This window comes from Chanos chanos, chromosome 10 (assembly GCF_902362185.1).
Source record: "Chanos chanos chromosome 10, fChaCha1.1, whole genome shotgun sequence".
NCBI lineage: Eukaryota > Metazoa > Chordata > Actinopteri > Gonorynchiformes > Chanidae > Chanos > Chanos chanos.
In genome coordinates this window covers 18,399,499-18,543,677 of record NC_044504.1, presented here as the reverse complement: position 1 = coordinate 18,543,677, position 144,179 = coordinate 18,399,499, and the positions used below count along the sequence as shown (strand labels likewise).

At 41.8% G+C, this 144,179-nt stretch overlaps 5 protein-coding genes across 6 annotated transcripts in view; 3 read left to right on the top strand and 2 right to left on the bottom strand.

The window, feature by feature from the left end:
• The window catches only part of crim1 (cysteine rich transmembrane BMP regulator 1 (chordin-like)), a 66,660-nt gene extending 15,544 nt beyond the window's left edge, over positions 1–51,116 (top strand). The window contains exons 3-17 of one of the 2 annotated variants that reach the window (XM_030786306.1): positions 17,807–18,049; positions 18,926–19,046; positions 19,437–19,558; positions 28,816–28,998; positions 31,531–31,728; positions 39,729–39,857; positions 40,796–40,952; positions 43,554–43,675; positions 44,987–45,199; positions 45,601–45,816; positions 46,864–47,085; positions 47,371–47,559; positions 48,710–48,826; positions 50,169–50,356; positions 50,546–51,116. In XM_030786306.1, the coding sequence (XP_030642166.1) occupies positions 17,807–18,049; positions 18,926–19,046; positions 19,437–19,558; positions 28,816–28,998; positions 31,531–31,728; positions 39,729–39,857; positions 40,796–40,952; positions 43,554–43,675; positions 44,987–45,199; positions 45,601–45,816; positions 46,864–47,085; positions 47,371–47,559; positions 48,710–48,826; positions 50,169–50,356; positions 50,546–50,722 (2,597 nt within the window). In that variant the 3' untranslated portion in view covers positions 50,723–51,116. Of the gene's footprint in view, positions 1–17,806; positions 18,050–18,925; positions 19,047–19,436; positions 19,559–28,815; positions 28,999–31,530; positions 31,729–39,728; positions 39,858–40,795; positions 40,953–43,553; positions 43,680–44,986; positions 45,200–45,600; positions 45,817–46,863; positions 47,086–47,370; positions 47,560–48,709; positions 48,827–50,168; positions 50,357–50,545 lie in introns of both variants that reach the window. The other variant, XM_030786307.1, reaches the window with a different exon arrangement.
• Positions 51,117–60,627: 9,511 nt separating this feature from the next.
• Positions 60,628–79,707, top strand: slc24a4a (solute carrier family 24 member 4a). The gene is made up of 17 exons (XM_030786597.1): positions 60,628–60,784; positions 64,676–64,789; positions 71,770–71,846; positions 72,086–72,160; positions 72,351–72,435; positions 72,771–72,874; positions 73,701–73,775; positions 74,276–74,301; positions 74,391–74,444; positions 74,919–75,064; positions 76,378–76,547; positions 77,595–77,742; positions 78,358–78,524; positions 78,746–78,860; positions 78,950–79,062; positions 79,192–79,257; positions 79,537–79,707. Exons 1-17 carry the CDS (start codon positions 60,628–60,630, stop codon positions 79,687–79,689), a joined length of 1,845 nt encoding a protein of 614 aa, XP_030642457.1. The 3' UTR covers positions 79,690–79,707.
• A 3,443-nt stretch (positions 79,708–83,150) lies between these two features.
• On the top strand, positions 83,151–92,671 carry dglucy (D-glutamate cyclase). Its single transcript, XM_030785967.1, is given in 14 exon segments — positions 83,151–83,233; positions 83,431–83,520; positions 84,820–84,973; positions 85,337–85,511; positions 85,513–85,536; positions 85,760–85,910; positions 86,680–86,802; positions 86,892–87,095; positions 87,544–87,804; positions 88,064–88,163; positions 88,823–88,971; positions 89,421–89,540; positions 90,219–90,370; positions 91,085–92,671. Coding segments are annotated over 14 exon segments (1,872 nt in total). The 5' UTR covers positions 83,151–83,223; the 3' UTR covers positions 91,244–92,671.
• A 1,989-nt stretch (positions 92,672–94,660) lies between these two features.
• gpr68 (G protein-coupled receptor 68) lies at positions 94,661–95,728 on the bottom strand. Its single transcript, XM_030787429.1, has one exon. It carries the CDS (start codon positions 95,726–95,728, stop codon positions 94,661–94,663), a length of 1,068 nt encoding a protein of 355 aa, XP_030643289.1.
• Positions 95,729–98,325: 2,597 nt separating this feature from the next.
• ccdc88c (coiled-coil domain containing 88C) lies at positions 98,326–139,774 on the bottom strand. The gene is made up of 30 exons (XM_030785912.1): positions 139,340–139,774; positions 138,035–138,135; positions 134,987–135,095; positions 123,369–123,438; positions 121,898–121,956; positions 121,075–121,158; positions 120,774–120,914; positions 120,403–120,593; positions 120,185–120,266; positions 119,774–119,932; positions 119,211–119,357; positions 118,979–119,123; positions 118,001–118,182; positions 117,570–117,707; positions 116,050–117,120; positions 115,751–115,878; positions 114,239–114,380; positions 113,905–114,090; positions 113,658–113,819; positions 112,454–112,731; positions 111,068–111,211; positions 110,473–110,659; positions 110,043–110,188; positions 109,830–109,919; positions 109,417–109,691; positions 105,858–106,058; positions 103,236–103,310; positions 102,899–102,967; positions 102,221–102,465; positions 98,326–101,072 (listed from the first exon to the last, which is right to left on the bottom strand). Exons 1-30 carry the CDS (start codon positions 139,397–139,399, stop codon positions 100,197–100,199), a joined length of 5,943 nt encoding a protein of 1,980 aa, XP_030641772.1. The 5' UTR covers positions 139,400–139,774; the 3' UTR covers positions 98,326–100,196.
• Positions 139,775–144,179: the final 4,405 nt, after the last annotated feature.

Here is a 144,179-nt window from a genome sequence, read left to right as displayed (position 1 = left end):
TTCCTGAATGTGTTTATTTTTGAAATCGGGAAGGAAGAGGTTTCTGGGGAACACTATGCCGCTGATTCCGAGATAGAAGGAGGAACTTCATGTTTCAAGTTGCACCTCAGTACACTTCAGACGGCGTATTTAAACCTTTAGTGTGATGACTAGTCATTGTGTTTTAGATGTTAATGGTCAGAAACAAAATAAAATCAAATAAGTGAAACAAAAAGGAACTATTTTTGTTATAACTATGAAACCATTATTTTCCCTCTCGCATTAGATTTTGTACTTAACTGCATTTTTTCACTTGCAAAGATTATTCAAACAATAAGGTTGTTTTCTTCTAAAATGGCTTCCCACACCGATAATGCATTTGCCTCCCCTGATTTCATTTTAAATTATTCAAAAAATTGTTTTCTAAAGAAAGGACAAAGATTGCTCTTTCAGATATTCACTTGTCAGTGTACTAGCGCCGCAAAGTTCTGAGATGCCACAATACATTGCCTTCCTCCCTAAACATACAGCACCAGTGTGCCGGACACACTCACAGGACTTAAAGTCAGCTTGTCCTTGAGCTGGAGGATGAGGCCCCTTGTTAAAATACGTGACGATCATAAGCATTTTTTAAAGTTCCTTCATGTTTTTCAAGTAACATAATAGCATTGGCTGGGTATTGGTTGCGCGGATTACGTAACTGAATATTTGTCACGGATTACTCAGAGTGAACGTGTTTGGGCTTATCGTTTGGAATGCAAAGCATAGCAGAGCTCCTTTAATCGAGTTCCTTTTCTCCTTCTCTTTTTCTCATTTTTTTTTGTCTGGAGGCATCCCTTTCTCTCTCTGTCTTTCCACACACACACACACACACACACACTGACTCACCCCTCGTAGTCTATCAGTGGAGGTCTGTCTGGCTGCCCTTATGTCTGCAGAGCCCACACAATCAGATGATTTTCTCTGTAGCTGATGTCAGTTTGGGGGGCGTAACAGGATGTCCTGTTGTAAACGGCTACAAGCCAATATGGATATAAGGGTTTTGGAAGAGGTGAGATATTCGCAGTACACCTATTCCCATGTCATTAACACAAAGGGCCATGTGCTCAATTAATTCAATAGCTTATAGAGCGAGCAAGCAATTGACTGGCGTATTGGATTTGTGATCCGTTCTGATGTTGAAGAAAAGCCATTGTTTTCCCCAAGTCTACTCCATGCAGTGTATGAAAGCCTCAGGGCATCCTTGCCTGCCTGTCCCTTTCAGTATTTCAGTTTTCTTAATGTTTTCAGACAAATGATGAATTCTGTGTGATGTCATCAGCAAAGGTCGACTATATTGATTCACAGAGGTTTACAGACAGGCATGAACACAGCAGATGCCAGGCAACTACCAGTAGATTTGTCTGTGGGTGATATACACATACATACATACATAAATGAGCTTGACACAAGTACACTAAAGCATTTGTGGTTCTTTGTTGAGAATAATTCCTTTTCTTACCTCATCCAAAAGTGTTGTTTAAATTGCAAGTGGTTTGCTGTAGTGATCAAATTCATAGAAAGATTATGATTAAAATCTTCATCACCTTACAACCGGTCCCCTAATGGTATACAATTTGGCTGACATTTACTTTGTTTGTGTGAGAGTATCACAAAAGATATCACAGTTTACACTTTTCAAGCTCAGACATTATGTCTACTTTTCTGTGCTTCCAGCTGTAAAACTTTCAATAATAATGGTTTTTTTCTTACATCAATTGGCCATTAGGTGAGACTGAAAAGCATTCTGCATGTGTAAAAAGTATTTTTCTCAGCTGTATTTGTCAGAAATCTGAGACGGTGTCTGTTGACTACTGGCTAGGAGGTAGATGCTGTTCAAAGGCTTTGTTTAAATTTAAATATTTCTATTCTCTCCACATCTTGTGGGTGTATGGTTGAGAGACATTAGCAGTGACCCGTGGGCAGTGTGCTTTACCCAGTAATTTGCAAACCGGAAAAGTGAAGGAAAGGAGGATAAGAGAGGGATAAAAAGAAAAAAAAAAAAACTTGTTGTTCATGCGTGGCAAGGTGTAGGTTTGCAGACTTCCAAAAAAAAAAAATGCCTTTACGCAGGGATAAAGACGCGTGATAGATAGACCTGTCTGCACCACGCTTATCTTCTTGTCAGCTCCCTCTCTCTGGTGTGTCGGTCCTCGTTGATCTATGCATGCCGAGCGGCTTGCTGTTTGATGTGGACGTTGGCGGCTCGACGGTGCACCGCGTGCTGAATCTCCTCACACACTTCAGCCCACGCCTTGCACCGCCACATCCATCAACCTCCTGTCCCTTCTAGATTTGCTCTCCTTGCAGAAAACACATATTAGAAAAAAAAATGAAACGTTCTCTGCGTTCATCCAGCGGTGTGTCCTTCGCTCCAGAAAAGAGTGGAGTTGGCGAGGAAGCAAGCGTTGGGATTGATGCAGTGTGTCAGGCCTGTCGGCTTTGAAGGCTGATGCTGTAATGTTTAGTGGCACTGGTCAGAGGGCGAGGGTCAGATATTACACTGTTGTTTCAGATTAGACTCTACGATGACATGGCCATGATGGGTAATGAGGCTCAGCCGTTGAGGTAACACTGATCAAAAAACAAACCTCCAGAGTTCAGTCTTTGTGGTCAGTTTTGTGGAGCTGTTTTAGCCCTTTTGTCTCTGTAGGAGTCTGAAGCGATGCAGGCTCTCAGAGAGAGTCTCGCCCTGCAGTGTTGTGGAGACCACTGCTGTGGCTCCCTGCTGATTTTTTGGTGGGAGGGGCATGCCACACAGGAACCGATCTTGTTGAGCTTCAATGAAGAAGACCAAGAGAGAACCATCAATAAGACCAACAAACTGTCTCAACAGTCATGCCTCTGAATTTAGTATCACTGTAATGACATGCAAGACAACCTGCCCAGTCACTCAAAGACACTCCACCAGGGGTTTACAGTAGAGGCAGTTCCATATTAAGCTTACAAATTGCCTCGGAGTAAGCGTGCCTCCCGGGATGTAAGTTTTTATATTAAGCAAAACGCACCAAATGATTTCACCAAAAAAAACTGTATTAGAGCTGCAAATGGTAAAAACCCGACAGATTGTTAGTTCCATGTGCCAGTTCTGATGAGTTCAAACTAACCGCCATTTCGAAAATTTCACAATGCTGTGTACCCACTGGCTGGTCTCCATGACAAAGAATGAGTTTTGGTTTTATACATATATATATATATATATATATATTTATACACACACACACACACACACACACACATCTTTCTTCAGGGCCGTTGTTCGATTTAGAGATGGATTTCTTTGAACAATTGAAGCATTTCAGAAATTTAGGACATTAAAAAGGGAGTATGACCACAGCCAGAAGCACAATGAATTCCCATAGTGCTCTGCTCCGTTGTCACGTGTGACCGATTTGCTCTTGACAGAGAGGTTTGTGACAAGCAAGAGCAGCAGCAGATTTTAATGGTGAACTCTGCAGACAGGATGTTTTCAAGTCTTAACTCCCTCCCATTGGTGTCATAGTAATCGTTTTTGAGAGTAAGTGTTTCTGTGTGTTTGAATGGGATTTAAGATTCATGTTTGACCTCATTTCAAAAGGAATGGTATCACTGATTGCTCTTTTTTCTGACGCTGTACTAATAAAGTCCATTTCACTCAATAACAATTCAGGGAGAGAAATAATAATGATGATAATTGAAAAATAAAACAGACTCTTTGAGGAGTCAGAGAAAATCAGGAACTTAGACACATTTCTCATCCTGAGATTATATTTCATTTATCTGTCCATCACATTCGCACTGCCATTCCAGTGGTTCAGTTTGCAGTTATGTCCTTGTGTGCTATATCAACTCTCAGTCAAGTCTATACCACATTTAATTGGAAAGTTTCGTCTTTGTTGTTTGGTATTATAGGCAAGAATCTAAGTTTCTCCAAGGTCAGCATGTGTGTTTTCACTGAGGGCTAAATCTTAAATCCACTCTGCCAGATCATGGCATCGTGGGATTTCTAAAAACTGGATTCCAGTCAATGTTAAAGAATGCCATGGTGATCAGGGATCTACATTCAGTCTAAGAGTTAATGTTCAGAGGTCTCAAAAGATCATCCATTCACAAGCAGAAACACAGAGGTTTTATTGTAATGCCTGCTATCTTTAAAACAGCTGGCTAGTCATATGTTCTTATCTGTCTCTCTGGTTTATTTCCTTTCAGAGACATGCTGACAAAGGCTACTGCAATGACCTTGTGTGCAGCTTGATTTTATGTAATGTATGTTACAGGCCAACTGACAGAGATGAGATATGATCAGCAGGGTGATTGGATTTGGTGCTGTTTTAAAGTTATTTGAATGCTAGGAGTTTAATAATTCAACACAAGGCTCTGAACCTATCTACCACATGTTCCACTCAGATTAGACTGAGCATACTTACTTTGGCAGATGGACAGTTTGGATGGTAGTTAACGAGAAACCTATGAGGATATTAGAAAAGCTGCCAAATGACTGTGATTTTGCAGTAGCACTGATGTTGGATGATGTTTGCAGTGTAGACATTGAATAGATATTGGTGCTTAGCCACTGTACAGATGGTATTTGGTTAGATAGTCTCTAAGTGGCATTTATTCCTCCAACAGTTCCCACATTCCGACAGGCTTAAAAAAACTGCATTTTCTGAGGAAGGGTAAATATCTATGGCAGATGATTGGTTATATAGAAGAGATTAAAGTGATGCATTATAGTATGTGTTATAGTATGTATTAGTTCTTCCTCATGCGATTGTGGACGCAAGACCATAAATGTAATGAAGGCAAGTATAAAAATGTCACCAGGGAAGAGACTTAAGTCGTATATACAGTGGGGACTGTGCTGGTGGAGAAGAGCGAGAGAGTGAGCGAGAGAACCAAGAAAGGAGAATACAGCATGTAAACCAGCAATCAGCTGGCTGTGTTGAACCACTTGCTGTGTTTTTATTGATGTGATTAATACACAGGTTGAGATTTTTCTTTTGTCGGTCATGTGGTAGTGGGAGAGGACTGTGCTGGCTGAAAAATGAGTAGATGTGTATGCGTTTGCATGCGATGTCCCGTGCATTTCACCTTCCTGTGAGTGAGGGATGAAAAAGAGATTGATAAATGGAGGAATGTGTGAACTGCACTGTTTTTTACATAGATCAAAACTCTGATAAAGCTGGCTTTAAAGAAGTTTAGGATGTCCTTTTTTGCCCCTCCGCTTTCAAGTGAACTAACAGTGCTTAGCTGTTGAGTTCTGTGTATCCCCCAACACCAACAGTTTCTGCTGCCCCCAGAGGTGAAGAAATAATAACTGGAAGGTTCTAGCAAAAGTCTGAATGCAAAAAATCTATGTATTATTTGAGAAAATATTGGAGTACTCAAGTGATGCTATTTAAACACACAGCTGAGTTGGTTATCTGAAATGGGTGAACACATGTGTGTGCCAATAGTGATTTTTATGTATGATTGTTGTTCAGATGGGCCGCTTTTATTATATACAATTATGGCAAAGTTACTGCAGTTACAATTTTCTAAAAGGGTTACGGGTTGGTTTAGCATTCTCACCTGCCCCGTAAATTTAAACTGATTGCTGCAGTTTACACATGTTAATGATGCAAATGTTTTGAATGTGCCTTTTATTTTTTTCCAGGTTTGAAATAGAATGATAAGTAAGCAAATCACAGAATTTACATGGTACTGATTGGCACAGGGGAAAAAAAAGGGCTGTTTTGGTTTTGGGCTTGGACGTTAATGAAACTGTTAACAGTCTCTCACACAAACACAGAAATGCACATTTATTTTGGCCCTGTTGATTTCCACTCCATTTAAGCCCTTTTTTCCAACCTTCCCTCTGGATAGGCCAGGCCGTGCTCTCTGCCCATGTCGTTTATTAATAACCCCTCGGAACACATGTTGGGAAATCATTTGTGGGCCCCGGCTGCGCTGCGTTCTGCATGACTGCCCGCATGCTATGGGCGGAATGCAGGAAGTTGGGCTCTGCAGCAGGTAGCAGAATGATGCTCCGGTCAACAAGGACGATAAGGACATGCTGGAAAACAGAGAGAGAGAGAGAGAGAGAATGAAAGAAGAGAAGGGGGAATGATAGAGGGGAGAGGCAGAAGAGAAATAAAAGAAGGGTAGATGTGATGGTAGAGTCTTTGGTCCACATGTCAGGTGTAATTGCATGCACGGGATTGTGCATTGTGACATTGCAGTTACTTTTTTTTTCTTTCAGAAGGTTTTTTTTTTGAGGTTGTTATGAAGGACAGAAGAGATTTAGTCAACATTCCGAGAAGGCTCGATCATACATTTGATACTGCTGTCAGCTTGCCCTGACATAAATGCTCGCAGGCAGACTTATCAGAAAGGCTGCTCCTCATAATTGCACTGCCACTAAATGTCTGCTCAGTAAAGCTGCTTCTTATCAGCTTTCTTAATGATCTGGAGATGAGATGTCTGGAACTTGTTCTTGTGTTGTATTGTCCGTTCTGTCATGCTGATAATGAATTACAGTGCACAAGTATTGTATCTCTCTCTCTCTCTCTCTCTCTCTCTCTCTCTCTCTTTCTCTCTCTCACTCTCACTCTCTCAGTTCGTGCCTGCTTTGTTTCCATTTATTTATCATACGCCCTGTAAGGCCCGTCCAGTCATTTATGGGGTATTCCAAAGAATGGATTGGTTGTAGTATAGCTTCAGGACATTACATGAGACTATTATGGACTGATGCTAAGAGAATGTGATTTTATCCAAGTAAACAGGCTGCTCTGTATAAGGATTTAAGGCTTTACCCAGCTGGCGTACAGAAATAAGGTTGTTAACTTTGAGATTGGAGACTTTTGCTTATTATGAAAGAGTGAGAACAGTAACAGCAGCACTTTCAAATTGTTTCCTTTTCTTGTGTTGCCATTTTCTTCAAAGTGGCACCTCATATTTATTTCGCTCACTTAGGTGAGCACTTTCATCTCCCATTCCATCTGAAACCCTTGTTTCACAAGGCCATTTCAGCTTTAGTCATCTTGACAGTTTCACAGCTGGCTAAATCCAGTGCACCATGTCAAGAGATCGGTGATGACTTGAAGTAATTGGTTAAGAATGAAATTGTGGTGAGAGAATGTTTCACTTTCATAAATTGTCACATTTCTGGTTGTTCCTACAAGTCTTGAGTCGAGGACCCCCACCCCCGCACCCCCCCGTTTCTCTCTCCCTCTCTCAGTCTCCTAATTTTCTCCTAATCTCAGAGAGGGAAGGTGGAGGTTTTGAAAACCAACTTTCCATTTCTTCTACCAAGAACAACCAAACAGACCACCAATTATTGTCCTTTCTCCACTTAGGAAGTCTTAATCCTAATCCATATAGTGACTGAAGAACCTCATGGTATCTTTGGACTTTGTGTATCAACACACCGGAGTGTATACTTTTTTATTTGCTATATCAAACATTATAGCTCTTGAAATTCTCAAAGAAGAATAAGAGGTGTTTGCACCATGTAAAGTGTTTGGTTTGGCATACCTAGCTTTGGTCCTTGAAGGCCAGGGGCCACATGTCAAACTATGTTTGCTCACTGGTGTACGCAGGTACCCATGAGATTCGCTACAGCTGATAATTGAATAGCTGTTCCTATGGCTGTATCAGTGGTGCTTTTTAGTACCTGTTCCAGTGGACAAAACAGAGAGAATGATTAGGTGACTGTATGTTTGTTCCCTAAAATGGCTCCTGCTTCAGTGCTTGGAGAGTGAAGTCCAGCCTTCTCACCCTTTTTGCAGGGACAGTTAATCCCTTGTGGAATTTTTTTTTTTTTAAACCAAGTCAGTCTTATTTTATATCCTCAGGCAATAGCAAGATTCAGCAAGGTCATAGGCATTGCTGAAACCAAATTAGAGATACATTTTAAAAAATTTAATGTATAATACTTTTCATTTTCTCTTATATCCAAAACTCAGACATACTCAGAATACACACACATTGTTGTCTATTCATTAGTGGAAAGAATCAACAGAGCGTTCATGGTTTCTGAGAGCTCACAGTTTGTGCTTTTGAGTGTGTTTCAAGTTAGCACTTTACTGTTTTTTGTACTCAAGTCAAAACTGCTGGAGATGATTTTGTGGCTTCTGATAAAGTGACTCATTTTGCATCTCCAGTCAAATCCAGCATTCACATAGATTTCATCTGAAGCTTACACTCTGAATTTCTCAAGAATCCATAGTCTTTAATCCATCCAGCTCCTGATGGATCCTTCCCGCCAATACACACACATGCACACGCGCAGGCGGACACACACACACACACACACAAACACCAGTATTTCCTGGTCAAGAGTGAAGAGAACATTCATGGTCTGTGATCTGATGTTACTAGTGCCCCTATCATCTTGCTTTGCAAACACACCAAGAAGACCTGTTTGAAGACTGTTTGATGATCATAGGTTTGTGTGAAATGGATAGATTGAATTTTAACAGAGATCTGCCAATGACATTTGGGAGGTGAATTTTCAGCTCAGTTATGTCTTTATCAAGAAAAAAAAGATGAGGATGAAAGTTGACAAAATGGAAATTGGAGAACAAATGCTGCCTTGGGCAAAGCGAGCTGGACCATAAGACACACTCTCACAGCATTCAGTGGTAACTATAGTCTGAGGTTGTGTCAACCCGACACACTGACTTTCCAAAGTAATTTTCACCTCAGCTGTATTACTGGGCTAAATGTAGAATTTACAGGCTCGCAGAGACCATTTTCTCTTTATATTAGTGAGCTTCTCATGCATATTAGCCTAAAGGAGGACACTGTGACATGCAGGAGTTCCCTCAGAATCTCTCTCCCACAGGGAGAAACTTTCCCTGCTCCGTCTCCCTCATTTAATTTCTCAGCACTGTGAGAACCTGACACATGGCAGGCTCAACTGCTGGGAAATTAACATTATTGTGCAAGTGGAGAGATGTTGGTGAAAATAAACCAAAAAGCCTCCCAAAACAAATAGTACATCAGGATGCATGCATGCGACCTGGGGTAATGTCATTCTCTGTATGCAGATTAAAGGCCAAAGGGAGGATGGCAATGAAGCTGCATTATTCATGCAAACTGCTGTGACTCGTTGCCCAAGCACTTCTACAGATTGATCCTTGCCTTGTCAAGGCTGGTTGCAGGCCACCAAACTGCAGATCCCTCTTTTCTCTTTATCTCTCTTTGGCTTTCTCAATTTTCCATCTTTCTCTCTCTCTCTCTCGCTCTCTCTCTCCCTCTCTCTCTCTCTCTCTTTCTTTCTTTCACTTTGTCTTTGTTTATCTGCCTCCTTGTCTCCATCATGTTTGCACTGTCTGTCTCTCTCTTTCTCTCTGTGGCATGTCAAACAGACAGTGCTCCGGCTGACAGCAGGATGACAGTGTTAGCCTGAGGAGAGGAAGTGGTGCTTTTACCTGTGGCAAAGCAGTGGCGCAGGCATGACAGGGACCTGGAGGGCAGGCACATTTTGAGAAAGCCATTCAGGCGTGAATGCATCAGAAAGGATCCTGCCATATTCAAATAGGAGGTCACAATCTGGACGCCAGCACCTTTTTTCTGAGAGTCGGATGGGTCTCAGAATCAGTTCCATTTGTAATTTTACCAGCTCTGTGGTCTTTGTGCAGTTTCTCCTTCAAAGTATTGGAGATGGTGTCCAGAGGGAAGAGAACTGATGAGATTGACCCTTTTAGGATCAAACCTCTCTGACAAAAGTTTGTCATTTCTCAAAGATCAGGATTTATGAGTTATCCTCAGACTTTTCCTGATTTTGGGTTCAGTCTGTACTTCCTTGTACAAAGTCTATTCCCAGGGTGCATACTCACTTAGGGTGACCATGTAGGAATATAAAAGGCTTGTGTTAAGAATGTCACATCTCAAGTCTTTCTTTTATATAACAAGTGTTATATCACATAATACCTCTGTTGTCAAGTTCAAAAGCTGCTGCCTCTGTACCCGTGCCTTATTTTACCATATGATTCGATACTCCTTTCCATCAAAATTTTTTTTTTCTACATGTTCACAGTACTGACAGGGTTGCAGTGTTCCATCAGTATTCTGCTTCTATGGTTCAATTATTTAGGTGGGGAAAGAAAACCTGGCAGGACCACCTGTAGGACAATAATCTTACTCACCACAGTGAGTGCATGCAGTGCTAATGTGAGTGTGACATTGACAGACAGACCCCTGCTTGTTTCCTGTGACGAGCATAATTTAGCCGCTGTGGAGCTGCATTTAAAAAAAAAAAAAAAAAAACAGAGTTTCAGCCCATATTGCTGTGAAGAGGTTGGAGTTTAGGGGCTCACAGTGTAAGCAGCAGCACACCTGTTTGAAGTGGCCACCTTCTGGGTGTGACTCAGCACTGCTGAGGTAGGGCAGGTTTTGAAGGTCTCTGTGCTCCTGGATTATTGATCTGAACAATGCCTGTAATAACAAAGGCTCTTCAGTTGTAGGTCATCCTTCTATTCCTACTGACATTCAGTTGTAATTAAACATACCTCCAGAATTGGTGGGGTAAAGTACTTTTTATGCATTATTCATGACAAATGTTATTTTAAGGACAATACATAGAACTACGCAGTGCCAGTAGCAGAAAGGATTATTCTCGGAGTGTTGTCTGAGTGATAGGCTATTGTCAGATGAATCGGTTATATTTTTGGTTACGATGTCAGTTTTCAAATGGTACTGAAATACGTGATTTGATACAATGTTAGATGTCTCTTAGAGAGATTCTCTGGTAGCTCAGAGGCTTGCTTGTTCCTTTTACTTACCCAGTGAAAGACAGTAAAGCTATTGCTTTAGCTCTGTGCAATCTGGGTGACTGGATCTCTTTTATCCTAACAGCCTTCATCAGCTACAAAGCCCAGTAAACACATCCTGGCAGGAATGATGATGATGATGATGATGATGATGATGATGATGATGATGATGATGATGATACCTTACTTGGAATCATGCAATTTGGATGGAGACAGCACAACAGCTTATATCTGAAATCTAATATTCAGTTTCACATATCGCACTCAGTCCAGGTGCCATTGCTGTGTCTACTTTAAATGTTTTTGCAGCTTTGTGCCCTTGTTTTCAGACACAATTTCAGAGGATAGGTCAGTAGGCCAGTCATTGTGAGATTCCCCTCCTTGTAATACTTAAATATTAGGGCTGCACAATGTTGGGGAAAATAACTACTTGCAATTTTTGTGACAGATATCGCGATTGTGATTTGATTTGCGATATAATTTTTTGAAGTCAAGCTTCATTTCAATATTCATTGTGTAATAGATTTAAAACATGAGATGGAGCATTACCACATGATATACCATCAAAATATTAAACGCTCTATATTCTAATGCAAGGGTGAGAATTTATAGATATTGCTTCCAACATGTATGCTATTTTTACATTTTTTGTATTATTACACAGCTGTGTTGAATACTCGATTCTGCATCAATTACGGCATCCGACGGTCTGTTATTTCTGAATAGCAGACCGCTGCTATGAATAACGGACTGTTACGGACGCAGTTCTGATCACTAATGGACTACTTTTTTAGCGGGTGCAATAAAATAATTTCTGAATCAATATTTTGTGTCAAATTATTGATTTCTTTAGTAAGTAGCCGTGTAAGAACTGGGATAACGTACAGCGAGCCGGTCATTATTGCGAAATAAACCCGACAGGCTGATTCGCGTCGGGGTCCTGCATCACCCTGTCGGGGTTTATTGCGCAATAATGACCGACTCGCTGTACATTATCCCTTGCTTAATTGGCATATAACAATTACCACAAACGCTGTGACTGTGTTAAGTTAAATAAATAAACTAATAATAATTTAAAAAAATGTCCAACGTTGCTTTTGGCTCAGCGAATGCCATTTTTCTGCACCACGAATGTAACGTTTTCTTTGGGTTTCACGTTTTTGTTGTTGGTGGGCGTATACGGAGGTGTCATTGAAATAGATTAATCGTTCATCTCCGTTAAACATGGAGGCAAATACATAGATACTGGTAGTGTTTAATTTTTGCCGAGTTTTGTCTACTTGACAGTGAAGATTCAGGATGTCTCAGAGCAGTACACATGTCTCATAAAGCAACCATAAATGTTATTGCATCTGTTAGAAATTATCATTAACTCCTGCAGTAATTATTTAGTCAAGTGCAGTCTTCCATCTGGAAACCTGTGTCTGTATGAGTGAAATATCAAAGAAAAGAAAATCATCCCCAGCCACATAACAAAATGGATTATAATTATATGACAAAGTATGCTGGAACAATCACCTGAGGATACCATTATCCAGTGGCCCATTCACTGACCGACTGTTAAAGCACTCCATTAGCACTCCAAAGCATACAGTGCATGTTTCAGTCTCCAATATAAAATGGGGGGAATCAAATACAAACCAAACTGGTTGCCAGAGAAACAAGTCATGGGGGAGGAAAAAAATGGTTGCCTTAGTGATGAGGTCAAAACAGAATCACTGCCGAATTACATAGCCAGTGAAAAAACAGATGTTTATGTGTTCGTGTTTGAAGGGATAATGTGTGTATTGTACACATTGTGTAAGCATGCTCTAGGTTCATTCATATGTAATATTTGTCAGCAGACCTATGTTGAGTGAACCAGATGGTTTTTGTTTTGTTTTGTTTTGTTTTTTTACTGAATTGAGGTCTCTCTCTCTCTCTCTCTCTCCCCCTCTCTCTCTCTCCCCCTCTCTCTCTCTCTCTCTCTCTCTCTCCCCCTCTCTCTCTCTCTCTGTATGTGTGTGTGTGTGTGTGTGTGTGTGTTGGAATGGAGTGTTTTGTGGGCTGAAGCGTGCACAGGATGACTGACTAGATTAAGGAGCCCTGTTAATGAGTCAATAGAGAGCTGTATCAGTTCAGCGCTCTTTTAATCTCATCTCTCTCCATGACTACCGGCTGCTGCCTCTGTCCACGGCACTGATCTGTGGCTCAGAGGATAGATGAAAAATGAATATGAGAGGGCATGATGATTGTACGAGAGTAGGTAAGATCTGAGCAGCAGTGCACCTATGAACATCACTGCTACAGAGCCTCATTCTGTGCAGAGGCAAGACAGATTTCTAATCAGCTTGAAATGGTGTACAATAATGAATTCCTGCCTGTAATTTACTTGACAGTACATTCATGAACTTGATGTAGTATCTTCCGTATCTATAAAGTAGTCTCTTGGCAGCACAGGAGGCGTGGTTGGAGACATTTGACTGACAGGTGCTCGGTAGGTTTTGTAAAATGAGTCATTTTGACTGCTCGACCTTTTTGAAATTATCTGCAAACACAGAAATGAGCTGGTTTGGCAGGCACAGTTTGCATGTTTGTCCAGGAGTTGAGATTATGTTTATCCTATGGGAATTCTCTTCCTTGCCAGGTAGGATTTTTGTAGCTTTCCCAGCTCTGTGGAATATGAACTAATTACTGTCCAGTGCCAAACTGAGTAGCAGCACTCCTCCAGAGCTTCAGTAGTCTCTCTCTGTCTCAGTGGCCAGCATCAGACTGATGAGCATAGGTAGTTTGGTTTTTTGTCGCTTGTTAATATTAGCAACCAAATCAGTAATAACTGGGATTTTTGTTTTTGGATAATTACACGCAAAATATGAATGAATTATTAATGTAATGATGCCACATATTCAGTCTCATGCATTGGGATAGAGCAACCATACAGAGGGCAGAAGACACATTCATTAGGACATTTGGACATTAAACAATACATTTCCTCCCGTTGGTGCACACACAGCTCCAAGTAAGCTTCCCTGCTTTTTTAGTGGCTGTGTCATGGGTAGAATCATAAGCAATTGTTTGGTTTATAGCTTAGACACTTTCATTATGCATTATGCAAGCATATCCTGTTAAATGTGATTCTAGCCATTTTAGCATAATTCTAATGTAGGTAAAATGCTTTGAACAATGAGAATGTTTGCAATTTGATATTCAGTTCTGCAAGATCTTAAAAACAGAACTGTTTCCATTTAAAAAAATAAGTTTCCCAATGTTTCGATCGACCTACATGCCCTAGTTCCTCTCGAACGTACAGTGCCCTCCAGAATTATTGGCACCCTTGCTAAAGATGATTGAAAGGGCTTATAAAAAATTCACTTTGTCAGTTGTCATCTTAGTATTACACTGAAAATAGAAAAAAAATCTTACCTTTATGTTTAGTCTGAGAATAAAGCGACAATTAGTGAAAAATAAATTTATTAAACAAAATCAAATATGTCACAGTTACTGGAACCCCAAGACATTTTAATCAAGGAAATGTAAATGAAGTATGACCCCACGCATATTTAACTAATTTTAAGTCAGCTGAAGTATTTAAGAAAATTTTGAGCAGTCATCAATGATTTCCTGTTTCACTGGGGTATAAAAATGAGGTGACACAGGGCCCAAAACCCTTTAGTCATCCATCACCATGGGAAAGATTCAAGAGCATTCCATCGCAATAAGGCAAAAGTGTGTTGACTTGCACAAATCAGGGAATGGATACAAGAAAATAGCTACTTGACTTAAAATGCCCATATCAACAGAGGACAATCGTTAAGAAGTTTGAGAAATTCAAAACTATCATGAACCAGCCTGGAGGAGGACGCAAGGCTATTTTGTCAGCAGCCACAGTGAGGAGGATGGTCAGAGAAGTAAAAAAAAATCTCCAAAGACCACAGTTTCAGAATTACAGAGTTTGGTAGCATCTTGGTGTCACCATGTCTCCAAATCCACCACAAGACATCATCTGAATACCAACAAACTGTTTGGAGGGTATGCCAGAAAGAAGCCTTTCCTACCTTTTTGCCACAAGCAAAAATGCTTGGAGTTTGCCAGATGCCACTGGAACTTTACCTGGGACAGGGTGCTGTGGTCAGACAAAACGAAAATTGAGTTTGACTCCAAACACTCAAGGTGGATTTGGCGTGGAAATAAAGATGGCTACAGAGAAAAGCACCTAATACCAAGTGTTAAATATGGTGGAGGATCTGTGATGCTGTGGGGCTGTATCTCCCCCAAAAGCCCTGGCAACATTGTTAGCATATATGGTATTATGGATTCCAGGAAGTACCAGGTGATTTTAAATCAAAATCTGGCTGCCTCTACCAAGAAGCTAAAGCTTGGCCATGGTTGGATCTTCCAGCAGGACAACAATCCAAAGGCCACATCAAAGTCCACTCAAAAATGGTTAAATGAACACAAAATCAAACTTTTGCCATGGGCATCCCAGTCGCCTGACCTAAATCCAACTGAAAACCTGTGGGTTCAGCTCAAGAAGAGAAGAGGGTGCACAAGAGAAGACCCAGGACTCTGCAAGATCTGGAAAGATTCTGCATTGAGGAATGGTCAAAAATCCCTTCCTCTTTGTTCTCAAGTCTTATAAAACATTACAAGAGAAGATTCAGTGCTGTTCAGTTGGCAAAAGGGGGTTGCACAAAATACTAAAGGGGGGGGGGGGTACGGGTGCCAATAATTACGACACACATGTCTTTCGGAAATAAATTTATTTTGTGGTCAACTGTGACTTTTTTCCTGTGGCAATGGGCTCATATGGAATTTATATATTTTCTTTATTTGCTGAGTAAAGACAACATTTGATAAACAGTAAGGGGAATTTTTATCAGCCTTTTTTACTCATATTGAATAAGGATGCCAGTGATTCTGGAGGGCACTGTATTTCATCTCTTAACACACACATTAATAGTATTGTGTGTTGAATCCCTCCTTTTCTATTCAAAGGTGTTTTAAGCGTAACCCAGTCCTAAGACTGGTCCCAAGTCGCATGTATGTCTGACACTCAGTCTCCAGTGCACCAACAGATGTCTGGCAGTCTTGTCCTTGCATTCAATTGGTTACAACTGTAACTGGGGGCGGGGAATTACGGCACAAACAAGCAGAAAAAGCTTTCAAAACCTCTAAGCACCAACTGTAGCCCCACTTACAGACAAAAGCTTTCCTTACAATGCTTTTGTTCCAGTTCACCTGGGTGATCACAAATATAGCATTAACTAGCAATATTCACACAAACTGAAAGACAAGACAGTGTCTTCGACGTCCCTCAGAGCCTTCTATAAAGAAAAAATAACAGTTCAGTTATAATGTGCGTAACATGTTTCAGTTTTTGGTTTAGGTTTCATACTGTGGAGGGTTTTTTGTACTCATGAAGGAACAAGATGATTACAGTCTGCTGGTCAAGTATTTCATCCATAACAGCATATAAATATACCTGAGGAAAACAAACTTGAAAAGCTCAGCTCACTATGATCGTCTTATCTGCCATTCACTTAAATACTGCACTTCAATTTAATGCACCCTGAGATGGATGTAGCATTCTTGGAGAATGTAATGTACCTGTAGAATTAGTGATAGTTACTGAAGACATTACCATGACTGACTCACGACCTCCATTTTTAAAGACTATTCTGCTTTTGAAACCATCGCTATATAGTTACCTCTCCTTCATGGTAGCTTTCTACTATGTGTGTTTGTGCCCTCATTTTGATAGACATTGTACATCAACACAATGTTTACCTTCCAAAGAATGAAGCGCTATTGCAATTTTCTCGGTTGGAAGAACAAAAAAAAATGTCCCCACTGTTGTATAATGACACGCAAACACAGCAGTTAAATGTAAGTTGTGTTTTATAAGAAGAGTGTGCCTCTACTTCTTTCTCTCTCTTTCTCTCTCTCTCTCTCTCTCTCTCTCTCTCCCTGATTTGATTCCCATTTGATGTTATTATCTGAGATATAGAGACAGAAGCTGCTCCACTGAGATCTCTCCTCTCCTCACACATCAAAAGGAAATAATGGGTTATAGTTTCCTCATAATGGATGCATTTAATATTTCTGATATGATTATCTTGCAGCACTGTGAATTTCAAACAAACAGCAGCACTGTGTTTTATCATTGTTTGATCCCCACCCCCCCCCCATTATATATTCGGTCTTAATGACTGGCCAAGGGAACACAGATTCACCCCATTAGCTAATGTCATTGTAATTACTTATAGCACTGGCTAAGAGCACATTGTACAAAGTGTGGCAGTGTGCTGCCTTCCTTCCTGAAGGAAACTGGATTTAAGGTAGAGAAATGTTAAGGCTACATATATTCTATTGTAAGATTGAGCCTTCATTCAGAGCTCCATTGAAACTCCACAGAGCACCTAAGAAGCATCAGCCTAACATTCTGTGTTTAGTTAGAGCGCCGGAGGGCCTGGGCTGGTGCTTCTTCATTACGTCTTACCCAGGGCCCTGCTTAATGCAGCTTAGTCCCTGCTGCTGTTTATTATCCCCACTACACTGACTGTTTGTGTGTTCCAGTCATCATTTCTGCCACTGCCTGACATTTGCTGTTCATTCACATTCACATCAACGTGGGGTGCTTTGTTTTACCTTCCCCTACTCTGAATTTTTTTTTTTTTAAATATTCACTTAACCCACTATTTTCTCTTCTATTTCTTCTTTAAAAGGTCATAGAGAAAAGCGATCATACCATGATAGTGAAAGGTCAAATTGTGTTAAAAAAAAAGTGGACTTTAACTCAAATGCTCAAATAGCCTGTTGATGGATTGTGGCAAACTGGTCCAGGGACCTCACTGCTTATAGCAGAAGCTAAATGTCCTGAAATGCTTTAAACATTGCAATGGTATCAGCCAGAACTCTGTAAGCCACATTGTTACAAATGACAAAGACAGCTAACAAGGACAGATACATAATTGAATTCTTTAGTGCTGATGGAGAAAATCTGGAAAGTTTGGAGAGAACGTTTATTAGAAATCAATAGTGCTTACAGGGTATATTTTGCTTTGTCTGTGCAGAGGAGAGGCCAGACTGCTCCAAGGCCAGGTGTGAGGTGCAGTTCTCACCCCGATGCCCAGAAGACTCGGTTCTGATAGAAGGTTACGCTCCACCAGGTGAATGCTGCCCACTTCCCAGCCGCTGTGTCTGCAACCCTGCTGGGTGCCTGCGGAAGGTGTGTCAGCCAGGCTACCTCAACATCCTGGTCTCAAAGAGTTCTGGCAAACCTGGAGAATGCTGTGACTTGTATGAATGCAAGCCGGGTATGTAGTGCAAAAAACAAACAAACTGTGTGCTCATATAACACACACTGTATAAAGTAAAAGTTGGGTCAATTTGACATTTTAAGGCAAATTACATCTTTTTACAGCTGGCTAGTAAATTACTGCAACCGAAAATTACATTTACTGAAAAAGCAAGTTGTCTTATGACTTTAAGTTGGCCTTAACTTTGAATTTTTTGCAATGTACAATAGAGAATAACACTGAATTGGGACCTCTGACATTTGTCCGTGAATCAACAGAGAATTCACAGAATCAGTGAATGAGGGAATGAGTGAATCAGTAAGAATCAGTGAATGAGGGAATGAGTGAATCAGTAAGAGTCAGTGAATGAGGGAATGAGTGAATCAGTAAGAATCAGTGAACGAGGGAATGAATGAATCAGTAAGAATCGGTGAATGAGGGAATGAGTGAATCAGTAAGAATCAGTGAACAAGGGAATGAGTGAATCAGTAAGGTTCAATGAGAGAGGACAGTGCCAGTTTGCAGTTTTAGGGGTGTTTTATCCTTGTGTGAGGTATGGGTCACAAGTCAGGTTATGTTGTCTTTGTTTGTTAAGAATGGGCCAGTGTTCCTACTTTTCACGGCTGATTTAAAATGATGTGCTGTTCTGCTTCCAAAGACTTTTTAATTGCCCTCCAGATATTTTGATGTGACAGTTTAACCATCGCAGACATCGTTTATTTTTCCAATTTTGACTGGAGGTTTGGTTGGGCACTTTAAGAATCATTGCCTTTGTTGTGATAGTGATAAAACTTTTGTGTGTGTGTGCGTGTGTGTTTCTGTGTGTGTGTGTGTATGTGTATTGTATGTTATTGTATGTGTGTATGTTTGTGTATGTCTCTGTTGCTCTATCAGTTTTCAGTGTAGATTGCAGTACTGTGGAATGCCCCCCTGTCCTGCCCGTTGAGTGCCCTCCAGACAGCTATGAAACACAGGTGCGGCTCACTGCCGATGGCTGCTGCACTCTGCCCACCAGGTGAGAGTACTACTGCACCTAATTAACCTTTATCTCACCATAGTCTTCACTTGAGAGCTGGGTATGAACAGTGCTGCAAGGCACCTGGAGAGCACTTCATCATTTAATTTAGCCTCTTTAATCTGTGCACTTCAGATTTAAGTGCTGTAATTGTCATATAGCTGTATGAGAAGAACACTGAGGTTTCTTTTTGCAGCAAGATCTTGTGTAATACTCAAATGATTGTCATATATAGGATTTGATGAAGACAACATTATGTAAAACGTTGCTGTGTGAGACTAAGGTCGATAAGGTGTTTGATCTGCATGCAGGAGGTTATGTAAAGTATGACCTGTTTTTGACTCTCCTTCTCTTTTTTTTTCTTTCTCTCTTTCTCTCTCTTGGCTCTAGGTGTGAGTGTCTGCCCGGTCTCTGCAGCTTCCCACAGTGTGCGCCAGGAATGTCCCCTCAGTTTGTCTCCCGTGGCAACGGGACTCCTGGGAGGTGTTGTGATGTCTTTGAATGCGTCAATGGTAAGTTAGTTTTGTGTAATCACCTGTGTGTGGGGGGGGTGCATGAGTGTGTGTTTGTGCGTATAGACTTGGTATGAGAGTAAAGACACACTGCCTAGAGGTGTGCCCCTCAGGGGAAAAAAAGCCTTTAAGAAAAAACCTGCATGTAACACAAAATGCTTGTTCTTAAAATGCCCTTCCTGCTTCCCTATGTCATGGTCAAAATGCTGTTATTATTTAGCGAATGCAGTGGAATAGGTAGTTAAATTTCCAGTAATTTAGATTTCCATTTCCTGGTGCTATTCTATCATATGTGGGTATTTTGATTAGTTATGCAAGACCTTGTTTTTCAATACTGCTCCTAGATGCTCACAACTCTGTACAATGTGCTTCTCTCCCTGCTCTGATACACCTGCTTGGCTAATCAAGCATTTGATAATTATCTGATGATTTATAGCATAGGAGTTGGTCCAAACCATGCTGAAAACAGAAATAGAAATATTTAAAGCCCAGTTCTGCAATTTTCGTACTTATTACATGATACCAGGCATAGCGGAGAGCATTTGACCATTGGCTATGTCATCATTGCATCAGTCTCAGGCCCTGGTAGATAAAGAGTGTTTTCTGTGGGTGACTAGCTGTATTCAAAAATGCCGTACAGTCGTGAAGCATATTCCAAGGACAGGAGCACTTTCAGCTGATCTACTTCATCATCTCATTACCCTTGGAGAGGTGATATTACAAGAGAGGTGAGGGGTTGAGTCAGTGGGGAGTACATGTGCAGTGGGGGGTGTTTGTGGTGATAAGGGTCTGCAGAACAGTGTTGGTGCACTGTGAAAAAGGGGTGTGAGGAAAGGGTAACTAAGAGACACACGCTAAAGCAGGCAAGATAATCACAGCCTAAATAGTCACATGCGTGCTACTAAAGTGCCAGCTGGCTTTGGGATGCGTCTGCTGGGAGGCGGAGCTGTGGAGGGGAGAAGGATGGAGAGTGCTCCACCCTACAGCTGTTATGTACAGAGGGCTGGTGGTGGAGATCAGTTCTCTCAGATCGAGAGAGGGAGAGAGAGAGAGAGAGAGAGAGAGAGAGAGAGAGAGAGAGAGAGAGAGAGAGAGAGAGAGAGAGAGAGAAAGAGGAGGCTGAAGAGACCAGAGGAAATTAGATGAAAGTAAAAGGGAGAATTCAAGCATTTTTGAGGTTCACTTGTGAATTTGGGTTCATCTCTCTTTGGCATTCAAGAGCATAACAGTGTATGAATGATTGGGAACAAAGGTTGATCAGGTGCTGGATTTTTTACAATGTGTCCTACAGTTAACCCTCAGGCTTAAACTGTATGTTTGATTGTAGTGTGGAAAATTTCTATTGTTTATGTTTGACAGCAAGCATAAAAGTTTGCAGCAGTCAGAGAACACACACACACACATACACATACACACACACACACACACACACACACACACACACACACACACACAAACCTCCTCGGCATAGAGAGTCTAAACATCTGCTTAGGATGAGGAGCCAGGTTCTCTGTCATCTCCACAGCCGGCTGTGAAATTGCCCTTTGTCTAGTGGGTGATTTTTAGAACAAAGAGGCAGAGCAGAGATCAGCACAGGGAACATCAAAGCACCAAACAGAAATATAAACTGATTGAACATCTGGTCACTTGTGGCTGGATACAGCACACTGGCAAGGTTGAGGATGTATTAATATTCCAAAGCGGGGGAGCAGGAGAGGGAGGTGGGGAGAGGGTGAAGACAAGGAAAAGAGAGAGAGAGAGGATGTGTTCTCGTTCCTGAGGATGAAAAGTGATATAACGATCAATACAGGACAGCTGTTGAACACACGTCATCTGCAGCACTGCAGTCGATGTAATCCTATCTGACCTCCAACATACCTCGTCGTGACATGAACAAATGAATATTGAAAAAATGAAAACTGAGCACGCAAAGGTGATGTATCCAGGGGTGGCTGGTGGGGGCGGGGGTTCTGGGACACATGGCCCCAGAGATGGAAGACCTAACAATGGGACTTGTTTGTTAATACCTTAATCCTGCTGACATGAAGCTCACTCAGATTAACATCAGCACCTGCTCAATACAACGTGTATGTTCCCAGTAAGAGAAAATAGCACGCTGCTCTAAATCAGTGTAAGCCAGCAACTGTCTAATATGCTCAAAGAGCTAGGCAGGAACAAAATATCTTGGCTTGCCTTAATTTAGTATTAAGTTTGCTGTTTAGCATCATTATGCAGGGATGTAGTAGTCTAATTTTTGACATGTTACTCTGGGCATAATGGGGCATCAAGTCGCTATCTCAGTGTCTGCACCTTCAGAGAGCCGTCAGCGAGCAATAAGAATCTGTTTGTATCAGTGTTGCCATCAACAAACAAACCGGTGGAAATAATTATGCCGACAGGGCTTGACAACAGGTGCTTTTCCATGGCAGTAGCTCTCACAAACGCAGAAAAGAAATAGTTGTTTGAAATAGTTAGTGAGCACTGGCTTTCTCAGACGCTGTGTTTGGACAGCAGATTCGCCGTCAGACAGTGATGTCACCTTCCTGGAGTGCAGATAAGGGTTTGATTAGCCTGTTTGAGGAGGACCTGCAGCTCTCCCACACTGAGTTAATCGCCACTCTTCTCTAGAGTTCAACCACCAACATTTTCTCAGGCTAGGTAATTCTGGTGCAGGATTTGCCTCAGTGCTCACTTCGTGGAGCAATAGTGGCTTCTGACACAGCCAGTCACTTGTTCTGCAGTGTAAAAGGTCTCTGCTTTAGTGTTTGAGAGGATTAGGTCTGGCCTCTGTGGTCCTGCCAGTTGTATCTCAAAAGAATGGGGGCACCATTTGATAATAGGGTTTATTTAAGGTTTCAAGAGGACATTAGAATCACTGCTGTTATTGCTCTGATGTCATGCAGATTACAATGTTTTATTTGTTGGTTAGTCTTTCCTTCAGGAAAGAGAGGATGCTGTTGACATAAAAAGAAAATAAACATCTTCTGTGACTTCAGCTGCATATGTTTCTCTTTGTTCTGTTCTGATTCAGTGTGGGAACACACTTGCCGTTATTTTTAGTGGCCTGATTAGCCATTTGCATTGCACATGTGTTAGTCCACCTGTCTGTCTTCTCTAAGGGCAAAACACAGAAAGGGCCCATGATTAGAATATTGCTGGCATACTGAGAACTGAGTGATTGCTGCTGAATATATTTGACTGAACATGTGGTTAGAAGGTGTGGTAAGAAACCGTTAATGTCTGTAATTTGAGTGGGCTCTCAATCAGCTGTGGTCAATCGCAGTGCACCAGACCTTAAGCAATCTGCATTGGGATTATCTGTGTGAAAGCCTTTGTTGTTCTACCGTAGGTGACATGAGGAAATCAGAGAACAATGAGCTCTTTCTTAAGGGATAAAGTCAGATTAAGACACACTCTGCCCTGATCTCAGGAGTACAAGTAAAAGTTTTTGGAAATTACCAACCTTAAACAAGCACGGTTTAGATCAGTAATTTTTTTGGTTTGGTTTGGTTTGGGTTGGGTTAGTTTGGGTTGGGTTTTTTATTTTGTGAGCACAAGCTTGTGGTTTTGTTTCTCTCCTTCTTCTCGAAGGAAAGGAGAAGAATGGTACAGAGAACAATTTTAAGGTACAGGGAAAGTAGGGGTCAGGCTGCAATGCTAGCATGTTCCGAAGCTTTCACTGATTGACAGGGGGCTTCATACAAACCATGCCTTGTTCACCTCTGCCATGAATGTTGCCTTGCATTCACAATGTCCATTTGAACATGCTGACCAGCCTCTCCTCTCCTCGCCTTTTCAAAGCAGGCACATGCGCTAGGGCGAATTCTCCAAGTTAGCTTTGATTTGCAGGTGCTGCTTTCTGGTTATTTGCATGTGTAGAGCTGGGACAGGCTTTGCCAGGGCACACCTGCAGAAGTCTACTTGTTATCAGTGTTATTTAGTCTGTCTCTCAGCAGCGCAGCCAAAACAAGGGGAGCGGCCACACATGGGAATGCTGCCTCTGGGAGGCAGCCAGAGGCATGACTACTCTGGGACCTGACTATGGGGGAAAAGAGAGAGTGGATAGGGGGTGGGATGAGGTGGGGGGTTAGGGGTGTGGGTGTGGGGGGGGGTGTCTGGATCGCCTCCTTTGCCGCTTTCTGATAAACAGAAGTTAAATCATCGGCAGAACACACAGCAACAATCACGCTAGCCTTGAGTCTTCTGTTGCCTCTGGGCATTCCAGCATTCCTTATTTCTATTCTTTGTACATCTTGTTCCTGTCCTGCATAGAAATATGAAGATTCTCTCTCTTTCAAATCTATGCCATCTTGGTGGTTCTTTGAAATGGTTTAGTTTACAGGTTCATGGTTCAGCCTGAACCCAAACATTGCCTGTAAAAACACTCAAAGAAAAAATCGCCTCACACACTTAGATCTTTCAGTGTGTGTGTACTTGCACGCAAAAGGTGCATGTTTGTGTGATACACAAATGTTTGCCCATGTGAAGGTTGGCGGGTTATGGGCTGTAATCAGTGTTTTATTTGAGGTCATGCTCCCTGGCTCTACTCGGGCGCTGGGAAGGAGTGCTGGTTTCTAATCTTCAGACAGAGAATTTCAGGAGCTGCTCTCGCTTCCTCTCAAGCCTGAGAACCTCTCTGTGTCCCTTATCAATGAATTGTGATTTCAGTCTCCTTCAGACATTTTCTAGGTAAAGATAACCCGTGTGTGTGTGTGCATGTGTGTGTGTGTGTGTGTGTGTGTACTGTGTGTGCGCTGACTTATGTGTTGGGTGCGCGTGTGGGTGTGTGAATGTATGTGTATGTACACAAGAGAGTGTGCCTCTTACAACCACTCAGGCTTGTAAAAACATGTATGGACATTCAGATATTTGACTCTCCTAAATGTGTCTCCCATTCAAATGAATGACAAGTTTTGTGTGGTAGCATAGATTACCTCCTTACCTCATCTGTCTCAGACACAGGGAGTGTAGTCATGCACTGAAATGATTTCAGGCAGGGCCAGTTAAAAGCTGTTGGCCCCGTGGCAGGGAAAGGGGGAAGATACAGCTCAGTTTAATGGTAACAGCCCGAGGGCATGCAGCAGAAACGAGAGAGCTGCGTCGTCGATTGTTATCGCTATGGCAACCAATTTCTTCCTCTGACTGACAGGAAGGTGTAGAGTTCGTAGATAAGAGAGCAGTAGACAATGTCAGTCAACAATATTGCAGGAGAAATCACAGATTAATATGTTCTGTCAGTGCATGGCTATTGTGTAGCATTCACTCTGATGTATCGTCACAAAAGCTGTGACTCAGTCATCAGAGGAGAAAACTAGATTACAAAGCAAGATGTGCAGAATCTCTGATCCACTCATAAGATGTGACAATTCAATTAAAGCGGTTTTGTTTATGTTTCTTTTCAACTGATATGTGTAATAGAATTTAAATCACCCTCACACCCTTTGGCACTTCACTGATGCCAAACGCTGAGGCTTGGACTGGTGTAGTTCTCCAAAGTAGATTACAATGGTGTAGATGAAGATGTTTGAAGCAGAATTTAATTATGGCCAGCACACCGTGTAGCCAAAATTGTGTGACTTGCATTGGACTCCTGCCTCAGGAGTCGATAGCTATCTTTTATAGGATTATACGTGAGCTCCTCTGAGATTCTAAGATCAGTACCATCCATCACTGAGATGAAAATTGGTCCTCTGCAGGTGATGATTAGAAATGTAGGGTGCTTGTGCTTACACCTGAGTTGTCAGGAGTTTTTTTTCCAAGTGATTTGCTGTAATATCCAATAATATTGTTACAACTTCACTGCATTTGGAAAGCTAGCAGAAATACTGTGTATGCACATACCAAAGTCAATGTTACTTTTTTTTGTAGATCCAGCAAAAGGAAGCCCAGGTAGGGTGATGCTGAGCAACAGTGTAATTTTATTTGGTTTATTTAAAATTACCCAAAGAATCGCTACACCATAAAAGAACAAAAAAGGACATACGAACAAAAACAAATAAGAAAGGACATTAACCATTATTTTGAATGTGTTTGTTAGCTCTGTGCAGTCTCACTCAGCCAAACTGGAGCCAGGTTGTGTAGATATGCTCTACTCTGCCCTCTGATCTAACTGATGTGTCTCTCCCTGTCGATTTTCAAATCTTTGCAGTTTTCATGCATTGGTTATGTGCAAAACAAATGTTCATACATCCATGTTTCTTGCTTGCTAAGCATTTTACACCACAGAAACATTTCTTGGATGGTTACAGCTGTTCTGGTTGATCATGGAGTTGCCTGATGAGATGCCGTGTTCTTTCACGGAACAGTCTTTCTCTCAAGCACCAGACTTAAGTGTTTTAGGATTCTAGATGGCTTTTTCTCTTTTCAGATGCAGTCATTATAAGACTACTAGACTATTACAGGACTATTTTTTAAAGAGCATTCTTAACACGTACCAGTAAACTGCCATGTTCTCTTTCCTTGTGTGAAACTCAAACTCTGGAGGTTTTGGGAATGAAGGCCAAGTCCAGTTTTGTTTTAGGGGAAACAAGGGTGCAGTTTTCTGCCATTATAATCCTTAGTGACGGATACTGCTAGAAAGAAAAAGGCTGAAAATTACAGTTTGACAAACTCTGTGTATCTCCACACAAGTCCAACCTTCACTCCTTATGTGAAGAGGAATGGAGGAGCTCCCATGCATTTGTAAGTCAACCTGCCGGTAGGTGCATAACCAACATGACAGTTATGAAGATTTGCTTCACAAACAGAGGGGCATTAAGATGAATGTAAGCTTCTCTTTTACTGTCCTGATTTAGCTGAGATAGCTCTCTCATGTTTAGCTCATGCCAAGTAGCATACCAAGTAGTCAGAGCCACCCAGTTCAGCTAACCTATTACAGGATCTGCTCATCTGATTTTTCCCATATTCTCCCAATTTGGAATGCACAATTATCTGTAATCTCGCAAGTCTCTTTCACTTATAAGTCTTCTCAGCCGAATTGAGTGAAATTAAGGTGGTTTTCCTCTTTCATGCATGAAACTGATCATTCGTTTTTCCACACCACAAGTTCCATTGTGTTATCAGACTAACTGACATGCCCAAAGGAGAGCACTTTTTGTTTAACTCTAGCAATTACGCCAAGGACCACCACTGAGGAATAGGGACAGAGTTACCCTGGCTGACTGACACAGTTAAGGTAACATAGCCATTTGTGTTCCAGTGGACTATGGTGGCAGTTGGCCAAAATAGCACACCTGAGGCCATTGCACATGTAGGCAGTATGTCTTAAGCAGGTATACCACTCACAGCATTTTGCTTAATTTTGTCACATATCCTTTTTCTTTAACCCTCCAAGAATGGTGCCTTTGCTCTTCCCCAATGAAGAGACAAAGATAAAGCTACAAAATGTTTTCCATGGACAATCTGTCAGCGTCAAGGGTGTCCTTGGTACCCCTTACAGAGCTCCGCTGGACCTCTGTGCTGTGTGGCAGCAGATTATTCTCTCATTTATATAGAAAGCTACCCACGAGGGGTGAGTGCTTAGCGAACATCTGGTAAGTTTTTAGGATGCCAGCTTCACCATCACTCACACTAGCACTAATTACTCAGGCCCAGCCCATTGACTAAGTTCAGTCCACTCTTCTTGGCCCACAGGCCTGCAACAGGACAGGCCTAATTAAAACAACGCTGTCAGGGGAGGATGAAAGCAAATCGTTTATTGATGCTATGTGTCACACGCCAACCGTTACTGCAGACGAAAAGGATGGGCTTGCTGTAAGCCATATGTTTTTGCCATATGAAATCTGAACTGCACTCATCATTGTCTTTATTTTGTTTGTGAGCTGTTAAAGCATGGGATTAAAGGATATTACCTCTTCTGGGACCTGCCAGTCAAGCAATTTGCAATACTGGGTAACAGTGGGATGCTGAATTTTTAGTTTGTGAAACAGATTCACTGCTTATCGTATGTTATACGTGAATCCATGCATCCTTTTCATGATAGTATTTCTGTTACCCCTTAGGGAACATGGACAAAATTGAATTATATGGAAAACTGGGGTAGTATGTATCGACCCTCTCATACACGGATGTGTGATAAGTTTATGGCTATTGGAATCGTAATGCAGACCAGAGGAGCTAATCCTGTATCAGTGCTCTGGGAGATACTTGATACATAAGGGCCCTGGAGTTCTTCATCTGGACTGGCAAATGCTCTGTGCAATCAGTCGTATGTTATAGTGAAACAAAGATGAAAACCTGTTACAGTAACAGTGTGATTAATGATTGCATGGCTGCCTCTTACTCATGAGTCATGCCCACCTGCCATTATGTTCTCCTAACAAATGCCACTTATTGAACAAAGAGTGAGGGAATAGTCTGTAGAGTACTAGTATGTATCTATGTGAAATTAATGGCTCATTAATGGCTCTTCAGATTTGTTTTGTGAGCAACATGTACTGAGACTTTTGTTAAGTTTGTCTTTTTGTACCTACTTTTATAAGCAGCAGCTTAGTGTTAATTGGTAGAAGCAGTTAGACTATAGGAGGGGAGGGGAAAGGGTTGGGTGAGAGAGAGAGACCAAGCAAGAATTTATTAGAAAACATAGCAAATACACACAGTGTAGTGCAGCTCAGTCTGTGACAACAACACACTCACTGGATTTCAGTGAACCACAGCTAACTGACAGTTGTGTTAAAGCAGATCCATTGGAAGAATCCATCTCGCCTTGTTGGTCTACAGTATTGTTGTTGATCTTAATATTGAATTTTTTAGTTCATAACTTGGTTTTTCTTTACAATTTAAAACAAAAAGAAAATAAGGAAGGAGAAGGGGCACAGAATCAATTGCGATTACATAAAATGATGTATATTGATGGTTTGTATGATTATAGTACAGTATGTACTATGCCTTATACAGAGTTAATACTACAGTCTTGATTTTGATGGAATGTGCTTAAAATGAAAATAATGGCCACAGTATTTAATCATAGCAATGCATTGCACCAGTTCACAAACTGCAAGCTGTATACCATGTAGCAGCTGAAAGGTGAATTTTGCACCTAGAGTTGCCATGGTGACCAGAAAGACTCTGCTAAAGGCTCCCAGACACAAATGCACGACAGAGTGCCCTGTAAAACCCCTAAACTATATTTGTCTGTCTTTATACTTCCTCCAGTGCACATTTGTTTTTTTGGCTGTCACTGTGCTTTTTGCTGGGATGTTTATTCATGTTGTTATGCATTATGTATCTGTGTCATTCATATTTTTTTCTTTTTACAGAGACTAAACCAGCCTGTACGTTCAATGGAGTGGAGTATCACGACGGGGATATGTTTCGGATGGATGCCTGTAGGTTCTGTCGCTGCCAAGGAGGTGTGTCGGTTTGCTTCACAGCCCAGTGTGGTATTCTGCACTGTGAACGCTACTATGTACCAGAGGGAGAGTGCTGTCCTGTCTGTGAAGGTGAGAAACAAGACTTTGAAAATACACATTCCCCCCAAAACCTACTGTTATTCATCTAAACCCACAGAGCTCTTGTTCACTCACAGTAACTGCTAACTAAATTGACAATGTTATTAATGTTAATATGAAAGCACAGTACAGTTAACAACAAAAAAACCCTGTACTAATGCCTAAAATAGAATTGCTGCTTTTTCCTCTCATACTTTAGTGCTGTCATCAATAATGGAAAATGATCACTTACACAAATCATTTAATCAATACTTATCTCGAATCACAGAACTATTCCTTCTGTTACATCAGCAAGTAGGGGTGGAGCCAAATCAAAATACGGTATTCAGCAAGGCACAAATAGTGGGTTTTTACGAATATTTATTTCGTACAAATATTTTAAAAATTATTTGTTTTCGGTAAGAAAAAAAACATGCCAAAAAGCTGGTGTTCCCCATTATGAGGGCGTATGAGGGCCACACTGAGGGAAAAAAATTCTGAGATTTCAAGACTAAGGTTGTAATATTATGAGAGTAAAGTCATAATTTCAGAAGAGCAGAAGAGGATCAGAGGATCAGCCTGCCACAGTGTGGTGCTGATGTGCCAAAAGATTAAGCATTTCATTATTCGTGAAAAATATGCTAAAGTATAACTTCACAAGATGCTCCACGTTGCTAATTTTAATGTAGATGGCAGGCTGCCCCTCTGATATTTCCCATCTGAAACAATATGTAGTCTGAAATTACGACTTTATTCTTGTAATGTTATGACTTTTTCTTGTAAAATTACGACTTCATTCTTGTGGCAGTTTCCTCCATGTCCATGTGGTTCTTTCCTGGGAATAGACACAGTTATTTGCACCTTTGCATCTTTTCAAAGTCCTGATACTTATGATAATGTGGTGCTGATGTGCCAAAAGATTAAGTATTTTGTTATTTGTGAAACCTGTACTGAAGTATAACTTCACAAGATGCTCCATGTAGGCGATTAGCCTACGTTAGCTCTGGCAGTGTAGTTACTAGCTAGTTCACCTACATGCTGTGCTCACTGCTCAGTCAGCCTGTGTGTCACAAGGTTGCATTCACTTTTAAAATGATTTTCTTTTCAGTGATGTTTATGGATATACATGTTTATTGCTAGGTTTATGAAAACCATAAACCAATATTACATTTAAGTGTTACTAATTATGATATTAGTTTATTGAAGAACACTTATATTAACACTTTAATGTCCTAAAATTAGAAGTGTATTAAAAACAAAAACAGGATTGTTACACCTATTTCCATCACAAATAAAAATACAAATAATTTTGCTGCCTCAACAAATACAGATACAAATACAAATACTGGGCTCTCTGACCATCCCTAACAGCAAGTTTGTATAAAGTGTAAACTGCAAAAGTCAATCTGTTCTAAAGATGTCTAATCTCTCATACTGTTATACAATGAGATGCATGGATGCTTCAATTATTATAGACTTCGGAGGGTCCTCACAGGTCAAAGAGATCACTCAAACTCAAAGTGAAAGTCTAATGGTATCTTCCTTCATGCTTTAGTTCACCTCATAAAGGGTAATACTGTGACATGAAAAATTTCTTTTCATTAACTGTCCGAATGTGTTTAACTAAGTTTAAGCTGTCACAAAGCTAGGATTTCAAGATGCATTTTCACAGTTTTTTTCACCTTCCACCAAAATGCCTTCCATTTTTTTCTGTGCCTGGAGGCTTGCTTCATTTCTTATTTATTGTACAGTTATAATTGATTCAGGATATGATTTGTGGGAAAGAATACTAAAACACTATGTCAACGGTGTAAGACTAGTTTCATGTGCAATTATAATTGTGGCAAGATCTTTAACAATATGAAAAGTGTTCAACATTAAATATTGAACATGAAGAAAATTTCTGATTACTACTCTTGGCAGCAGCACATAGCAACTATTGTAGAAACTTTTGCCCCAATTATACTAATTTCCTTTAGTTAATTAGTTTTGGGATTTGTTTATTGTATTACCTAAGTAGACAATCAGTAATAGCCTTCCTAGGAGCATATACTTTCAATTTCTTTGCATCTCTTGTGGTTACATTCTCATTCTCAGTGCGTTATTGCTTGAAATTGCAGCAGCCTCCTACTTTTCCCCAGTAATACATTTACCTGCATGATAGTGGTCATGTTTAGATTAGACTTGTAATGATTTTACTGCTTTGAAATTCAACAAACTGACATTCCCATTGCCAGTCTGGAGTCTTGTAGTGTAACAAAACAGAAATAATCAAAACTAGCTTTTAGTGTCTCTAAATTCTGAAGGACAGGAAAATAGACATGTGTTCACCCCTAATGCGGCAGAGATGTCCCAAAATATCACGAACGAGCAAGATATTTAATGTTATTGTTTTTTTCCTGTGAAATTACTGAAGCATGAATAGAAAATGTTATTACAGTAAAATTTCAGATTTGATATATCTCTGTCCCTCAACTACTCATGCCAAATTTGTGATATTGCTCTAACTAGTCTCTCTCTCTCCCCTCTTCTTTTTTTCTGTAGACCCGATCTACCCAGCACTGAATTTTGCTGGTTGCTACGTGAACGGGCAGATCTTGGCACATGGTGACCACTGGCGTGAGGATGACTGTACCTTCTGTCAGTGTGTGAGTGGAGATGCCCGCTGTGTGGCGGCCGCTTGTGGGCACAGCTGCCTCAATCCTGTCATTGTACCAGGGGAATGCTGCCCAGTGTGTGAGGGTAAGGAGAAGGAACTTCATGAAGTACAAGACATCGTATGTGTGTGCTTGCGTGTGTGTGTGTGTGTGTGTGTGTGTGTGTGCGTGTGTTGAATGTACGTGTGTGTAACTGTGTGTTTCATGAATGTTACTATTTTGCAACAAAGAGAGAAAAGGTCTATTTGTGTGCCTGTTTCGGTTGTTCTGTTTCTGTGTGTGTGTGACACACAGAAACAGAGAGATAGATCCGGAGACAGAGACACAGAGGCAAAGACAGGGAAAGACACAGAGACAGAGAGACAAAGAAAGACAGAGAGACAGAGACACAGAGACAGAGAGACAGGACAGATGGAGTAGGATACTTTCTTGTCTGTGTATCTGTCTGTTCCTTCATCCCTCTTTGCTGCATGTGTAAATGTTTAGGTAATTCAGTGAACATTAGGTCTTCATGTGTCTGTTTGTTTAGTTTGGGAGAGATATGACAGTATGATGTGTGAATGATCCTGCAGATGGGCACGAGGGTCCTATGGGCTCTGGATGGACGTGCAACTCTCAGCAGTTGAGAAAATCCCGCAACTAAAACACAGACAGATCATTTTCAGTAAGCAGGTGCACGTCGCCTCTGGTGTCATTCATCAACAACAACAATCTGTGCTCCAATTCTCCCTCTGTTCCTCCCTGTGATGCTCAGCACCCCTGTCTTCCCCCCCCATGGCACTCTCATGGGATTCCACATTATTACTGTTAATGTATTTTTCATATTGTTCGGCGAACCTATGAAGTGACACAGTGGACCTGCCCCCTGCTGCTGTGGTCGTTTGTCTAATGTGGTAATACTGTGAATTATGGCTTTGTCGACGCACGCTGAATCTCAAGATTAAGGTAACAGTATGTAGTACGGCTATATGCAGAGTTTTTCCAAGTGGTAGATTGGCACTTCCACTGAATGTCGCAGCAAAGAGAATATGGATGGATTGCCATTATCCAGCAGGGTTTGAGAGAAATATATACAAACACGAATGCAGGAGGTGTAGGTGATGGATGGGTGATAGGTGTCTGGTCTGCACTGACGCATAATGAACCTCCACAGAAATCTAGCGGATCAGAACAAGGGCTAGTATTATCTCTTATCTTCAGAATAGAGCACACACATGAGCTTTTTGGTTGAGCCTTTTGATTGTTGGTTGGTTTTGGTGATGTATAAATCAACACAGTAGATGTCACCAGAAATATTAGGATTACCCGTCTCTCTGCTCTGGCCTTTACTTCCATCTTACTGCAAAGATTCTTCCAAAGAAACCCATATTCTTATGTCAACGGATATATAAGAGAAGGAGGGGAAAAAACTAAAATGAAGTATTATATCTCTGAACCCTTTAGACAAACTTTCTCTTTAATTCCTTCTTCGTCTGTAATCAGAATGCAAAGGGTCCAATTAGAGCAGCGTATGGCCTGCGGTCATCTCACCAGTCAGCTTTTGCTTAGCGCCTCAGGGCAGCAGAAGAGAAGATGAGTGGAGAAGATAGACGTTGGAAGGATGGGCAGATGGAAGAGGAGATGGGAGTATGCCTGCAGGCCTCTTCTCTTATGTCTACAACCGCCTCTCTCTTGCTCTCTTTCCCTGTCACACACATACACACAACCTTTCAATTAATCTTTCATGTGCCTGTCCACCTGTGAAGCAATTACTCTGGAGTTGGGCTGACCGAGTCGAACCTTCACAGCTCTAGAAAGATTCAGTCAGACAGACAGACAGGAAGCCAGGTGAGGAGAGGTGGAAGTAGCATAGAACAAAATGAAACAAGTATCCGCCACCCTGCAGACGTACGTGCACACACATAAACACTCAAATAAACACAAAGCAAACCCCTGAGTGTGCACCTACAGTGCACCGCATCTTAATCCAGCCAGCATGGCCTCCACAGCATTCTCGCTCTTCCCCCACATTAGACACACTGCAGTGCCTCATCTGAGAAGTCTGCAGAGAAACAGCCTTCCTCGTCATGAGAGGCCTCAATCTGGTTAATGAAATCTCTCAGAAAGCTCCATGCATTCTTTATGAGAACGCGTGAGCTTCACAGGGCGAGTGATGATCGAGGGAGACGAGGCTGTGTGTTTGATGTGCATTTATGTCTCCGGGATAGTGTAAGTCTGAATGCACCTAATTTGTGGTTATAGCCTAATGAATCCTCTTTAAATAATGACAGACTCAGTCTGAGATGAGCTGTGTTCAAAAAGGATATGGTTCCATCCCTGTTTAAAAGGTTACCTGGTGACTTTATTGTCCCTTTGTGGAAGAAAGAGTGTCGACATGCATTTGAGGGAGCCAATAGAAAGTCTGGTGGCTGAATGACCCATTGTGACATCATAACAGGTGTGAGAGGTGGAGGCAACCTTGTCAATGAAAAACTGTCAGTGGGTTTTAGCCTAGCTCATACAACATTCATTTATGGCCCCCATAATAACACAGAGAGAAAATATGACAACGCTGTAATGATGATGTTTCAACCGTAGACATGTGTCTCATCTAGTATTTGCCATTGGCAAGGACTTCCTAGAAGCTCTTCGGTCATTCCCTTCCCAGTTTACATCAGGTGCAGGACGCTGGTGGCTCTACTTCAGTGGGGATAATTACATGCCATTCACTTTAGAATTCCTCCGTCCAGCATTTTGAGGTTAAACCTCTTGTCTAAGTGTTTGAGCCATGTAGCAGAGAGGCTGTAGTGGAGAGACCATGGCTTAGAGTGTGATCTTGTGTACTTAGCTCTGCAGCAGTGAACTCATTTTTAGTTTTTTTTTTTTTTTTTAAAGAAAATGGTTCTAATTTTACTGAAGTAAATGTATTTTTACATGGAAATCAAAGCAATATTCTAAAAAACTCTTAAACTCTTCAAACCATAACCCACTTTAAAAATATATATATATATATATATATATATAAACTTTGCAAAAGCAATCATAGCATTCCTTTAAAGGTTAATTGCTTCCAGGAATATTTCCATGCTTACAGATTACGTCCACTTACGGTATATATATATTTAAAAAAAGAGAAGAAAAGCTCTCCAGAAAATGTTCAAACAGGCATCTTCTGCAGCTTTCAACAGACAAAAAATCCAGCACAGTGACCTGTAAAAACACAGAAAAGGTTAGTGCGTGACACAACGGAGAAGACACAAGTTCATATCTGTGTATCGGAGCTTATGGTTTGACTGGGCGGCATCACAGACACAAAAGGCAGTGTCTACAGGTGGACTGGGGAACGTCTCCCAGCTGCTGCAATAGCAACTCCCACTGGTTGGTCAAGGCCGCCAGTTTAATGGGGAGAAGGTCTGGAGAGCATAGCATGAACATTTGGCTGTGTTACAGCTTCCTAGAAAAAAGTCCTATTTTTACATGGTATTTGATGTATTGTTTTAGGATTTGAATGCTGATTTTAAATTTGATCCTTTTATTGCATGAAAAACATGCTTTTAATAGACTTTCATCTTAACATAACAGAGAGTTTCTGTTAATTAACAATCTTTGTAACTTTTTATGTTATTGACGGCATTTTGAATGGTTTTGACATGTTAATTTAATCTAAGGCATTTTATTGTAATGTTACAGTTTTTGGTTGGCAGCTTTGCTGACATAGTTTTGGTTGTTTTTTTTTTTGTTCTGTTTTTTTTTTTCATGATTTTTTACAGCGTAGATAAACACAACCCAGCTCATGCCAGTCTCACCTTTACCCTTGGTCCACAATACTGCCAGGTTGGGCCTTGGGCCTGGGGCAGCTTAATTTAGCAGCTCTGTGATCAGTCTTTGTGCTTTATGCATTTTTATTTCCTAATTATTATTTGTTAGGAGACCTCATTTCCTCAAGGTGACACCCCTCTCTGTCAGGAGGAGGGGGGGGGGGGTGTTCATGCCAGACGCCGTGTGTGTAATTAAGCAAGTGATGGCTGTCAGATGATGGCTGCAACCTTCCAAGCTTTTACCTCAGTTACTGAAGCTAAACCCAGACACACAGGGGATTTACACCTGAATTACACCACTATGCGTCTATGGTGTTCTTTTGTATGGGTTGGTGCCAGTGTTTGTAAGAGGAGGGGCAGCCATATCTGGTTTTACACTTGTTGATTCAGCATTACAGTTTTGAACGCACTCTGTTGAGCTCAGCCATGATGAATTTCAAGCCTCAACGATTCAGAAGAGTGAAATGGCATTAAATGTCACAGATGCACGAAAATGAAAAGCCCATTGGTTATTAAATTGGAAAGAGCACACGGTTATTTTTTTTCCTCTAAGTTTGAGTTCATCAGAGATGAATTAATTTTTAATTCGTAACAATGTCTATGGCTCCTAAAAGGAAGGAAAAAAAAAAATTGAAAAAAAATAACCGGAGGGAAAAGCACACAGAGGGAAAGAGTGTTTATCTGATCTTGCTTAATTAAATTTCTCACCATTAAAATAATAGGTGTGATGCTTCCTCCACAGCTTCCTCTAACCAGAAGCCATCACTTGTGGAAATTGTCATTGAAATAAGCATAGAGCCAGAAAACATTTTTCTCTATTGAATGTCTTTATATGAAATGTTCTGCCTTCAGTTGCCCACAGACAGCTAAAGTTATCGACTTCCACACCTTTTTTCCTCTCGTAGATCTTCATTCAGACATTATGCGCCATATGTTCTAAGACTCAGTGACTTACATGAGTACAAATAAATGGTACATTTGCTGCTGGGCAAATAACGTGTACATACTTGTTAGTTGGGGAACTGGGGTTTAGGTTAGGTTGATTAAAGAGGTTCAAGAATTAAGGATACTGTCAAGAGTGCTTTTTCATTGTCAAAATACCTATTTTTCCAGTGATGGTAAGTCAAGACCTAAATGACACTTGTGGTACTATGAATTAAAATTTGGGTTCCAAAACATGTAAGCCAAGCAGTGTTATTGGGATGGGCGCTGAATCTGAAGGGTCATATGTTTCCTGTACATTTTAGATAGTAGACATCTGAAATGCTCCAAAACTGCTCTACAGTCATTACCAGAGATTTTGACACCTTTGATAAAGTGGCCATGCCATGTCATGAAAGATGGTTTGTGAGGCTAAGCGCAAGTCCAAGGGCCATGGTTTGAACGTAATTGCACCTTGGGTTCACCAGGTCTCCAAATCTACAGTTACGTGCCACACCCATGTCAAATGGCTGTTTTAGAGAAGCACACTTAGATGGTATGTTCAAATTAGATGAAACCAGAGCCTTTTGTTCATGTATACCAGACACTGATTTATTGTCAGAAGAAAGACACTGTGCATATGCACACCTCATATGCCGAAAAGAACCTCAGACCTACTGACCTCAGGCCTCCAGTGGTCCTGGGGATCTCATTCAGGTCAGTGGTTTGATGAACTTTACATTATATTTTAGTACTAGGGCTGTAACGGATTTGTGGCAAAAAGGGAAATGGTGGTTCTGTAGCCCTCAGTTTCATTCATGGTATCTGTGTTTTGAGCCACTGATTTTTATGTATTTATTTATTGTTTCACTTCAGCTTTTGTAGGTGAAGGTTTTTTTCCCCCCCAAACGAGATGGAAATCACAGAGAACACATATTCGTCGTGTAGGAACTGACTTCATGATTCTTTTCTTTCCTTTTTTTTTCCATACAGAACATACGTGCACCGTGCTTATTGTGCGGTGCGCATATGGTTTAACCAAACAGACAATTCTAACAGCTATAATGACCGTGTCGACTGAGTAACCATTTTAAATAACAACAAAACACATGTTGTCATTAATCAGACCATAAATGATGTAAGTTATCTTAGAATATATGAATGCGCATAAAGGAATAAGGTAGATCTGATCTCTAGGGCTCTTGAAGTGGGAACTTGTTTTTCTTATGTTTAAGTAGCCTTACATTGACCTCTGAAAGGTCAGAGCAGTCGGTCATCGTTTCGTAGTCATCATGTGCCTCTTTTTCTGGTCGCATGACAGTCCCGACATTGACGACCTTCCCGCCCCATTCAAATCGCAGATGTGGCAGTAGTTTGGTTTTGCCATTATTCACAACTGAGATCTTATGGTTGCTTGCATGATGTGGAACATTAAGACATGCTGATGTTTACATTTCTTCTACTCATCGTCTTTGTCTTAAAATAAATGCTGCTCAAGTTCAGTTTTCAAACCCTAGAAAGATACTAAAGAATAGTTTTTTCTCATTCTCACTTTTTGAAGGGCTTTGTTGCTGTTTGTATTGTGTGTTGCTGTTAAATTTGTATATGTTTGAAAAGAAAGCATATCCTCAGTTCTGAATTAGTTAAATTTTCTTTCAAGTCAAACAATAATACAAACTGAGCTGTTGATCAAAAAAGGAGGTACAGACCAAACTGTGCATAGGGTGAACTGTTACACCTCTAATGAGAACGTTACCAAAAAGCACTCCACCAAGAGGCTGAAGCTTGGCTAGAGGTACGTCCCCCAGCAAAACAGTGAACCCAAGAACACATCAAAATCTATGAAAAGTTAGTTCACGGACCTTAAAATTATCATTTTGTTTTAGCTACAGTAGTGTACAGATTTACACTGAAAACCTTTGGTTTAAATTGAAGAGGACAGTTCTTAAGAGACTTGAGGAGAAAGACTCTGTTGTTAAAAATACGCTGTCTGAAGGTCAGCCTGTGATCCTCCACAAAGTGTTCTCCAGTTTCATACAGTAATTGCTCAGCTTACTATTGTGAGGAATAAGTTTAGAATTTAAAAAATAGTATTAAATATAGAGTAGTGATAGAAGAAGTAGTAATACATATTTTCTTTGATCCCACTGAATCATAACTAAACCTCTATCAAGACTGCCAGAAATTTGCAAATAACTATTACTTCTTTCTTGTCTATTACGTTTGGCCTCAGAGTGACTTCATGGTTGTTATTTGCATAAATATGTATTTGATGCTGTTTGTCCATAATTGTTTGGGGTACTGTAAAGAATGGTATGAACATAATTGTTTGGGGTACTGTAAAGAATCATATGAACATAATTGTTTGGGGTTCTGTAAAGAATGGTATGAACATCTACATTTGTCACATACAAATTTATGTCTTGTATTGTATTGTGTTACAGCAAATGTTGGACCTTTACTTCAGAAAACTAAAACACTGGCTGAGTTACCATAGTACAGGTTGTCATTCACACACATAAGATCCTTGGTGTGTTAGTTTAATTTTAACATTTTGCTACGTGTTGACACGGAATGTGACAACCAAGAATGATAACTGCATGTGAATTCTGTTTTACAGAATGCAATCCACCCACGGAAAAATGAATTTAAATCTCCTGATTGATTACATCACATGATATAAAATCATTTTGGAAATTCTTAACACATAGGTTTCAGTAAAACATGAAACACTAAATACCTTTTTCAGTTAAAGCATTGAAGCTTTTTGGTAACTTTTGTCTAGTTCAGGTATGTTTAAACACATTTGGCCTTGGATTTTTTCCCCCCCACAACATAATGCTTCAAGTGTACTTTTACTGAATCCTAGAAATCAATTTGACCGCATGGTAATTGGCTTTGTATGACAGAATGTGAGAAATCACTTTCCATTGCTTAGAGTTTCTACCTCATGTTTATCCTAGTATCACAGACCAACCTTGATACAGTTTAGTATTCAGTTGGCAGCCATCAGGCCAGAGCGCGACAGAGCTGTCATAACCTGGCCGTGTTATGGTGTGTGAGCTCCTCTGATACATGACGTGCTCCGATATCAAAACACGCGTAATCTTTTAATGGATTCAAACAAATAAATGACAGCCACTGGGGATTCCCATTAAAATGAAGGGTGAGAGAAGCAGAACTTACAGAGGCGATAAGGTGTTTTCAGCAAACGTGCTTTGTCCCTCTGTTGTACGTTTTTGTCTTTTTATACACAGTCATTAGCGCCAGCGACTGATGTGTTCAAACTGTTTTCACTCATGACTCATAGATTTAGTCTTGAACTAGCTGCTTCGGTGACTCACCTGCATGTTGTCCCTCATCGCAGAGCCCACATACATCACTATGGCGCCCCCTGCCTGTGGCTCACTGGAGAACTGCACCCTGGCTGAGAGGGACTGCCCGTATGGTTTCCGTCTGGACCTCCACGGCTGCCGCACCTGTCACTGCAAGACACGTAAGTCCAGTCAGTCATGCTTCAATAACTTCCCTCTCATCTTTATTTGGCCCTTAATGTAATCTATTTCTGAACACATGGAATGAGATAGAGCTGTTGGATTAATCTGATAGCTTTGGTAGTAGCTTTGTAGATATTGAGTTTGGTGGATGAAAAAGAACAATGTGAACAGTCATCTGTGTGGGGCAGCTTGTTTGACATTCCTAGTCATGTCAGAGAGAGCATAACTCTCATGGGATTTTGAGGTTTTGTTTTTTGTTTTGTTTTTTTGAGAGGGGTATGGCTTTGGTTTCAAAGATGCTCATTTCAGAGCGATGAGAGAGAGGGGAAGGTGAGAAAAGGAGAGGGAGCGAGAGGGAGAGCTACAGGCTACTGACACTGAGCCCTGCTCTGCTGTGACATCATACTGACTGACACTTAGGCTGACAGAGCCTGATGGCCCAGATCCGGGAGCAGACAACAACACTTAAATGGCACACATTCATACATTTTCACACACACACACAAGTATATATTCACACACACACACATATTCACACACACACACAAACACAGGCACACACTCGCATACACACACGCGCACATACGCTCACACACACACACACACACACGCGCACATACGTATGTTTATATGGGTATCTTGTGTTGCATTTGATATATGACATGCTCTGCTTAAAGCAGGTAACATCTTCAGTCTTTTTTTTCTTCTTTGTTTTGATCGCTGGGTTTGTTTTTCAAAATAGATCACTGTTGGTTTGCCCCCAGGTCATCCTCATGCAGATGTGGTTGTTGTCAGTTTTAGTGAAACATATTATTGAATAAAAGGGTCTTGTGGTTGTTCCTTTAGAAGTGTAAAATATTTTATTTGTTTTTTGTCCTTTTTGATGTTTATTTATGTAGCTTCACAGAAAGCTAATTGTTTTTGTTGTTTTATGCAGGAGAGGAGTTGTGCAGTGGGCTGATTGCGGGCTGCCAGCTAAAATGCCCGTTTGGCTTTCAGACTGATGTCCATGGCTGTGCTGTGTGCCAATGCAGACCACGCCCCAAGAAGTGCAAGCCCATGGCCTGTGGGAAGGAGTGTCCCTTTGGCTACATGTAAGTGTTATGTTAGCATAAGCCATCCTTTTCTGGGGAGGCCACATAGAGTGAAAATACCTGTTATTACTGTAGTAAACTATGATCAAGCTGTTTGGAAGCAGTCAGCTGGTAGGGAAAGAAAAGGAAATCACCGTCTTCGTGTGGTTTTTGTCTGTGTATTGGAACAGAATGAATGCCACAAATAGGCATTTTGTCACTGATGTCAATTCACTCCGTTTTTCCCTAAACTGCAGAAAAACATGGCTGCTTTCAGACAGCTCCTACCATGGTGCCCCCTGAATCACTGAGTAACTCAATGAAACAGACTGAGAGTATCTCCTCTTCACTTTTTTAACATCTATTTGTACTCATTATCTCATTTCTCACATCCAGACAGGTTTTACAACAACATAAAATTCGGAGACATATCAATCCACCCTAAGTTTTCAGGGGAAATTTGCTCTATTATTCATTGCAGTATCATCTGTGACAACTCTGAAACTGACTGGATTCTGGCTCTGAGAGCTGCTAACTGATTTGTTCCATGCTCCAGCAAGTTTTTGAATGACAGTATGAGAATCTCCTCTCTACTGCTCAGCTCCTTTTTTGGCTTAAACAGCAGGTTTGGAGCTGACAGCTAATTAGGCAGTGTTCAAGATTAGTTGGTGTGATTGTGCCTTGTAAAGGATGGGCTGAGATAGTAGAACTGAAGGTCTAATCTCCCGAACAGCGTGTTTGCACGCGTTTCCAAATAAATGCGAGCTACCCTGGTGCGGTCAGCTCTCTCTCTCTCTCTCTCTCTCTCCCTCTCCCTCTCTCTCTCCCTCTCTCTCTCTCCTCAGCAAACTGATACTCATTACACAGAGATTCATCACAAAACCAATTTGTAAAAACTTCACTGGGCTGTGCTGTCTGCAGGTTAACAAGATACTGTATTCAGACAGCGCAGAAGAGACACACAATGAATATTAACTTGCAGCCCTACCACTTCACAGTGAAATAAAATAATTCATATTTCTAGCCATGTCAAAATCCCTCCTCAAGCCAGTTGTGTACCCCCTCTGTGTTCAATGCATATGTAGTTCAGGAAAGGTACGAGTGCACCTGTAGTTACAGTAGTTTTTGTAACTGGAATGATAAAGTTCACACCTGTTGGTTCTCTGAGTATGCATATGGGTGTCCTGGACTAACCAACCTCGTTTATTCAGACTTTCTGGGTTTGGAGTGTTTTTTCATGGTCATAGAGACCTTGTTACTGTTTAAAAGCCAGCACACTAAAGTCTGGATACAACTGGACCAAACACTAGAGTGAGTCACCTCTGTCTTTACTGTGCTCATGAGCTAAGTTAACAGCAGAAGCAGTAACAATTATGTCAGGCACTAGGACCAAGCAGGTGCGGTCGGCACATTTGTGTATCTACGTAACCTGTCATCCCAGAGTAGCTCTGTCAGGTGCTGAAGCGTAAAAACACTTTCCTGTTCCTTTTTTTTTCTCTAATCAAGATTTTCGTCACCAGAGCTGTTCCGTCATTTTTTCATCCATTCTGTTGTCATCAATGAGCATGTGCGTCATGGCCTACCATTGCATCTAAGATTCTAATTTTAGATACTAATTCATGCCCTCTCAAAGTTATGGTCTGCGCTGAAGCTAAAAGGTGTTTTCCCTGAATTATTCATGGGCCAAGAGAGACTGGTTTTTCCTCTCTTTTTTCCCCCTTTTTCTTCCGCACAGACTCTATTGATATTCCCTGCCAGTGAAATCACACCTGATAGCTCCTTATCACCAAACCAAATGTGGATTGCACATGGCTGCTTCCCCGTTCCTTTTATTCATGAGATAAGACAGGATGAGCAGGACAGGAGGAGGCTGTGGGGCTGCTGTGTGTGTGTGTGTGTGTGTGTGTGTGTGTGTGTGTGTGTGTGTGTGAGTGTGTGTGTGTGTGTGTGTGTGTGTGTGTGTCTGCATGTGTGTGTGTGTGTGTGTGTGTGTGTGTCTGCATGTGTGTGTGTGTGTGTGTTAGTGTTTGTGCGTGTGTGTGGGGTTGTGGTTGCGAACACAGAATCTGAATCTGAACAGTGTCAAAGGTGCCCCAATGGTTAGACCAGCAGTGAGAGTTTGATATGTCCCTTTGGTTAGTCATTTTTAATGTGCCATCTGCTGACATGCCTGTGCATAAGGTCAACAAAGTCCTTGACGTTTCTCTCTCTTTTTTTTTTAATTTCTCTTCGTGCGCTCTCTGTTCCTACCTTAACTGATGACATTGGTGTTTGTCATTGGCACCTGGTGTGTAACGTCTGTACAATATAAATGTGTTCTATCTTCAAGGACAAAGTCAAGACAAAATATGCAGTGACATGCATAAAAGTTAGTCATTGCTATCTCGGCATTGAGACATCTCCAGATATCACACCAACATCTATACCATTGCTCTAGATGGAAATTTGTGTGTTTCTGTTCTAATAGGACTTGCAATGTGACTCAACTCACTAAATATGTGTAATTCGTTGAATTTTCCAATACCCTATTTTATCTTGATTCATTTGTTCTCATGTAATAGATCAACCATTGGTCAGTTTTTCACACCTTTACTGTTTTCTCTCTATCTGCTTCGACATTAGAAAAAACAAGCATGGCTGTGACACATGCCGCTGTAAAAAGTGCCCTGAGTTGCCGTGTGACAAGGCCTGTCCTCTGGGCTTCAAACAGGATGAACTGGGCTGCCTGATGTGTCAGTGTAGAGGTAAGTTTGTATTTAACCTATTTTCCATTCATGTTCTCAAATAAAAAGAAACTGCTCTGTGATTCAAAACATTTAAATACTTGTCAGCCTGGATTAAAGACAGATGAATGTTTCAGCCTCTCTGTTTCATAAAGAAAATGTCATGAAAAGAGGGGTGCTCACGTTGTCTGTACTCAGGGACACGTATAAATGGAGGCATGTCAGAAGGTTTCAAGTGATGACATAGCAAAGAAACTTTGAGATAAAAGGAACATTCAAGGAGGTGTTGCATTGAGATGACCAGTTGCTGAGTCATAGTTAGGAACCTTTGACTCACTGGTTCGATTAGAGTGAGCAATAGTCAGAAGTATTTCCTATGACCACTCAAAAAGTATGCAGCAGAACTTTATCTTCTTTTTTGAGTGGTTGGGGCCTTTTGTGACTCATGTCTCTCTCCATCTGTGGGGTTTTTCTCTGTTTCGGAGCCCACCACCTGTGATCCACAAAGGCCAAACTCTAGGTAGCCAGACCCCTCAATTATTGATATGCCTGTTGTGTTCTTGTTTGATTCGCTCCTAAATAATGAATCTTCCATGTAAAATATTCACAAACAGTTGCCAAAACTGGCTTGGTTTAATGAGAGAAAAAAAAATCTTTTTTTTTTTATGTGCTCTCTTTGAATTTTTCAAAATGTGCATCCTTCTCATATCTTTCAGAGAGGATTTTTAATCAAGGTGAGCTCTCCCACTGGTATTGATTCAACCAGCCTCTGCTCTCTTGTTATCTAGAGGCTGTAAGAAGCAAGGCTGAAAGAATTAGAGCGAGAAAGAGAGAGAGAGAGAGAGAGAGAGAGAGAGAGAGAGAGAGAAGAACATAAGGAATGTGTATTGTGCTCCGAGTCATTGTCATGTAAAGAGGCATTGTCAATGTTTTTGCCTTGTCTCACACACCTGGTTGGAGCTTTGAATAAGCACCCTATACTAAAGGCATTAAGTGATCTGATTTTAGAGTATTTGCTGTCCAGTATTTAGAGTGCTTTGTAACAGCAATCATAGATTGCCTAGCTGTTTGCTCTGCTCATTGTCCCACCATCCGAATCATTATAACCTGTACTTTTTTTAACGTAAGTACATATTCTTAAGACTGGCCAGTCCTTACAGCTTCACTTACACTCTAAATTCCTTACAGTGAATAGGATCAGTATTTGGCCCAACTCTTTCTCTAACCTTCAACCTTCACGTGCTAACTGATCGTATATCAGCAACCTGATGTTGTACAGCAAACGCCCAGATTCATTACAGGTTTGTTAAATCCCTGACCTCAATCTCCCAGACCAGAGCTCCTCGTCTGTCGACCCAGTGATAAAGCAGGGCTCATGCCTGTCCATGGACGGCCGGCGGCACGAGAACGGTGAGAACTGGCACGACGGCTGTCGGGACTGCTACTGCCACAACGGCCGAGAGATGTGCGCCCTCATCTCCTGCCCCGTGCCCACCTGCGAGAGCCCCACCATTCGTCCTGGCCAGTGCTGCCCGTCCTGCCCAGGTGAGAGTTCATTACAGCGGTGGGGCTGTGGTACGCTTGTGGGGAGGACTATCTCTGTCCTTGTTTATGCACATTATATTATGGTACCTGTATCTGTGAATATGTAATTTCAACACTTGTGATGCATAAGGAAAAGGGAGAATATTTTAGAGTCAGTTTATTATGTTTTGCTGCTCGTTGTTGATTGCTGCTGAATTTGTGGTTCCTACCGCAGAGCTCTGGCAAAACACTCTGGGATGGGATCATAAATTCACAGTGGTGCAGATTTTTATTGTAATGTGTAATGTGGTGATGTACAGTATAATGATATGGTGTGTAATTTTGTGCTTCATAGTGAGGAAATCTCAAATGATCTACAGTGTTCCAAAGTAATCATTCATCTCTCTCTCCTCTGCTCTCAGATGAGTCAAGTTCTCACAAACCAGAGCTTAGTGACTCATCTGTGTGTTTGGCACCTGGTGGTGAATACTTTGTGGAAGGTGAGACGTGGAATATTGATTCCTGCACACAATGCACCTGCCACAGTGGCCGGGTCCTGTGTGAGACCGAGGTGTGCCCACCCCTTCTTTGCCAAAATCCAATCAGGTCGCAGGACTCCTGTTGTCCTCATTGCCCAGGTGAGTTATCAAACAATGCATGGTGTGCTGCTTTGTTCTTCAACTATAAATGTTCAGAATGAGTTTTTGGATGTTATAGAGTTGCTTAATTATTTTCTGACTATTAATGGTGAAATTAAATTAAATGAGGAAACTGGATGTCATTTTGAGCTAATTAGGCTCATAATGAATTCACAGTAGCTTCTAGTATCTGTCTCAGTAAAGCAGCAAACATGGAGGTCTGCGTGTAATAGACTGCCTTACTGTTGACCGAATGAAACAGACACCCTTGAGACAACAGATGGTATCTCAGAAAACAAAGACATTCCAAAAGTTTTCAGAAGACGGCTATGCATTATGTATAAGTCGGTTTGCCTTGTAAGAATAGTAAATGTGGGAATTGGTAACATGGTAAAGCACCCAAGAGAATGCAGGATGACATGATGCAATGCAAGCAAGATTTATAAAACCTCAGAGAAACTGGAAAGTTACCAAACATTTATTTACAAAAAAAAGATACTGCAAAAGATATTTTGATTTTATACTCACGCTATGCTGTGTTTGGATACCCAAACACTAAGAAAACATGGTGCACTCAGCAGCCTCTGTTTGAATAGCATGAATATTGATGACTTGGAATGATTGCAGTCAGATGGTGCTGAAGGAGGGGCACAGCTGAGAGGAGAGGAAAAGATATGAAAAAAAAGAACAGAAAAAGATCTTGTATTCCTTCAAGTTCTTTTTATATGGAGTTGATTTCATCTATAAAGCAAAAAAATCACTTAGAGAACTCCTAGAATCCCCTTGAAGTGCAAAAGTGTGCACTGAACAACAAAACACCTGTTCAGACTATCCACTCAATTTTATCTGGTCATCTCCTCCCTGTCGCTCTTTGTATCTGTGTATTTTCAGTGACCACAACAATCAAGTTAATCTTGTGTGTGTGTGTGTGTGTGTGTGTGTGTGTGTGTGTGTGTGTGTGTGCGTGTGTGCGTGTGCGTGTGCGTGTGCGTGTGCGTGTGCGCGTGTGCGTGTGCGTGTGCGTGTGCGTGTGTTCATTTTTTTCAGATGAGCCTGTCACTCCACAGACCCCCACTAATGACAGCATGCCTAGTTACTGTAGGAATGAGGAAGGCGACATTTTCTTGGCAGCTGAGTCTTGGAAGCCCAACGTATGCACCAGTTGTATTTGTCTGGATGGCACCATCAGTTGCTTCTCTGAGTCCTGTCCCCCTGTCAGCTGTGCCCGGCCTGTACTGAGAAAGGGTCAGTGCTGCCCCTATTGCCTAGGTAAGCAGCCATAGAGCCCATGACATACTGTGATAATGTTTTATAGTACAATTAAAGGCTACTTATGTAGTGCTAAATGCCTATTCAACTTTGGTATGAGTTTAAGGTACTCCTTATGTTACTAGTTTTTGGATATTGATTAAAATGAAATAAAAAGGAGAGAAAGAAAGGGATAATGATTGATGTATACGTAGTTAGGTTTTGCTGTGTGCATGTGTGCATTTGTGCGGAAGAATGTTGTATGTGCCATGTCACATTTTGGCTTGTTGCCATGCTGCTGTCCAGACGCGACGCCCCGAGCGGTGTGTCATTTCAATGGGAAGACATATGTGGACGAGGAACGGTGGGACATTGACAGCTGCACACACTGCTACTGCCTGCAAGGCCAGACCCTCTGCTCTACTGTCAGCTGCCCTGCCCTGCCCTGTCACCAGCCAGTCACGCTGGATGGCAGCTGCTGCCCCATGTGCCCGGGTAAGACTAGAGAGAAAGTCTCCTTTTCTGTCTATTCCCAGTGGACACAACCTGTTTTTACAGGAAGGCAAGGAGATACAAGCCACTGAAGCGTAAACTAGGTGGATGGGTGAATAAATGGATGGATGGATGGATGGATGGATGGATGGATGGATGGATGGATGGGCAGATAGCATGAAGTGGGTACAAATGAGGGAGAAAAGGAGCCACAGACTGGTGTCTAATCCTTTAATTTAACATAGTATCCCATATGTCCTGTGGCTTTACTCTCTTCAGCTCTTTCAAACAGTTTGTACTTTTTTTCACTCATACATCAAAAGACATGTTGAGTCTGGGTCTGAAAATTTAATTGAGGGGAGTTTCATTAAGACTGTTCCTCTCATTGGGATGAATCATTTAAATGGATTGATTCAGATTAAACCAGACCATGGCTAAATGAGCTTCTTTTGCATTGGGAAGATAATGCCATTGATCATTGGCCACATTATTACTATGTCACTTTGCTCTAGATCAATGAGAGAGACTTCAGTTTGGCGCTGTTCTGTGAGCTCTCTAGCATAGGGAGTGTGCCCCCTAATAATTACACACTCTCTAAGACTTCACCAGTCAAAGACAATACACTCTGAAGATGAGACAGAGCCATTTAAAGCCTGGACAGCCGGCCATTTAACACAAACTCTGTACACACAGTCAAGTTCAGAGCAATTAATGAAAAGTGCCTGGCTCATATGAGCAGCAGCCTCATAACTTTGCTTAACTGCAGTGGAACTGAAGAGACACCATCTGTCTGCTCCTACCTCATCCCAATCTCCCTCACTCAGCCCTCTGCTAGATATCCCATACCAGATTCTCTTTTTCTCTCTCTTTCATTATCTGTCTTTCTCTCTCTCTCTCTCTCTCTCTCTCTCTCTTTCTCTCTCTCTCTCTCTCTCTCTCTCTCTCTTTCTCTCTCTGTTTCTGTGTTGCTACCTCTTGTATTCACTATTTGTTTCTTCCACACCTCTCTCTCCCTTTACACTTGTCATTCCCTGCCTCTTCTTCTGTCAAGCTTGCTGTCTTTTATCTTAGTCTTTCTGTCTTGGAGCGTCCCAAATTATACATATCGTATACAAATGCATATTGTAAAGAACATATTGCCCTGTCCCGACAGAGTCCTATGCTCCAACCAATGTTCCTATTGAGAAGACAGACCAACATGGAGATAAACAGAAACATCAGCCTGTCTGGCCCACACGCAGCGAGAATGACATCATGCCACGGTTCAGAGGTCAGATTTCAAAATGCTCCCTTAAAGTGTACCCCCCCCCCCCCCCCCCCCCCCCCAAAACCGCCCAAAAAACATTGACAATGCTTTCTTTGAGGAGTCTCAGGTAAGAGCCATGGCTTATGCTGGTGTTATATAGGGAGTATAGGGTGTTAAAAAGGAGCTGCTAAAAAGGAAGCTTTACAAGAAAGGCTCTATCAGCACATACATACATACAGACATACATACATACATACAGACATACGTACATACATACGTACATACATACGTACATACATACATACATATGTACATACATACATACAAACATACAGACATACGTACATACATACATACGTACATACATACATACAAACATACAGACAGACAGACAGACAGACAGAGTGACAGACTTATGTACATACACAAATACATTTGTACATATAAACAACCGTACATTTATAAAAAGAAACGTCACCTCTGATGCCTTTGCTGACGTGTATAAGTCACAGGAGTTCATGTATTAACATATATAAATTGCTTGTTAAAATGTTATGTATGGTATAGTTAGGTGGGGTTTTTTTTCTAGCTCTTCTATTGGAGCATCCAGAAAGAAACATTACTGAAGAGTGTCTTATCAACGCACCACACGTATTCATCTGTCAATTAGCAAGTCCATTAATTAGTCCTGCAGATATCATCTGCTTAATGGCTGAGACTCTTCTCGAACCAGCCAGGCGATTTTTGGCTCTCTGGCACCGTGCTTTCAGACAGCTGGTGTATCTTCCTAAACGCTTCGCACACAGAACCCATCATCAGTGAATTTCTCAGTGTCTGGAATGTGGACTACTCTTCTTTCATCTGAACCTCTAATTTATTCCTCCCATACTGCATATCATCTGTTCAGCAGAGCCTGATAGGAGCTGCTGCCTCTATGAGAACATTTTGGAGCTCTCTTTTATTACATGCTATCTTATTCACTCTGCTGCTCAACCGAATGGTTCCCTTTGGACTGTTTGAAAGATGAAAATATAACACAGGTCTAGATTTTGTTTGTTCTTCAGAAACAGAAAGTCTTACACTCTGCAGCAGGAGATAAATATAGCCCGCAGGAAATTTAAGTAAACGCAACTTTTGGTACATGTGCTACAATGTATGGTACATTACATGGTACAGGCAATTTGTGCTTGTCTAGTTTTGCATGAGACAGCTAAAATGGCTGCTTGTCGCAGGTGGTTTGATGACATATTCAGTCACTTTGCTGTTAGCGCAAACAGGAAACACCATGAGTCAAGTCACTGACTTGACAAGTACTAATAAATCCCTGTATGTTTTAGTCTATTTAAATGTGCTTCGATTGTTGCAGGGGACTTTGGAAGCCTGCAAATGCCATATTTGGATGGCAAGACTCCAATGCCCAGCGAGGATGGCACTCTGCATTCTGTGGCCTGGGTGGCTCTGCCAATTGTAATGATGCTCACAGTCGCCGCCCTGCTGCTGCTCAACCAGAAGAAACAGTGGATACCAGTGCCATGCTACCGCACACCCACGAAGGTGATCATCTAGAACTTCTGTTATTGTGGACATTCACATTTTTCAAAAATTAGTCCCTGGTCATGTTGAATGTGACAGTTGTCAGATTACATAAGAAATGGCTGAGAAAGTGTTCTCTTTGTGTGCTGGTGCATAATGCCGGGTCTCTAGCTAACTTTTTTTGTGTTATGTGTATGTTTGTTCCTGTAGCCTACATGTCTCAATAACCAACTGGTGTATGTGGACTGCCAGAAGGGGACAAAGGTTCAGGTGGATAGCTCACAACGCATGCTCCGTATAGCAGACCCTGATTCCAGATACAGCGGATACTACAGCATGCAGAAACAGAACAACCTACAGGCTGACAGCTTTTACCAGACTGCGTGAGAAGAGCTGGATAGAGAGAGAGAGTGAGAGTGAGAAAGACAGAGGGATCGAGTTTAAGAGAGACTGAGCTTGTTTCCAGTAGCAGCAGGCAAAACAAGAGAGCACATTACCACTCGACAACAAGGTAAAAAGAGACAGACAATGCCATGCCAACCTGCAACTTCACAACTGAACAGAAAACATCATGCGAAATAAGAAATCCAAATACTCAAATGAATAAAATTACAGTCCCGCACTTGGAAATTTCATCAGGACATGAAAAAAAAGAAAAATAACCGAAATGGCATTTTAACAGGACTGTGTGGCCTTGCATTTGAGTGTGGATTTTCCTGTATATGTACGTGCAAGTTTGCAAAATCAAGTTGTACATCTTTGGAATTAGCACAAAATAATTTTTCGGGGTGGGTGGGGGGATAGTTTTGGGTTTTTTTGTTTTGGTTTTTTTTGTTTGTTTTGTTTTGTTTTTTTGAGTTTTGTTTTTTCTGTTTTAAAGTGATTTTGTCCTGCATTCCGTTTTTTGGTTTTTTTGTTTGTTTGTTTTGTTTTCTTTAATAAAACCTTTGAAGAGAAAGACGTATCCGCTCAAATACGTCTGTGGACACTGAATGCTGAACCAAAGCTTCAATGTTTGTACAGAATACAAGGACGCCATGCAAGGGCTGGACCTAGGCACATGCTGCTCTTTGGCTGAATGTGCCAGCAGACTTTGTGCAGAACACAGCAGAGTGAGAGGGGAAGAAAGAAAGGCAGAAAGAAAGAAAGAAAGAAAGAAAGAAAGAAAGAAAGAAAGAAAGAAAGAAAGAAAGAGGCCGAGTGTCAGACACAGTAGACCCGGTGCTGGGTGTCTGTTGTTGTTCATCGAAAACTTGTTTCCATGGATGGGTTTTGCTGTTTTTTGTTCCCATTTTTTCTCTTTCGAAGACAAACAGGAAGAAGCTAGGTGACCTGTTCACTGGACTTTATTGCTTCCTTGTAGTTGGATTTGTATTGGTCTGTCTGTAGTGTTTGTGCTTACATGTAGAAGCATCGTTTTTATTTTCCTTTCAGAAATACATCCTGGCTCATTTACTCCACAACAAAGGGCAGACTGACACTTTCTCTCACTCCAAGCAATGATCTTAATAACGAAAAGTCAAAAGAAATAAATGGTTGTTAAAGGAGATAATATTAATGGAAGAGGATAGTAATACTGGTTTGGATTTGAACATATGCTTTACAAGTGCTGCTTTATTTGGCTTTGATTCTCTATGCCCTGTTTTCTAGGGATTAAAACATAGCTAAGGATCCTATAGATCCTCTAGGAAACACTGATGCAAGAAAATGTAGAATCAAAGATTTAAGTTCAAATTACTTTTGCAAGGAGGTTTTGAGGCATATGAGAAATTGCTCTTTGATATACAGTATATCTTTGTATTGATTTTGAATAGGCCTCCTTTTCTGGAGGCTGGGACAAGTTACTGAAGCACCTTTGTGTTCAATTTTCTTTGCAAATGAAAAAAAAATGAAATGAATTGGCTTCAAAATAAAAAAAAAAGACATTATAGGAACATTTATGTACATATTAATGCTAAGATGAAAAGACATGAAATATAGTGTGGGTATATATGTATGTGTGTGTATGTATATGTGTAAGCATGTATGTACGTGTGTGCACGCACACAAACGCACATGCATGCACACACAGACTTTCTTCACCTGTAAAGTTCTCAGTTAATTTCCTATTGAATGTATTTATGATTTGAGAAAAGAGATTTTTATCTATTTTACAGAGGCACGATGATGACAGGCATTCCACTGCCTTGCTTGTTTGATAGTGAGTCAGGAAGAGACAGAATATGAGGCAGAAAGAAAAAGACAAACATCTCATTTTCTTTTTTTTTTTCCTTTTGTAACTTTAAGTTTTCCGCTCGATTTATTTTCCTCTTTTGATCTGTTTGGATTGTGCTGTCCTCCCCATACGAGTGACTTTGCTTCCATGAAAGAAGCAATGCCTGCGTTGTCAGCCACAATGTGACAGTTGACTTGTGAACTGTGCAGCAGCCGTGGTATTCTCTCCATCATTCTCTGTCATGAGTGGCTTCTGATGTCAGAACTACTGGAAAGTTGATGGACATAAGCTGTTGAAGAGAGGGGAAGGGGGGTTGGTTTTAGGGAGAGAGGGGTTGTAGAATTGTGATAGTTTTGTCTTGGTTGTACCTTAATCTCTGTCTGATAATGTTAGTAGAATTATACATCTTGGCACTTTTATATAGAAAGAAAATAACCATTGTGTTTTTTTCTGTTTATGTTTTTGCTCTTTTTTTTTTTTTTTAAACAAGTACTTTTCGCCGAAAGAGTTGCCCTTTTTTATTTTCTTAACCTTGTGGGACCCTGTGCAGCAATTTACAATCTACTTATTTAAAACATGGCATACAAGTTAGAGAATACATATTCATGGTGTTTAAAAATGGCAGTCACTGTGGCTCTAAACCTGTCGTCCACTCTTAACACCTCTACACAAACACCATAGAATGCCATAGACATGAGAGTTAACTGGCATTAATAACACACTCATGGCTATTTGCTTTAATGAGATATCTAGAGAAGGAATATTTCCCTTCAGAAACAGCCAAGTACTGCTCACTAATACATAGCTACACTTTCCATATCTGTAATTGAATTCTCTTGTAACTCTAGCAACCATGGATGAAAATGAAAGAAGATGACTGGTAGTTGCTCTCATCATAGCTTATCCACATCATTTTCAAGAGAACCAGCACACAAGCCTAAATAATGGAGAGCACTGGAAGGTTTCTAAAGCAGCTACAGAAACACAGCTAGCATTCGTTTAGCAAATGAATGGAAAACATAAAGATATTTTGGGTAGCGCTCTGTCTCTGTTTCATATAAATGATGACTTACATAAATGCTTTCAACTGCACCAACGTTAGGATTTATTTAGGCACGTTAGCAGAGAGGAATCAAGCTTGAGATTTGAATTCACAATCTTCTTGTTATTTGGCTGTTTCCCTTGCCACTTGCCCACTACCACCAATACAGTGCCACTAACAAAACACAGAATCACAGCCATTATTCTTACGAGCTAATGTCTGGACTTCAGAGCTTCCTCAGTAACACCTCTGAGTGTCGGTGTGGTTTACTCAGATCTGCACATTCAATAGGGTCTTACAGGGTGAAATATTTGTATTTTTTTTTTCAGTGCATCCTTCAAGTATTGTTGTAAATACTTGAGTGTCACTCACCAAAACAAAAAGACAAAAAAAGGTTTTAAAGAAAAAAAAAAACAATTTAATTTATTACCTTAATGACCTTAAATAATTTATTAATGAGCAAAACAATTTGAGCGCAAAACATGCTTAAACCCAATATTAGAGCTGCCATTCTCGAAGCCATTTTGATGATGTGTTGGACTCTCCAAGAGCATTTAGAAACAACTGAGTTCAAGTGTAGATACTTGCTCTTCGGGTGTCAGTTCTTTTTTTTCTCCCTAGTCCCTTTAATTCAGAAAACCACATAGTCCAAATATCAGAGTCTGACAGTCTGATAAGCCTGATCCAATAAAGGAGCCCCATGAGTGGGGAGACACTCCGCCCCCACCCATTCTTCTCTCTCAATCACTCTATCCACAAAAAGAAAAAGAAAAAAACATGGATCTTTATAAAGTCTGTGTACTACTGGTATTTTATGCTCATGTTAAAAAAAAAAAAAAAGAAAAAAGTCTGTTGATATGGATATTAAAGAATAAGATTTATAAAGAGGGTAGATGAAGTGTTGACTCAGAATTCCCTGTAGCACAGCACATTTTTTTTTTCCAATTTCTTGCATTATTTTTGTTTGTTACTTTGCAGCACAATAAATACTTTTTAAACAGTTGATGCCTAATTGCCTTTATTTCTACCATGTCTTTTTAGCAGTAATTCATGATTCAAAGCCATAATGAATAGATGCAAGCATTTTGGTGGCTCTGCAAAGCTGTGGATGGAGTAAGGGACTCAGGCGTGCTGGTGGTCGATCCGAATTAGTAAGCGTTTAGTAAGATGTTTGCTAAAGTTAGAATGAGGATCTGATTCAGAGCTAATGTGACCATGCTACAACACTTCACATGTGTTATCATGGAAATCATAGTGATAGGATATGTCAGATACAATTAAATACAGCTCTAAGGAACTCTAGCTTGTCTTACTGCTTTTAAATAACATCAAAACCTGTATTCGAACAAGCAGTAACAAAGATTATGAATGGTTTTCACACAAAGGAGATCTGTCATCATTAATGCTTCACTGTTCAGCAAATGCTCCAGAACTTATTTATCATAGCAATACTTTGATCATTTTGAAGATGGTTGACAACTGGTGTTTTAACTGCATGAGCTTATGTTGGTGATAATAAAAAAAAAAAACACTCAAAAGCTATTACCAGTTTCAGCCACAAAGAGGAGCCAAAGCCCCATGTAAACCTCCGCTGACTATAAGGCACAAATTTGCTATGTTTAGAACGAGTGAATCTATTCTTGATCAGCGCAAGTAATGTGAACTTGAAATTACATTAATAGTTTCTTTAAGCCTCACACCTGTCCATGTAAGAGATAGATAAATGAGTTGAATACACCTAAATATTTCCTGATCCCTTAAAACACTGTTGCCAGAAAAGAACAGGTTCAGTTCAGCAGCAACCTCTTCTAATTAAGCTACACCTGTTCAGGTAGTTTGGGTGTTGGAGAAGCACTACCCAAAGCTAATTAGAAGGCATCGAGTTGTTATGATGCATAGAGTTTCTCTAGTGGTACTGCTTGGTTGAGTTGAACTCATAAATCATCTCTGAACATCATTCCTGTCAAGCTATAAAACAAAACAGGTTATATTTACAATTAAAAGGATGAAAACAAGATCATGATCAAGACTGGTACTCTGCAAAACTTATGTATAGGCTTAGTTCTGAGAATCAAGATGTCTCACTTCAGAATTTAGGACTGTGTTATTTGCATAGCTGAGACCTTATTCATAAACTACTTTATCTAAGTTCAGGTGTGTGTAGAAAACAAATATTGGACCAAGAATAAAACCTTGAGGCACTCCTCAAGAATTGCTGTTTATTGCAAGGTAATCAAGCATTGTTTCTTAACTGTATGGGCACAATATCACTTTGGGGGAGTGGCAGAATAACAGTTTTCTATGGATTAATACACCCTGATTTAAAGTGTGAGATGTGACAAGAAAAGAACTAAGATTATTGCCACCAGTGCTTGATCTAATATAATTTATCGCATTCACCTGGAATGTTTTTATAGACTAGTGTTATCTGAGACAAAATAATATTTTTTCAGCATAATGTTTTTATTAAGATTTCAACTAAAAAAAAATTCAATTAACGTTAAATCATTTTAGAGTAGTTTCCTAAATATTTTGTTCTCATAATTTGCTCTTGTAAGAGTTTTTTCATAGAATCTGACATGTTTTTTTAGTGTTCAGCCAGTTGTGAGGTATGTTTCAGTTCCAACAGTGCTGTGGAGGATTTTATCTTTCATCTTCAGTGTAAAAAGACATGCTCTAAAAACACACATGCATTTCTCTGTAATCCTGCACATGATCGCAAACCTGTACTACACTGAGACCATTGTTCTTTCCTCTTTATTTGTGAACATGACTGTTATGTTTTTATTTAGTTGATATAAATGGGAGAAACTTATCTTCCAAAAGTCTGCTTTACTGAGAAGTAGTATGAGGATAGTCCATGAACATCTCTGTGGATTTGACTCTAGTTGCATAAGGTTATTTAGTGCCGAAACTGTAATATTTAAATGTCTTGATAATCCATGAACAAATAAAAATGCCAACTACAATATTGCCCGTATGTTTTTTTCCCCCTCTGTGATAGACGTCAGCCGCCCTTTTCTCTCCGTCTGTTTGTGTGTATGTGTGTGAGTGTGAGAGAGAGTGAGAGAGTGCATCTGTGGATCTGTGACATAGAGAGTATGCCAGCTCTTCCTTTGTGCCCATTTTTCATTTTCATAATTGACCAGGCATGCCAGAAATGTCCATCAACTAATCCTCTTAGTTTGTCCCTAATGCTGAGTCTGTCACAGAAGCTCCATGTTAATGTAACAAGGAACGGCTGGCTAAGCTTTGGCAGCATGGAGGGGAGCCAAGGCCAGGCTCTCTCTGTTGGCAAATGCCTCTCCTCTAGCAACAAAGTGCAAGCAACAAGTCCTATTCCCTGTTTTACACCTGATTAAATTAGCCTTCCTGTTAAATTTTTAATGATATCAGTTTATGATCAATAATTACTTTCATCATTTGAACATTAGTAGGGTAATGGAGCTGAAATTTGTGGGCTGCATCAAATGTCAACCTGAGCCCCAAAGAGAAATATGGGGCTGAGAACCAATCCAAGGAACTAATTTAATTTTTGTGGTGCATTTGAGCTCAAAGAAAACACTTTGAACTATGGAAAGCAATATAGCAGGCATATTAATTAATTGTCTATACTGGAGGTGCCATAAACTATGTTAGCTATGGTGCTTTTGCCCTCAACTGAAGCCAAGGGGTACTGCTTGATCTAGACAACTATGTTTCAGTGCAGTTACATGTAACTAATCTTGTTATATCACAGAACACCACACACACCAGGAGATATATGTATCAAATTTCTCAGAGTAAAAGTGCTGAACTAGGACTTGTTTTGCCCTTCATAATCCTAAGAAATGCATTTTTATGGATAAAGGGAGCCTGATTCTAACCAAGCATTCTCACTCTTAGAAACTTGATACATATATACCTAAGTGTGTCTTTCAAAGCACTCTCAGAAACATTCTTATTTTAACATGAAATTCACAGAAAAAATTAGCAGCGTTAAATGTTGCAGGAGTCTGTTACCCCTCTCTCATGTATTCTGTCATGCTCCCTCAGCTGATCAGCCCGACTGGTGCCTCACTCCCCAAATCCACATCAGCTGACTTCGCTCTCTTAGTTAGGGAGTTACCCTCCGCACTCACACACTTACTCTCTCACACACTCCTGGGGAATTCAAATTATTTGCATGATCACAAGCAGGAGGTCAGCACCTCCCTGCACTGAGCTGCCTCACGCTGTCTGGAAAGGCAGGATTTCCACACTGCATTCCCACAAAGCACAGTGGCAAGGTGGTGGCATGCATGCCCCTTATATGCCTGTTGGATCCATATCAAAATCAGTACCCCATAATTGTCTAGTCTTCCTCCATATCCACTAATCTCTACACACTGGCTACATGGTTGAGAGCAGCATGGCAGCAGCTCTGCTATGAATGTGCATTCTTACCAGGGCAGCTGCTGGAAAATCTAGTTCCACACATGGAGAGGGGAGTAGGGCTCCTAACATTGGTGAAGCTGGGCTCTTATGTGTAATTCTGAAAATATAGAGCATGAACTGATTTATATCAGTCAGAAAATGTTGTTACAGGGTGTATGGACATGTTAGTTGGACAGAAAACAGTTTCTCCCCCAACTTATTCCTATATCTGGTTTTTACAAGCTTCTCCGTTAGGGCTATAAGAATCACCTCTTACATGGCTATCAGTTTGACACTGAAGAGAGGTAATGTCCATTTTATTATCTCTATTGACTGGCAATTTTTAACAGAGGAAGGACATTCAGCACAGCTCTAATATAGATGTCAAACTGATGCTGACATATGATCAAGGAGGTTTCTGCTCTAGGGTTACCACAGTTTCATAGGGCAGTTACCTTGGAAAGCAGTGCTCAGTGAAATACTGTCTGAGAGATATTAAATTCTACCATGCCCAATAACCCCCCCCCCCCCACACACACACACACATTCACACATACACACATCTTAAACCCTCAACATCTAGCCTTATTGTGGACCTGGTTTTGCTGTAAGTTATGACATTTTAAATAAAGCTTTTAGTGTCAGTGTTCTCTTTCACTGCAGTCTGTGGAGGTAGATAAATAGGTTACAACTATCTCAAGGCAGTCTGCTGTTTTATCAGTCTACCACCGTAGCACATTTTCACTCCCAGCGCAGGAGCACGAGAAAAAAAATGTGTAGGCATATATATTGTAGTTAACCATGCTCTTTTCTTGAAATTCAAATTGGTTTTTAGATACTGGAAGTAAATATGTTGTGTGCTGTAACATGTATGGGCTGATTCCTTTGTTATGGATGTGAGACCAAGAGCAGCACTGACATGTTAAACATGATCTGGAATGACATGCTTGTGCACATAGACAGCACCACTTTAAAGACTAGAGTTGGTTTCTGGAACTTTGTCCATAATTGGCTACCTTCTGCCTGCATTAAAAAAAAATCTTTCCATGTGTTTCTTTGATGGCAAACTCTAATAGTCTGGGTATTAACCTCTTTTTGATGAAGGAATTACACGTTCTTTATCTGACCTACTTGTTGATACACTAAAAACTAGAGAATTTCACTGAGTCATTGTCCGATTAAATCACTGTTTCCCAAATATTATTTTCTTACCAGAAGATCTATTTTGAGTATTATCAGAGGAAGCCAGTCATCTGAATGCAAGTCTTATGTTAGGCTAATTCCTGGAAGAGCACATGATTTGCCCCATAGAGAGAAGAAGAAAGAGAGGGATTTATTGGTTTGTTCTTTCCGCTGGCATTCTGCTTAACCTGAGGAATAATTAATTCACTACTGAATAGTCACATACTATCTTTCTTCAGTATTTCATAATACTTTGTATCTTGAGTAGCTGGGCTTAAAAAAAAATCAGCAGCTGGCACAAATTTGTTTACAGGAGGAGGGGATATCCCATTTAAAGCTGAAAGGAAACTGGTACATTGCATCTGGTGCCTAGGGAGCCTGACCCCCTCTATTACTGATCTGTGAGAAAGAAATTTCTCTTTTGTAAAGATCCAAAATGTGGGGGAGACAGACAATCAAACCATTCATTCACAGACATAGAAAATCAAACCATGCATTCATGGCCTCCATTAAGCTTCTGTTGGAAATATTATAATGTCATTATCATTTAAAAACGAATAGCAAACGAAAAATCAAATCATAATGGGTGTTGAATTAATCTAATCGAATAAACTGGAAATAATATCCATACAAAGAGGCTGGTCTCGGGGAGATGTGGTACCCGTGCACAGGGAGGGAAATCGTTTGCTGTCAACTATCACGTGTCTAAAAAACGTAACATTCCCTCACATGGCGAAGTTGCTCCTGCATGTGGAGGCAAGCCGTGCGTGCTTGAAATTGGGGGAAGCAGTCTGCCTTTGCTCTGCGTTTTAGTCGTAAACATTGTTTTCTCTTAGAAGTCCTCTCTGAAGATGTTAGATATATTGATGAGAGAATTTACTGTATCCGAATATCTTTACACGCTATTCATAGTAATTGTGAGTGAATGCTGTGTAGGAGACAGAGTGCAGTCGGGGACACCCAAAGAAGCTGTTGCCTGCCACAGAGCATGAAACGCCTACAGAGGTAACAGCAAGATTATCACCAGGCATCCGTAAGGCCACCACTCAGCACAAAAACAAAACGGAAAATATGTGCTCATGGTAATTCAAACTGATTATAAATACAACATTCTCTCCCTGCGGGGCAGAATTTTCACGGGCTACTTTAATAACCCTGCATCTGAACAACGCTGCCGTAGTGGCACCTGGGACTAAGACACACAGACCCACACATACACATACTAGAGAGAGAGAGAGAGTGAGAGAGAGAGCGAGAGAGAGAGAGAGAGAGAGAGAGAGAGAGCTTCGTTGCTATCTGAAGATCTGATTGCGTTCTCCGGTCATTGGAGATGAGGACGGCATCCCAGGTCTACACTGTCTGAGACCAAATTCGGGCGATTTCCTACGGTCTCACCCATCTGCCGCTTCGTGTTCAAGACAAATTGCGCCTATGACGACCAAGTCGTCACCTCAGACGATGGACCTTGAGGAAAGCTGTACGATATCCAAAAAGACCATGATAACCAAAATTTTCAAAGTTCGTAAAAGGAGAGAGATGCTGTTTGTGCAAGTGTGTTTCATCTGTAGTATCCTGTTCATGGCATGGTGTATGTCAGCGTTTCTCACTAAAACAGGTGAGTAGTGACACCCGGGGACTGTTTTGGAGACTGATTGAGACGGTCTGTGTATGTGATGTTGCGAACACGTAAGGACCCTAATTCATTATTGACAAGATGACTTGTATGTTTTGACTCACACGACTTGCAATTGCTCCTTGGTGTTTCATCCATACATTTCTACCTAGAAACAATGTTACTGTTTCCCACACTTGGGTTTGGGACTAAAGCATTTAATCATTCACTGTGGTGATGTTGATACAGATCTGTTTGGCTTCGGGACGCGCATCTTACCCGCCTCGGCAGATTCATCCGTTGCTGAGTGGGATTTCATTCAAATGATTACACAAGATTTGGATGCCGTAAGTGCACACACGCACATTGTCGCCCATTTCTTCCCTTTCACCCTTTCGTTCGCCTAATTAAGTGGGGACGGTTTTGGCGCATGTACTTTGCATCTCAGGATGATTCGTATGCGTATACTGGTTTCTTCTTCCAACCAGTCCCTCTTGAATGTGCCGCAGTATGAAAAACGTCGTTATGGGCCGGCGGTCTCTACATATTGTAATTCAGCAGAACGAATGCACACAGTCAGCATTTACATGTCTGCATTTTGTGTTTCTTTTATTTGCTGGGCGCGGGATTTGCCTTCAGTATGCTTCGCGCGGACGGCCCGCTTTGAGAGTTTTAACGGAGCTCTTGGGGGTGGAGTCGCGCTCTCGCTACGGGAACGTAGCTGTGGATCAAAGCTCGGTCCCATCTAACGGAATGTGCGCCAAAATCTACACTTTCCAAAATCAGTCAGTAGTCCATGTAAACAATCAAAGCAATATGCCTACACATAAGGGTCTTTTCTCAAACGTGTCCATGGCAAATAAGTGGCAAACAGGACTAACCACACCACTGCATTTATAGACAACACCTCTCATTTTCAGCACGCGCGCGCGTGTGAAGTCACTGATTTTGTTCTCGTGTTTTATTTCATCTCGTGTGAGTTACAGTCATTTTCACATCTAGTGAATGTGATTACATTCACTGTGCTAGGACTGCACCAATTAAAAATATGGTTGTTATTGCATTATTTTCTGAAAATTTTGAAGTATTTTATACATTTCAATCAACGGTCCTATATGAAAGTGAAGAGCATTTTGTGAGCGTCAGTTGGCACTTGCAGCCATCTTTATTTATTGGCTGATAATATGAAACACCTAAACACTTACACAGAAACATTGATAAAGTCTTAGGTTATTACAAAACTCTGTCAACCTCATAGAGAAACCAGTCAGAAAACAAAATGATTTTCGTTCCATGTATAACCTTGATTCATATGACTGAGGTATGTGATCTTAAAATTAGGGCACTCCTAACTGTCAGCGGGTTCTTAAATGACCTGTTTAACAGTTCAGCCACAACCACTAAAAATGATTTCTGCAAACCAGAGTTTTGTGTTTAATTGTTTCATCTGGCAGGTTAAGTGAACCTGTGTGTTTTGATGACATATCAAGCACGAAATCATTTTTTATGCATGAAGGCAACACACATATGAATGATCCATTTGACCAGGCATTAACTATACCTTGATAATCTGCATGTCACATTTGTGTTCATGTCATGAAATATGTTTATGCACAGCTGTTTAGGTGGAGCAGGAGCTGGGGGTATGGTGTCTTTTGTCAGTCTAATCCACAATTCAGATGGTCTTGCTTCAGTTTTGATGATTGAGTCACCCAGGTTGAGGAGAAATGTGCAGTCAAAACTTACAAAACTTACTTGCACTGTCCAGTTTGGAATAGTATGGAATTGTGTATGTGTTGCAGAAATGGTCTTAGGTTTTAGCACAAATAGTGAAGCGAAGTGTGTTAAAAACACCTAACCACATGCACTGCAACCCTAAAATAATCTAGACTCTAACCGGAGGGACTGTATGTGTGAATGCAAATGTCCGAATCAGACGGATCGGATCCTAAACGGACTTTATTCTACCAGCCCCCTGGGACAAAGTCCGTTTATTGTTCGATTGAGTCCATGTGCGAACAGAGCGGATTATAGTCCGGAGAATGCACAGCGAACAAGTGGGCGTGTTGATGCCGTTTCTAACATGCGACTCGCGCGAAATCAGAAGAATACAAACATCCAAAGATGAAGAAGAAGGGTCATTTACACGAAGACGTCAACGAAAATGTCTAATTGGAGACAGGCGAGATTCGGGTGTTCTGTCGGTAAACCGACGCCGAAATCGTCAGACAAAAGTTGGTAGCCTCGTCCGTCATTTTCGATGTGCTGTAAACAAAACACTGCGATTTTCGCAGCGTACTTTTTGCGTCATGTCCTGCCTCCTGCACGCTCTACCCAAGTGCCATACCTCGCCTTAATCATGCGGAGTATTTCGGGTAGGTAGGAACGTGTCTGATACTGACAGTCTCATGTTGTGTGCTACATGAGTCAGGGCAACTTTGGACAAAATGCGAACTTGATTCTCCGGACATAGTCCTTAGTGCATATGTGAAAACGGCTCTGGTTTAAAGTTAGGCTGATATTGTTTTCAAGATGAGGATTCAATAAGTAACTTGCTGCTAATTTAAATTTACCAGACTAGTGTATGAAGTGTGAAGTGAGAAAATATTTTCTTTATTTCCAGCTTGTTTATTTACAAACACAAATATCAAAATAAACTAAGCAAAGTCCCTCCTCTGGCATGAAAGGCCAAAACAAGTAAAAGAGTTGATGAGATCCTGTATCATCAGTGTTACACCTGCGTCTATCAGTCTTCATTCTCTTAGCTAAGCACTTATCTTTGTGCTTGAGTATTAGGCAGTTTTTTCCACATTAAGAGGAGCTCGAATTAAGTTTCCCTCAGTCAAGAATCCTGAGGCATGTTTGAGCAGAATCCCTTCTGCTGAGTCAACAGGGAGCCGTCACAGTGGTCCTTCTCTCCTAGTATCAGTTGAGGCGCTGTGTTTTGATTGTAATATCCCAGAGATTATTAATTATTTTAAAGTTACAAGAGGTTTAAGGGATTATCAACATATGATATCATACTGATGAGGATGGAGAGAGCTATGCTCATCAGAATCCAAATGATGTGTCTGGAATGTTAATGACTCCAAGGATGTTTAATATTTAATCAAACCAGAATGAGTGAGAAAATATACATCATATCTTCATTCACACATTTTTCCACCTCACATACTGGACGCTGAATAAGAAGTAGGATAGAAAACAAAACTGTGAGTGCTATGTCAGGGCTCTCAGGTTCAAAAATCCAGATGTGACACACATGCCATCTGTGGTCAGCAGTCCCCACAAACGCGTTTTCCTTTATTCCCTCAGGAGCCTGAAGCAGTCTTCCTTTCTCTCTGTGATCATTTTCTTTTTCAGCTGGGCACCACTGGAGTCATTGGTAAAACTGATCAAAAGATACTTTCTTCAAAGTACCACATGTCACAGTTCATCACTTGATAGCATTCAGGGCCTGTGTGTAGAGGAAAAATCAGATTTTTATGTACTGTTTTCATTTAAGGGAAGAGCTACAAGAAAACATCACTCCAAATTGGGAGAAATGGAATGGAATGTGATACTTGATTTGATGTAATATCCCAAGAGAAAGCTATATGGCTGGGTATTTTACCCACTGAGCACAAATCAAATTCAATCAGATGACTTCATGGCAGTTTCCTAGCTCAAGCCCTGAAAACACAAAAACAAATTACAGCTTCTTTTGGGTAACACAACGCTAACACACAGAAAAACCTGAACACGACTTGTTGAACAGTCAGGTACATAAATACTGAGCTAGATTGAAAATTGTACTGCGCTGTGAACCCTTCATTAGGAAATGTCAGTCTGATGGAAACACACCTAATTTTTGCTTTTTTAATTCTAAGAAACACCTCTTTCTTGCTTTCACAGGGCATGGGATGGTCCTGCGAGAGGGAATCATCGCACCCACAGATCACCTGGGACGGAGGTTAATGGCGACCGCAGGGGACAATGAGACGGAGGAGAAAAACTGCACAGACCCGGGTCTGTCTCACTGTTTTTTTCTCTACAGTCTGCAGAGCATACTGAATGGTCCATCCATAACTGAGACCCCTGTGGTGGAGACATGGCATAAAGATGTACAGATCATGACACTGTTTTCATGGGAAGGAGTAGCTCAGTGGGTTGGAGGCTCCACATAAAGAGCCAAAGGGTTGTTGGTTTAAATCCTAGGCAAAGCAGTTAATGGTCTTGACTTAGTACTGGCAGGCTGCTGGTACTAATGTTTTAGCCTTCTGTCTGCTGGTGGCTGTTGTGCCCTTGAGCGAGGCACTTAACCACAAGTTGCTTCAAGGCAACTGTAACATTGTATCTCTGTCTTCTGCTGTCTCTCATGGCAACACTGAAGAGGAAGCAGCCTCTCAAAGGCCTTACAGTGGTTAAAGAGAATAGAACATAGAACAGCATGCCCTTAGAGGACTCTGGTGAACGGATGGCAATTTAAGCCTTGTGTTTTACAGTATGACAATGAACCAGTTTTTACACCATTTGGCTGGACTCTGCTCTCTCCTCATCTTACCTCCGGCTGAGGGAATGAGCCTCTGCTTAAGGAGTAGATTTGTAATTATGAAACAGAAATCTCCCTTTAGCTAAATTTGTAATTTAATATTGGAAGTGACAGTGCTATTTTGGACATCTTCTCATATTCTCCCGTAACTTTAACAGTGAAAAGTAACCGTTTCCACATTACTCATTGAAAAAGCAAAACAAGAAAAAAAGACAAGTCATAAGAGGTTGAAGAAGATCTTTAGGTTATTATGGCTAGTTAGTGCCTAAGGATATTCATAATCACCTTTTTTTATAGCCATAACCAGTGGACATTCCTCTTTGGGATCTCTGTTCTGCTGTAGAGACATAACTCTCATTATGTGAATTGTTTGGAGTGAGCTAAGGTTACATTTCTATTTTGAGCCTAGAACAAGGGACGGTGCACAGAATCTTCACTTTTTTCTCATACTAATGACTGGCTGTGTCTACAAGGGCTGGAGCTGTGCAGTTATTGCTCAGTTATTGCTAGAGGTAAAGCCCCAGCATCAGAGATGTTGCATTTTGAGCTCCAGTAGAAGTGTGTATGTGGAAATTCGTATTCGAGACCCAGATGTGTATCCTAGCAGCGGTGGTTCTGGCTAGGCTTTGCATCCACACAGACACATTTGGCAGTGCTTGGGGGTGGGGAGTCGGCGGGGGATCATCTCCCAGTCACTGCAGGAATGACTCCCACTGATTGGTCAGGGGCACCAGATTAGTGATGAATGGATCTGGGGAGCATATCATGAACCTGCATCCGGTTATGGCTTCCTGGAAAAGTCTTCTGCAGTCTGGTGAAAAGAAGCGGTCAGCAACTCCACATGTAGCAGAGGAGACATGTTGTAGTCTGCGCACTCCCTGGCCAGTGTGTGGGAGTTATGTAAGCAACGGGGGATAGAAACGTGAGGGAATTGGCTACTGGAAAACCGAGCAAAAACAAGGATGAAAAGGCAAAAAAAGTGTGTCTGTGTATTCAGTGTCTGTATGTGAGCCTGGGTTCTTAGGTCCTGGAGAGAGAGAGAGAGAGGGGGAGAGAAAGGGAGAGAGAGAAAGAGAGAGATGAGTTGTGCCCGTCTTCATCAGCAGCCTGGTGAGCTGAAGGCCAAGTAGAGGTCATTGTGCCTGTCACAACTGAGAAACATCTCTTCTAACTGTACGTGTGTGTGTGTGTGTGTGTGAGAGAGAGAGAGAGACTTGCAAGCAGTTGTCCTGTCAACAGTTCCAGTGAACACACTCGAAGAACATTCTATCACTATCATCATCGCTTAAAGTACTAGACACGTTCATCACACTGGAATTGAACTACGGAGAAAACAGAATACAGAGTATTTCTGGAGGGAAAAAACAGATGTGTAAATTGAGATGTGGTGCTGTTGTTGATGTTTCCATAGACGTAGTTCAAACAGAAAAATCCCCCGTGTTTCTGTTTGTGGAAACATTGAGACATGAGGTTTCCCTTTCATAGTTCAAACGAACTTTGATAGATTCGACACCGACACATCAGACACTCATTGCAAAAGTTGCATCATCGACTGCTAGGCAGACTTTAAGGACTTACCCCTGAGTTCAGTTCAGAGGGAAAACTGATGTCTCATCTCTCTTTGTAACTGCTGCCTTTAAACTCATTGGTTCAAATTTGTGTTATGTCAACAGCAAAAAAAATCTTAACCCCTTAAACAGGGACAGTTAGATGATTAGTTTGTTTGAATACTTAGATCTTAAAATCAAATATTTTGTTAAATTAAATGAAGTCAGTGCTTTTTTCTGATGTCAGTCTCAAGCTGATTATCAGGGGTGTGTGTGCAAGTGTAAGGTAGAGAGGTTTTAGGTGATCATGGCACTAAAGTAACTGAGCTGTGACACTTAACATGGGCAAAGTAGTATAAGAAGAGCCGAAACCCCCCGAGCAGTTGATTTCTCTCTCCTCTCCTCTCCTCTCCTCTCCTCTCCTCTCCTCTCCTCTCCTCTCCTCTCCTCTCCTCTTCTCTCCCTTTACTTTATAGTCAACAACACATTTTCACATCTTTTCTGTTAAAGAACAAACACTGATGTCAAAGTCAGAAAACAATCAGTCATTTGCAACTGAACATGTTTGGGGGGGGGGGTGTAGGGGGTTAAAAGTAAGCTAAACCCTGTGGATGGGGACCAGGTGATCACAAAAGCTGTTGCTTGCAGTGATAATTTTGCAACATAGTAGCCACAAATAGGCTTTGGGCAAATAATACAATTTTCTCAGTTTTTGCTATGTACACTTTTTGGATAAATTGAAGATTTACAAAATAAATAACATTGCTGTTATTATTTGAAGGAAAATAAGTTGCCCAGTCTGGAAGTCTGTGACAAGGAAGTTGAATTAGACAATCCAGTTTGGTTTAGTCTGTGATCATTATCATTTTCTGACAAAGAGAGCAGCTCATTCAGTTTTACTGACACTCAGTTACTGATATGCTTCTGATCATTATAGCAGTCTCACAGTTCTGTCCAGTCAAACCTCAGCAGCAGCGGTTGTCGAATACACACCTACATACTGAACAGTGCTTTAGGAGGACAACAAGGCCCCCAGAAAGAGAACAGCTATAATTATCACAGTTGTGATACTATTAGTGCAGGCCAGAGTACAGTACACCGTGTGAGATTACAGTACAGTACAGCGTCAGGTTAGACATGGGCCTTTACAGACACCTGATTTTATATAAATTTTATATAAAAGATAGTAGTTCAGAATACATATATAAGTATATTGGTCAATTATTGTATAATTTTGCTAAGAAGTCATGATTTGTCTTAAGCCTCATTCTTCATTAGTGCTTCATTATTTAAACGTGCTCAAATATATATGTGCAGAAGGCACTTCAAACCCTTATTAATTGTTCATGGGATTTATAAAGAAAGAAAGAAAGAAAGAAAGAAAGAAAGAAAGAAAGAAAGACTGTGGATATGGGGATGCTGAGAGAAAGTTCTGAGGAAGCTGAGTTAGATGCCAAGACAGTGAAATAATAGTTTGAATAAGAAAACACCTAGCGTGGCCAAGCGGAAAATCGAAGGTGTATTTTTAGGATGTTGAGCGTATCCATTAGAGATCGAGATGTAGCAGGATTGATCACTCCATGCCTGTCCCTAAACGATGAAAAGAAGCCAGACTGTGGTAAAAAGAAACTCAGTGAAAGATAAAAGCGCAAAATACATCAAATCTCTGAAAGGCAACCGTCATGAGGCAAATACACAGTTAAAAATACTTTATCTTTGTTAACCATGAGCCAAAAGCTTTTGATGGGATGTTATTGGAGAATGGAGAGTGTTGGAGCTGAGTATCAGATTGTCCATGAGAGAAAGAGGAGATGATGCTTTCTCACTTGCATCAAAGATTAGTGCAGTTCTGTCACTTTCATCATTTACACAAGACAAAGACCATCCACAAACCTGAGAGAATGAATACTCTACAACTGTTGTGTTTTAATTGTTATTGGTGTCTTTTTTGATGCGTATCATTTCTCCTGATTATTATTCTTACTGCTCTTTGTGACTTTGCGAGGCTCAGTCTCTGAACCAGATGTAATTGAGTCAAGAGGTTGAGTAGAGCCTTAATACTGTGCGCTTATGTTAAACAATGTCAATGGCTCTTCCTTCCACAACTTTCTCAGCGTGGTGAGAAGGCAGAAATCAATGGGAAGGGTGTGTGCATCCATGTTGCTTGCATAGTACAGTGCAGATAGCCTACCCTCTTCTTTTAAATACAGCTGCTTTAACAAAAGCTGCTCCTTCCTGTGTTCTCAAACCAGATGGAAACAACATAAAAAAAACCTCATACTTTGAGTACTACAAACTCAGAAAATTAGATCAGCTTCCCAAAATTAAGCCAGTGGTTTGTCTAAAAAATAAACTGAGAAAACACAAACATTTCACAGAGAACCCTGTTTGTAAAGTAAATCTACAATGAAAATAACCAAGCAAGTTAATAGTTTTGAGGCAACATTTTCATGTGTACAGTGCAGACTCTGCTTCATTCATAGCTCAATTTTTATACACCTGTATGACTGAAGTAAGATCCATATACGCTCTTGCATATACACACTCATATTTGTTTTATTTACTTGGTGCTTAAAGACACTAACCAGGTCCAACATGAGCATTATTGTCTTGTGTGCAAGTAGAGAGAGAGAGAGAGAGAGAGAGAGTGCAAGGGAGAGAGAGAGGAATCAGCCGAGTCATTAATTATTGATTGGCTGTGCCAGAGTTCCTGAGGGCTTTTAATGGAGCACCTGCCAGCTGAGTCCCGCTGGTTGTAGAGTGCTACAGAAATGCATCAACCTGGAGGAGAGTGTTTCTCGCAGTAAACAAACATATAGGTGACCTCAGAACTTCCACAGCAGACTTGCTAAAGTCAGGTTTGGGATATATACTGGTCTGACAGACAGATACACTCATGTGAGGAGCTGCCCAGTTGTGATCCAGTAGAGAAGGGATTAATATTGTAATCAACCCCCAACTGAAATGTAAATTGCTGATATGCACCATCACCCTAAAATGTATATTGGAGATGTGGTATAATTTTTTATTTCAGAGCAAATGGCCAGGCTGCCGAACCTGAGCGTGTAATAGTGGGTTTTTTTTTTTTTTAATCCTCTCTCTGCATTTAGTTTTCCATCATCATCTCAGTGGTGTGTGGGTTAGTGTCCATGGGTCTGTATGAGTATGTGAATGTCTGAATGTGTGTTGGGAGAATATGTGTGTCTTTGTGTGCAATGGTATTCCTGAGAGATTCTCTTCCCGGGAGATGACCTTGAGTCTGTCCTTTGTGCTGAGCCGGGGGAGGGGGTGGCTGTGGGAAGGGAAATGTGATCAGGTCGGCAATGACTCCAGCGCTTGGTACATAACGGCAGGGCTTCTCCCCCTGCTGCTGAGAGTACTGATGATGATTATGATGATGATGATGATGATGATGATGACACCATGCCAAGGATGCAGTGATTGATCATCATATAATAGTCAGTGTTATTAGAGCCACAAGTGTTTTTAATGAGTTCCATTGTCTGAAAGATGACTGAATATAATTTTAGAAATGTGTTAAGATTTTTACAGAAAGTCCCTTACTGTGGACATATATAATGATGATGAGAGGTAAGCATAGATGTTGTCATGTTCTGCTGATTTTGGCTGTGAGTTGGATGGGAATGGGAGAGGCAGATGGCACTATGGATTATGGTCATTTTCATATGATGTGAGTTTACAGTAACTAAATAGCACACGTACACATATAGCACATCTCTCGCTGAAGGGGAGCGTCTTGTGCCTGCCAGGTTTAATCCAACCCTCTGGGGAAGGTTGGGTCAAGTGGAGAGTTGGGATAACAGAATTGGATGACGTGTAGGGCCTATCTGTCAGTAAAGGACACACAGCCAGCCCGGCTCAGTGTCTCTGGGGGTCTAAGGCTCAGTGGGCCAGTACTGATGGAAACAGATGGACTGTCTGGCCATCAGAACCAAGTGTGGTCCAGACCACCCTCAGCAATATAAGAGAGAAGTATGTCGCCTGGCTCCATCTTCCCTGCTATGTTCAGTACGTTCATGAGGAAAATGATTATCCTGTCATAGTGGTTATTTTGATATTTTAACAAAAATTCTATAGATTGGCAAGTTTATTTTTTGGAGCATAATGATTGAGGATGCTGATTGTGTGTGTGTGTGTGTGTGTGTGTGTGTGAGTGTGTTTGTGTGTTTGTGTGTGTGTGTGTGTTTGTGTGTTTGTGTGTGGTATTGGTTCTTGTGGCATCATGTCATCTTGTGGCATCCCAATGAGGGTATAATTATGTGACACATGAGGACATAGTGGGGCCTTTAACTGGTTTCCACTTTGGGAGAGATTTGGAGCATGGGGAACATGGGGAATATTCTGTTATTGTTAAAGATAAAAGTGACAAAACATTTTCTTATAGAACTGCGTTGTTACCCTTTAGTTAGAGTAAAGTGGAAGTCATTGAGAGGTGACACTGGTAGGGTGTGAAGACAAGCGCGTGTGTGTATGCCCATGCACATTTATGTGTACACGTGCACACCTGTGTGTTCTTCTTAAATATTATTTGCAGTGTGCGTCTCGGAGGCAACAATTTTGGATTGTTTATGCGTGCCTGCATAATAGTTTGTGTGTATGGATGTTTTTAAGTATTTACCATGTGAATATCTGAGTTGTAGTTTCTGGTTCTGGGCCCAAGTGTATGTCTTGTTCATGGTCAGTTGTGTCCATCATTTATGCCAGTTGAGATTTCTCTCCCTTTGCTTTTTCTTCCTGTCTCCTGTTTTTTAATGTGAATTTATATCTCATAGTTTTGCTAATTGTACTGGATCCTTGGATGTAATGTACTAGAGGTCTTTAATCCTATTCCCTTTGTGTTTTTTAGGGACTCTTATTCTGAACAAAGCTTTTTTTAATGTTCATTTCAGCTGTCCATGAGTTCCCTGAGGACTTGTTCACCAACAGAGAACGCACAAGAGGAGCCGTCCTGCTGCATATATTTGCGGTAAGAGAGACAGAACGTGTATGTTTGTGTGTGTGTGTGTGTGTGTGTTTGACTCAAACCAGAACAAGTTGTGTATTGCTTTGTGAATTTTTGATGTGTATAAATAGTCTGTCATGCTGGGAGACTGGTCACTGGTCATCAGATTGCCTTTGGCTACTGCTGTCATCAAAAACAAGCTTACACAACATAAGACAATTCAAATGCTACCTTAAATGACTCCCCTCCCCTCCTCTGTTCAGGCTCTCTACATGTTCCTGGCTCTGGCCATTGTCTGTGATGACTACTTTGTGACATCGCTGGAGAAAATCTGTGAGGTATGAGTAAGACTAACCCCCCTCCCCCCACTCCTTCCGCAGATATAGAATCTAGATTAACTCACCATAGTCCACGTGTACCTGCCCCGGATACCTCCACAGACATCTATCATCTGGGTTATGGCAGGCAGGTGAGGCAGGTTCTATGTGTGGGACTACTGTATCATTGCCTACTCTTTCTCTCTTTCAGAAACTGCACCTCAGTGAGGATGTAGCTGGAGCCACCTTCATGGCAGCTGGAAGTTCTGCTCCAGAGCTGTTTGCCTCTGTCATAGGTCAAGCTCTCTTGATCTCTTGAAATGAAGTATAAACTGAGTCAAATAGAGATAGAAAACAATCATAATAGTCATAAACATCATAAACAGATATGTACTTTATACTAAAGTGTGAAATAAAATATTTCACTCACATTTTACATCCATATCTGAGATATTTTACACATACAAAACAGCTCTCTCAAACCCAGGGGGTCACGTTATGATGTAAAAGCACAGACAGGAGAGGGAATGTAGAGGAGCCTAAGGTGTGGAAGAAGAAAAGTAATTTTGGGTCAGTCAGCGCTTTGGTTTGTCTTTGGCAGTGACACCTTTCTCTCTGGATGACATTGTAGGTGTGTTCATCACTCACGGAGATGTGGGGGTGGGCACCATAGTGGGCTCAGCTGTCTTTAACATCCTGTGCATCATCGGGGTGTGTGGCATCTTCGCTGGGCAGGTAAATACGAACAGCAGCAGCATCTGTCTCTTACATCCCTGCCTCTGTTTCCCTCATCATATTGTACTGTGTCATTTCCCATCTGCTTTAAAAGGAAGAAAGAAAGAAAGAAAGAAAGAAAAGGAAGAAAGAAAGAAAGAAAGAAAGAAAGAAAGAAAGAAAGAAAGAAAGAAAGAAAGAAAGAAAGAAAGAATCTCTCTTAAAAGGAATTCTTGCTTCTTTTTCAAAGTCAGATGTTTTGGCTGAAAGCAGTTCAGCTTGTGTATGGAGTGGGTGACTAATTATGTGTAATGAGCTCTTTTGATGTTTTTAAAACCTCAACTAAAACAACTTTAATGGCACAGTATCATGCCTCAGCCCTGTTGTGTCATTTTTATGTGTATTTATGGACTGTCCTGGAGCAAGACGAAAGCGTGGTGACATCATACATCAGAGCACAGGCGAGAAACGTCACACTTCATGGTCTTTTTATTCTTTTTTTTTTATCTTCTGATTGTGGCTCAGAGAACATAAGCATTTCAAACTTGATCAGTAAAGCTTCTCCCATGATACTTTAGGGGAGGCTCCTACAGATTTCCTAAAGAAAATCTCTCTCGCTCTTTCTCTCCTTCCCCCTCCCTCCCCCCATACATATATAAGTACGTATGTGTGCCTGTGTGTGTGTGTGTGAGAAGGAGAAAGAGAGAGAGAGAGAGAGAGTTAGATCCTTGTCCTCTCATATCCTCTCTCTCTCTCTCTCTCTCTCTCTCTCTCTGTCTCTCTCTCTCTCTCTCTCTCTGTCTCTCTCTCTTTCTCTCTAACTCCTCTCTATCTCTCTTTATCCCAGGTCGTCTTCCTCACCAAGTTTGCTGTGTTTCGAGACTCCACATATTACATTTTATCTGTGGTGGCCCTGATCGCAGTGAGTTTACCAATCTCTGCTGTATATTGTTTCTGACACAACCTTAAGGCTGCTTTGCTGTGTCACTCAAAATGTGCAGTCTTCAACTAAGCATACAGTCAGACCACACTCCAGCCAGTGGGGTGGGGTACAGATGTCATCATTTTATAACCAGATTTGCCCCCTGTGGCATTTCAACTGATATGCCCGAGTACGCTTAGATGTGGTACTTTGAATTGTAACATAGTGCTCTTAGCTTTACTATGATAATCGCATTTGAAAAAAAAAAAATGAAATGGATCACTGCTTTCTGGTCATGTCTGACACTGAGACTAAAAGAGATACTATATTATTAGCCAAGATTAAATGGGTTACGACTGGCATTTATTTGACACATTGCATTAGTTGTGGATTATGCGTCCAAACATTTAGGAATTACAAAACTGTTGTGCTAGCTAGCTTGCTACTTGCAATGAATTGTTCTCATCAGAAATGTTCTTACTGTTTTCCTTCATTCTCAGTTCATTTACGATGAGAAGATTGTGTGGTAAGTAAGAGATACAAGTTATTTCTCCACTGTAATGAGGGAGCTAAATGCTAACATACAGACACTCACAGACAGCTCTGTTTCTGCAGGTGGGAAAGTTTGGTGCTGGTAGTAATGTATGCTGGCTACATCATCATCATGAAGTGAGTCTCAACATTTACAGTAACCAATAAAAAAACATACAAGAACTGTGCTGTAGGTTCTATATTCAACACTCACTCATAAACTACAAAAAATGGTATCACAATGGTATCACAGCAACAACCAACACACAAATAAACTGTAAGCACACTTTTATATTCAGAACACACAGATTACTTTGTTTCTTAGTATATATAGAAAATATAGAAAAAGCTTTACAGCAACAAACACGGAATAAACAACACTTATTTATTCAGACTACACCGTTCAGTTGCTGTGTTACTTATATATGAAAAATTAAGCTTCAGCTTCCAGTATTAATTGGATATAAACAATACAAAATGACACTTTAATAAACAACATTTAGCAGCTTTATAGTGATTTTTAGAATTCTTTTTCATTATTCATGTAAACTGTGTGGTGTGCGTGCGTGTGTGTGTGTGTGTGTGCGTGTGTGCGTGCGTGCATGTTGGCAGATTCAACTCCACCATGCAGAACTACTTTACTGGGAAGGATGATAAGAGTGTTGCTAATGGTAACGCAGTGACCAGTGAGCTGGAGGATGGTAATGCTTGCTTTGTCAATGTTTGGGATGATCCATCATGGCCGCTACTCAGTCCAGGTATGGGTAAATAGACAGGCTTCTCTGTGCTCCTCTGCTGCTGCATATGTGAACTTCTAACGGATTCACGCTCTTTCATTCTCTTGATGCTGAATCTAATACTTATTATAACCTTAATAAAATTCAGAGAATGATTCTACTTTTCACATACTAATATAACGACAGCTGTTTGGCTGTCTTAGTGACCATCTCTAACTTTCTGTGTTGACGGTGATTTTCTGCCTGATGGTTTTTTTTTTTGCCTTTTGATCTCTGCGTTCTAGAGTGTCACTCTCTGACGTTGTGTAGTCCAGCTTAACCTCTGAAGCAGTTCGGTGACTACTTCACTGAAGCCTGTCTGTTTAGCCTTACTAAACCTGCTGTGGCCTCTAACCTGCTGAGCTGTGTTTGTCACCATCTGTGCACTCTTACTTAGAATCGCTCATCTTCTAACATATTTTCATACTGGAACCACCAAAAACGTTTTTAATATATTACACAACCTTTGACTTTGCAAATGCAATGGTGTGATCATAGATGCATCCATTTAAATATTCAGGTCTGACGTTTGCCTAAAGAAGACTCTGTGTATATTTGTATGTGTGTGAGAGCGTATGTTTGTGCGTGTATGCACGTAGGTGTGTGTTTGTGTGTGTGCGTGTGTGTTTGTGTGTGTGTGTACAAGCATGAACACGTGTGTGTGTACATGCGTGGTTGAGTACTGTGTGCTGAACGGGAACACTGACAGTGGGCCTCTCTTGTCCCAATATAAGGGGCTCAGTTTGTCAGCAGGCTGACGGCTTTGTTACGTGTCACTTGCCTTCCTGTTGATGAGCTGTGACAACATCTTGAGGGCCTCAGTAGTGGGCCTTCAGCCTCCCCTTAACAGGGCTCGCACACATGCTGACACACACCATTTTAATTGCAACTCGTGACATATCCTGTGGCATCCTTTGCCGTGTGTGTGTGTGGGGGGGGGGGCATGTGTGTGGGCGTGTATGTGTAGCGAGGAATGGAGTGTACTGTACTGTATAAATCCCTGTAGATCTCTGTACTGTGCTATGTGTGCATGTGTTTACATGTATGCTTTGCTTGGTAGATGATTATAAACGCATATTAGTGATGCAGCGTTTGTGATCATGGTTCGTTGTGTAGATATTGGCATCATGCCAGCCAGTTCGTCACATTACTTAATCACATCTGGTGTACTAGTTTGTCAGATTGCTCATCTGAGTGTGAGTTTACCTGAGGGTGTATAAGGCCAGAGGTGTGTGTGCGTGTGTATAAGTTTGTGGATACCTGTGTGACTCACTCTTTGTGTTGTGTAAATATAGTGAAACCCAATAAGATGTACAGCCGTGGCTCTGTGGTCATGGTGGATGAGATGATGAATTCCAGTCCTCCAAACTACCGCTTTCCTGAGGCTGGTCTCCGTGTTATGATCACCAACCACTTTGGGCCTAAGACACGGCTGCGCATGGCAAGCCGCCTCATCATCAACGAGGTGAGAGATGTTGGCAGTGACAGAAGCAGTGGACTTAGAGAACAGAATGAATGGGAGGATATGTTGTGTCGTTGACGTTGAAGGAATTGTGCAACAGAGTCCAAAACTAGGCCTACTGTAAACAGTTGGGTTTGGCTTAGAGTGCCGCACTTCCCTTACAAGCTTAAAACATACTGCCCTTTAATTACCGTGCTCCCAGGGGATGGCTCTGTGGATGTATGGATGTGGTATGAGTCTCGCCATCACTGAGGATCAGTAGAAGCATGTTGTTGTTTTTCTATGATGTGGAATCATATGAAACTAGGACCAGACCCTAGAGGTGAAACTTGGCAGTTCTTACATCCTGGTTTCCTTTTTCTGTTATTATTTCTATAGACAAAGACCTGTAAATGGAGGCATTACTTTAGCTAGAGAGTTAAAAACTTGCTTTGCCATGATAGACCAGTATTACTAATATCTTATCAAAACTATTCGCAAACCAAAATGCTTCATCTCCTTTCCAGCATAATTGTGGCACTGTATTTGTACATAAAAATCAGATTCCTCTGGTGGTTTAGCTAGTGATATCTTTACCCAAAACAATTATATACAAATACTGCCTTTCAAAACAGTCTTACTGGCACCATGATGATACATTTAAATCAATCTGTGACCGTGATGCTGACATCAGCCATAGTTGAGAGCAGTCACTGTGAAAAATGCTTTCAGTTATGGTTCCAAGTATAGAACAGGACTGAAACAGCCCAACTTTATAGTGGGTTCTTGGACTGTTTAGAGCAAAGTTCCAGGCTGTTGTGGAAAAACAACTTACATGCTCTAATGCAGGGGTCATGGTAAACTGAGGGGGCAAGAGGTTGAGTATAACTGTTGACATAATTGTAGGAATGTGAGATTAGACTCAGTGATCCTTGAGCTCAAACAAAAAAAACCCCTACACATTACCTCATTTGAGCTAACCACACAGAAAATGTGTAACGAGTAATGAGTGGAATTTCATTGTGAGTGAATGAGAGCGTACAGTCATCTCTCTGTATTTTGTATGTGTAGCAACAACGTCTGGTGCAGGTGTCTAATGGGCTGGATGGCACAGTAGTGGCTGATGGAAAAGCTGACACTATGGAGAATGGCAATGTGCCAGAGGACAAGCTGGCAGAGGAAGAGGAGACAGAGTTCTCGTCTCCCTTCAGCATACCTGGTGAGAAGGACTGATACACACACACACACACACGCGCGCGCGCGCGCGCACACACACACACACACACACACACACACACACACACACACAAACACACACACACAAGCAAACACAGACACATGCACGCATACACACACTCACACACACTGACACATACACACGCACACAGTCTGAAGCCATGAGTATAACTGATATTGATTCATCACTAATTATTAAGTCTAATCTTCTGTTCTGTGCCTCACTGTCTACAGAGAATGTGTATGCATTGAATCCCTACTCTCAGCTTGAAAATTCAGTAATTTCTGAAAATCCTTTGAGAGAGAGGATCTCAGCATTCGGTGTTGAAAGATTAAAGGCTTAACATTCATTGACTGTGTGTACTGCCACATTGCATAGCTTATTGTAGAGGGGCAATTCTCTTTTGCATGCGTTGGCATATGAGATTAGCACTCAGTCAAGTTATTGTTCTGTTCAGCAAATTGCATGAGACATCGTGATAATTAAACATGAGTAAACAGTGGTTCAAAAGCTCTGCACTGTTATTAGTGAGTGCTATCAGTGAAACTGTTCAAGTTACTGAGGAACTATCTACTCCCACACCCACTGTTCCTGCAGGGGGCGCCATGAACAAAGTGAAGTGGATCATATCATGGCCCATATTAGTACTGCTGTTCTTTACTGTGCCGAACTGTGCCAAACCACGCTGGGAAAGGTTCTTTATGCTGTCCTTCTCTCTGTCAACTCTGTGGATAGCTGTCTTCTCCTACTTCATGGTGTGGATGGTAAGACATGCATGTGTATTTGTTTGCCGGTGAAAGCGTGGATGGTAAATATTCTTGTAGATGAGAATCAGTCATTTTTCTACACACACTTGTAATTCCTTTTGAAGATCTTTTACATTTATTACATTTGTGAACCTCTGTAAATCATGGAAGAACACTGGTGCACGTGTGTGAGATCAAACCTGTGAGATCAAGATGTCTTTTGTCACTCCTGTACACAGGTCACCATTATTGGATACACGTTGGGAATACCAGATGTTATTATGGGAATTACGTTCTTGGCAGCTGGCACCAGTGTACCCGACTGTATAGCTAGCCTTATAGTCGCTCGACAAGGTACTACTGAAATTCCTTTTCTTAAGTTTCTCTCACCTTCTCCTCTTTCTTTGATCAGAGCAGTCATGCTGTCTGTGTCTCTCTGTCAGGGCTGGGGGACATGGCAGTCTCTAATACTATTGGCAGTAACGTCTTTGATATTCTGGTGGGGCTCGGTGTACCCTGGGGTATTCAGACTATGGCTGTCAACTATGGCTCTGTGGTAACGAATCTTCAGTCTATTTATCTCACCATCCCTTTCTCTCACACACACACACACGCGCGCGCGCGCGCACGCACACACACACACACTGTAAAATCCTTAAATCCTGCCTTTTTCTGTTCGCTGCAGGTGCAGATCAACAGTCGGGGATTGGTGTACTCAGTAGTACTTCTGCTGGGCTCTGTGGCTTTAACTGTGGGTCATACTATGATATATTTATTTAAGACAATATTGATGTATATATTTATTTCTTCCTCTGTATCTATCTTTTGCCTCCTTTGTATGCCTCTCGTACTCTCTTTGTCCCTTTTGGTCCAATCCAAATTTCAGTTAATTTCCCCTTACTGTCATTGAATGTTCCTTCATAATACTGCTAAATCATTTAACTAAACTCCAGTGCTGTTAACCAGTAATGAGAAACGGGGGGGCAGTAACGTGTAACATCTAGATATTTTTGTCTCGCTCTTCTTTTAGGTTCTGGGGATCCATGTGAACAGATGGAAGTTGGACTTTAAGCTGGGTGTATATGTCCTTGTGCTCTATGCTGTCTTCCTCTGCTTCTCCATCATGATTGAATACAACATCTTCACCTTTGTCAACTTGCCCATGTGTCAGGAGGACCTGTAGCACTGGGTTTAGTCCACAGAATCCAGATCCAGTACCCAAACACCTCCAGACTGGACTTACACATACCGCCTATTATTTCCTTTTATTTAAACACCTTACACAGTTCCAACATCCAGATCACCACGGTACCAGAAGACCATACTCTCCTCAGCATGTTGTATGCAAGAAGAGTGAACCACAGTTCCCAGAAGCCTCTGGCCTTTCTCTGCCTATGGAGGACATTTTTGAGTCCTCTCTCTGTAAGTCCCAGGGAATGACTCCCAACCTCTAGCCGCTGTCCTCCTTACCAGACCTCCCCTCATCTTCACAGATGACACAGGAACCAAGGGCAATCATTTAAACTATGTTTTCACCACATAAACTCATCTTCTTTCTCTGGAATGAGTTCTGTAGTTTCCAAATACAGAGAAAGAATACAGGGATTTTAGACCCTCCAAAACACTCTCACAAACACAAGTGCACATCAGAATTCCATTCTACACAAACGCTGCTCATAGCAATTCAATGCATTCAGCAGCAGTTTATTTTTTCATTTGTTTTGGTCTTCCTTTTGGATGAGGCATGATATGAACATGCTGCACTTTAGATGTTTCATATGAAAGACCTCTGAAAACATTGTCTCTCCCAGCGGGGTAGGGGCGGGTCTTCAGTTCTCCAGTGCAATAAAGCGCAATAAAGACTGAGCGGCAGCGTTTGATAACTGCCCTTCAGAACAAAGAAGACAAAATCGTCTCTACGGGTGAACTTCTGATCCCAATAAACTATCCACTGTGAAAGCATTACAGTTAGACAGTATTCATGCTCTGTGACAGTATGTGTGAGATGTGCATTCAAGTTTTCCCTGGATCTTCAGCTTCTCTTGGTCCTGACAAATTCCTGCTATGCTGGCTTTGGCTCTTTGTGAGACTAATGAGTTTTCAGGCTTGAACAAAATGAGAAGCACTAGCCTCAGGTTCAGGTTAAGTTCTACGATGTCTCTTTATCATGGTGTTTCTCCTATATCACCCTTTGTTATTCTCAGCACTCCTCTCTGTATGGAAGACCAAAGGTCTCATCTACTAAATCATCTCACATTCAGTCCGATCTTAACCCCCAGCTCTGAATGAGCCAAAGTTCAGGGGAGTTCTCCACTGCCCCCTGCTGGATTATAATGGGAGACACACTGCTGTGACTGCTCTCAAAATGTTAACGTCAAACATATAGACTACAAAATACAGATGGGCTCTCTACAGGGATCACAAATGGTCTACAGATGTTCTACCACACTTTGATGCATCTGTTCAAATGTTCTATTACACTTCGATGCATTTGTTGTTTATATGTAAATACAACAGCTGAGATCTTCTCATGTGAAAACAGTGCTTCCTACCAGCTGGAGAAAAGGGTGGTGAACTGATTGAGACTTTGACAACTCCCTGTAAATGCCCTCTTCTGAATTTCTGGATTCTCTGTGATGTACATCAGTGTTGCATGATTTGACACTTGGAAGCCATGTAATTTTTTTTTCTACAGCAGGGCACAACTTTGTGAGATCTGACCCTGTCCGTCAACCTCAAAACTGGCAGCTACATCACGTCACCCCTCCAATCAGCTGAAAAGCTTGTCTCAGGGGGACCAATCATGGAACAGAGGGGCAGGGTCCTTGTATCAGTGTCAGTTGTGATTATGTCAGATGTTGGTGTTAAGTGCTAAAAAGTGCCGTCACTGTCGTCCTGTGTTGAAAGACAGGTGTTTAGCAGTATTCTGTGTATCTGGTGTCTATGATATATGCAATTCTCATGGAGAGAGAACCAAGGAAAGGGTTATTTGTGCTACAGAGGGGCCCGTGTTTGGGAATACGCTGCTGAAATGATCTATTGCAATGTTTCACATGCATGTAATGCAGATACACGTTAGGACACATGCCTCACATGCAGTTGTGCTTGTGCACAAGTTAGGCACTTTTTTTTATGTTTTGTGGCCATGTGCTGTAGAGAATGATGGTGATGTCACGTGATTTGTTCATGTCTCAGTGTTGTGTAGTAGTTGGTAAGACTTCAGATCCAGTGCTGATTCAGCGACGTTGGAGGTATTGAGCTGAAATCATGAGTCAGTGAGGCTAAATGAATGTTGCTGAACTGCTGAGAACTCACACCTACTCGCTGTTGTCATGTTATATGCTCTGTGAGAAAGTCATGAACTGTCTCCTCAGTATTACGCTTAAGTTACAGAAAGGATTATCCTGATTAGGTAGCATCAGCTCTTGGTAGTTTTTCCATCCACAACATTTTTATTTTGTTTGCTGTATACAGTTTTGGGGTTTTTTTTTGTTTGTTTGTTTTTTTTGCTCAACCTTAGCTGATCTGAGATCTCTTTATTGGATAATGTTCATTTTTCTCTGAAATGAGCAGAAGTTCATTCATATAAAGGATGGTCACACCCCAATCAAAACTGTTTTCTAGAAATATTTATCTTCCCATTCTCCTTTGCATCTGATGAAATCATATGTGTGCTATGCTTGTTATTCCCAGTGTTATCACTATTATATTTTAATTAAGAGATCAGTATTTTTGACTGTAATAGTATTTTTTTAAACCATGTAGTGTGATTTACCCAGTTACTGATTTGTCTGTTTTTGGAAGAGTCACTAAAGGAGGTTGCATTTTGTAAGCCAGTGGTCAGCCATCAGACGTTAAATGAAGATTCGTATGCACAAAATTCTCATTGTATACCTCCTCTTAAGAGACACTTTACTGAGCTGAAGAAAGGTGTTAGTCTTTTTCTGTACTGTATGGCATGCATGAGTATCCATGTAAAGATGTGGATAGCTCTCTCTTCTAGACATATACACACATGCACATGCATACATCCACACAGACACACAAGTACCATTTCCTTTTACTGCACATTCAAACACAAATAACTGATTTAGATCTGTGACCTGCTGCACTGTGGGATCCTTATTCCAAACACCTGATTAAAGGTATAGGTATAAAGAAACTTTGAAGACATTGATGTGTAACTTGAATGTAATGTCTTGCTATCAGTGGATGTATCCTACCAATGCATTTTATTGTAAAGCAATAATCTAAGAAGAGTATGTACATTGATATTTGAATCATAAGAATATTGTATGGACAACAAAAATTAAATTCTACAGTTTATAAATGTTCTCACTGTTTTCTGCCTAACTTGTGACTGATTGTATTTCGCTGTTCAGTGGTGACTCCTGACTCCACCTAGCGTTCGGTGTAGATAATGCACGAAGTGGCCATTTTGGATCAAATTCGTACGTACATTGTACGTAGAAGATGACAACAGTACACGAATTCTTTGCAAGTTAGATAAGTATTTTTCTCCATGATCAAAATAGTTTCGAACCTAAAAGACCAGTCTAACCACATAATGTACAATATTTAAAATGTAAAAGTTGTCTTATTTGCACGTTCAAGCACAAAGCAAACGTGTTTCCTGTATGCGTCGTTTAACGTCATTATGTGCTATAGTGTCACAATATTAACGCTGGTTCGTGACTAGAGGACAACTGACCCAGCGATGTTCAAAGGTGGATATGTAGGAAACTTAACATTTGTCATTCTTTCTCCCGCATTGTAATGAAATAATTTGATCCTTTTCTTCTTGCAAATTTAATATCTGTTCCCAGTCAATGGTCATCAGCAGTGTAAACTCACAACACTGAAAGTGGCATGCTTAACTGTATTTCCCCTCAGGGTCTGTAAGTCCAGTTTTGTTGCATTTCAGTGAGAACAGTTTTGGGGAGGCTCCTTCGTACGACTACGACACTGCCAAGACTTAGTTACTCTACAGCATCTGGTGCAAACATGACATCAGGTATGACAAACCCGTCTAATTCGTTTTTTTGTCACATGACATTGCTGTACTGGCCCACAGAATCCAGATCCAGCAATCAAAGTACAAAGTACACCGGAAAAATTGGTATTTGGCACATGAAAATTTTTATGAATGTGATATGAGAGTCATAAGTCTTCATACACATTATCAGAGGATTAACAGCAGAATGAATGCACAGCTGCATAGAAGACAAATGAGATGGCTCTGCCCTCATGTTAAGCAACTCTCCCTCGGCAGATATTGCTTTGGTCTGTAAAACAAACAACAGATTCATACATGCAAGTACCCTTGTGGGGTCTGCTCTGTTTATTTATGGAGGCTGCCAATGTATTGTCATGTCCTCCATAAGAGTGTGATGAAAGGTGATGAGATATGAAAGATATGAAAAAAGGTTTATTTTTAAAATGCAGGATTATGGTTAGTCACATATTTCATTGTCTTTTCTTTGGCCTGTTGTCAAAGTGTTAGAAATCTGTAATACATTATCCAGCACGATCAGACAGCTGTTGAAACATTAACCAAATTCACCTTCAAATAGTCAAAGCCAACTGACTGTAAGGCAATGGCATAAAGATGCCACTCTGTAAAAGCTTGAGCCCCAGTGCTCTGCGTGCTGTAATCCGAACACAGGCTCATGGGATTGTAAACACCTCTGGCCTTGCAGCAGGTAGGACTGCCTAAATACTGTCAACATTTAGAGCTCTGCCCATCAGAAGTCTTTCAAAAACCTCTCTTTCAATATGTGAATCTGTATCTGAGGTTACTATGCTTATTTTCTGTCGTAAGCTCTTTTGAAATATGATATCTGCTGATATAATGATATTTACTGTTTGCTCTAAATGAAAGTATGCATGGGGTATAACTGTTTTAATTGGTAAATGCTATGGATACAAAGAAGATGACATGAAGTACTTTTTCACGGGGTTGTGCACTCTCTCCTGTTTTTTTTTCTTTGTATACACTTTCAACATGCTGTCCTTGGCCACGCAGACATCTGCTGAGTTAATCTAACAATCTTTAACAGAGATTGTCTTCTGTTTTACAGCACTAAGCAAAACTCATGATAACTGCAATATAGTTCGTATTGTCACAGTTTGTTACACTAGCATTTGGAGCTTATAAAAAAGTCATGGTTTATACATTTAAAGTACTGTTCCAAGCAAATCTTAAACTTTATTCAAAAGCTGACTGTCTAAAGTCAACACACAGAAAGATTAAAGACACGAACCATAATGAAATCATGCTAAGAATGAGAGTAAGAGAAAATCTCTTTGGCAGGTTATCAGCAAGCTAACGTGGTTATCCTTCACAAGAGTCTGGCAGATGACTTTGAGGTTTTCTGCCGTGCCAACCATGCTCCCATGCCTCTGCTGTACAGGAGCAAGCCAGGGGAATGGGCTTGCCCCCCACTGGCCACAGATGCTGACATCAGGTAGTACAGCCAGTCTCACAATCTCATCTATGAGCCACCGCTGTATGAACTCTATCTTACAGCTCATATAAAACAGTATTGTCTTTTAAACAGTGCCGTAAAACTCATTCAGGGCAAGTAAAGGCAAAGTTTTAGCTGTGACTCTTTAGGCCTTTTACAAACAGACAATGCACAGTCATTGTTTGATTGCTCAATAGTATAAGATGAATCATTGTTACCTACCAGTATATCAGTTAAGAGTCTCAGCCAGTGGTTTTGCACATTGTCTCAAGGTAATTTAAGGATTTCAGGTCATATTATTGCAGATGAAAAATGTGTCAGTTGACAGTGATGTTAATGATATTAGTATGTGTATGTGTTCAGAGAGGACTGCCCTCAGTACTGTGTGTTTGAGAATGGTGCGCTGACGAAAAAAGTGTCCAGTCTGGCCCCCTACACAGCCCAGCTGCAGGAAATGGTGACATTTTATCTGGGCTGCAGCTTTGGATTTGAGCGCATCCTGGCCAAAGCTGGAGTACCCATCCGCAACGTGGAGCAGAAAAAAAAACGTCAGCATGTTCAGAGTGAGTGGGCATTCACAGCTATCTCACGTGTTCAATCTAAATCTTCTTTGTTTTGTCTTCTTTGATAAATATTTAAAAAGCTGTCCCTCTTTTCTTAAGGAGTCCATTTTATTCTTGTGGCTAAAAAAAGGTTGCAGGTGTTGTTTAGGATTCAGAGAGGTGTGTGTGTGTGTTTGCTGAGGTAACCATACGTTTTCTCTCCATCCCTCCCCCCTCACTCCAGACCTCAGTGCCGTGTGTCAGAGCAGGTCAGTTTCAGTGCCCCATGGTCGTATCCATGCGACCTGTCCCTAAACCCAAACTGGACACTGTTACTCAGTGCACACACCTGATCAAACAGTCCCACGGAGCTCCCATCCACATCGGCCACCCAGGTATGTTTTCGGTAAGGAGATGCTGTTTTGTCAAGCAGGGAACAAATCTGGGCAGTCAGTTACCAAAAAAGCCAAAGTTTATGATGAACTAGTAAATACTAAACCAGTAAATAACAAACCAGTATTTGAAATGCCTGTGCTAATTCCAGTATATGACAGATGACGCTTATTGTAGTTTTAACATGCAGTATGTGTATGGATGTAACAAAAAGTCATTCATGGATTTTTCTTTAATGTTGGACAGCCTGACTCATAACTGTGGCATGTGTCAGGACAGTCATCAGACAGAGAGACACTCTGATCTATCACTTTCTTTCTCAGCTGGCGGGGGGGGTGGTGGGGGAGGGGGGGGTTGTTGATAGAGACAAGTTCAAGGTTACCGCAGAACTCACCTGTGAAAGTGTGAATGAGAGTAATCCTGTGTGATTGAATAAGGCTGCTGTTGAAGTCCTCTGAAATCAACATTACAGACTGTATTAGTTATTTTTTTCTTGGTGTATTTCTAATTTTTGGGATCCACGAGAACAAAAATTGAATACAAAATAAGAGGAACCACTTGGACATGTGGTTAGAGCAGGACAGCTGGAGCTGGCCGTTTGTCACACTTCTGACTCTCTTCATCAGCTGGCCCGCGCCAACCTCTTTATTTCTTTTCACCATTCATCCTGTTCCTGTTTATCATCGGTTTCTCTTACCACACACGTGTCACAGCCACGGGTTTGTAGCAGACATGCACTGCAGTAACTCCTCCAACGTCATGTCCTTTCAGGTCTTCTTGGCATTAAGGATTTGTCAAGTCCAGACTACGGTGACCCTGTGGAAACCAGCCCAGGTGATGTTCCTGTGTTTTGGGCATGTGGGGTTACTGGCTTAGAAGCTGTTCAGAGCTGCAGTAAGTATTGGGTCTGACTGAACACTGTGAACAGAAATTTCATAGACTTCATTGCAACAGATTCATATTTCACCTTTACTTTGTTCCAGAGCCTGATTTGGCTTTTACACACTCCCCCGGCTGTATGTTCGTTACTGATAGAGAAGAAGCCACGGATTTCCCCTCCTCATTAGAACCTGCAGAATGCCCTCTGACCTTCTGCATCTCACAAAATCCCTTGCACTACAGCGTAGCCTCTAAGGCTGTGGTGGAGAGAATCCGCAGCATGGAGCAGATTATCGGAGAGGACCCAGGTGTGTTAAAAAATCCATCTCTAGTTTACTTCAGATAAAGGCTCTTTGTTGCTTGGTGTATATGTGCTAACACTGTTTGATTTATGTGCTTGCATAATTGTGTGGCCATAAAACTGTATCCTAAGTGTCTTTTAAATGTTATCTGAATTCTCTAACAAAATATTCATGTTTTTAACGCTTCGCTCTTGTCTTATAATATAGTAACGTGGCTATAATTCTGTGTTGCTGAAATAAAATGTTGCTTTGAGCTGTTTTTAACCTTCATATCAGAACTTTTAACCAATGCATTACAACTACTCTGACTTAATTTCAGAGTAAGGAACAGAACATCGCTGCAGCCTGACATCTGCAAATTATTGGTTGGAGTAAAGATAGTTTACATTATTCCAGCAGTTTGTCTATGACTTACATAGTGAAAGTGTGTGTGTGTTTGTGTGTGTGTGTGTAGGGCAAAGGGGAATCCAGGCCCTGTTTGTACAGGATGAGCTGTTACTTGCTTGTCTGTCCATTTCCCATGCTTCTTCTGTGCTCATCACCACTGGTTTCCCAACCCACTTTAAACACGACCCACCTGAGGAGACTGATGGGCCTCCTGGCGCCATTGCAATGGCAGCCATGCTCCAAGCCCTCCAAAAACAGGTTGCCATAGTGACGGATGAGCGTGCTCTGGAGATGAATCGACGCATCATTCAGGACGCTGTAGAGAAAGGTGCTATGACTCATAACAGCTAAAAATGATTTACTGTGTATTCGTAGTGCTTTTAAACATTTTGGAAAAAATGCATTCTTAAATTCAGTTTCACCCTAGATTATGACAAGATTAGTTTTTTCAGAAGACCTGAGGATTTCCATCGCAGTTCAGTAACTTGGCAAGCTTGAACAGTCTTTCAGGGGCTTTCCTTGGCTAAACAATCTGTCTCATCTGATTAAGGTGTAATGAGTGACTGATCTCTCACTTATCCTCACAGGTGTGATTAAGACTGCAGTGCCTCTACTGAGCTTTCAGGCTGATAGCCCTGACTCAGCACTGAATTTCCTATGTTATAATGGAGATCCTGAGAAGCCCAGGTATTATTACACTGGACAGTCACACATGCCGCTGCCATGACAACACCCTCACAAACCAAATCCTCTACCCTCTCATCATTTCACCCTAATATAGTGTATATACAGGCTTAATTAGTATGACAGATAATAAGGGAATCTTCAAGCTGGTCAGCCAGACTGACCTATGGTCTGTTGTCTCAGATGATGTATAATAACAAACATGAGTTTCAGAGTCTTTGAGTAGCATTGTTTAATAGAGGTCATCATCCATAGATCAAAAAGTCATAAGGTGATGATAAGGTTTAGATTTTGGATAGGTGTAATTTTTGGGCTTTTCATATTTTTCTTTTAAATCACATTCAAAATCAAAACCACCATACATTGTTTTTGTATATATAAGCCTATAGATTTTTACTTTTCAAGATTTTACAGCATGGTTTTACAGTGACATTAAGATGAAAAACACTACAGTAGTAGTAGAATTATATTTCTTGTGGTATTAATACAGCACTATGTATGTAAATACTATGATGATTTCATGTCCAAAATGTCACAAAGTAAGTTCTTATCCGAGATAACAACATTCTCATAAGAATGGAGGAAAGTTTTTGATTGACCGTTATATTTCCCCCCTGTTTCATTCTGTGGGTGTTGAACTCCCCATACTATGTGGTAACCAGGTATGACCACTTGGTGGCAATAGAGCGCAGTGGCAGGGCAGCAGATGGAAATTATTACAACATGAGGGGGGTGAACATTAAACACCTAGTGGATCCTATTGATGATCTGTTCATCACAGCCAGTAAGATCACAGGCATCACTACCACAGGTATGGGACAGTTGTCAGCAACCGCATTGAAACCTCTATGTGCTCGAACACTCTCTCATACACACACACACACACACACACAAACATAAACACATACATTCACAATGTATTGACACTGGTGAAAAACACAATATGATTATGAAGCTGATGCGAAGATTTGCAGTCATGGAAAGAAGAGTAATGTTTATCGTCACTGCTGAGATCTCTAGTCATGTGTTTCTTGCCCACACTACTAATCCATAGGGATTCATGTGCTATGAGAGGTGGCCTAATGAATGAGAATGCTTACGAAGCCAACTTTAATCTCTAACTAATCAGGATTCATCTCATCTGAGAAATGAAATGAAACACAAGATGTTCCCCTAATGGTAATTATAGTTTTGTAGCATAACATATGGTGTGTGTGTGTGTGTGTGTGTGTGTGTGTGTGTGTGTGTGTGAGAACACAGGGATTGGAGATGGAGGAAATGAATTGGGTATGGGTAAAGTAAAGGAGGCTGTGATATCACACATGCCCAATGGGAGTTTGATCGCCTGCGATGTGGCAGCTGACTTCGCCGTCACAGCAGGTATGTGAAACACTGTGTCAGATCCATCGTTAACTACACCGACAGATGTGGCAACATCACCCTAACCAAGGGACTTTTTTATGATGATGCAATATCAGAGTACCACCATTGTTCTCACTGTCAGCAGTGAAAAATAATAGAATGCAAGAGAGAGTTTATAAAACTACATTGTTCATCTGGCCTCTGAGAGTGTGTAGAAGCAGAAGGTCCAAATGCTGTGACCTTTGGATGCCCCGGGGTTCTCTCCCGCATGTATTAGCACATGTTGTCTGCACAGCAAAGAAGACATGCATTGTGATTTCGGGGTATTGGGTAATTCAACGCTTTGCTGAAAGAGAAGAGCTAAAAGAGAAGTAAAACTGCCGGTATGACGTCTGATTCACTTTTCAGTTCTCTGCCATTTTAACCTGATGCAAGCTCATACTCTTTATTGAAGATAGGAATGGACATATAGGGACTCATTCTCTCAGAAGTATAGCTCAGTTAAAGTGAATTGGTCATGGCTTTAACGTCCTCCCACTTAGAGAAGTGAGACTGAATAGAAATTCATCTGATTTTCAGTGTCCTCTTACTATGGTTATCGCAAATGTACAGATGGCTGGGAACTTAATATTTCTATGTGTTTGTGGTTGCCAATTTATCTTTTTATCTAAAACAAACATTTTGTCTTTCCTGTAGGGGTGTCAAACTGGGGAGGATATGCAGTGGCCTGTGCTCTATACGTGTTAAACAAGTGCCCCATTCACCATCGTTATGTGCTGAAAGGCATAGGTTCATCACCAGTTGACCAGCACAGTCACTGGGCCTCCAGCCTCCCGTCTGTAGCCAAGGTAAGAAGCACAAAATATGTGCTTTATAACACAGTAGACACAGTATGCTGAAGCGACCTCTTTACGTCTGAGGTTGAATATTAAATCTGGGTTAGATGATTAAACAGCAGACAAGATATACTTGAGCAACTTTGCTACATCTGAAGTTGAAAATGAATCTGGGTTAGATGATTAAACAGTTGTTGTGGCTTTCGTTTCTTAAGAAAGGTCAGAGAAAGCAAAAAAAAAAAAAAAAAGCATACCGCATTTGGAAATGGAACCATGTCATTTACTTTTAGATGGCATGATGAACTGCTGGTGATATGTGCACAATAAAGCACTTCAGACAGAGATTTGTCGACGACAGCCCAGTAATCTGTTGTGAATAATTGTGTTTGTTTGTGATTCTGAGATGAGGAGTCAAGTTGTGTGCCTCCTCCACACCGTGAAGTGATATGGTACCCACAAACTAGAGGCTATCATCTAAACTCTGGCCATTTTTATGTTGCTGGTCAGATGCTGACCACTTCATAACCTAGACTAGAAAAAGCTACAATTACAGCATGGTTGTGGGTGGAAGGCCCACTTGAATCAGTAGCATGTGACCTCTTTATTCTCTCCATTTTTACCTCAGTATTTTATAAATATTTCCTGTTCAGTCCACAAATGGCCGTTTTCATTTTTCCCTCAAGGTCTGATGTGTGTATATGTGTGTGTGTGTGTGTGTGTCAACAGGAGGGGGATTTGCTCTCTATACTAGTGAAGTATGGTGTTCGCAGTGGAAAGACAGGAAACCTAGCGATGGAGGTGGATGGACTGACCTTTCACCCCACCCACTCTGACCTTATCGAGCGTCTAAGGGCAATTACTCTGGAACACACACACTCCAAATGACATCACTGGAACCTGCTCACACACACGTTCCACTGCACCTTTGACACCGTGCCAGAATCAATATTAGCTTAGTTTAGATGTGATCGTGCTTGTTCTAAATCTGTGGATTCTGACATATTTCAACTCAGCAGCGCTTAAAACAGCTCGAATGTATCTTTAGAACCATCTCTTCCTCAATCACCATGGCACTATCTCTGTCACTGTGTCTTCAAAAAGACAGTTTGTTCACTGCCTACAAATTGTCACCAAATTGCCTGAACAATCAATACTAGAAGTCCCACTGGTTTTCAATACACTACATAATAAAGAGTTTTATTTCTATGGGGAAAATAGATGTAGACATTCCTTAGCCAATCAGAGACATGTTGTGGTAGGTTAAAAGAAAAGGACTCATTGACTCAAAGGTCTGTCCTGGCCTGATATCTATACGTGTATAGGGTTGAGATTTGTCAATCTTCATAATACTGAGAGACCAACAGTGAGAAATGTCAAAGCTAGTCAGTGTGGGTTAATTGTGCTTACTCATAGGCTAATGGGTGATGAACTCAACTTGCTCGAAGACAAGGAAGCAGATTTAGTAAACAGGGAACCATTATTAACCTTCTGTCCTTCCTTGTTCACAATGTATCAGTAAGTAAAGCAGTAGTCTTCTCACTGAAGTTATTGCGCTGTGACAAAAAATGCATTTGCTTTTGTTTTAGGCTAAAAATAATTTATATCTACTGTTTGTTTTTCTTTCCTCAGTTCATCTTCATGTTTCCAAAAAATAATGTACATAATGACGTATTTTTGCTTATTTTTACTTTCGGTGGTAACCATGCATTTGAGTTAAATTAAAGAAAGAAACATCATCTGCTTTTATCTCTGTGCCAGAGTGGCACAGTCCTCTGAAGAGGATTCCGCAATGGGTAATTCCAGAAATACTTCAGTCATAGAGGTTATGTAGCTGATCTCAAAAATATCATTAAAACTTTATAACAACTCCACAAATCTCGCCACAAATCTTAGACACATAAATCTCAGCAAATCTGTGAAGCACTTCAAAGCAATGGACAACACACTTACATACAGAAATATTTATAAAACACACTCAATCATTCTCTCTCCCTCTCTCTCTCTCTCTCTCTCTCTCCAAATGCTAGCTATCAACATTTTTTCAATAACAAGAGGATGTTACATAATGTGGCCATCTTATTGTTTTATTAAGATTAGTTGATATTATGCTTGACCTTTAATAGTCTGGAGATCTCTCCCTTCTTCATATTCAACCAAAAACAACATTAGGAAAGGTCGTTCACAAGAAGTTTGATTTCAAGTAAAACAAACAATCTTTCTCGTTTCTTTAACAGGCAGACTTCCACTCTACCTGAGAATACTTCATATGTTACAGTGACTTAATAAGTTTGCAGATCAAATAAATATATTAGTTCTCAAGAAACCCAGCTTAATAAAAACAGGAAGAACTGTTGCAATGCCGAGTGTGGTATTATACTCTCTATCTCTCACGCATTCACTTCTGGTTCGCCTATTGCAGGTTGATTTTGTTTCAATATTTCTGTGTATCTATGTACTAGACCAGTTGGAAGTATGCATTCATAAGAAGCAGGGATGTTGCCCCACAAGAAGACATAAACACATCTGGGTATTTTTGTAGCTCCCAGTAAACTAGGGGTAGGCAGGTGGGCGGGAGAAACACATAGCTTATTTCAAACCCAAACCTCCCTGATGCAGTTTCAAGTGTGCTTATTCCAGTCCTTGTACTGAATAGCTAAAGATTAATGAACTACCACATTGTGTATGAGTAAGCATACAGTAATTCACTCATTCACTTTTAACATCCTCCTTTCAGGAAATGCCAAAGCAATGAGTTGTCACATAAGTCCCAGATACTCACATGTGGTTGTTACCTAGGACATAACAGCCATCATTGCTTGGCAGTTAATGAATGTGTCAAAAATTGTTCTGACGTGTTTCTGAAGTTGGACTGATGCAGACCGCGTCCCTGTGTCCACCGGACTTCAAAAGTTTGGCTTGTTTCCAGATCTCCCCACTCACAGAAGAAAGAGAGAAAAACTAGCTACTATCAGCCATAACCACAGTCCTGGCCTCCAATACGAAAAGCCGTTACAACTAAAGCAAACCATAAAACACATCCTCTCTACACATATTTTAAAGGAGATTTCTAAGAGTGTGTGCCACAGACATATCTACACTCGAGTTAAGTAAATAAATTGGGAGAGAAGCAAATTGTTAGCCTTTTGTCAGATTTTTTAAATAAGTATCCACTAAAACACAACAAAAAATACATCCAGACACCACACTTACACATATATATGTGGGACTTTAGAACCACCAAACTGTAAACACTTCAAAAACAATACATATAACATAAAAAATACATCCAATATATCTGAATAAAAGCACTGTGCGTGACTATATAAAAATATATCGAGGACATTACTTTTAAAAATAGAGTCATGTATGAACATGTATTCAACGCACATTTTGGAATTAATAAATATCTGAGACCATATCTTGTCACTGAAGTTTGACTCAGGTCTCTTACCACCCCTCCAAGCAATCACAGAAACCACAATAACTTCAAACATTAGAAAAGAACAAGCAGCCAAAAAACCCCAAAACAAAACAAAGCCTCTTCACCCTCATTACCTCCTCCCTTTGGTGCAGTCATTCGTCCAGGATTTCTTAGAACATGGGGTAATGACAGCTGAAACTCTGTCCCCTTTTTCATATTTTCCCACAATGTGGAATCACAGTGGGAATCTTTCCAGGTTAAACAGCCTGCCTGGGGATGCCTAATCTTTCACATCTCCAGTAATCTGTGATGCTTGTTTTCCTGTAATACCCTGTTCATTATATTATATATTAAAATAATCTTTATACACAGAAGGACAGATCTCTAAGGATGCAGTATCTGCCCTGTTCTCCCTGATCTACCTTTCCTGGCAATTTTGCCCTTCAGAAGCCTAAAATATGTATAGAACAGAACACAAAGGGTCCTATGAGATCTTACACAAGGTGTGCCAAAGATATGAATGTGTTTTGAAGTCATTCCGAAACATACATAGCATCTGGAATCTGGAGTTAATGCCTTAGTACCTTAGCTCAGCTTATATAAACACTTATACCACTTTGGAGAACCATTTGAGTAGCAATCCCTGAGAACAATAACAATAAAGTATTTTCTGGAAAAAAAATACTTGAAAAAGAAATGTATTTTAAGTTTGAGAACACAAATTGGCATGTTCAATAACAGAGGCACAGTGTCAAATAAGGGCATAAACTTTTCATGTCTCAGTTTGAGATGAAAGCAAATTGAACACATGTATTAAGTATGAGTCCATATTTCCAAGCTTCTACCTCTTCCAGTGGAATTCTAACTGCTTTCAAGCGCTACTATATTGTCCTTACTGTCTGTCTAAAACCTGTGTCACTGTCTGTTTTGTTTTCATTAAGCAGTGTAACCACTGTGGCTCCAGCTGTGTTGTCACTGGGCACAACCATTTCATGGGAGTCTGGCGCATAGCCATTTTTAGACCTTGGGCAGAGAGCGCGTGAACAGGCTTCCTGAGCTTGCTGGATGCTCCTCTGGGCACTCTCACTCACAAAACAGTAGAGAGCTGGGTCAGCCACACAATTCAAACTAGTGAGCAACAGAGAAAAGTGGTAGAAGTTGAAGATACTCTCGATGAAGGAGCATTCTGTCTCCAGCTCTGTGCGGACCAGCAGGAATATGTGGTACGGTGAGAAGCACACCAAGAAGATGATGATGGTACTTGTCACCAGGTGCTTGATGCGAGTTTTCTGGGCTGTCTGTGTACCAGTGCTCTTTCCTACTGCCCTCAGTACTCGAAAATAGGACAAAGACAGAATACCCAACGGGAACAGAAAGCCCACATAGAAGCGGTAGTAGTTGATGGCATGCTCCCAAGGCTTCATTGGATAATGCTCGAAACACACTGATTGGTTGGACCTATCTGTGCTCAACTCCTTATGGCGGAAGAAGACCACACCCACAGCCACCTCTTTGAGCCAGATCAGGGCACTAATGAACGCAGCAGCACGCATGGATCGGAGGGTGGAGAAGCGGAAGGGGTAGACCACAGCCAGGTAGCGGTCGATGGAGATGCAGCAGAGGAATCCAATGCTGATGTAGATGTTCTCATAGAGCAAGAAGCCACATAGCTGGCACAGCCATTCCCGGTGCTGCCAGTCATCACCCTGGAAGATGTACTGCAGCCAGAGGGGCAACGAGGCAAGGTACAGCAGGTCTGAAATGGTCAGGTTCAGCAGGTAGACACCCAGTTCATTCTTTGCCCTCAGCTGGAGCCAGGCATGGTAGAGGGAGTAGGCATTGGTGGGGAAGCCAACCAGCAGGACTAGGATGTATGTGGCAGAGAACAGGTATTGGTGGATCTCGTGGCTAATAGTACAGTTGATTTTGTCCTCTGACATGTTCGTCATGATAACCTCATGACAATTTCCCAGATCCTACCCACAAACAAATGCTCTGAAGTCTCCTTTATTAAAACCCTCAACAATGGTATTCCAATGCTCATTCCATGTGCTCTAGAAGAGGCAAGCAAAATATGGTCAGTGTTTTAGGTTCAGTAATAAGATTTCACCATATGATAGCAGTGTTAATAGCTTAAGACCAAATAATCAATGCACCAAACAAAAGTTTTCAGTTTAACTTTTAAAACAGACCTTAGTCTCACATGCCGTGTCAATGACAAATGCATCTTGTTTCAAGAGTTAAAGATGTCACTGCAGTTTTAAAGAGTACAAAAGAGATGTTTTCTTCAATGGAGGATGCAAAAAGGATCCGTCTTCTGTTTGAAATCAAACTTATGACTTACTGGAGTAAGATCTATGAGCAATAGCACATTTCCCATCAGGTGGGGAAAAGTCTAATTTTGGTGTTTGTTGTATCTTGGTGTTAGTCTACTTAGTTGCACAGTCTGTTTGCTTAGGCTTTAGATACAAGAGTATCCCAATTACTGTGTGTCCTGCTGTAATAATGTGAGCGTGACCCGTGCTGTTTAAGGAGCACGCACCCAAGACCTGAGATGACCCCACATAAAGAATTATTAGGAAAAGGTGGTCACATGGGAGAGCTCTGGGTCTCTTTCCTGTTTTTCTGCTCACCTCATGAACATTCAGCACAACAATGGAATGCTCATTTGGAAAGCACAACATGCAATATAACACAAGGGGACATCAGACATATAAAACGTTGATTATATTAACTTGTCTGAACTAAATTAAATCGTGTAAAGAGTGAACAAAAGACAGCCATTTGTGTATAAATCAAAGTATTGTTTCTGTATTATTTATTGCTCGGTGTAGACTGATTCTGAGCCAAACTGAGGCTACACATTGAGCAAGCATCTCTCTCGGGAGGTCTCCCGTGGGGTTTGTCTCCGCTTGCACACGAATCTCTCTTCACCATGCTGTACAGGCAGTGCTACTTGCTCACTAAATAACTGATAAATCGATTTGCAGAGGAAAGCAACAAGGTGATGAAAAACTGCCGACCGCGGGAGGATGACGACTTTCGCGTCTGTCCACGATGATTTAAAACTGTAGTATCCAGAGCACTGCAATAGTTATATGGTGGGTTTTTCAGCAGGTTAACACGCAGTTCTCTTTCAGGAGAGTGTATGAGCACTTTATCTCCAATTTACTGTGTAAGCACACCACTGGGCTTTATGACAGGGATTTTCTGTATTCAATCGGAAACTGGAGGGCAACATTATCAAGGAGACACCCACACACGTGCTTAAAAAATAATAATAATAATAAAAAGCGTTCCATTGCCAATGCGTAAGCACTTACAACTATAAGCGTTTCTCTGAGTTAATATTAGCGATTAGTCGCTATTTAGCCCTTTACACAAACACTTAATAGGTTACGAATGTTACCGTTGTCCATCAGCTAAACGGGCCGAGGCAATGTGCTCGTTTGGAACACCAAACGAAAGCTCACGTAGGATTAGTTTTCCGCAGATATACAATGTCATTAACACGTGTGAACACGTGAAATATCACTCTGCTAAAATCTGCTTTAAATATCCCTGCAAACGTGTAACTTTTATAAGGGAACAACTCAACAGATTTCAATTCAATTTCAGCAGAAACCTTGAAATTACCAACAGTTATGCAGCCTTATCAACTTTTAGCAATTTGTGTTTAAAACGGATTATCAAACCGAGACAAAACAAGATAAAAAGACTTCATTTCTATATTTCTAACGCAAAGGCAAAGACATTGATAAAAATGTTACAGACGTTTGCGGCGTCATATACAGTCGGTTACTCTACGCTTTTGGGGAATTTACTGTATGACTGAACCATCGTGAATCTAATCCATCATCAAAAGTAATGAATACATTTAGTGTATCCGATTCTTACAGGTTCGAGCTGCCCGATGCATTTAACGACTTTCTGAAATAACACAAAATTAAGACAATCCTTAAAAAAACATGTTAATTTCTCTATACCTGTATTTCCTTGATTGCAGCCTCCTTGAACAGATATTTTACAAACAGCGTAAGGCAAGTTGAGCGCGCCGTTATGGGTCGGAATCTGAAGCGTTTCTTTGTAGCGTCACCTACTACAGTAATGAACAAAAGATCACTTGCGCCAACCCACACGAAGAATTTGAACAGAGACAGTCGTGCGCATCCTTCTTGAGAGGAACTTCAGACTGCAACAGTCACTTTTTCTGGGACATCACTTGTTCCGGTGAACGTGTGAAGAGAAACTTGTTGAAGGTTAGATGATGCGTCTCAAGATGCCACTGAGAGTGTGTCAGTGGTGCGAAACACAACTAACTGCGCTCTCTCTCCCACTCACAGAGAGAGAGAGAGAGAGGGGTCGATGACAGCAAAAATGTTCTTAACGTCTGCAATGTATTTCAAAACTCATAAGACACATCCTGGCCACGACCAACTAATATACAGTCTGTCTAGGAGGTCTGCGTCGGATTTTTATTACGGTTAGGAGCCAGCTGCCGATTTCTTCTCAAATCGCTCACCCATTAACCAGAGTGTCAAACAGGTTTCATTTAGAAAATCTTTATTACAAAGAGTTCAGGTTTTGGTCAACAGTTTCTTCTACATACACCAACAGAAATAATTGCTTTCATCTTTCACAACAACAACAACAAAAACTGTAACATGATCACACCATTTTGAAGAGAGGTATGAAGGACAGCTACTCCAATATACTACATCTCACAAGCAGCCACCATTGTCCTTGAGTGGTAGTGTTTTAAAATGGTTTTGACTGATGAGATCTCTTGTGCCCAAGAGTCAAACGGTGGGTGCGCACAGCCTCAGAGAGCCTTAACCCAGCCGTCACGCAGTGCAGAGCCCTTAACCCCTCTCTGCTGGATCCTCATTCGTATCATCACCATTTGTGGCCGTTTTTATACAAACCAGGACACAAAAAACACATCCAAGACCATAATTCCCCCATCTTTACCTCATCTGAGAAATCCAGGAGGTCAAAAGACCTGCTAGAGAGATATTTGACGATCTGATTTCTCATCTTGTTGGATTATCACGTCTGAGTGTTACAGAGAGACCAGTCATGAGCACAGTCTAGACTGAGTTTCAGTGCTGATGTGGTTTGACCGATGTACTCAGAGAGGATATGGTTTCCAGACTATCTGTGACCAGTTTGTCGAGATAATATTCAATTCCACTTGCTTTGAGAGTGCTCTGGTCTTCCAGTGTCCATAACTTACCTACAGGTACACAACATCAGCTGTACAGTAAATCCGTTTTAGGAGACAAACACACACACACACACACACACAGACACACACACACACGAAGTGTCACATCATTATAAGAGACAGTAATAAATAAAGCAGAACTTAATCCAGAGCTGGAACAGTTTTGCAGTGTTTAAAAAAGCCTCTAAAATCAAACCCAGAACTTGAAAATCTGTGAAGAACTGCTTGTCAATTTTGCCCATCACCAGTGTTCTGTGGTAAAAGTGTATCCAGTGTTTAGACTCATATATCTCACTAGTGACATAGTGCTCTAAAAAGGCATTTGGATGTATTTATTGGAACTATAGACCCTGATGCACAGCACTGGGCAGTGCTGGCTAGGTTAAGACCAAAGATGAATCGGTAGGTCTCCTACATCAGTTAGTACTGTACCCCAATATCAAACATCTTTCGTTATTTTTTCATAAGATGCGTGAAAAATCAGCTTCCCCTTTCCTTCACCTAATCCACCATCATCCATCCTATTCCTTTCAAACTTACTCCTTCATCTATGCACTGCACCACAGGTGTCTCTTGGTCTTCTTTTTCTCTGTCAGTGTCCTTAAACTCTGGCACTGACTCAACTCTTATTCCATTGCCAAACCCTTGGTAGTTTAGCGAGCAGAACAGAGGATTTTTCAGAGCAGAACGCAGAACCATTTCCAGTAATGGATCCCACTGAGTCTGCCTGTGTGATGGACTTGCACTGTCCCCTGGGGCCCCAAGAGATGGATTTGTATAATTACTCTGTAATTACCGAGGGAGCGGTCCATATCGCCTTTCCAAATGTTTGCTTTGCAGATTCAGAATAGAACTTGGTTCGGGTTTGGACCCATCATCTACATAGTGCTGCGGAAACCAATGGTGTCCGGTAGAAAAAAGAATACATTCTAGTGCCGTATGTGTCTCTAAAAGAATGCCTTTATAAATCAGTATGTCCATGACAATTCTACACCCACCTCCATGACCATTCAGCCTTATATAGATGGTTTTCCGCACTTCAAGTTAAGACTGAATGCAGAGGCTCTTCACATCCATTTACCGAGCTGATTTAAATCTTAAGTCAAAAGGATTTTGTCATGCTGAAGAGCAGCCCACACGTGGAAACAAATAAACGAAAGTTAGCCAAGAGGCTGTTATTTTTGGCCAATTCAGACACAGCCGTACTCATACCACACTGTCTGGGGGTCGTTGTTGGGGTCGGGGGAGGCAGGTATACTGGTGGGGCGGTCATCTATTCCACAGTTTATGCCTGACTCTGTTTTTTTAAGGAGGTGGGAGTCAGCTTGCCTCAGCTCCCTGCGTTGCTCCTCTTCCACATCCATCCGCAGAGCTGACACGGCTCGTACTGGTGTCACCATGGCAACTTCTCCCCGGTGTTGTTGCGGAGATGGTCGGACTGGGGTTCGCTCTCCTCCACCTCTGTGCCACTCTGCCTGTAGGGACAGAGAGGAGGAGTGAAGCTGGGGAGTGCTGGTCAGGGGGAGCTCATCTCTGGGAGGGGCCACAGACAGCCGGCGTGGGTCCACAGAGAGGTGACCTGAATCCATGGGCAGAGTAGAGGGACCTGCCAGCCGGGCAGACTGGGGTCTCTCCCGAGAAACTGCACCTGTCCTCCGCACAACTATATCAGCCTGATTTGGAGTGCAAACCTCAGGTCGATAGCTGTCTGGTCCATTGGACCGCAGGAGGTCAGCTGAGGCCAGGCTGAAGGTGCGACTCAGATTGGTGCCACCACTCACCCCTCCACGGGGCCCAGAATGCCCCGGTCTTACCCCTACCCCACTGCCTTGTCGATTAGAGTGTGTCTGAGACTGAGAGGGGGGTGTGGAACTTTCTGGAAGCCGGACGCTAGGCTTGACACTCTGTCCAGGTTTAGGGGCTCTGCCCTCAGAACCAGTGAGGTTGGTTTTGATGGTGGGACTGACGTAACTGGTAGGAGTTTTGGCGCCGTCCCTCAGCGGAGTTGGGCGGCTGGCTCGGCTGAAGTAGTCTGTCATCAAATCTTCCCGACTGCCTGTCTGCACCTGAGTGATGACAAACAGGAGGTTGAGTGGAAAAGAAAAGATGGCAAGAGAAGAGTTACCACATATCTCAAGTACAGCCTTTCAAGATAAACCCTGTCCAACCTCGAACTTTACAGAAAACATTGTAGGGAGGGAAGGAAGGGATACTCCTCTGGCTCTAAATATGACTTCTAAATACAGAGAATGGGAAGGAGGAGAAAAAGAGAATGAAAGAATGAGAGAACACCTGTTGGCAAGCGCTATGGGTCCACAAACACAGCGTTGCTGCTGGCTTCCATGGTGAAGGTTCAGCAGTAAGAAAATGCATGTTTATGGTGTGGGTGTAAACACATCCATCACTGTGACAAACCAGTTTAGCTTAATGGGCCTAAATTAGAAAAGCTAATGCAATTTAAGCTAAACCTTCAACATGCTCGTGAAAACAAGTGATCAGATTTCTTCTGTGAAATCCATTTATCTGACCAAAATAAACCTATGTCAGTCAATCTGTTGCTGTCACAGTCTTATGTGAAATCTCACTAGAGCAAGAGTCGTGACAGGGTAGCAACACAGATCAATACGGCAGACGAACACAGACGTGTCCTTTAAAGCAAGAGCAAACATTTGTCCACTCATTTGTAATTCAAACTAAAAAAAATAAAAATACCCACCCCACCCCCCCCAAAAACATTAAAATTAACAATATTATTATTATTTCATTATGTCCTCTGGGCCCCAAGAGCACAAATCTTGTCAAATGCTTAAAAAAAGCAGATGATTCAGGAGAAATGAAAGGTGTGGTAAATCATATCAATAAGTGATGAATGCCTGAGGTGGTCTTCCTTCAGTGAGGGGGAAAAACATCTTTCTTTCTCAATTTGGACTCATTTCATTGACTATCCCTGTACTAAAATGTGTGGAAATGAAGTAAAATTTCAGGCACATTAGCATAGGGATCAACATTGTGGTGTAATCATTTGTGTTGGAAATAACCAAACATAATCAGTCTACCAGTGTTGACTGGGCAAGGGTGGGACTCTCAGTTACTTTAACACTGGTAAGATTGCTGTAAGACAAAACATTTAGGATCATTGCTGTAAGACAAAACATTTAGGATCATATTCATATTCATATGAATTTGAAACTTGGCTGTTTGGCTTGTGACTCACAGTAGGGGGTGAGAGGGTGTTACTCTCCTGCAGGAACTCCTCCAGAGTGACCATCTCACTTCCAGGGGAGGATGGCCGGTGGCGAGAGGGACGATGAGTGGAGGGCTGGGTGGGTGTGTCACAGGGCAGGGTGGAGCTGCGGGGAAGCAGAGATGACTGGGTCTGTCGAGATGCGTCGTGGCTGAGACCAACGACGTCGTCACTGGACAAACTGACGGAGCGGCCCTGAAGGCGGTCAAGGGAACCTGGAGCAAGATAAAGAACACTGGCTTAGAAATATGACAGGGATAAAGATGGTTAAAGAATTTAACAATGGAGAAAAAATACAGGTTGAATGCATAGACACCGTAAAAGTACCAGACCAGACCAGATGCACGGAGAGAAGGACCTCACCCATTGTCAGGTACATGATTTTCCACTTGTTAAAAGCAAAGCATTGTGGCCCCAATAACATTTGCATTAATTTAATGTTCCTCCAGCGTTTGCTTACTGAGCATGGTGGATCGGTACACATAGGGCCTCAGGGGAGTCTAAGAGGCTTGAGACAGGTGAGTAGGATAAATTGAATTGACGCAAAAGTGAGAAATCTCCTGCTCAGGATCCTGTGAGAGTGTTAAATGGTGGAGCTGGTGTGTGACGCAGAAGGGGGAAAAAACAAATACGCACACACACACACACCTTTAGAGTTGACCGGAGAATTGCTGCTGGAGGTGTTGCGGCTGAAATCTGCAGAACTGGGCCTGTAGCCTGCAGAAAGAATACGGACAGATAGGAGCGGAGAGAGCGAGAGAGAGAAAGAGAAATAGACAGAAAGAAAGAGGGATACAAGGGAAGACAGAGAGAAAGAAAGAAAGAAAAAAAGAAAGAGAGAAAGAAAGAAAGAAAGAAAGGCAGAAGAAGAAGTAAAAGATAGTAGTACTCAGTCATGTATGCACACTGCTCAGAGTGGAAATTACCGAGACCACAGCACAGGAAATATCTGAACCACAGATATTGATCTAGCTAATACTCTTACCTGAGTTGCCATGGACACCACTCCCAAAGACAGCATCTGGGGACTGCAGGCGCAGGTCATCGTCTGAGATTACCCCTACAAACCAAAAGGGAAGTCAAAGTGAGTGTGTGCATGTGCAGTGAGGAAGTGTTTGAGACTTGGACCATTTTCAAACATGATGACATACAGCACGTCATAAGTTCCCAGAAAGCGTTTGCGTACTGTTGCAATCTGCTAACCTGAACAGTGCCTTAACTGGTAACACATGCATCACTGCATTTTTTCTCGTGTTGAAGGACGTCACCACTGAAGTAAACGAAAGTTTTGTGGTTCTTCACTTCAGATCCCTTGGTGTGAAACATACTGGCAGATCTCACTACGTGAGCAGGGGGCTTCCAAAATCTCAACAGGGCTCTTATTTCCATCTCATGTCAACCAATGTCATGTGACAGTCTATAAGGTACACCATTGTGAATATAAAAAATATAACGTGTAAATGCAGATTTGAATTGAAAAAAGACCTATTAAAGATCATGGCCTGGGGCTACTACACTCTTCCTGTAGCTGTTTGTGTGTCTATCCCTGTTTGCTTATACAAGTCAGTTGATATGGGAGACAAGTTCCAAGAAATGCAAACAAACACTTGATTAGAGTAAAATTCATTGTAATTAATCTGAAGATGCCTGGCAGAATCCCAATCGGATAAGTTAGAGATGGAAGTTTACCAGTTGTTCGTGGTGTCCAATAGTAAACTTGGGCAGATCACAGGAAATCGGCTGTTAAAACTGATAGACTGAATCATAGGCCCTGTTCAGATGTTGCGTTACATCCGATTTTGGTGATCTGATCACAAGTGGACAGCTCTAAAGTATGTCCGTTTACACCTGGCTTTAGAATCCATCTCCACACTTGTCTCGAGTGACCGCTTCCGAATTGGATCTCGCTTCCCTGCTCTATATGCAAATAAACACATACATCATTTCCGTTTGCAAAGACCAAATGTGTTTTTGTTTTTGACAGGTGTTGCATGAAATGTGAAATGGCATGAAATCTGGAACATTTTCAAAGAAAAAACGTCAAATTGTGTTGACGGTTACTAATGTAAACTATTATGTTCGAAGCCACCAAACTATAAAACGACTATTAAAGATAGTACATGCTTTAACAGAGTATGGTATGAAAGTGGTGTATCTAATCCCTTTACAGTACGTTTAGCTAACCGAGCCGGCTAATAAAGATGAGCGATGCTTTGCCTGTACACCTCAGCTAAATAAACTGATTGTAGACGACACGATAATACGAGATGTATATTAAATGTCTATACGAACAGAATTGTTATCGTAAATTTGTAGTGTGGTTTACTCACGATTTGGTATCATGTGTTGTTCAGGGGTCAAGTATTAATTTAAGAAGTGTTTTGTTTAACCCGTAGACTAATAACGTGATTTATTTACCTCAATGTCGGTTGAGTGGGCAATCATTCAGCGTGGTCCAGATCGCATTCGCGTTTACACTGCTAAAAGAATGTGGTCATATCCGAATGTGGTCTGAGTATTCGGATCTCGCTGTGATCTCAATGCGCATTGGGTGTGTTTACACCTGTACTTTAGAGCTGTCCACTTGTGATTGGATCAAAAGTGGATCTAATGCAAGGTGTAAACAAGGCCTTAGATTGAGCTTACATTCGTTGCAGCTATAGGTGTACCACATCCTATGCAGGTTTGTCCTCCAGACCTGCGCAAAGTCACCTGACTCAACCCATAAAAGCCTTAACAAGCATTTAATTAGTAGAATCATATGTGTAAAGATAATGGCTGGAACAAATATCGTACAAGCGCAGCTCACCCTGCGTCTTCTGGGCACACTCATTTACTAAACTCATAGGATTATGATAGACACCTCATAAGATGCACTATTTCCACTGCCTCTGCTAAACACCTCAAAGGATGCACTATTTCCTCTGCTTCTGCCCCCACCCTTGCCTACCTGACCACATGGGAAGCTTCACTCTGACCACCCTGCCTCCCAAAAATAGACGCGCACATACACACACACACACACACACACACCATACACACTCCACACTCACAGACATTTTCCCACGGTCTGCACACAGAAGGTTTGCACAGGACTTTTGCACAGAGATTTCATCACCTAATATTACTCTGTATATTGTGCATAGTGTTCTTTGGATACTTTTAATTAATTTCTTTTATCCCTACTTTCTCATACCTTGTGTTTCTTTGAGAAACGACATTCAAAGTAGAAGGCAAAGGAAGAATTTAGTTGTATGGGGAAACTTGATTTAACTGTGCAAATGACATTAACACTTTGAATTTCATGTTAATTACCTGGCAAGAACAGGTCATTACACTGATATGAAGAGTTTCAATTCATAACTTATGAAGAATGACTGACAAACACCAAGACACTGCAATCCATAATGGGTTCCAATGCAATTATTAGACAATGTTGTTGGCATGATAGAGCAATGTAATATTTTTGTGAATAGGCTGGGACCGCCTTAGGACTTGATTGGAAACTTAAAAGATTTTTGGATGCCACCAAGATTGTTTTGATATTACATGTGATAAAACACATGCAGATGACGGACAAGGTCCATGTGTCCAGCGGAAATCTTACCTTTGGGCCTGCGTAAGGGCCGGGAGCTTGAGTTGGAAGTTAGGCCAGGGGAGCTGTGGTTTATTGGGGTGGAGCAAGAAGCTCCCAGTTCTGCCCCTCTGCGTCTGCTGGCGAACTCCTCGTTGTCATTCATGCTCTCATTATTGCCCCCTGCTGACCGGTAAGCATCTCTGCTTCGCAAACTACCGCTGTCATTGTGGGCTGAGGATGATAAGAAAAGTTATAATCAATCAATATGCATTCCAAACATGGCATGAAGCAGCTGGACAGAGATCCTGCTGCTGACAAACAGAATGGGCAGATGCATACGCCGACACACAGGACTGACATAAAAGCACAAATATGGGTTAGAGCAAAATGCAATGCACAAAATCAAAATGCAGGGCTCTGGTTGGCTGTGAACACTTCCTCTCAATGCGTACAAACTAAGCAGTAGTTTCAAGGCATAATTCGAGTGTAAGGTTCCTGTGTGGGGCAGCCACATTCACACACCATCTGAGTAGACTGTGAACTGTGACATACAAACAGAAAAATATACCTTTTTTTAGCACTCACTGATTCTCTCTCTGCCTGCGTTACATATTTCAGTATTTGAGACCGTGATGTTCTAGTGCTGACAGGAAATAAAGACCTTGAGCTTTTTCCTGTGCTGTTGTTTTGAACAAGAGATTGATCTACAGGCAAGTTTTTTTTTCTTTCTTTATGCTCACCACTGTTCTCACAAAATTACATGTCCCCAAAATCCCGAGGGGCTAAGCAAATTTCCAGGCAAATTCATTCCAGTCCTCTCTTGACATCAGTCAAGCATGGAATTGGGCAGTGGGCCTTTAAGTTGGAAGCTGTACAAATCAATGTATCTCTCCAGGGCCAGTGCCACAGCCCCCCTCATTAACCTGTCAGAGAACTGTGCACTACAGAAAATGTAAAGCAATAAATCTTTTCCTTCATTTGGGTGCTACCGTTTGAAGGGGGATGTCACAAGATGGAAAGATAGATGTTAACCGGGACAGACAGGTAAAGCAGAGGATCAGAAAAAGCATGAGGTTGCGGGTCATGAAGGATAAGATGTGTGTGTATGCAACACTTGGGTTAGGGAGTGAAAAATCAGGCACACACATGCATACATCAATTTGCAGTGTCCAAGTGTACACTGGCAGACACTGATGGCAGGGCACCAACTTTACTGCAGGCAGTTTGAGAATTTATTAACATGTTGCTACATACACACCTGCCAACACACACACACACACACACACACACACTCGTGCGCTCTGAGAGCTTACAGCCACGCAGACAGGACACATTTTCATCAAGCTTCTCATCATTCACACCATATACAAGCCACTACCTGATGAACACACTGTCAATGTCCTCCCAGTACTCTAAAATGATTTATACTGGCGTCATGTGTTAATACAACAGCTACAGGATTAAATATTACCTGTCAAAATCAGGCTCACTTCTTTCTCCCCTCATTTTTCTAAGGTAACTCCAAACAGACACACACACACACACACAGAGCAAATCCATGGACTCAGCAAAGCTGGCAGCATTGGGGACCCCAGTCCGGAGCATATCTACTTACATCAAGGTCTACTCAGAGTCCAACGACTGCACAGCCTGGCACAAGAGGCCTCCAAAAGTGCTCATATCACAGAGTTCAGTCTGGGCATCTCTTTGTATGTGGAGGTTTTGTTTAATGCAAGAACCTATGTGTACTTATGTTATATGCTATCGCACTTTGGTAGTGTAATGCTGATTATCAGGTGTATATAACTATATGCCACTCAGAGAATAAACACATACTTCCTGATGGATGTGTGACTATGCTGTTGTGGCGAGACCATTTAATGACTCATAAAGGAAGGTAAAAAATCCTGGTGGTGGGAGACAAATTGTAGTTATGGTGATGATGTTTTTGTTGATGGTATCGATGATGATGATGATGATGACGATGATGATGGTGTTGATGGATGGTGTTTTTTTTTTATGGAGGGGTGGGGTCAGAACTGCCCAATGGGTGAGGGCAGCTCAGTGGGACTAGTGGGGATGAGGTCAGAAGAAGAGGCCCAGAAGCGAAGGCGTCTGGACAGAGAAAGGCGGGAGGGGGGCATCTTTGGAGGCCGAATTTTCTCCTGGCTCTTACTTCTGAGAAAGCCATGGAAGCGTTTCACTGCAGGTGGGGCTGAGTGTGTGGAGATTAATTTACAGACAGTTCCACAGGAAAGGGAGAGAGAGAAAGACAGGGATGAGTAAAAAGAAAAGAATGTTAACCAGATGAACATGAATGAAGCTCCAATACACCCTGCGGAAAGATAAAAGTAAAAGAATTGTAGGCATGCAGAAATTCCCCGTAACACTTAGAAAGAAAAACAGGGATAGGGAGATGTATTAAAAGATTCAGAGGCTAAACAATCAAAGACTTTGAAGATAGAGTGTAGTTAATTGAAAAATGGACACTGTGTCAAGAAAGGTCAAAAGGAAGAAGAACTTAGTAATTGCGGAATGAAACGACAGTCTTCCCCAGAGAAACACCCTTTCAAATTACGAGGATTCAGCTTCATGGGGAGTTTCATTTAATACCCCTACTTCAGATTATTAAACTTCTGCTTTTTCGTGGACGGATCGGTACTGCGCCTACTGAGCAATCGATCGTGAGCCAACAACTGATTTTGACAAAACGCGCTCTGTGAACAGCTGTGACATTAAACAGCCTGTCATATTATAGTGTCGTTTGGTACAGCTATTCATGGAAAACAAATACAGAGAATGCTTGACCTCTTGAAGCAATTCACCGTAGTAATTTTAACAAGTATGTCATTAGACTGAATACTTTATGTAGAACAAAGTTCAATACCAACCCAGTTTAGTGACACTGTTATTACTGGACCAGGCAAATGCAAGAACAGCGACAACGCACATGCTGGGTACTAGCAAAAGGAAAAAAAAAGCTTTGCGAGAGTAGGTAAACATCCATATTACAGAGTTATCAAGGGAAATACACTGCTGCCTTGTTTCATTAGAATTCAATTGATCTATTTAAGTAAACGTGTCCATTTTATTGAATATAGTGCTGAAGTAGCAAAAACGGTTGTCAGTTTTGATGGCTAAGAAACGCGTAAAAATTTTACCATTGAAATGAATGGTAATTACATTTTCGAATAACGAGAATTCGCTTTACGGTGCTGTGTTTCAGGAACGCACTGCACTTGTAAGTCGGGGGAAGACTGCACGCCTGACCTGCTCCCTCTTGTGGCTGAAGATGGACATGATTTTATCAATATAATTTTTGTGAATTTTGTGGTTTCGATTATGGATGGACTGGGGGAAAAGTCCTCATTCAATTAATATCACCACAAATACATTCAGGATCGATCGTGGGCACCTCTGCAGGTCATAAATATCACAACCAACTTTGCTTTGTGTCAGTCCATGAGAAAAAACATATAAAAAGAACCATAACAAAACCTTGGTTTAAGGCATTATCTTAGACTACACTCTGTGGCTCTAGCACCCCTTCCTCCAAGCGCCTTGCCCATGAGAGTGAGGCTGCTCTTACCTCTGCTGCTGTGTGAGGGAGAAATGGCTGGAGACTGGACGTGGTTCTCCTCTAGGGAGTTGTTGCCGACAGAGTCCAGGCTCAGGCGTGACTGCCTAGGAGGTAGTGGAGGAGGAGGTGGCAGGGACAGTGCGGCGTCTGGGCACTCCGGCGGTACCAGAGGTGGGGGTTCGGGTAAGGGGATGTCTGGAGCACTCCGCAGGCGTTCCCGGGAACTCTCCTTCTTCGGTTTGATCAATTTAGCCAGCGCTTTTGCTCCAACCCAATGATTCCTCCTGTGACGAATTAAAAATGTATATATATATATATATATATATATATATATATATATATATATATATACATAATCACATCCACATAATTCAGCTTTCTCAACAGTTACACACAGTTCAGGATGTACCAAGAAAACTTACTTTTTGGGAGCTGGGTCATAAAACTTGTACTGGTCCATGATTTTTTCCTCCAGTTTTTCTTTCTGTCTCCTCAGAGCATTCAGCTTGTCTCTGAAATAGAACATTTTATGGTTAAATGTGCACCACATCATAAATGCTAAGTTACCTTCACCTTATAAAATGAAATACACCATGTGCACTTGCCCTGCCCCACACACACACTCGCTCACTCACATGTACTGTTTCTGTTCCTCATGGTAGAGCTCTTTACTCTCCATGGTTCTCTCCAGCAGGGTCTGGTTCTGCTGGCTTAACATTTGAATCTGACTGAGAAGATGATGGTTCTCTTCCTCCAAGTTCCCCTTCAGACGTGTCAGCAGCTACAGAGGACACAAAAAAGAAAGAGAATGAGATAGAGAGAGAATGAGAGACACTTTTGGTAATGCTAGCTGACATCAAACAAACCTCTCAAAACAGATAATTTGAAAAATAATGAAAAACAATGTTGGGTTTAATGGCTCTGTCATAGAGAAAACCATAGGAATCTCAGGAATCAGACTGATCAAATCACCGACTTCAAAACTGTGACAGTGGTTACAAACCTGACATGTCAGTCACTGGGCTTTGGGGCAGTGCAGCCCAGACCAGTGCTCATTCTCCTTACCTCACAGTGGTTGTCCAGTTTGGTCATGGAGATATCCAGGCCCTGGTGCTGTTCTTTGAGCTGGTCGTAACGGGCCTGCCAGCGGTTCAGTTCCAGCTGAGCTCCGTTCAGTGCAGTCTTCAGCTCTTTGGTCTGCAGCTGCAAGCCACTGAACTCATCCTTTAACTGTGCGTGTGTCTGAGACAGACTGCAAAGCCAACAGAAGAGTCATTTTAGGGAGATGGTAGGACATTAGACAGAAATTATTTTTTTCTTTTTTACATGACTTTGTATTTTATATACTTTATTATTTTATCATGTCAAATTTCTTTCTCATTTATACTGAAACATGCAGAAAATGTATTAAAGCCATAATAATTCTGACAAACAACCATTAAAAGATTCCACTGAGAATCTGCGAGAGGGAGGAAAACTATTGAAAGTGAAACATCTGCTGAAACGTATGCTGACCAGTAGAGGGTACCATTTCCTAACAGACAAGCCACTCTCAGAGTTAGGTGCTGTATGCTTGAGTCATGCATGGTTAGGTTTATTAAAGATTACTTTGAGAAGAATACAGAAGCAGGAAACACGTGTAGAGAAAGCCATCTTTCACCTGTCCATTTCCTCTCTTAGGCTGTGGTTCTCTGCCAAGATGAGTGTGTTCTTCTGAATCTCACGGCTCAAACTCTCTCTCTCTTTTTGCAGAGATGCCTCCAGAGCCTCCATCGCATCTTTCTGTTTTAGCAGGGCCATGTACCTACACACATACACATACAGTTCAGAAAATTCTCCTCCTTAAAGGTTAAATGTACAGTTACGTCCAGTGTTCATATGTCTGTATTTCCAGCATCCCAGATGAGCGAGAGATGGCTCATCTGAGTTACTATTGATTTCTGTCACCCCCTCCTGCCTAGTTTAAAGAGGGATGACATTAGTGGGATTAATTTTTAGAGAGAGAAGGGAAAGGTTATAAAAAACTAAAAGCTTGTGGTATACTAGAAATGCCTCCCTGGACACAGAGGCAACCCCATCAGGCCATAGCACATCAGAGCCAGCTGATACTACAGCTGACTAGGCCCCTTGACGGCCGCCATGTCCTCTCAGCCGTCCGCTCTGGCTCTAGGGAGCCCCTGTTCCATTATTCATGAGAGGCGGATTACTCAGCGATTACCCACAACTTCACATCACTTCCATGTACAATGGGGTTTACTTTCTGGCAAGAAGCGTGGAAAAATAAGCGTGGCAGGGACACGTGTGTATGTATGTGTGTGTGTCTGGTCTCATTTATGTGTGATGTGTGTAACAGAAGAACCTAAAACAGAATTTCCACTGTACAGTTTTCCTGTCAGCGCTGTGTGTGAAGGCTTGTTTTTATCATTCCCAGAGCTATGAGCAATTGGTGAAGAGTGATACGTATGGACTTGTGAAATACAATGCCTTTGCTATGAAATTCTCAAGGAAAATTTTTAGACCAATCTAATGCAGAGGTTCTTACAGTAACTTTTAAAAATGTAAGTTCTATATATGACAACATAATAATATTTTAATTCTGGGTACATGAGGGATTGATGAAAGCTGGCACTAGGTCCTGTATGCACTGATCCACACCGCCTGGGTTTCTTTTAAATCTTCGCTGTTGTCTGGGGCTCACCCTTAGTCTAAGGCTACCCATGATCCACTGTTACTATCTTGACTATTGTCTTGTCAGCAGTCTAAGGGACACAGTGCTGGTCATGGCGTCTCCTCTCAGGGCAGACTGTTAGAGACCCACAGAGGAGCCAGCCAGTCAGGAGGCACAAAACACCCACTCTCAGCCACTCTCGCACTGCACCTAATCTGACTCAAAGGACGAAGGTCATGAACTACACAGCTATCCTATGACATTTCACTGTCTTTGAATTAAAAAAAAAAAAAAAAAAGAAAAAAAAAATGAAACACTAATGACATTTCACTTGATATGAAGAGTTAAATGAATGAAGATTGATAGTTTGAGCCGTACTTGTTCTCCAGTACTCGGTGCTCCTGCTCCAGGGCCCTCTGACTGCCCTTCAGGGCTGCATGTTGGGCGATAAGCTGCTCGTACTCGGACGCCTGTCTCTCGTGCACGCCCAGCAAGCGCTCATGGTCCTGCATGACGCTGTCGCGGGCCGAGCGACTCTCCTCTTTCTGCCTCTGGAGAGAGTCTACCTCTGCCTCTAGAGTCTGAACCTGCCCCTGCAGTGTGCTGTTCTGAGCCATCAGAGAGGCACTCTGAGAGCTAAGAGTGGAGTTTTCCACCTGGAAAGTACACACATACAAACACGCACGCACACATGCACGCACACACACACACACACACACACACATGCACGCAAACGCACACACACACGCAAACACACACACACACACACACACACACACGCACACATGCAAGTAGGACACAATTTACAGTTCACAGTTTTGCTGATTTGTCACTTTTAATGGTACGTTACAGCTTTGCTGACTTGTCATTTTCAGTGGTACATTGTGCTATAGGGTTACTGTTGACTACAGTTACACTTCTATGACCAGCGGGTTCACTCTTTAAGAAGGTTAACAATGAAAGAGTAAACATTTGGGGCAGGATGAAAGGACAAGGACAAATCAGCTAGACTGGTTTACTTTTTTTTTTAACAGTTACTACACAACTGTCTGAAGTGAAATTCCCTGCACCATTCCAATTAAGCTTTAAGGATCAAATATTATCACTGTCATCTCCCAAAAGAACCACAGTGACAGATGTCCTAAATAGTTATTTATGACTGAGGTTTGATGGGGAAAGGTCAAAGGTTGTAACCTGACCTACTCACTCTCAAGGGACACCAACCCCACTGACCACTCCATGACACCAGACGTTAGGGTTGGCTTTCTTAGATCACCTTTGACCTCTAGTTTCTACCTTGGGTCATAAAGAATTCTCCTCTGCCCCTACATATTTCCTCTCTCTGCATATGGCGACTTTGTGTCCTCTCAGAGTATATCCAATGTCTCAGTAGAAGTGTTAGCAGAACAGAAGTGCTTTGGAAAGAAGGGAACCAATATGAAGCATTACTCTGAAAAGTTGTCCTGTTTAAATGCTCAGGTCTTATATCTGGTGTGTGTGTGTAAGTGAGTGTGTGTGTGTGTATCTATACCTGCAGTGTTGTGCGAGGCATGTGGGTGTCTGTGTGTGTATGCACATATACCTGTAGCTTAGCAGTCTGTGTGTGAAGTGAAGTGTTCTGCTCCTGCAGGCTGGCAGCCTGTCTCTGCAATGCCAGCGTCTGCGCATTCAGTTGGGCATTCTGGGAGTCCAGCTGCTTCAGCTGCTCCTTCAGCAGGTGCTTTTCTGTCTGCAGGGCAGCATTCTAGAGACAAGGGGCACAGACACAAGTGTTTAACCTCAGAAAAAGAGGACCTAAAAATTCTCAGAAGTCTGTGGAGGGCACTTACATTCTTCTCGACATCTATCAGCCTGTCTTTGAGTTTGAGTAGCTCGGCCGTAGCTTCCCTCTGCTCGGTCTCCCACTTCTCCTGGCTTGGACTTGCCTTGCCCTGCCTCTCAGCATTCTGGGATATCTCAGAGTGGGCAGCCTCTTCCTCCTGTCTTTGCCTCAAGGCCTCCAGACTCTTCTTCACCTAGAAAAGGTGAATACAGAATCAAAGAATGAAGTAGCTTGAGGCAGATAAGCACAATGCGAAGAGTGAGCACAAAGGGTATCTGTCATTGACAATGGAGAAATGGAAAAGTGACTATAGAAGTATTTTTGTCTATCCTTGGCCTTACAGTGCTGAGTTCTGTACGAAGCTCCTGATTTAAGTTGCTGGACTCCTCCAGTCGAGACTCCAAACTCTGAATCTTCTCCTCACGGAGTTCCAGTGTCTTCTTCAGCGTTGACTCAATCTTTGTCTCCAAGATTTTGTACTTACTAAAGAAGGGGAAACCAGAGCATCGTTTTGGTTTGGGAAAAGAAACAATACCTGACATGTCAACTAGCCTGAACTCTGAAACACAGAGTAGAGAATGTAACTCCAAACATCTGGCTCAGACAAAGTGTTAATGGAGCAATATTTGCATATAACAAAGTCTGTACTTGGCAAGCGGGCTGGCTGACAATCAGGAACGTCAGTAAGAAAAACAGTACCTCTTCTATTCCGAATATACTAATCATGTGGCAGATATCATCTGTATGGTCCCTATGGGTATGAAAACTGACAATACAGAGCATGCTGAGATCATAATGACTAAATTACAATGTTCCCCAGCACAAAGATGACTCAGAGGTGAAGAATTCAATATGAGCTAACTAAAAACACTCTGCACTCATACATGCACAGACTGTGTTACTGAAAGAGATTAAGGGATTATTAAACGCCTCTGGAATGTGACCGTTAGTAGTAAATATCTTTTTACGTTCACTGATTAGCGACAGCGGCAGTTTCATTGTGCGCTAATAGTTGCCCTGGAATGCTGCAGCTTCCGTCTGGGCTTGTAATCCCTTACTGAACTCCCTTTACTGACACATTTCACACTTTTCATGTGCTCCAATGAAGCCCCTGCATGAGCAATAAAGTGTGAAAAGGCCCCATATCACATTTTACATCAACATCTGAAACTATCACGTAATATCCTCCCTAGTGATGAAAAGTGACCAAGCATGGTAGGGGAGCATTCCGACAGCAACACACACAAGTACACACAAAAACACACACACAGAAACGTCTAAGCCCGCAGAGAGAGGAGAACCCCTCCCTTGCTAAAGCTCCCAGGGGAACATTCCAGAGAAAATAAATATAAAGAGAGCAGTATAAAGAGAGAAAGCTGGTCTGGCCTGTAATTATGAATTCAGTTATGAAAAACAGCTTCAACAAGAAAAAATGACCATAAACACTTGACAGTACACAAGTCCACTTCAGTTCTACTCCTGACCATCTCACAGAAGTCTGACTGTTTAAAGCACCAGAGAACAGCAAAACACTGAACAATTGTGCACTAGGAGATGACGCAAATCAAATCAATAAGGAGAAAAAAAAATGTGTGGGTTTGGAATGAGACGTAGATGCTTCAAATGCATGCACTAACAACTCACCGGCTACATCTGGCACAATAATTGAGGAGGGAGGCAACAAAATAATCAGTAAGACATGTTTGAAATGACAATTTTTTTCTTCCAAAATTTTTTTCTTCTTACACAATTACAGAGACGTTGGACATTTTTAAAAACATCTCTTACATTCGTTACTTGAAGGCAACAGATTAAATTTCAGAGTGATTCTTTTATTCAGGCTCCTTGCTTACTTGTCCTCACAGCTGTGCTCCTCCTGCAGTAGTTTCTCTCGGTTAAGGCCAATCTTCTCCAGCTCATGACTCAGTTTATCCAACTCATTACACTGCTGCTGTACTTTCAGCTTCTCATTCACCAAGTCCTACAATACACACACACACAAGCACACACACGCACATGTACACACACGCACACACACAATTTGTAAGGTGAGGAGATCTTGTGCAAACGTCTCCACATAGCTTATCATCTCCAAACAAGACTTGTGCCTTTTAAAGCCTTTAAAAACACTTTCTTCTCTCCGTTGTTTTACCTCTCTGAGGGTGGCCAAAGTCCTTTTGTCAATGGTGGCCTGTTTCTGCAGTTCTTTATTTTCTCTCTCCAGTTCCTTGAGTTTTCCTGCAGACTCTCTGAGACGGGTAAGCTCTTTGTTCACGGCCGTGCTCTCTTTCTCCATACTGGCCACCTTCAAAGCGTTCTCCTCCAGTGCCGTTTCCTTCACCTCCACCTGTTGCCACAACCTACGCGCGTCCTTCTCCAACTGCTTCTTCTCCTTCTCCACTTGATTCAACTCCAGCTCCATCGCTTGTTTCTCTTTCTCCACAGCCTCCAACCGCTTCCCGGCCAGCCGCAAGGTTTCCAGCTCCTTCCGCAGCTCCTGAGCCTCGGCCTCTACCTCATGCACCTCCTTCTCTAGGCCCTGGATCTTACTGCTGCTGTTGTCCAGGGCATGCTGGAGCCGTTGGTTCTCCTGGCTCAGACTATTACAGCTGAGCTCCAGTCTCTCACTCCTTTTGGCCTGAGTGCGGAGCTCCTCCAGGGTATGGGCTTGCTCCTCATGCTCTCGCTCGAGTTCGCTGTGCTCCTGCTGGAGCTGTGCCAGACGAGCGGCAGCCTGCCTCAAACTCTCCACCGAACGCCTGAGCTCCAGGTTCTCCTCATCGAGTTGTCGTCGATCCTTCTCCAGGGTGGAGAGGCGCAGACCGGTGTTCTGAGCGGTGTCGGCCAGTTTCTTTAACCTTCGGTTATCCTGTTCCAGGGTGGCGTTCTCACGTTCCAGCGATTCCACGCGGTCGCAGGTGATCTTGAGGGAAGCCAGCTCCCTGTGAAGCTGCTCACGAGCTCGTTCTAAACGTGCCACGTCCCGTTCCAGCTCCTCGCATCGCTCGCTGCGCTCCCTCAAGACCTCCAGCTCCTTGGTCGCCTGACGTTTCTCTGCCTCCAGCCGTGCCAGCCGACCGCCCGTGTCTGAGATGGTCTGGTGCAGAGCGCGGTTCTCTGTCTCTACCTCCCGAACCCGCGCCTCGCTGTCCGCCTGAGCACGTTTCCTCAAGGAACTGACTGCCTGGCTCAGATGCTCCTTCTCCTGCTCCAGCTCTGAGATCTGACAAACACATATAGCGCACACACACACACACACACACACACACACACACACACACACACACACACACACACACACAAACACACACACACAAATAAACATAGCATATTGTTAGCTTCTTCTTTGTTCATTTTACTAATGAGTTCAGGTTTAGGTTCATATCTGATGACTTTCATGGTATCCAAGTCTAATATCAAGCGCTTTTACAATACTACGTAGTGTTTATTATATGTACGTTTATGTAGGTATAAAACTATAGAATACTCCTGTTATATACTCAGAATAGGCATGCAACAGTAAAAATTTCTAATTTGACACTTTGACAGATTTTTCCGTTATACTAATATATGAACATAAATGCCAGATCAGGACACTCTATTAATGGCATAGTATGAACAGAGGTACTGGTGCTGTCTGTTAACTGTGTGGATAATCACGGAGCTCTTTACTTGTTTGTCTTTTTCTGCTTGCAGTGTCTCCAGGGTTTTCTCCAGTCTCTGTTTGTCCTTTAGCAGCTCCTCTCCAAGAGTCTCCATGTCCTGAGTAGTCTGTTTCTCCTGGTCCAGTTGGGCCTGGAGTCGCTCCAGCTGAGAGAAAACGACAAGGCTAATGCATACTACACAACCTCTGCATTCAAAAATCTAATCATAAACATCAGCAACACAGCACAGAAATAGACCAGATCTCAAAAAAAGAAAGGGAAAAAAAAGAAAGGGAAAAAAAAAAAAAAACTTGCATACTTGAGCGCGGCAAGAAGAACCAGATCGAAACAAAGCCCAAATTTGCCCAAAGGAGACAGACATGTTAAATTGGTGGTAATGATTCACTGCAGTGGATGTGGTGCGTGTTTGTGTGAAAACTGTGGGTGGTGATTACGTACCTTCTTACTGAGGCCCTGGTTTTCTCTCTCCAGTTCCAGGGTGTGGAGCTGGCCCTCCTCCAGACCCAGAGACGCCTCCCTCAGCTCTTGGATGGTATTCTGCAGACTCTGGTTCTCTTTCTCCAGCTTCAGCAGCCGACTGGACGCAGACTCGTTCAGCTCAAACACAAACGACTTGCGCGCTGTGGATAGGTGAGGAGAGTATTTTTAGTTTGGACATGTAGCTCCGTGTGCATTTTTCTAAGCACTTTTTAGTGATGAATGCAGCTTGAAAGATGCTGAAGTAGGAGCTGAGTCACTGAAGATTTATACACCCCATAGCTAAAATATACGCACACACACATACACTCACTCCTTCCTCACAATGACCTCAAGAGTATTTAATGCTTCTATCTCTGCAATACAGGATGTCCCTTGAGCACTGAGACAATTAATCTCCCAACTATGAGTTGTCAAGCAGTTCTGCATCTAAACACCCCATCAGCAGCCAAAGGGTGAAGCAGAGGGCCAGAGATGTTTAACATAGTTGGAAATCATCAAATCATTATTTCTATATATATATATATATATATATATATATATGCCACTGCGATGACCGAAATAGAATTTATGCAGCACAAAGGTGGATTTTATTAACTGTTTCAAAACCTTACAATCAGGCCACTTATGAAATAGTCAGAGCCATGACTACATGGTAATTAATCAACAAGATAACAACCATTCTCTTCTCATTATCACTGTGAAAATGATAAAAACTGGTTATGTGCATGTGTTTCATTAGAAGAAGCTTATTTTTTATGAAGGCAAGGAGATTGCTTGAATCTGACTGACCTTCACTGGCTGTGTGAGTATGAGTACTGAATTCACTGGCTGTGTGAGTATGAGTACTGAATTCACTGGCTGTGTGAGTATGAGTACTGAATTCACTGGCTGTGTGAGTATGAGCACTGAAGTGTGATTGGGAGTGTGTACACTTACCCTCATTGGTGTCATTGTTCTTAGAGAGTTGCTCCAGCTCCCAGCCCAGGTGGGCAGATTCATTCATGCTCTGTTTCTGTGATATCTCCAGCAGCATGTTCTCCTCCAGCAACTCCTCCAGACGCTTTTTATCACTGTCCCTGTCCTGAGATACGCAAAAAAGATAGCATGTAGACACACAGAGACACATAGATACGCATACAATTCTCTGTGTGTCTGCATCTTGCCTTACCATCTCCATGTCATGTAGTTTGGAGCGTAGTTGGAGGTTCTCCTTCTCCAGTTCATGCAGTTTGTCACAGCGCCCCCTAGCTGATGTTAGCTGCTCTTCCAGCATAGCCTTAGTCTCTAACAGAGTCAGATTATCCTCTCTCAGCTCCTGCTCACAGAGTTAGAAAGACAGAATGACAAAGAGAGAAAGACAGAGAGGGAGGGAGTCAGGAGCCTGTCAACAGCAGCTGTGAAGGCAAGCAGCCACATCAGACTGTGCTCTTATTGTGACTCTCACTCACAAACACACAAATATCCCTTATAACAGTGCCAGTACCTCCCAACTTTACACTGTGTATTAGGCTACATAACAAACAAGACACTCGCTATTCCATTATGGGCCTACACTCTTTCAACAACTAAAGGATCCATGACTCCAGGGTAATAGGATCCAGAGCATGGAATCCAACCCGGAAAGTCAAACCCTCCGTTATGACTTTCTGCTGACACAACATCTTGGGAGGTTGGAGGTTAAAATGGAGGATGTGAAAGATGTTGAGGTTCAAGATACGAGGAGCCAGTCACCTCAACGCGGGTCTTGTAGAAGTGGACGTCGTGTAGTTTCTCTTTGCAGCGCGCAAGCTCCGTTTCCAGCCGGTCAACTTTCCCGGCACGCTCCCGCAGAGCATCGACCTCATCCCTGTAAGCACGCACCGATCGCGCCTCAGCCAAAAGCTGCATGTTCTGCACGAAAATTCCCCATACAAACAAGAGAGGGAGAGAGATCAATACAGGGAGACTTAACCCATTAACTGGCTTGTCTTTGCATTGGGATTATTGTCTTAAAATCCCAGAAATTCAGCAATGAGGTTCCAGCTAAAGCATTCATGCTGAAATCTTTTCAAACATTTGTAATAATTTCATCCGTAGTGTTTGACCCCTTCAGGGATGACAAGTGTGGATGAAGGGTGAGACTCGTTTTGACATGGTACAGACCTCCTGCCTCAGCTTCTGCAACTCTGCATCCAGCCGCTCAATCTCGTTTTTTGCATCAATCAGCTGCTCAGTCTTCTCTTCTCTGTGATTAGGAACACACACACACACACACACACACAAAGACAGGGACTTCATTCACCCTACCAATTAAAGTATATCAGGCAAGATTACTGCACACACTCATATGGAGACTGTTACGATGACAAGGCCACACTCACAGCTCTTGGCGAGAGCGTCGCAGTTTGGCCTTGGTGTCAGCCAGCTCCACAGCCAGGTGCTGCCTGTCTTCTTTGGATAAGAGGGAGACAGGGCCCTCAAGGGCCTGCCGTTCCAGGCTGGAGAAGCCCACAGTACTGGTGGGTTGCTGGGAATGAAGGTAGTCTCTCTCCTGGGTCAGCTCCACTATCACCTGAGAGCATAGAAGAAAGCATTGTTCAGAGTCAAAGCACTCATGACCAGGACAAAGAAGAGAGTCTGATGATATCTAGCGGTGTGTATCTGAATATGTTTGGGTGATTCATATGAGTGGAACAGTTGATTAAATAAAAGAAGTTGAGGGCTGCGGTTGGATGCTGTCTCTGTGTTTTACCTCAGCAAATTCATCCCGTTCGTCGATGAGCTTACGGAGGTGGAAAGCCATGGTACGGGAGAGTGTGTCCAGCTCCTCAGGGGGCAACTCGCCTGTCTCCAGACACTGCAGATCCAACACATTCTCCTGGTTGTGGGTGACCTGCATCAACACAGAGAACATTAATATAATATGTCCTGTTCATCCAAGAACTGCATATATAATCCATTTCTGGGGCTATTCAATGACACCTGTGATCGAAAGTCATTTGGACAGGAAGAGAATAACCAAATGACATTGCTCAATGCCAAAGGACACTGACCTCCTGAATATGGGAGACGATAGCTGCCTGCGTCTCGATGTCCAGCAGTTTTATCTTCTCGATTATCTCCTCTTTGCGCTCACACTTTTGAGAAAGTGAGAAAGAAAAAAGAGAGAATGAAAGGATGAGAACAGCTATACAAACGTTGACATGCCTGGTTATGTCCTAATTCTGCAGTGACAGAATGAAATCTCCTCCCTTCTAGAAAGAGTGTTCACTGAACATTTCAGTCTTTGATTTAATGACGATGATTAAATGGATGAAAGGCTTAGGAGCAGAAGAAAGAGGTTGTTTCAGATGGGATAAGAAGGGAGTTTGCGCCTCTTTAATATGCTTCTGACAGACAGTCACTGTGAAGTAGGTAAGCTGCAGGATTAGGGAAACCTACTGAGAAAAACTTTTATACCGACATCAAGACAGACTAGACATAAAAATCTTTCTTTTTAAAGTAACTGGCGTCTATTTCAAAAACAGGAAAAACAGTGAAATTAAACGCACTGAGGGAAGAGAGGAGTGGAAATAGGGATAAAAAAAAAAAGACAAAGACTGAGAAGTCCAGAGCAGATGGGCCTAATTTATGGTGCTATAACGAGGTAAATGGTATCTACTGATTTTTAGGGATGAATTTTTGTGATTCAGTCATTTATGGTGCAGGCAAGATCAGTGTGTTTTGGTTTCACGCCGTAGGTAAGGGAAGGAACATGCCCAGACAGGTCATTTTTATGTAGCTTCCTGGTGCCGGTGGGTGGGAGAGAATGTGCAGAGAGACAGAGCAAAGTGAAAGCACAAACTTTGAGGCTCTGCCATTCACAGTGTCACTTACCTGAACAGCACAACCAAGGATCAGCAGCAGGAGTCTCTTCACTTCCTCCATACTTTTACCTGGAAGAACAAAGACATGTTCGTTAAGAAACAGTTTGACATGAAACCATTACACTCACAGGCGTAATGCAGGGAGGCGTAGACTGGCCCCAACGTGACTTAAGCTAGAACGGTCAAAGGGCATTTCCCTAGTTTGACACAAGCACGGCTCCAAGTTTGTCTTACATTTGGATTAAGTCTCATCATCAGCTAATCCTAAATGACAGAATGATCAGATTGGCGCCTCCCTTACCAATGCCCTGAAGCTACAAGTTCTTGTCCAGCTCAACCAGTCTAGTACTGGGTCATAATTAATGGATCAGAATTCATACCAAACCTTTGACCCAGTGTCAAAGCACAACGCTACATGTCTGTCATGTCTGTCCAAACATAACCATATCCACAGACATTGGCAAAAATACAGGCTTTCATATGTCATGAATTAAGTTTTTTTTTTTTAAATGCCAATTTCATTCTTGCTCAATGTCACCAAATGGCCCACTAAAGAAAACCAAAAACATCCCTTTGTTTTGCGGTCTCAGATGTTTATGTGAATTTTACATGATGGAAATTATGCTGATTCTGATAAAAAGTTATTTCTACTCTAGACAGGAACAGATATGCAAAGGAGTCAAATGGGTGTCAGGATCTGAAAACACGGGCAGTGCGCACAAACAAGAGGACGAACCACTTGCACGTCATCCTGAAGATGTCAATCTTATCACAACACAATAACAAAAGAGCCATTATGGCTGTCTAAATTTAGCCATGGGCTCCAGCTCACTGAACAAGCAGGGCTAAAGGGGGATGTTTGTGATTCTGTTTTTCTTTTTTTTTCAGTGTGAACATCCTTCCAGACATGTTTTGTCAGACAAGCAACAGTGATATCTTGTACTATCTTTGGTCAGAAACAGCTCTATTAACATAAACTAGAAAAAATAATGAAAATGTTACAGTGACTAACATCCATCGATCAAAAAACGCAGTCATCCTTGGTGAAGTGTGACTAACGGTCATTCTGTTGAAAGGCTGAACTCCTGACACTGCCCATGTTCTGTCACAGACACTGAAACTGTCTGCACTGGCTTTCTCAGGGCTCCTGGGCTAGCTGAACCCAGCAGTCTGTCAACAACATGCCCCCAGAATCTGGGCCAGTACGGGGAGAAAGCAGCAGACCTTAATGGTCTCCTTCCTGCCTTTCCCACTTCCGAAGGCCTTTACAGGGTGACAACATGTGCATCCTTTCTCTGAGTGCCACACAGCTTCAGAGAGAGGGCCTTCACGTCCACACAAAGAGAGCAAAGAGTGATGAATATGGAGAGATGTCCAAGACAGTTTCAGTTGACCTATTAGTGTCTGACCAACTGGATGTTAACAAAGGATCAGCAGGTAAGTGTCTGTAGAAAGGAAAGTAGAGAGTGAACTTAAGTTACCTGAAAGAGGGTCTTTGGCAATGGTCAATACATTGGGCAAGTTCATGAGGATGAGCTGTTGGAGACTCTCCTGTGGGGGAGGGAAAGGAACAAAGACCAGCAAAATTAAGCTTTTCAGATCAAAACTTCAGTGCTGTGAAAAAAGTATTTCTTAACTTGCTTGATCTAATGTGAAAACTGAAATCAATACAACATCCCAGTGAGGGGTTAGAGGGGTTAACTCACTGGGACCCAAGCAGGTCAGCAGGCAGAGGAAACAGCCGGTGGGGTGTGAATTTATGATGCAGGGTCATAAAATGGGACATACACCAAGGTGGGAATGGAAAACACAGATTCAGATAGCCAGGAAATCTTGATGAAAATGAAAGGTATTTGCAGTCCACAGGGGGGGGCATGTTTAGGGAGGGGATGGACTCATAATCAGTGCTGTTTAACAGATGTAACTTGTTCCAGTGGAGAAAGGAAAGACAGGGCACTGAATACACAAAGCTAGACTCTGTGTGTCTATATGTACAAAGAAACAGTACAGTTTACTGTACAGGAAAGTGAAGTGTACAGTGAAGGAAACATGCAGGAGAGTTTGTGTCGAAGCATGTGAGAGCAGACTTGACCTCAGGCACAACACCCTCCAGGCTCCAGGGCAACAAACCTCAACACAATCTACACACACCAGATAAGAACAAACAAGTCCATATGACCTGACCCCCTCATTCCTAAACACACACACGCACACATACACACACAGAGAGAGGATAGAAGAGGGAGGGAGGGAGGAGAGAGAGAAAGAGAACTAACAGTCCATGAATGTAGAGATTTAATTATTCCTCCAGCACTTAAGGTGTTACAACTTCACCCCTTCATTCCTAAACACACACACACACACACGCGCAACAGTTAACAGTCCATGGCCCACGAATGTAGAGATTTAATTGTTCTAGCACTCAAAGTGTTACAAAGCACTTGACTGACTTTATGAGAAGAGGTGTCTGTCAGTGAACCATTACACTCGCCCCATGGGTGAAAGTCATGTGCTCACTGACATAATTCAGCTGTGGAGATGGATTGGTATGACATCAAACCCCCCCCCCCCCCCCCCCTCTTCACTCCCCTACACAGCCAAGAAGACCCCCAGCTGATGGCTTAATTCAGGTTTCAGAGGGGGAATAAGTCCCTGGGGGAGTGGCTTTGTGTGCAGGGGTCTGATGTTGAAGAGCACTTTCCATTGGAAGAATAGACAAGCCTCAGCCGTGGCCCACGCTCTTTGTCAGGTAGGAGCCGTTCAGAGCATTCCATTTGTGGCCCCCGTCGTACTTCATCCTCTGCTCCTCATCCACCCGCTACACCACCCACCACCACAACCGCAAGACAGTCAGCTATCCAAACACTTATGCAGAAAGATCGACTTATGATTCACGCAAATAACCTGAAATTATCCCCACGGAGAAACACACAAGCTAGGAATGACAGTTAATGTCATGTGTCCTGTGCAGTCATCACACCATTCCTGTGTGTTGGAGATCACTGGAGCAAGTCCGTTACTCAGGTAACATAGCCTCCAGAGAGGAACATGCTACCTTTTTTTTTAAGACTCCATAAACCTAAACAGACAGCCTGTCAAAGTCTATGCCTTGGGTATTCAGGGATTTTTTTTTAGGGAACAAGGCAATTAGCTAAAAGCTTACATGTAACAGCAGGGACAAGAATGGAAAAAGAGTTCATACGTGAGAACTTGTGCTATGTCGCTAAGCAAGTTGTTGGCATCAACACATATAATTGCTACTTAGCACTATCAGTACCTGAAATACAAAATTAAACAAGGCTAATTACTAGCACTGAGTCCCATGCAAAACGAGCAGGCTTTTGCGTCTGTGTTGGCATCACATTTCAACTGACAGCCGAAGGTGGAATGACCCGAAGAACAAGGGAGCAGATCAAATATCACCTCATCCTCTGCGAAGCGGCAGCTATGGAACCGCAGATGCGGACAACAGTAGACCCCTGTTAACGGCATCCTAATTCTGATGGTAGCAGGGATAGAGCTACTGTAAATTTAATAGGACAACAGCAAAACAGATGGTAGCTCTCTCTCAGATGCACATATTGACAGTGGAAGCTTGACCTTAAACTGTAACTCTATCAGCAGTGAAACAGTTATACAGGCATGTGAACAGGCAGGTATATGTGCATATGAAAGAGGGTATCATCATTACTGATTAGCTCAGTTACCTTCCACTATGCAGGAGCTCTTTCATATAGTGAAGAGGAAATATTGGTATGTATGATATGGGATGTAAGTTTGCATATGACGCACAGCTGGGAAACCCAGTTGTCCTTGTATACCAGCCCAGGCCACTCAAAATGTTTTACATGTCTATTTGGAAAAATTAATGCTGCTTGCAGGATATTTCGGTGGAAACTTTGTCTAAACGTTTATAGAAAAGTACCCTTTATCCTAAAGTTCAGCTCCATCCTGGAAACAGTTATCTGTTCTGCAGTTTTGTGGATGTGGTTTGCCATTGTGTTGGTGGTAGACTTCACTGCACAGAAATGCTGGAAAGTTCCGTTTGGAGCCAAACACAGTCATGGGCTCATTCCCTCCGCTGCCACGCAGGACAACTGCCATATTGCAAACTAGGTTTTAGGAGTTTTTAGGAGCTCTTTGAAACTCTGAGTGGTTGGTTCACTGAGGTGTTTTACTCTGCTTGCTTCATCCCTTCTCCAGTCATGCTTATCTGCAACAGCTCGGTGTTCATGTCATCACTGTGTCCTTCACACAGGACTTGGGTCAAACAATCAAAGACCACTGCACCATCTTTTGAAATGCAGCTCAAACCCAAAATAGCCTATTTTCAATTGCACCTCAATAAAATGTTTGAGATGTAGCTTTATATTCAGTTTCCAGGGACTTTTAAATTTCCTACTGCTATACACAGACTCTCAGAATTTAGACGTAGAGGCTTCCTGTTCAGAGGAGATGAAAGAGGAGATGCAGAGAGGGATTAGGAACAGATATCGGGAGTCCCTTTCCAGCACCCTTGCCCCCAATCCAATCAATTAGAGAGCAGAGGCGCGACTGATGGGTAAGAGCTGCCACGGTTGTCAAGCAGAGAACCCTCCCCCATGACCAATGTGCAGTCTCCGAAAACTTCCTCCTATCCACAACCATGGAAACGGCTGCCCTCATATTACTATATTAGTCCTACAAAGTAACCAGTCCATCCAGCCCTATTAATATGCTACCCCAGCGAAAAAATCCAAGATATCTGTTGGAGTGAGGCTGAGAATGAAAGCCAGATCCTGTTATTGTAATAACTCATCCATGTCTCAACCACGGCTGTGATGTCTGTGCCCACGCCCCCCAGACTGTTTTTCTTTGACTTCTGTGTCAAGTAAATAATTGAAAAAGCAGCCTGAGAAACTCAAAGCAGAGCAAAAATAAAGGGCTTATCACAATGAGGGCACACCCAAAACAGACTGGCTGTGTTAAATACAACCTTCTAGGGCACTGAGATCCATTGTTTTTGTTTTTTGGTTTGTTTGGATTTTTTTTTTTTTTTTAGTCTTCAGCATTCTGTACCGGTATTTCAGGATACAAAGGTTCAGACCACAACAGCAATTATTTGGTCATTCCTTCTCTTTCATTCACTCACATTCCCTTTATATCACAGAGAATTTCTTTGGCAGTAAAAAGACACGCACATGAGTCAGCTTTACAAGAAACTAGAGCAGCGCTGTGTGTCTTCTCTCAGAAAAGTTTAAGCTCCAGAAATACTCCAACTATTGCAGCCATCAGCTCAGTTCAAATGCACAAAAACAAAACAGAGGAAAGTGTTTCCCAGGAAAGAGCAAGTGGCCACAGGATCAAAGCTAATCTAATTAATTTGAGAACATATTGACATTAGCAGATCAATACTCATTGTGGGGCAGTCTGATGGTTCACTCCTGGGTACTGTGACCCATTTCAGAACCCAGGCCCGAGGCCTGTTTTCCCAGCTTCACTGAGGAAAGTCCAGCCCCTGATCAATAGCTTATCCACCAGCCAAACATACACCACACATGTGCCCACTGGTATCACCACCACCCATAAAGATTGTGTGTGTGTGTGTGTGTGTGTGTGTGTGTGTGAGAGAGACACACTCAATTTCACCACTGTTTGTGGCCCACTTCTCTCCAAACTGCCTGGCCCACTGCACTACACTGACTTCCCCATTGAACGGACTGCATACTGCCCTACAACTCATTATACAAATAACTGACACACAGTCAATATTTAGAGTCTACATTAATATATAAAAGGCATATTAATAAATGAACCTTGTTAAACGCCACTGAATCATTTGCTACCTGAGCACCTATCCAGAAATTACAACATAAACTCAAATCTGCAGATAACATCTGTCTATCTGGCACTGGGTGACCAGTCAAATTCATCTGGAGGGAGTTTATTTGATATGTACTGAATTAAATACACTTTTAGTCATTTAAAATTAAATTCAAACTCTACATGCCATGTGTTCTTGCTAATTCAAATTAAAAAAAAATCTGAATTTATTACAACCCAAATAAACACAAGACATAGAAAGTCTGTCAAGCAACTGGACGGCTGGACGGCACCCATTTAGCAAATGTGAAAGGACTGGAAATGTAGTCATTCATGAAGGCCATATTTTTTAATATTTTTGTGAAGTTTTTGAAATACTGATTACTGCTATCTGGTTCCATCAGACCTAGTTTGAGATGGTGATGGTGTTTTGACAACTAAGCAGATGAAGTCCGGCAGAAGAGATGCAATAAAAAAAAAAAAAAAAAAAAGACAGAGCGGGCAGAAAGATGCCAAAAAGAGATAAGCCAAAAGTTATAAGTGGAAAGAGTGAAAACAAACAACTAGTGAAAAGTACATGTGATGCACCAGTCACAGAACCTTACCACTTCCTGTCAGTTCAAAGCTGATACCACCTCTGTTTGAAATCTTTATAGTGTCATAAAACAAGTAAAGCAACGCCTCCTGTGAAAAGTTAAGGCACTCCTTTAAGTGTTCACAGAGGTTTAAGTTACTGCAGGAGGTAGGGGGTGGGGGGGGGGTGTTCTCATAGGGTTTTATGAAGCATTGACTGTGATCTTTGGGATCTCACGTTATACCTGACAGACTGGTCTCGGGCGGCTGAACAGGAAAACAGGAAAACAGAGGGAGACAGAGAGAGAGAGAGCGAGATTTGATATTGCTGATTTATGGGTGGAGCCATCTCAGCGCATACATAAAAACACACTGTGCCACAGTGCAACAGCTAAGGGCAAGAGGCATACAGTCTGAGAAAAATCTCTCTCTTTCTCTCTGTGTAATTTTGTATATGTATGACTGCCTCTGTGTGTCTGTGTGTGTTTGGTGTAATCTCTGCAGATTACCACAAACATACTCTAGGTCCTTTTTCAGCCCACAGAAGACTGTTGAGAGGTACAGAGGAGCATTCCCATTTTGTTTGCCTGACAAATCTTTCTACCTCTTCTCCTCAGACCCAGCCTCTCTCATTCCTCTCCCTGCCTCCAGAGTCCACTAACCCACACAGTCTGGAGGAGCCCCCATAGGCTCAGCTGGCTCTCTCCACAGGCCAGTGGCACTGAGTCTACAGACAATCATTATCCCCGTGTCATAGAGGGACGCCAATGTGGGCGGGGTCCACTGTGGTGACTGAAGAGGCTATACAGGAGCTGGAGTCAATGCTACCTGTGCTGGGTGTGAGCCAGCTGAAAACCCCTTATTGATAGTGACTTCTTAAGAGAACGAGAGGAACAGACCCACTTGTGTTAGTGCTTTTGAGTTGGCTTATTAAAGTTAGTTCAACCTAATCATTGATTTAGACTCAGAACTGGTCTTTGGCCTGAATGCTTTAGCTTTAGCTGCATGTGGCATGCTCCAAAAAACAAACAGATGTTTATGTGAAAGTGAGTGAATGAATGCGTGAGTGACAGGGAGCAGGAGAGAGAGAGAGAGAAACTAAGAATAGTCCATAACGGCAGTTTAAGAACTACAGAATAAATGCCCTCATAAATTCTGGAGCAAAGACAAAAGGCTGTGAGCAGCACCACAATAGAGTCCCATACACAAACAGTGAGCATCTGCAAGCACTGGAACAATACAGTCTGAGATCTGACCTGGTTCAAGTTCCTAACAGAACTTTTACAATAGGCAAACAGGAATTCATTTATATGCAGTATCTACAGCAAGTTTCAGACAACACAAAACAGACAACCCAGAGCATCTGACACAACATTAGGTAAACCGTACATCAGACAGGATCCGACTACTGAGACTGAAGACTGAAGAGAACTATGATCCAGCATATAGTGTTACCCAAAGAGAAGCAGGCTTGTGTCACTTTACTGGCTCCATTTCAAGTTACAAAACCCAGCCACAGAGAGAAGCTTGCAAGCACCATAGGGGTGGTGTTCATTTGGCACTGTGTGTAAACCACTCACGGACCACAAGATGAACCACTTTACTTAAGATAATATTTGACACTGAATCAGTGTACAGATCTATGTAGATTAAAATCTGGTGCCTATGTAGATTAAAATCTGTCCTCTCCCTGACGTTCCTCTCAAAGCATCAATGCAAGGACTGCGAACTCTAGGAAAACAACAGGTTACAAACGAAAAAAAAAAAAGGTACTTTTGCCTAGGAAAGAAGACACACATCAGAAAAGTGGTTGTAATCCTGGAAAACAGGAACTGGAGAGAGAAGCGAGAGGCTTAGTGCACAGTCAGTGGGGCTTTGTTTTTGTGTTTCCCACGGCAGCAGACTCAGGAGGGGGCTTCCTGCATGCACGAGTGGGAGGCAGACACATCCCAGCAAACTAGAGGTAACGAGAGCAGACTGTGTGTGTGTGTAGTTAAGCTTACAGGGGACGGAAAGGAAGAAAGGACGACAAGAGTAGGAGGGAGGAACAAGGAAAAAAGGCAAAGAGAAAAAGAGAGATAGAGAGAGAGAATGAGTATGAGTATGAGACAGTGAGGAAAAGAAGAAAGAGGAAAGGAGAGAGACTGATGCACTGCGCTCTGTTCTTCTGTGACTGTGACTCTGGCTCTGGTCTCTAGGGCTCTACAGGTTTATAGTACCAGGGAAACTGTACACCTCTGGGAACAGAGATGTCATTTCTGCCGAGGGCAAATACTTGAACAAAGGGCACACAGACCTTCTCAAAAACACACCTGCTTTTTTCACAGCCAGTGAGAGAGAGAGACCAGCAAATGGCTACTGAGGAGGTAGACTATAACCATGAATGCCAAGAGAAAATGCCAGAAACGCCGAGGTTACGATCAGTAAACTATTCCTAAGGGCATGAATAGACACGAAGAAAAGGGTCACATTTACCACAGTTCTATTCACATACTATAACTGAGTCGAAACCACATCTTCCATACTGGTCAGAGACATAATTGCTGCCAGGAACAGATCTCTTTTTATAAAAGAAAGAAAGAAAGAAAGAAAGAAAGGAAGAAAGAAAGAAAGAATATATATAGGCAGGGTACATTCAGAATGATAAAAGAGGTGTGGCTTGAGAGGAAAGTGATAAAAACTAAGCGACATGTTTAGAGTCAGGCTCAATGTAACTACAGGAACCAAATATGACAGACCAAACTATTTGTCCTAGCAATCCCCAGATTCTACACACACACACACACACACACACACACACACACACACACACACACACACACACACACACAAACAAACCATTTGAATATGCACCAGAAATATGCTCAGGTGATGGTAGAAATCACACAGTGTAACAGCCTCCAACCTCTCCCCAATTAGTAAGCACCCAGGTCATTCCAACTGAAAACAAACACGAGGTACTAAAGAGTGTCAGGGTTTTAAGGCGTTTAAAGCAGCAGCAGTGGGACCCCAGTGCAGTTCATTTCACTCACGGATAAAACAGCAGCCTGAGCGCACCATCTCTCTCATAGAACAGAAAAGAGAGGAGTCAGTTTACAGTCACTCAGAGGGACATCCACACCCCCCCCCCCCACCTCTCTCTCTTTCTGGGACAATAGGCAGGGAAGAACCAGAACAGAGCCCTTCCCCCTCTGGCCTATTGTCCCTCGTCACTTGTGCTTCGATGGTGGGACGCTTCCTTGTCAGTGAGCAGGGAGTCATTTAGGAGCTAATCTAATTTAAGGGAGAAAAGAGGAGGGAGAATGCAGACAGGGAGATGATTCTTTGGGGGGGGGGGGGGGGGGGGGGCAACAGCACTGGCGCTCAAATATTCAGTTTAGGGTGTGAAACTGTCCATATGCCTCCATGTCTCCAGTTCCTCAATGAAAACTAGGGCAAAGCAGGTTTGCATAGATTAAACCATTGAATGTGAGACAGACTTTGGGTTTAACCTCAAATCCCGGTTAAGCTGGGAGAATGATTAATTTTGGCATTAGGTTTTGGTAGATCCAGTTAAACTGAAATGCTGCCTCAGCCCCTCATACATTTCTCTCTAAAACTCATATTCTATGCAACTTTTTTTAAAGGAATATATTAGTCCAGTCTACCAGTGGGGGTGGAGCTACTTACCTTGTCGCCAGGTAACCACTGATATGTATCATGTAGAGGGGGCTGGGTACTGTATTTGCTCAAGGAGAGGCTGCATATCTAAATAACTGATAATGATTTGCACATGCTAGCTTTATAGACAACAGATATGCATCGGTTGGAAATATATGACACCACTAATGTATTTCCTGTGTGACTGATACAAACACATGCTAACTAGACTTGGTTCACAAATGGTTCAAAGATGAGAGGCCACCATGCCATTTTATGATTCCTGTACCAGCCAGGAACAATTATGTATTTCCACTCCAAAAACAAACTGGGATTTACTTGCAGTCCTCTACAGGGCCATACAACAACATCTTTATTCTCTCTGCCAAACAAACTACATTTAAAACACAGTGAAAAAGACGCATAAGCACAGCTTATCTTTCTGGCCTTCTGGGCTGCTCACAATGCATGATGGCCACACTCTGTTAGTTCTGTAGATGGATGACATCATTCAGCACTACAATTGCCAGTCTGGGTGTGTGTGTGTGTGTGTGTGTGTGTGTGTGTGTGTGTGTGTGTGGGTGAGAATGAAGGGGGAGTGGGAGATGCAGGGAGGGGTAGTGAAAGGGGGAGAGTTGTTCCATTGCCTTTGGGGATCATTGTGCAGATTCATGTTGTGTAGTGCTTGACAACAGAGCCACCAGACACATCAATGCCTTATATCAAGTGAAGCCCATTTGAGTTTCAGAGGTTAACAACACTGCAGTCGATATGTAAAAAACATTGCTGTAGGAGCTGACCACAACACTGACAGGAACTGACAGTGATATTTTGCTGATGCTGTGTATGGATATACTGACTGACTGAGCTGACAGCTGACATTTCTGATTTAACATAGTTCTGCTCAACAGACGTGAGCCGAGACCCTAAATCAGACAAAACATACGCATTCTAACTTTCACAACAAATAACAGCACAGGGAGAAAAACAAGAGTGAGAAAAAGATTGTTTAAGTACAGTGAAAGTTACACAACTACAACCAGAACACACACGGACACAATATTCGTTATTGCTACTGGGATTTTATTCGATTAACCTGACACTATTAGCCTTCAGAAGTAAATATGTTCATTCCCAGTATCCACTGGCCGTCTACAGAGGAAAACTGATGTGGAGAGAGGGGTTTGAACTGGAGAATAGAGGGCAGAGGAAAAAAAATGAAGATGCTAATCTAAATTGAAAGCTTAAAAAAAGCTAAACGTTCGAATGCTGAACAAACTGACTATTCCATCAAATACTAACCCAACATCCCTAAACTCTTGGTATTTAGGACCCTTTATCAATTCACACTGGCTTCCACCTCTGAGGATAACACCCCGTAAGCATGTTCAGGGGTGTGATGAACACAGATTTAACACAATACTTCTGTCCTAGTTGAGAGCAGTGATGACCCATAGCAGACCACGGATGTTGCCATTCCCTCTGCCTAAACAGTCACATACAGGAGTTACAAGACAGCCAAACTAGAGCTGTTCTATGTCCTTATGAAACACACCTTGTGAGGGGAGGCCAGAATCACACATGAACTGGCTTCTGTTAGCCCATCTACGCCTCCACTCTAACTCAAGTGCCTCATTAACCTGAGCGACCACACAGAGGAATAATCACCCCCACTGCACAGCTAGAAAAGATGACCTGTTAAGGCAAGTTTAAATGCTTAGTTTGAAATTTGTACATCGCAATGTGAGAGCACTTCTGTAAACACACACACACTCACACGCAGATACATACACACACGCACCCATGCACACAGAGGGCTCTGTTACTCATTATAAAGCCGAACATAGATGACCAATAAAAAACAAGCAGTTAGACATGTGAAGAGGGTTCCTCCCTCTCTGAGTGTGAGTTTAAGGGAGGCCCACACTTAGGCAAAACTGACGACGTGTCCTCCAGCCTCTCTCTGTCAATAAGGCTTTCGAATAGCAGCATTATCAAATTTACACCTGATAAACCAGCCTGATTTTATTCAGGCCACTCTAAAGAGGTGTATTTCTGTTAGAGGGAGAGAGCATGCAAGTGGAGCTGTGAAAGTGAATGAGGTAAAGAGAGAGACTGAGTAAGACAGGGAGGGACAGATTCATTTCAAACTTTGGACCTGTAAACATGTCTCTGGCCGTGTGTGTGTGTGTGTGTGTGAGAAAGGCAGTTAGGCAACCATGGTGCCAGAACAGGAATGCTGCTGGGAAGGGTCAGCCAAGAACCGTGTGCGTGTGTGTGTGTGTGTGTGTGTGTGTGTGTGCGTGCGCCTGTATATATGACAGTACTTGTGATGTGAGTCCATCCCTGAGCAAACCAAAAGAATCACCACCAGTAAAAACAACAAAAGAGAACGACAGAGGACTCCAGACAAGCTCACTTCCTCATCCTGCCTAATCCATGCTTATCAATTATCATTCCTGATAAAGCCTTTTACAGTCTAAAGATCATGTTAACTAAGTTAATGTTTAAGATGACGCTTAAGACCACAGTCACAGCAATATCATTTTAATCTAAAAAACCTCAAAAGATCACCTTCATCTGCGTTTATCTTCTTGATTTCAAATTAAAAATAAAAGTGGAAAAAAAAACAACAACTGTACACATTTAAAATAATTTTAATAAATAAATAAATTTAAAGCAGATTTTGTTCGCAGTGAAACACAGAATAAAGATGAGAAGCATTTGTGATATATGGCCTGTCAGCTTCTTGACCCTTGAAAAGCTGCAGTGATTAAGGTCACAGGACTGCTGTTTGACATTGATACATTCCTTCAGGGATACACAGCCTCTAGACAGATTTAATCCTCCATCACTGCTCTGGGTTTGTGTGCACCAGCTGCTGTCTGATCACCAATATGAAATACACACACACACAATCACACATGCACACACGCACAAGCCTTGTTTTAACCCCTGTAACTGTGAGTTCATATCTGTTAGCTTGATTCCAACGTCTATCTCACCAATAGAAGAGAGTATTCAGAATGACCAGGAAGTACAAAGCACTAAGCAGCAGGAAGTGGGAGAGACAACAAGGCCTTACCTGGTAATAACTTTTGATGTGTCTGATAACAGTGTTAAGGTTTTGGATTCTCAGGTTGACATCGTTGTTGACTTGTTTGTTTACTCGCTGGTTGCTGGGACTTGGGTCTCTGGTAACATAAAAAGAGCACACACGTGATTCTACACATCGATAAATCTCAACAACTACACATCATATTTCTATTAAAATAGCAAAATCTACTTAATACATACTTCAGAATTGCTGCTGGTCATTTTCAATAGAGCATTAAACAAAGTTTTATTACATATTAATCATTGGCCTCTAATTTTAGAATTAAAATCTAACCTCACTACATAGAGCAATGAACCACTTAAAAAAAATTCAAGGGAAGATTCATTCAATTTAAGGGAGTAGTTCACAGTAACACACACAGTCTAGTCTGCGGTAGTCTGTTTCGTGTTCTGAGGGGCGGTTTCTGGCTGGACAGTGTGGAGGTCCCATACAGGCCCTGTTTCTGAGGGGCGGTTTCTGGCTGGACAGTGTGGAGGTCCCATACAGGCCCTATTTGTCTTCCCTCATTTACATTTGTTTAGTGGGCACGGCATGCAAATTCTGCCAGCTTGGCTCAGAATCCCTGCTTGCTTGTGAAAGACCTTTAGCAAAAAAAAAAAAAACAAAAAAAAAACAGGGTCCATTTTCACACCGTTGCCCCTTCAAATACTTTTTTTTTGGTCATCCTTCTAAACCCTAAGTGTCATGTTTTGGGCACATATTTCTGGCACAGGTATTCTAGTTGGCAGAAAGGATGGAAAAACATGTGCTTGTTTGCTTTGCAGAAGTGATAGTCAGACAACAGGAGACATTTCAGACTGTCAGGGGGAATAAAGGTGGCATCAGAGCCTCTTTAAAAGGCATACAGAACAGAACCGCGTCATCTGAAGCGACATCCAGACGCACACATCCTAGCATGGCTTTTTTTTTTTTTAACGTAATTATGTTCCTGTTGAAGCACATGAGGCCAAGCAATGCCACACAAACCTAAACCAGAGCAAACCAAACACAGAGTGTGTGTGTGTCCCTGTGGACTATACTGTCAATGCTGTGTGTATGGTCTTGGTCTAAATCAACTCAGCTGAGGATTCCACATCCTCACTCATCTGTGGTGGCAGGGAGGAAACAGACTAAACACCTGCCTGGCTGTGTGTGTGTGTGTGTGTTTGCGTGCATGCTGTAACTAATAACAACCAGGCACCTGCATACACCTAAAGACCCTTAGCCACAGAACACACCTCTGCATCTCCACAGACACAGACAAAGCAAAAGGTAAGTACCTAACAGCATTCAACATGGCAATGGTGCCTGCATAACAAACAAGTACAGACAGCCTATCATGCAGCAGCACAGAGAGTAAAAAGTGCAAAATGCAGCTCAGGCAGTTTTAAGATTTACTTATGCTGTTCTACATTAGCATAAACACAGTCAGAAACATACCATGTGTGCAACTGTGAAACTGTGAGCATCTCAGGGGAATTCATGCAAGACACAATCACACATATGTCACTCTCTCCTAACAGACAGTAAAGTGTACATGTGCTTTCACCTCCCCCTTAACAAAATATATGTCCTTTGTTTGAAGAGGTCCAGCATTTAAGCCATCTCATTAAGGGGAGGGGAGCTAGTGGCAGCTCAGAGAAAGTGGGTTAAAGGACAGAACTAAAACGGAGGGGCGAGTGAGAGGGGGAGAGAGGAGGAGACAGAAGTGAGGGGGGGGTCTACGGTTAGCACAGCTGGGAGAAACACAAAGAGATAGACACTGAGCCGGGGGATGGAAGTGGGAGAGAGAGAGAGAGAGAGAGAGAGAGAAGAGAGGAGGAGAGAGAGAGAGAGAGAGAGAGAAGAGGGGGGAGAGAGAGAAGAGAGGGGGAGAGAGAGAGAGAGAGAGAGAGAGAAGAGAGGGGGAGAGAGAGAGAAGAGAAGGGGAGAGAGAGAGAGAGAGAGAGAAAGAGAAAGAGAGAAAGAGAGAGAGAGAGTGCGTGAGAGTGCGAGAGAGAGAGAGAGAGAGAGAGAGAGAGAGAGAGAGAGAGAGAGAGAGAAAGAGAGATTAGCACAATGGAAAAAGCACAATTAAGAGTTCTGAAAACTTTGGGTTGATGCATGAATGAATAATAAGGATATAAAGAACCTTGATTTTCTTCCTTTCATCTAATCTGAAAGAGGCAGGAAATCCACACTTCAACTGTGACAAGGTCACAACCACATTTCAGAAAGACAAAACAAGATGGCTGAGACCTATGCTATGTCAGAATTGTTTTATGTTACAGTTACCTGTCTGCACAGCATCATAAAAAACAGGAAATTGTATAGTTAAGCCTCGAGTCATTCTTAACACTTCGCCTTATTAGTCAAGGGGTATACACCAAAAATTGTCTGCGCAGCTGTGTCACAATGCAGATGCAGAGTGTATCTGTGAGACTGCAAACCAGACAGAAACTACAGAGAGCTGGAGGTAACTGAAACCTGTGTGGTGTCTCCCTCATCTAAAAAAAACATGACTTTTTCCCAGAATGCACTGAACCATACCACCCCAAATAGTTTTACACTCATACTTATTTAGTGGGAACACACCTATTTCTGTTCTTAGACAATACCTCCAGAATAATGCTTCACCTCAGCTATTTGGATAAATATATTTCTTTTCCTCAGTACTCAGAGAATATCCCTTTTGGTTACAGACGCATGAGGTATCTCTCTGCTGCCGAGACAGTGGTTTTTGGGGTACAGGGGACACTATGATGAAACACCTCTACACAAACACACAGACGCACACACAGTATAAATCCTCTTCAATGGCTCATAACAACAAAGAGAGAGAGAGAGAAAGAGAGAGAGCGAAGCAACGCTGCACTGAAGCGTGAAGGCACGGATGGTGTCTCAGCACTTAGTTGGATGCCATACAGGGGGCGAGAGAGGATGTGGCTTCAACAGAGAAAAAAAAAAAAAGACTGAAGCCATACAACAGCTGCACCTTTACACACGTGTACACACACACACACACTCTACACACATACAGAAGCCTTGACAACTCACATGTGTGTCATTATCTTATGAAGGAGGACTCCATCCACTAGGTCCATGAACATGGAGAGCTTGTCATCTGCACCAGAGCCCAGTGGGCCAAACGTCTTCACCTGCAAAGAGATGAGTGGAGAATTAAGGGAGTTTACAGGTCAGAAATAAAGTTTACAAAAACAGTCATTACTGCCCAGTATTTAAGATAGCACATGTGAAACACAGATCAAATCATCTCAGAGTACCTCAAACCAATATCATCTAAAAAAGTTTGGGGATTTTTTACTGAGCAAGCACTTCAAGCATTGTCTCAGTTTCATAAAGCAGTGACACACAGGATGTTGTCAAGTGTGCAAGCATTAAGTGTCTGAAAATTAAATGAGTGTACGGATGAAGCACAGTACAAAGAAGCGACAGACAGACGAATAGAGTGACAAACTGGGGATTTGTCCAGTCGGGACAGGGGTTGTCTTGATGCAGCAGCAGGCTCACTATGAGCTGGGCAAGAGCTAGTGAGGTAAAAGAGGAAAAAGTTGAAAAATGTAAAAGCTGTGAAGAGTGCTCTGTCTTACAGCACATAGAGATCAGGGAGAGAGAGAGAGTCAAAAGAGAAAGTCAAAATTTCACTATAACCTCTAAAGAAAACTCCGTGATGAGTGTAAATGTCAAGAGTGAGTATGTGTGTGTGTGTGTGTGTGTGTGTGATGATTTGCTGTAGTTTTACAGTGTTATTTGGTTTGTTCCTGCTAGTTCTATTGCACTTTAGGGTCCCATGAGTTTAAGGAACTGGCCACAGGATGATCAGGAATATCACTTAAAATATCAAGAAAACATTGTAGCAATGGCGGAGTCACTTTGGTGCATTACAAGATACAGCATAAAACGTACAATGTCATCATTCTCAATAACCAGTCCAATATCTGCCTCTACAGACAATTATTATTAATAGCTAGCTTACATCGGCCCTATAACACAGCACGCATTATACCGCCGACAATACAGTACGACAACATTGCGAACAAAATCAAGAGACAATAGACAATATTTTAACTCATATTTGAACCAATATGAGTGTGTCACAAATTCCCCAATTAAAGGGGGGGGGGGGGGGGGGGGGGTCAAACATCGGTTCTTTTTACATTATTACAAATTTAAGAGTTTATTAACCATAAACAAACTTTGCTTTAGCTGCTCAGAGTCAACAAAACTGTTTAAAAATCATCATGATCATGAAAGAATACATTTAAGTAATCACCATGGCAGGTGCCTTGGTGCAGCTATCGTTTTTACAACGTTTATTTTTGAACAAGGGGCTCATCTTACCCAGATCACAAGCGGTGATTCCATGAAGTTCGACATCAGTTCGGAGACGGTAATATCCATTTTGACGAACTCCAAAGAAATTCCGCACAGCAGTTAAGTCCGAAAATTGTGTTGACAATAAGACGTTTCAGTCCAAAACATTCCGTGGCGCTAAGGACCCTGCATGCCTGCCCAAGCTTAGAACAATGCCTGAAGGCACTGGAGATCAACCCCAAGCTTAGAATAACAAAATGATTAATCCTTTCTGTAACGATGATTATATCCACGGTGTCCTCAAGTGCAATTTTTGTACTCTAATGAGCGCTCTCCACAGACAAGTGTGTGATTACATTTGATTTTGAAGTCGATCAACTTTTGCTGTTTCCTATTGGCTCGAATTCAGCTTCAACAGAACAAAAGTAAGTCCTAAGTCGAAAGGTCTAATTGACCGCATGAATACCTTAAAAAGAAAGAAACTAAAACAAACTTAAAATAATCCAGCGATGACTGATTTCAGCTTGATGAATTCTAAAGGTAGGCACAAGAACGCCAATATGAAAAGTTGTACATGTATCCGCGAACGGTAAAAGTTCAACCCCGCTCCATGGTCCACCCGTTTGCCTCGAGTTGCTTGTCGCCGAGCATCCAACCTGTAACCGCATGCATCGAGAGCTACAATGACACCCCTAACAGCCAATCAGATAGCGATGTTCCACGGGGGTAAGAAAACAGCCAATCTGAGACTTGTGAGAGCTGGGGTTAAATTAAAATGACGTCATTAACAGACGTACGGCGGGGACCGCAAAATTTAATACCCGACCTAGCTCGTTGGCACCATCAGCTGTTCTTTGTTGGTCAGGAGAAAATAATCTTTTCATGTCAGGCACGTTTTGTAACATCGGATTTGATATAATATGGCAAATCGATTGAGAACGTCATCTGAAAAAACAGTCGACAATATATCTACAATATGTATAAAGTATCTACTGCATGTGAGGTGGACAGGAAAAGTTATCCCCAGACACCGTTATCAGTAGAATTCTTCGCACTGACCTGGCAACGGAACTGAGTCCAACTGTAGCTCATGTACGGTTCAGTTAGCCTACTGCCAATTTGTATTATATATCATAGCACAGTAGTCGGTTTTCTGCGTCTGTTACTTTATGTAGTCATTGACGATGAACTGTATGGAGCCCTATATCTGTCAACTACAAACATAGAATGAATACCCATGAAACCTTCAGAACGCCCCATTATGAAAATGAAAAAAGAGAGGGAAAATTTCCAAATACATATTTCGACATGATAGCGACACTTTCCTTTTGTTTTTGGAAACAGGCGATTTGAAAATGAAAGTTAGGTCATTTCAAAAGCAACTTATGCAGTTCCACACAAGTTTACTTCCAAAAGTGTTGAAATGGTGTTGAAACTCAAGGTACACTTCAGATAGATCTTTATTAAATGGGTCTTTGATATATCATTGAACGCAAAAGAAAACTATGAACTCTGAACTTTATTAAATGATTATTAGGACGTGACAAAACACACAAAAGTTCAACACACAAAGCAACATCTGTCTAGACTACACAAATAACTTGAACATAAAAATCACAAATCACTTATACATTGAAAAATAAAAAAAAATTGATCAATGAGTCAATAAAGATGAAATCCTTTCGAGTGGTGCAATGTCCAGATGTTTTGTTCGAGTTGTGGTCTGTTGCAAGTACTAGTCTAAGCGGTCAGTGGGTAATGGCAACACAGTGGCTTGGCGTCTCCTAAAGAAAGCTTTGATCTTCTTTTTGGTTGGCAAGATGACAACCTTGTGCCGGAGTAGGAAGATACTGAAGAGCAGGCCACCCAAGAATATGGCTGTCATATTTTTGACTAGTTCTTTCATATAAAAAGGTAAAGGAGGCCCATCCACATACACCTGTGAAAGATGCAGGGATGGATGACACAATCAGTTTCATTATTGGAGACTTCTGTGTGCATGCTGGCCATAATCCACTGGGACGATTCTTCACTGGAAACAATGAGACCTAATTCTATTATGTGTTCTTCAAAACTCTTTCAGGCTGAATGATTCATACAAAAGTTTGTGAATGAACTAAGACACTGCTTTAATCAATCCTATTCTCCTTAACTCCAGCACCAGGTTGGAGACAACACTAACATCAGTGAGGTAAGCCTTGTATTACACTGTCATGTTTTCCCTGACTCTACCAAGTGTAAGATCAAACTAACATGTGAGCCAGTGATTCTCATGAAGCTGGACTTTATGGAGAAATCTGCTACGTCATACACACAAAAGATGAACTTAATATTGTGAAAAAAGTAGCACGTTAATTAAGACAACTAATATATTTTATATTTAATAGTTCAAGGACTGTCTCGGTCTGAAGGTCAAATAACACAGTAGTGAACATGAAGTCTCTGACCTGGATTTCCTCCGCGAGGTCACACAACTCCACGCCACGAATGACAGATATACGAAAGTGAAAGAGCTCTGAGCCCTGAAGGAGGGTAGAAAAAAGATGAAAGAGCCATTCAAATTTGACTAACCTCTAAGCTCTTCTATACCGTACATGCACGCCATTCAGATATTTCCTCTAGAAACACTGTGTTAGGCTTACATAGAAGTGGATACGCAGTCCTTCAGGGTTGTATAGAGTTTCATTGAGTCTAGTCTTCATATACTCACTAATCTTCTGCATGGTGGGTGTTGCACTGGCTCCTGAAGTGATCAGAGAATATTTGTGAGTGTTCTGTGCGAGATTAAGGAAGGCACGACAGATAAGGTCTTGCAAGCTGTGTCTCAACTGAGACAAAGAGAAAACACAGTAAAAGCTAAGCCAACTCATAGAAAAACAGAAGAATGTCAATGTCAAGTAAGTAATGTTCAACAACCACAAAGTGCCATCTGGTGCCTTTCCAAAGGTGGCTTTTAGTTTTGCACGAGCAAATGGCTGGCTGTAAGTTAATGTATCATCTACCCTACAATTCCCTGTTTTAGTCAGTTGCACTGGAGCACAGAAGGGTTTGTATCAAACACATGAAGTATTGATTCAGAGTCCAGGAGGAGAAAACCTCTGAGACATGTGTGTCCAGTTGGCCTGTCTTTATCTTCAACCTTATGGAACAAACAATACCACTCTGGAAAGGTCCTGAGCACCCTTCCCATCAGCCAAGACCCTCAAAAGGGTGTGGGATTCATGACGGTTACAGTGTCTCCAGGAACAAAACTTTTCGGTTTGATACACTTTTGCACCTTTTGAAGCAACAGTAAATTCTCTTTTCTAGATTTGCAACAGATTTACTGGACTGTCCACCAGGTCTTTCTGATGTTCAAGTCCTCCTCTTGAAAAAGTCCAGGTGGAAAGAGTAGTTTTCTGTTTTCAATGGGATGTAATTAAGGGTTAATGCCTCTATGTCATTTGGGCCCTCTGAAACCATGATGATGGGACAGTCTTTGACGGTCATCTGAAACCTTGACATGGACCGCTCCCCACCTCAACTGGCCTAAAATGCATGGTAGGGGCCTGTGGATTTTCAAGACTGACTGACAAACATGTCCCTTTTCAGCTCTGGAACATCTGCTGAAAATGGAAAGGGACCATTGACAGTCCTTGGCCATTTTTTCCTTTCTTTAACATGTCAGCACATAATCCTCTCAAGGCCTCAGCAGGAATCAATATATACTTCTGATGTATTTGCACTGAGAAACTTTGGTGGATCTCCTCTGATGCCCACTCTCTCGGCAACAAAAGAATCCAACTACTGAGTTCAGAAAGTAGTTTCTGCTGTCCGGACTGACAGCACAACGAGTCGTTGTCAAGTAGTTGTGTGTTTTCTGATTGTAATCGAAGTCCGTGGTTTCTTTGAACAGTTTGCAAGTTACAGTCCTCCATGGTTCCTCAGGCTGAGGGATTTCAGTAGTGGAGGAGGTCAATCCAAGTTCCAATCTCAAATGCTTTAAACCCTTTTTACCCTTATTACATACCATTCTCCAATTCTCTATGATTTAGCCAGTAGTACAGGGATGTAAAAGGGTTTATACACACATAATTATTAATTCAGACCTAAACAAGTTTGGATGAAGTTCATGTTTATGGTCAGTGGAAAACAGGGCAAAGTGAATGAAAAATTGCATTGCAACATTACGAACAGATGTAATAATGGTCCAAATGAATTACATATCAATCTTATAATTACTGTGAATAGCCTTTTGTGGTGTCACAGATGTGTGTGTATCTGTGTGTGGGAAACCTGTGTGCTTCGACCCCGATATGTGTGCCTATTTTACCTGTGTGTGACGTATACATAACATGTACTCCATGTTCTTACCATCACCTTATCCCCATGATGAAACAAATACCCACAAAACATATTCACAATAAATCCAAACAAATGGCTCCAACAGGTAATACAATGGCACTAAGCAAAAAAGTGAACTGCCCCGTTTTGAATGAGACATGTTTATGGTGAATATTCTTTACCCAAACTTACTACTTACTGCTGACAGTAACAAAATCAGAAGTTCTTCCCGGGAAAAGCGTTTTGATGTGTGGCATGTGTTGACTGCCTAAGGAGCAATCTCTCACCTGTAGCATTCCAACCAGTGCGACTGTTGACCTCTGTGATGGTGACAAAGTACGGTGGACGCAGTGGTTTGTCCGGGTGATTCGTTTGTCTCAGAAACAAAGGAACATTGAAACTCAGGACAGGAAACACAAGCCTCAGTACCTGTGCAATGAAGTAAGAGCAAGAAGGTCACCTGTTACAACTAGGTATGTGTGTGTGCACGTGTGTGTGTGTGTGTGTGTGTCTGTGTGCTTGTTGAGAGTGCCTCTTACTCTTT

What these genes read in the sequence shown, in the direction of transcription:
- slc24a4a (XM_030786597.1), top strand. Translation starts at nt 60,628, where the DNA reads ATGGACCTTGAGGAAAGCTGTACGATATCCAAAAAGACCATGATAACC. An exon ending in ATGGCCGCTACTCAGTCCAG is followed by an intron (nt 75,065 to 76,377) that starts GTATGGGTAAAT and finishes GTGTAAATATAG; the next exon opens with TGAAACCCAATAAGATGTAC. An exon ending in CCTACTTCATGGTGTGGATG is followed by an intron (nt 78,525 to 78,745) that starts GTAAGACATGCA and finishes TCCTGTACACAG; the next exon opens with GTCACCATTATTGGATACAC.
- gpr68 (XM_030787429.1), bottom strand. Translation starts at nt 95,728, where the DNA reads ATGACGAACATGTCAGAGGACAAAATCAACTGTACTATTAGCCACGAG.
- ccdc88c (XM_030785912.1), bottom strand. Translation starts at nt 139,399, where the DNA reads ATGGATATTACCGTCTCCGAACTGATGTCGAACTTCATGGAATCACCG. An exon ending in TCGTCTCCCATATTCAGGAG is followed by an intron (nt 120,915 to 121,074) that starts GTCAGTGTCCTT and finishes GTGTTGATGCAG; the next exon opens with GTCACCCACAACCAGGAGAA. An exon ending in TCCCTCACACAGCAGCAGAG is followed by an intron (nt 106,059 to 109,416) that starts GTAAGAGCAGCC and finishes TATCATCCTCAG; the next exon opens with CCCACAATGACAGCGGTAGT.